The sequence below is a fragment of the Macaca fascicularis genome, chromosome 11 (genome assembly GCF_037993035.2).
Source record: "Macaca fascicularis isolate 582-1 chromosome 11, T2T-MFA8v1.1".
NCBI classification, from domain to species: domain Eukaryota; kingdom Metazoa; phylum Chordata; class Mammalia; order Primates; family Cercopithecidae; genus Macaca; species Macaca fascicularis.
Window position 1 is genome coordinate 83,803,349 of NC_088385.1, and position 144,179 is coordinate 83,947,527.

Sequence of the window (144,179 nt, forward strand, 5' to 3'; positions counted from 1 at the left end):
TCCCTGGCACTCCTCTTTATTATTCTTTATCTCTCTTATCTACTCTACTTTTCCATGGTAAATTGACATCACCATCTAATATTTATTTACTTGCTTAATTGATTATTGTCTGTCTCCCTAGTTAGAATTTAAGCTTCTTAGGAAAAGGAGATTTGTTATATTCATTGCTATATCCTTAGTGCTAAGAACCACTCCTGGTCAATATTAGGTATTCAATAAATATATGTCGAAATGATGTCAATAGATAATAATAGAGATTTAATGTAAACAGGAAAATAAAGAGTAAAAATGTAGCATAAACTAGCATACACAGGAAAAGAAAGGAATGGTTCTTATTAATTTTTCGTAGCAAAGCAAAATAACTTAAGGGCTTTGATGCATGCTCACAGAATCTTCCTTCCAAACCCGTCATTTTCCTATGAACCTTGAATGGTCATTTGTGCATATGTTCACTCTCGGCTTTCATTTCAAAAGGAATGGAGACATTGCAAACCTCTCAGCACTGATTGTGATCAGTTTCTGTGGAGAATACAGATCCCCAGACACACCAGATACCAGAGTTGGCTGACACTGAAAGATGGCCGGGGTGAGAAGTAATCATTGGTTTTATCCCTAAATCAGTTTTATAGGTGGAAGACAGATCTGTCTTTGTTATCTACAGGGAAATCCTTATTTGCCCCTTCCACAGATACAGTCTAATTCCAAATCCTCTGGGTCTAGGCTTTCTAACCCACGCAAATTTTTAAGTTTCAAGGTCTTTGTTTAAACATAACAAACCTCCTATCTCAATTAAACTTAGATGGGATGACAGTCACTTTCAATTTTGCCACAAAAAAATGTAATTACTTCTCTTTTTTGCTTTAATAAGATAGCTTTGTTCTAAATAATAATATGTAATGATTTGTATTTTTTCTAAAATTAATGTTACTATATTATATGTCTATTTTTTAGTTTCTATTAATAATAGGAAAATCAATATTCTCTGAGTGTATACATTTTAAATCTTTCCTATGTAACAAGAATTTTCTTTTTCTTTCTTTCTTTCTTTTTTTTTTTTTTTTCTTTTTTGAGACAGAAGTCTCATTCTGTTACCCAGGCTGGAGTGCAATGGCATGATCTTGGCTCACTGTTAACTTCCACCTCCCAGGTTCAAGTGATTTTCTTGCCTCAACTTCCCAAGTAACTGGGATTACAGGCATGTGCCACCACGCCCAGCTAATTTTGTATTTTTAGTAGAGATGAGGTTTGACCATGTTGGTCAGGCTGGTCTGGAACTCCTGACCTCAGGTTATCCACCCACCTAGGACTCCCAAAATGCTGGGATTATAGGTGTGAGCCACCATGCCCGGCCCACAAGAGTTTTAAATGCTAGCGGGGAAAGCAGTGATTTTTATTTTTCTTAAAACTTGAATACATCATCTTATAATTATTATATCATAGAATTTAAATTTGTTGAGAACAAATTTTGTGGGGATTATTTATTTAAGTTCTGGAAGACTTCTATTTTAATGAGAAATGTATCAGAGAAAATAAAGAAAAATGTTTCTAGATTCTTCAAGGAATGAAGTTGTTTTCTTAATAAGGCACACTTAGAGTGATACATTAAATGAGAGAAAGGTGGTTGTCAGTATGTTCTATTCTGGAACAGTTTAGCGACTTGTGAAATATCAGACTCGTTGGCCCAATATCCCCACTTCTACGCATTTTCCCTGTGGAGATAATCATACAAGAGTGAAAAGACGTAAGCACATGAATGTTTCTTATAAATCTGTTTTTAATTTAGAAAACTTGGAAACATCCCAAATATTCACCAGTAGGGGACTGATTAAGTAAATTACTGCACATACAAATAATAAAATTCTCAAGTCATTAAACTTGATGTAGCTCAATATTTATTGACATTAAGTGATATCTGTGACATACTGTTGAGTGAAAAAAACAAGTGAAAAATGTCTAAGTATGGTTCCATTTATGTAAAATTATATCCTTTAGAAAGACATTCATTGAAATGTTTTTTTATGATTATTTATGGGGAATGGAATTTTGATTTTTTTTCCTTAGGCTTTTTTGGTTTTTACAATTCTGTTATGTATATGTATAATTTAAATAAAAACAATGTGAATTTATAGGCAAATTTCTTAGAATGAAGTAAAATGTAATTGGAAGCATACTGCTTGGACCTATTTATGGAAACAAATCTAACCAAAGTCAATTTGGAATCAGTTTGTTTAATGTAAGAAGAATATTGGAAATAATATTATATAAGGAATTTCTTAATGAAAATGAAATTTTAAAAAGAATTTTAAAAGGTAATATAAACAGCATAACATAAAATGTCATTTTTCCTAGCTTCATTGAGGTATAATTAAAGATGAAAATTATATATCTTTGAGTTGTATGACATGATGTTTTGATATAGGATACATTGGAAAATATTTACCACAATCACCCGAACTAACATATCCATCACCTCACCTAGTTATCATTTCTTTTTTCTGCTGAAAACTCTTGAGATCTACTGTTTTGGCAAATTTCAAGTATACAATAAATTACTGTTAGCTGTAGTTATCATGCTGTACATTAAGCCAGCAGAAATTACTCATCCTTTAACTGAAAATTTCTCTCCATCAACATCTTCCTTTACCCTACTCTGCTGCCTCAAGCCTCTGGTAATCTCCATTCTACTCTCTGTTACTATGAAATTGACTTCATTTGCCATTCTGTGGCTTGTTTAATTTAGCATAATGTCCTTCAAGTTCAACTATGTCACAAATGACAAGATTTCTTTCATTTTAAGGCTGAATAATATTTCATTATATATATAATATTCATATATATATCCTTTTCTTTCCATTCATCTCTCAATGGATAATTAGGTTGTTTCCATACCTTGGCTACTGTGAATAATGCTGCAATGAACATGGGAATGCTAATATCTCTTTGTGATAGCAATTTTATTTATTTTGGATATATATACCCAGAAGTGGGACTTCTGGGTCATACACTAGTTCTATTTTTAATTTATTGAGAAACTACCATACACTTCCCATAATGGCTATTCCAATTTATATTCCCATCAATGTTTTATAAGGCTTTGCTTTTTTCTTCACATCCTAACCAACACTTTTCTTTTGCCTTTTTTGATAACAACCATCCTAACTAGTGTGAGGCAGTATCTCATTGTGGTTTTGATTTGCATTTCCCTGATAATTATTGATGCTCATATACTTGTTGGACATTTGTATGTCTTCTTTGGAAAAATGTTTTTTTAAGATTCTTTGCCTATTTTTAATCAGGTTATTTGGTTTCTTTTTTTTGTGATTAAACTGTAGGAATTCTTGTATATTTTGAAATATATGATGATATTATATTTTATATACTTTTTATGTATTTTGGACCTTAACCCCTTAACAGATATGTGCTTGCAAATATTTTATCCTATTCTGTGGGTTGTCTTTTCATTTTGTTGAGTTCTTTCTTTGCTGTGCAGAAACTTTTAAGTTTGATGTAGTCCAACTTTAAAATTTTTTTTTGTTTCCCGTACTTTGATGTCAGATCCAAAAAAATCATTGTGAAGACCAATGTCATAAAGCTTTTCCCTTATGTTTTCTTCTAGGAGTTTTACAGTCTCAGGTCTAACACTTAAGTCTTCAATCCATCTTGAATTAATTTTTGCACAAGGTGTAAGATAAGGGTCCAATTTCATTCTTTTGCTTGTGGATATTCACTTTTCCCAACACCATTAGCTGACGAGACGGTCTTTCCCCATTGTTTTTTCTTGGAGCCTTTGTCAAAAATTAGTTGACAGTATATATGTGGGTTTATTACTGGTCTCTCTATTTTGTTCCATTGGTCTATGTGTCTGTTTCTATGCCAGTATCATACTGTTTCGATTACTATAGCTTTGTAATACAACTTAGAATCAAGAAGTGTGATGCTTCCAGCTTTGCTCTTTTTGCTCAAGATTGCTTCAGCTATTTGGAGTCCTTAGGGGTGCCATATGAATTTTAGGATTGTTTTTCTATTCTGTGAAAAATGCCACTGAGATTTTAGTAAGAATTGCATTGAATTTGTAGATCAGTTTGGGGGCATTTTAAACAGCATTGTTGTATGAACATTTTAACAATATTCTTCCAATCCATGAACATGGATATCTTTCCATTTATTTGTGTTTTCTTTAGTTTTTTTTTAAATATTTTACAGTTTTTAGTGTATTGGTATTTCACCTCCTTGGTTAAAATTGCTACTAAGTATTTTATTCTGTTTGATGCTGTTGTAATTAAGAAAACAATTTCTTAATTAAAACAATCCTATTTTCAACAGCATCAAACAATTAATTACATTGTTATTGTTAGTGTACATAACATAACTAATTTTTGTATGTTGATTTTGTATCCTGCAAGTTTACTGAGTTCATTGATTAGTTCTAACAGTTTTTTGGTGGAGTATTTATGGCTTTCTATATATAAGATTATGTCATCAGCAAACAGAGGTAATTTTAATTTTACTTTTTTTCTCCAATTTAGATGCCTTCTATTTCTTTTTCTTACTCTGGCTTGGACTTCCAGTACTATGTTGAATAGAATTGGTGAGATGAGCACCTTTGACTTTTAGTTTTTCACTGGTGAGAATAACAAGAGCTGTGGGTTTGTTATATATCCTTTAATATGTTGAAGGACATTCCTTCTATACCTAATTTATTGAGGGTTTTTATCATAAAATGATGCTGAATTTTGTCAAATGCTTTTTTCTGCATTTATTGAGATGCTCATGTAATTATATTCTTCATTTTGCTAATATGTGGTTTTACATTTATTGATTTGCATATGTTAAACCATCCTTGCATCTGAGGAATAAATACCACATGATCATGGTGAATGATCATTTTAATTTGATGTTGAATTCAGTTTGCTTGTATTTGTTTGAAATTTTTGCATCTATGCTGTTCAGGGATATTAGCCTGTAATTACCTTTTCTTATGGTATCCTTCTCTGGCTTTGGTATCAGGATAAAGCTGACCTTGTGAAATGAGTTTGGCAGTATATTCTTGTCTTCAATTTTTTGGAAGAATTTAAAAAGAATTGGTATTAATTTTTCTTTAAATGTTTGATACAATTCATCTGTGAAGCCATTCAGTCCTTGACTTATCTTTTTTGTTTGTTTGTGTTTTGAGACGGAGTTTCACTCTTGTTGCCCAGGCTGGAGTGCAATGGCGCAGTCTCGGCTCACTGCAACCTTTGCCTCCCAGGTTTAAGTGATTCTCCTGCCTCAGCCTCCAGAGTAACTGGGATTACAGATGTGCACTACCATACCTGGCTAATTTCGTATTTTTAGTAGAGACAGGGTTTTGCCATATTGGTCTGGATGGTCTCGAACTCTTGACCTTAGGTGATCCGCTGGCCTCAGCCTCCCAAAGTGCTGGGATTACAGGCGTGAGCCACTGCACTCAGCCCTTTGACTTATCTTTTTAGGGAGAGTTTTAATTACTGATTTAATCTTGTTTTTGCTATTGGTCTGCTCAGATTTTCTATGTCTTCATGATTCAGTCTTGGTAGGTTGAATGTTTTCAGGATTTATCCATTTCTTCCAGGTTATTCATTTTTTTTTGGTGTGTAATTGTTCATAGCAGTCTCATGCATTTCTATGATATCAGTTGTAATGTCTCCTCTTTCATTTATAACTTTATTTATTTGAGTCTACTTTTCTTAATTAGTCTAGCTAGACATTTGTCAATATTTATCTTTTCAAAAAATAACTTAGTTTCAGTAATCTTTTGTATTGCTTTTCTCATCCTTATTTTGTTTATTTCTGCCTTTATCTTTTTTATTTTCTTCTATCTGTGGACTTGGGGCTTAGTATTTTCTCTAGTTTCTTGAGGTGTAAAGTTATATTTTTTAATATGAGATCATTCTTTTTTTCTTAATGTAGGCATTTATCACTATAAAATTTCCTTTTAGAACTGTTTTGCTGCATCCTACAAGTTTTAGTATGCTGTGTTTTCATTTTTGTTTGTCTTAAAATACTTTTTGTGTTCCCTCTTGATTTCTGTTCTTATCTATTGGTTTTCAGGAGTGTGTTGTTTAATTTCCACGTATTTTTGAATTTTTCTATTTTCTTATACTACTGAATTCTAGTTTTATATCATTTTGGTTAGAAGAGACACTTGACATAATTTCAAGCTTCTTAAATTTTTTAATCCTTGTTTTGTGACCTAACACCTGATTTCTCATAGAGAATTCTATGTGTGTTTGAAAACAATGTATATACTGCTGCTGTTAGGTCAGTTGTCCTGTATATGTTTGTTAGGTCTATTTTGTCTGTAGTGTTATTCAAGTCTGCTGTTACCTTATTGATTTTCTATCTGGATAGTCTTTGTATTGTTGAAAGTGGGGTAGTGAAGTCCTCTACTACTATCATATGGCCGTCTATATTTATCTTCATTTCTGTTAATATTTAATTTGTATCTTTAGATGTTCTGATGTTGGGTACATACATATTTACAATTGCTATGTATTCTTGATGAACTGACTCCTTAATCATTATGTAACACAATACTTGGTCTCTTCTGGCAGTTTTTAACTTAAAGTGTGTTTTATCTGCTATAAGTATAGCCTGCTCTGTTTTGCTTACCATTTGCTTGAAATATTTTTACCATTCCTTTATTTTTAACCTATGTGCACCCTGAAAGCTAGTCTCAGGTATGCAGCATGTAATTGGATGCTGTTTTTTAAAAATACATTTGGCCATTTTGTCTTTTGATTGGGGAATTTGATCCATTTACATTTAAAGTAATTATTGATAGCTAAGGACTTACTACTGCTATTTGTTAATTATATTGTGACTTTTTTATAGTTCTTTTATTCTATTCATTCTTTCTTGCTGTCTTTCTTTGTGACTTGATAATTTTCATAGTGGTATGCTTTGATTCCTTTTTCTTTCTCTTTTGCCTATCTACTACAGATTTTTCCTTTATGGTTACCATGAAGCTTACATAAAACATCTTAAAATTATAGCAGTCAATTTTAAGCTAATAATTACTTAACTTTGACCACATAAAAATCTCCACATTTTAACTTCTCCTTTCTGAACATTTTATGTTTTTGATGTAGCAATTTTTAAAATTTATTTATTTATTTATTTATTTTTGAGATAGAGTCTCTCTCTGTCACCCAGGCTGGAGCAGTGGTGTGATCTCGGCTCACTGCAACCTCCACCTCCTCAGTTCAACTGATTCTCCTGCCTCAGTCTCCTGAGTAGCTGGGATTACAGGCATGCACCACCATACCCAGCTAATTTTTATATTTTTAGTAGAGATGGGGTTTTGCTATGTTGGCCAGGGTGGTCTTGAACTCCTGACTTCAAGTGATCTGCCCACCTTGGCCTCCCAAAGTGCTGACATTCCTGGCATGAGTCACCATGCCCAGCCCTGCAGTTTACAATTTTGTGTGTCATGTATCCATTAACAAATTATTGTAGCTGTAGTTATTTTTAATACCTTTGTCTTTATTTTTGTACTATACTAAAAAGTGACTTTATGCATCATTACATTATTATTCTAAATTTGACTATATTACTTTTAGAGTGAGTTTTATACTTTTCTATATTTCCATGTTGTTAGTTAACATTGTTTTACTTTAATTTGAACTACACCCTTTAGCATTTTTTGTAAGGCAGGTTGAATGGTGATAAACTCCCACAGGCTTTGTCTGGAAAAGTCCTTATCTCTCCTTCATTGCTGAAGAACAGCTTTGCTGATTATGGTATTTTTGGTTGAAAGGTTTTTTTTCTTTCAGTACTTGAGCATATCATTCTACCCTCTTCTGGCCTGCAAGGCTTCTGCTTAGAAATCCCCTGATAGCCACATAGGGGTTCCTTTGTATGTAATGAGTTGCTTTTATCTTTTTGCTTTAAAAATTCTTTCTTTGTCTTTGACTTTTGACAATTTGTTTATAATGTGTCTCAGTGAAGATCTCTATAACTAAATACAAAATTAATTTACTTACGGTTCTTTGTGCTTCATGGATGTAGATATTCACTTCCCTCTCTAGATCTGGGGATATTTCTGTCATTATTTCTTTAAATGAGCCTTCTACCCCTTACTCTTTCTCTGTTCTTTTGTGACTTTCACAATACATATATTGGTTCACATGATCATGTCCCATAAGTCCTGGAGGCTTTCTTTATTCTTTTCATTTCTGTTTTCTTCTTGTTCTTCTGGGTTACTTCAAATGACCTATGTTCAAGCTCACTGATTCTTCTGCCTGATACAACCTGCTGTTGAAGATTTCTAGGGTATTTTTCAGTTTGGACACTGGTTCTTTAGCTTTAGAATTTATGTTTGGTTCTTTAAAAAAATCATTTCTGTGCTTGAACTCCTTATTGAGTTTTTCATTTTGTTTACATATTGTTTTTCTGATTTTTTTTTTTTTTTTTGAAATGGAGTGTCACTCTTTTTGCCCAGGCTGGAGTGCAACGACACGACCCTGGCTCTCTGCACCCTCCACCTCCCGGGTTCAAGCAATTCTCCTGCCTCAACCTCCTGGGTAGCTGAGATTACAGGTGCTCACAACCACACCCAGCTAATGTTTTGTACTTTTAGTAGAGATGGGGTTTCACCATGTTGGCCAGGCTGGTCTGAAACTCCTGACCTCAGGTGATCCACCCACCTCAGCTTCCCAAAGTACTGGGATTACAGGCGTGAGCCACCTCTCCCAGTCTCTGATTTTTTTTTTTTTTTTTTTTTTTTTTCTGGTACACTTATGTTCTATTGTAGTTTACTGACCACAGGTGACTGCCTGGCACTGGAACAGGCCTAGAGGCTGGGTTTGCATGGGCAGACCAGTGTTCTGGGGCCACAAGGGGCAGTCTAGAACCTGGGTCTACTGGGGTAGATATGAACCATATGTCTGCTGGAGTGTGGGGCTGTGGTGGCACCTGGTTACTGGGTAGGGATAGAGCCTGTATTTGTAGGAGCTGGCCTGGAACATGGATACATGTGTGCTGGTCTGGTGACTGGAGTCACAGTGGCTAACCTGAAGGTGGGGTTCATGGGTACCAACCTGGCACAGGAGTGGGCCTGGAGGCTAAATCTGCTGGGAATTGGGACCTTGGAGGCCAGCAGCCAGCCTGGAGCCTGTGTTTGTAGGGGCTGACTTGACTCTGGTCACGTCTAGAGCCTGTGTCTTAGGAGGGTGGCCAACTTAGGTCTGTGTGTGCTGGTCTGGTGCCTGCAGCCACAGCAGTGTGTCTGGAGCCAAATCCACAGCAAAATCAGGTGCTCACTTCACTTTTATTCTCCACTGGGAGAGTTTCTTTCCCCACACTATGCTGCCCAGGCATGGAAAAAGGCAGTGCATCTTTTCTTCTGTGCTACACCAAGGCGTTGCAATTTTTCACTTGAATCCTTTAGTTTGTTAAAGGTATTTTGGGGCATGGATAGTTGTTTGTGATGTTTCTCTGACAGAATAAATGCTGGAAAGTCTTATTCTGCCATCTTGCTGATGTCACTCCCCCATATTTCTTGACAGTAGACACTGCCATTGCTCAGTTTCCCTCCCTTCCCTTTTACTTCTTCTGTACACCCCTCCACTGTCTTTAATGTGATTTTACTTTTAACAGCTTCTAACCTGTCACTCTTCTTCAAAGGACTGTCCTTAGGCCACTGGAACAGCTTTACTCACAGACACAGAAAACTAGAAGAGCCTAGAAGTTTTTGATCCCCTACGATGATGCTTAGCCAATGAATAATCAATGAAGGAAGGTAGATGAAAGTCAACCTTCCTTGCCTTAGGGCACAACGACTTTGAGGCTCTAACGTATACTTCAGAATCTCCTACAGAATCAGACTGAAAGTACCCTCCTAGGAATTTGCTAAAACCATAGTATCCTTGGTTTCATTGTTTTTCTTTTTCTTTCTTTCTCTCTTTTCTTTTCTTTTTTCTTTTTTTTTTTTTTTCTTGAGATGGAGTTTTACTCTTGTTGCCCAGGCTGGAGTGCAATGGCGCATCTCAGCTCACTGCACCCTCTGCCTCCTGGGTTCAAGAGATTCTCCTATTTCAGCCTCCCAAGTAGCTGGGACTATAGGTACCTGCCACTACGCCCGGCTAATTTTTGTATTTTTAGTAGAGATGGTCTTTTGCCATGTTGGCCAGGCTGGTCTTGAACTCCTGACTTCAGGTGATTCACCCACCTGGGCCTCCCAAAGTGCTGGGATTGTAGGCATGAGCCACTGCACCTGGCCCGTTGTTTTTCTTTGTTATGTTTCCCCCTCTTCCTTATCAGCTTCTTATGGGAACACTTCCTTGTGCACAAATCCTCATCTCAAAGTCTGCTTCAGAGGAATATAACATGACAATAGGTCCAACATTGCTTTCCAAGTATTTCTAATGAGTTTCCCGAATTGAATTGAACAACACAATATCCATAGCTTCCACATTAGACTAAAAGCTCTTTGCTCTTTGAAGGCAGATAGAAATGTTTGATTCTGATACTTATTTGCCACTGAACCTGAAAATAGAAGTTTACACTGAGTGAGCCAAATTAGTGAATCGTTGGAAGATATTGGGTCAGTAGTCAGTAATTTTATTTAGGATTGTCCCTAGATGAATGAAGTGAGAAGTCTATGTCTCTGATAATCTTGTGACTAAATTAGTCTGATGTCTCCAGACAAAAGTTGCTTCATTTCTATCAACCACTATTAAGGATTGGATGACAAAGATACATTTTACCTTGAACATTTAATTCTAAAGAACCAGATGAATAAGGACAGTACTTCCTCTTCACTCAATTATGATAAATTACCTTATCTTTTATATTGTGTTGGAGAGCCAGGGGAGTGATTGTTCTTTTTGTTGCTTTTCAATTTGTCTTTGCTTGCATAGTTCTTGAAATTAGAGGACATATGTGGTTGGTAGAAGTCAAGCTGGTAAGTTTGTAATCAGTGTAATGTAATGAAAGTCATCTAATTGAGGTCTGTTTCGTTTTCTTTTTCTACATAATGGGGGCATAGTAAGTATTATGGGATATTAAGTTAACAGGTGATATTTTACTATTCATGCCTAGCATCCTAGCATGGAAATCCATTTCCCATTGATTTGATTTAGTTCTGTGCATCAGGAAGTAGATAACTAAAGAAAGGGATTAAATTATTAATTAAATTTGGTTTCTTTTCTTAGTCATTCATCCTTAGAAACCATTACAATATTTATCCCCCACTCTGTGGAAAAGTAAAATCCTCTCCTCAGATAAGTTTTATTTTCCCTAAGTGATTTTCATAACCCTAGTATATATTTGCTGTTCAAGAAATAAGTGGTCAGAACTATAATTTGTCTAATGACTGCATTATAAATAGAAATGTAGCTTAGATATTCATTCTCTTTTACTTCATTTTTCACAGGTATTTTTCACAACTTGATAGTATCAAGAAAAATAAGACCCAGCATAAGAATTCTTTTCTTTCTGCTCTAAGCATCAGTTAATGAATATATATGCATAACCCTCCTCACGAGGTTTTGAAACTTGTCCCCACCTGCAACAGGGACACTGAAACACATCCTTTCTGAAGGCAGACCCCTGAGATTTGGGTTCTGCCTGGTAATATGGGAAGAGAGATCAAAATTAGTCAACAGCTGGATGTACACTAAATGTTTGTTTCTTTTTATTATTTTTCAAGCTTTCTTGGATTGCATCTTTTAGAAACACCACAGTTATGCTTATTAAATTGAACGAGTTAACAAATATAGAGTACTTAGAATAGCTCCTGGAACATCGTAAGTTCTCAGTAAATATTAATTATATTGTAGGTCCCCAAACCCTTCTCTTACACCTTTGGAGTCAGATGTATTTTTGGGATTCAGAATTTTTTGGATTTTGAAACAGTATGCATAGTATCTCTAGCACCCCAAAATCAAACACATTGATTATTTCGGCATTGAAACACATGAATATTTACACAAAGTATAGTATATACTATATAACAAATAGTCTCATGTTAATTCAGGTCAGATTTTCCACTGAATAAATTATTTTAAAGCTTAGGGCTTTTGGCCAGGTGTGGTGGCTCATGCCTGTAATCCCAGCACTTTGGAAGGCCTAGGCAGGTGGATCACTTGAGGTCAGGCATTCAAGACCAGCCTGGCCAACATGGTGAAACCCCATCTCCACTAAAAATACAAAAATTAGCTGAGCTTGGTGGCGCACACCTGTAATCCAAGCTACTTGGGTGGCTGAGGCATGAGAATCGCTTGAACCCAAGAGGTGCAGGTTGCAGTGAGCTGAGATCATGCCACTGCACTCCAGTCTGGGTGACAGAGTGAGATTCTGTCTCTAAATAAATAAATAAATAAACAAAAAAACACTTTGGTTTTTTTAAAGCTCTTTGAATTTTGTCATTATAGATAGGAATTATAAACTTATATCATCATCATCATCAGTTTTTCCTTAAAACTTACTTCTAAAACATACCTCCTTTTTTGGCACTAGGTAGGGCCTAAATAAATAAGGAAGCAAGCAAAATTCTTGGAATCCTTTTGTTAAAAAAAATTATTTCCAAGAGATTTTAATTGCATGAAAAAGACATTACCAGAAGCACAGTAGATAATTATTTAATCATAATTATATATTCTGTCATTTTTCTGATCTTTAGCTGTCTTTAGCTCCAAACAAACCTAAATTTCAATTCTGGTCCTGTCCTTTAGGGAGTGGGCCAATCAACTTCTTTTTGGAATTTCAAGGAAAAGCAGTTCAAGCATCAGCAAATAGTCAGGACCAAATGAATATATTTACTTAACAGCCCTGAAAGAATATGAGACAAAGAAGGGCATCTTTATTTTAGATATCTACACAGACACATCAAACCTTTAAACTAAAGCAGTTGTTTGAATGTTGTTGTCATTACTTTGAGAATTTACCAAGAAAAAATTTCTGAAGGCTCTCAAAATGGCAGTCCATATTTATCCATATATTAACCATTCTAAATCGCTTTATTCCTTTGTGTAGAAACAAGTTTCCATATGATATCATCTTCCTTCTCCCAAAAAAGTGTTAACATTTCTTGCAGTGCATTTGTGTTAGTAACGGATTCTCTCAGATTTTGTGGTATGAATGTCTTTATTTACTTTTATTATTAAAAGATATTTTTACTGGCTATAATATTTAGGTTGAGTTTCTTTCAGAACTTTAAAAATGTCATTCTATTGTCTTTTCGTTGGCATAGTTTCTTATGAAAACCCATGGTTTTCTTCTGTAGTAACGTGTCCTTTTCTCTAGCTGCCCCCAAGATTTTCTCTTCATCACTTGTTTTCAATAATTTTGCTTTCTTTGTGTTTATCTTGCTTTCATTGACTAAAAGCTCTTTGATCTGGTATATGGTATTCATCAAATTTGGAAAATATTTGGCCATTAATTCTTCAAATATTTTTCGAACCCCTCCTCTCCTTCTGGAACTCCAATTACATGTGTTAGACTGCTTGATATTGTCAATCATGCCTCAGTCTTTCTCTCAGTGATTAATTTGCAATAGTACATCTTCAAGCTCTCTCTGTATTATCTAATCCGCTGTTAATTCTATCTTTTGAGTTTTTCATTTAAAATATATTTTTCAGCTCTAGAAGTTCCCTTCCTTCCTTTTTATGTCTTCCTTTTCTTCTCCTCATTGTGTTCATATTTTAAATTCTTTAGAATATTGAATGTATTTTTAATAGTTGTTTTAAAGTTATTATCTATTAATTCCATCATTTGTGTCATTTCTGGGTCTCTTTCTATTGACTAATTTTTCTCCTGCTATGGGTCACATTTTCCTGCATTTTCATATATCTATAAGTGTTTTATTGGATATTTCGTCTTGTGAATTTTGTATTGTTTCATGGTGAATATTAATGTATTCATTTAACAGATGTTGGACTTTGTTCTCGTAGGCAGTTAAGTTACTTTATGATTAACTTGAGCCTTTAAAATCTTTATTTATAAACTTTCTTAGGGCAGTTATAGAGTAGCATTATGACCAGGCTATTTTTAGCCCCACTACTAATGTGTAATCCTTCCCAGATGTCTACTGAAGACATTTGTATTTCACAAAGTCTCCACTTTTGCCATACGTGAACCATTTGTGAGCCCTGAGAATTGCTCGACTTAACCTCCCTGGCAATTGTCCTTTCCCTAACACTTATTCTTTGCTTGGCTTCATGGAGTTTCTCCCTACGTGTGGGTAGACTGAAATTCAGCCAAAATCTCAAGGGAATGCCCTAGCAGATTTCCAGAACTCTCTGTCTTTTTTTTTTTTTTTAATTTCCTCCTCTCTACTACTATGCCCCATTCATATTAGCCTCCAAAGTCAAAACTTCAATCTCTGTCTTCTCAACTCAGCAAGATTGCCAAGCTGTTTGGTGTCTGCCTCTCTATACTGCATCTAGGCAGAGAGCCAGGGCAGTCATAGACTCACCTAATTTGTTTTCCCTCTCTCAAGGATCACAGTCCTGTGCTGTCTAGTACTTAATGCTTAAAGATAATTGTTTTATATATTTGTCTAGTTTTCTAGTTGTGTATGAGAGAGGGTAATTCTGTAGCCTTGGCCACTTTTTAGCTCTGTGACCTGGGCAAATTACTTTGTCTGTCCAAACCTCACTTTTCTCATTAGTAAATGAGGATTATATTCTAATGACTTTTAGTGTGTTGAGTATTAAATGAAAGAATGTGTCGAGTACTCTGCCCATTCTAAGTTCTCAGTAAAAGGTCGCTGCTGTCAACAATTTAAAGTCAAAAGTCACACAAGAAAACTTTATGGAACCAATTAGGCCTTTTCAGATTGAAATGTTCCATATTATTGAGTGATTTATTTTCCCGTTTTGTTTTTTCCTCTATACTCATCCACTCACAATAATTGGCTAAGGTCATTTACTTCTAGCTTGAACAACAGAGAGGGAAGATAGGCCAAAAGATAATGAACTTGAAGGTTTATATGTGACTATAAACAACAGAATACCATGTACCTAGAGCAATAGCTGGAAAACTAGCTAAGCCTGGCTGAATACCAACAAGAGAGTTCATGTGTGACATGGGAAAGAGGTAGGGAATGAGTATAAGCAAACAAAAGCCATAGCAATTTATGGGACTGAGGAGTTTGTAATTAAGATGATTTCACCTTCAAGTAATGGCAAACCCTTATTCAAAGTGCTTAAAGCAATGGTAAATGTATTATCTCATATGGTACCTTTACAATACATACCTGTCCAGGGGCGGAGTAGATTCCCGGTACATTATATCAGTGCCTTGGCTCTTCCTCTGCTTCTCTGTGATTCTTTGATCTCTGCCTGACTTTGTTCGCTTCATCTTTGGGTTGTCATGACTTAACAACATCTGGAAAATGAAGAAGAATCTTCTCATCCAATTCTTGTTCTTAAGAGTAGATAACTTTTGACTAGAAGCTCTACCTGCCATCTCCCAGTACAGATATGTACTCACCTTTCCTTGGCTAAATAAGGTTAACTGCCTATTCCTAAACCAAGGAGGGAGTGGGTTAACTGATTGGCTTATGCTAATCATGTGAGGTAAATGGATGTTGGAGAGTCAACTACTATGATCACCACACAAAAAAGAGTAGATTTTTTTAGGGTTTAGTTAAGCAGGGGTTGCACATATCATTTTGCTTCATATGAAACAATTACAGATGTTCCTTGACTTCTGATGGGGTAATGTCCTAATAAGCCCACCATAAATTAAAAATATCATAAGTCAAAAATGTATTTAATGGCCCAATAAACCTATTGCTAAGTAGAAAATCTGTAAAGTCAAACCATTGTAAGTTGAGGAATGTCTGTATTAGTGTCATCTTGGTGATTGGTAAAAGAGTGTAGAATGACACGTTAAGGAGTAACAGATCTACAGTGTACTGCAGGGTTTGGCCCTGGAGGCCACCTCCTCACTGTGGAACCTTAGCTTGAACAATTCTGGGTTGCTGTGGAGTTAATGACCATTCTATCTTGTGGCGCCTGTAACTCTAACAGGGAAGATTGTGGTCTTGGTTGAACTGATATTTATTTACTGGGTTAGACTCAACCAACTTGGAAGCTTCCTTTTATGCTGTTTATTTTAAATCGGTTACAGCAAAATTTCACCCAAAAAATTAGTTAATGAGAAAGAGAAAATGATATTTTGGTCACAAAGTTGGGAAGTCCATCAGCCATTTCTTATTTGGTATAATCTTGAAAGCATTTTACTCTAGATAATGATGGGCAAACTGTAAAAGTAGTAGAAATAAGTGAATTCTGAGATAAGAATCTGGCCATACCATACCCAATGAGAACTCTTTTACTAAGTGGAAATATCAGGTAGCTTTAAGAGCTGGCAAAGATAATTTTTAGTATAAATTGAACTTTACAACTTTCTTTTTTCTTTTTAAGACAGGGTCTCACTCACAGGCTGGAGTGCAGTTGCATGATCACAGCTCTCTGCAGCATTGACCTTCTTGGGCTCAGGCAATCCTCCCACCTGAGCCTCCTGAGCAGCTGGGACTGCAGGTATGTGCCACCATGCCTGGCTAATTTTTGTATTTTCTTTAGAGATGGGGTTTTGCCATGTTGCCCACGCTGGTCTCAAACTCCTGGACTCAAGCCATCTGCCCACCTTGGCCTCCCTCCCAAAGTGTTAGAATTACAAATGTGAGCCACTGAGCCCAGCCAAAACTCTTTTTTTAAAGTTCAACTACTCCTGACTAAAAGCATTAATGCACTTACCTTTAATGTAAAGCGTATTTTCAGAAGCTCAAATTTTAACTAAACATGAAAAGTTGTTGAATTTTGTTAAATGCTTTGAACTTTTTCATGAATACTCTCAACAAACTAGGAATAGAAAGAAATTACCTCGACATAATAAAGGCAGTATATAAAATTCCCACAGCTAGCATAATACTCAATTGTGAAAAATTAAAGCTTCAGCTTTAAGGGTGGGAACAAGGCAAAATGCCCATTCTCCCCATCTCTATTTAACCTAGTATTTGAAGTCCTAACCAGAGCAATTAGGCAAGAAAAAGAAATAAAACATCCAATTGGAAAAGAAGCAGTAAAATGATCTTTGTGTGCAGACGACATAATCATATATACAGAAAAGTTTAAAGAAAACTGTTAGAACTAATAAACAAGTTTAGTAAAGTTGCAGGATACAAAATCAACATAAAAAATTAGTTGTGTTTGTACACACTGACAATAGACTATCTGAAAAGGAGATTAAGAAAACAATCCCATTTATAATAGCACCCAAAAGCATAAAATACCTAGGAATAAACTTAATTAAGCAAGTGAAAGACTTGTACACTGAGAACTGTAAAACTTTGGTGAAAGAAATTAAAGAAGGCACAAACAAGTGGAAATACTTCTCATGCTCATGGATTGGAAGAATTTATATAATTAAAATGTCCATACCATCTGAGGTTATCTGTATATTCAATGCAATCTCTAATAAAATCCTAACGACACTTTTTACAGAAGCAGAAAAAACAAACTTAAAATTGTGTGGAACCACAAAGGTCTTTTTTTTTTTTGAGACGGAGTCTTTGCTCTGTCACCCAGGCTGGGGTGCAGTGGCACGAACTCGGCTCACTACAAGCTCCGCCTCCTGGGTTTACGCCATTCTCCAACCTCAGCCTCCCGAGTAGCTGGGACTACAGGCGCCCACCACCTCGCCCGGCTAGTTTTTTTTTGTACTTTTAGTAGAGACGGGGTTTCACCGTGTTAGCCAGGATGGTCTCGATCTCCTGACCTTGTGATCCGCCCGTCTCGGCCTCCCAAAGTGCTGGGATTACAGGCGTGAGCCACCGCGCCCGGCCCCACAAAGGTCTTGAAATAGCCAAAATAATCTTGAGGAGAAAAACAAGACTGAAACATTACACTTCCTGATTTCAAAATATGTTACAAAGGCTCCTTCTTTAAAAATTTTTAAAAAACCAACTACAAAGCTATAGTCATTAAAACGGTATGATACTGGAATAAAGATAGACATATAGATCAATGGAACAAAATAGAAAGCGCTGAAATAAACCCATGCACATATAGTAAACTAATCTTTGACAAGGGTGCTAAGAATATACAATAGAGAAAGGATAGTCTCTTCAACAAATGGTGGTGGAAAAACTGCAAAAAAAATGAAGTTAGACCTTTGTCTCACACTTTACACTAAAAACAGCTCAAAATGAATTAGAGACTAAAATATAAGACCTGGAACTGTAAAACTCATAGGCAAAAACATAGGAAAAAATTTTCAGAACATTAGTCTTGACAATGATTACTTGGATATGACACTAAAGACACAGGCAACAAAAGCAAAAATGAACAAGTGGGAGTATATGAAACTAAAATCTTCTGTACAGCATAGAAAATAATGAGCAGAGTGAAACCACAACCTAGGGAATGGGAGAAATATTTGCAAACCACATATCTGATAATAGGTTAATATCTAAAATACATGAGGAGAGGTTGGGGAAAATTTAAAAAATTTTTAAAACCAAAACAGAACCAAAAGAAATAATCTCATTAAAAATGGACAAAGGACTTGAATAGATATTTCTCTAATGAAGACATACGAATGATGAATAGGTATATGAAAAGATGCTCAACATCACTAATTATCAGAGAAATGCAAACCAAAATCACAATATCACCTCATACTTGGTAGAATTGTCATAAAAAATCATAAGAATTGTTGATAAGGATATGGAGAAATTGGAACCCTTGTACACTGTTGGTAAGAATCTAAAATGGTACAGTTACTGTGAAAAACAGTATAGAGTTTCCTCAAAAAAAAAAAAAAAAAAAAAAAAAGAGTTATAACATGATCCAGCAATCTGTGTCTGGGTATTTATAGGAAAGAACTGAAATCAGGATCTTAAAGGGACATTCGCACTCCCATGTTCATTGCAGCATTATTCACAATAGCCAAGAGGTAGAAACAACCTAAATATCCACCAATGTATGCATGTATATAGAAAATGTGGTATATGTACAGACAGTGGAATATGATTCAGCCCTAAAAAGGAAGGAAACCTTGCAATATGTGACAATATGAATGAACCTGGAGAACATCATGCTAAGTGAAATAAGTTAGTCACAGAAGGAGAAATACTGTGTAATTCCACTTATGTAAGGCATCAAAAATAGTCAAACTCATAGGATCAGAAAATGAAAAGGTGGTTGCCAGGGGCTGGGAAAGAAGGAAATGGGAGTTACTGTTAAACAGGTCTAAAGTTTCAGTTATGCCAAGATAAAATAAGTTCCAGAGGTCAGTTGTACATCATGCTTATAGTAACAATACTGTATTGTACACTTAAACATTTGTTAGTAGATCTGATGTCAAATGTTTTTACTGCAATAAAAAAAACTTTACCTAACCAAATAGGCAGTGATCGCTTTAATCATGTTTTCATCAATTTATTCAGCCTAAGAGTTCAGTTGAAGAAAAATTAAAGTGAAGACAAGAAGAAGAATATTTATCATTCAAATATTTCATCAGGGGATTTCATTTATTTATATTTTTAGATATGCTTTGAGGGAACTGGTAGGAGATGATAAATGGGCTATCTTGTGTATTTTGATATTTTCAATGCTCTTCCAAGATGTCTAGCATATGCTAGCATAAAGGTCAACCTTTTAGGGGGAATTAATTATTTTTGAATGGTGACATTTATCCATCAATTTAAATATATAGCATGTTCCAAAATAACACTGAGCTGGCTGTTTTCCAAGTTTGTAAATAGCAAATATCCCCTTAGTCAGAAGCCTAAGGATAGAATTAATATAAGAGAAACACCTTCCAGTAATCAGCTAAATCAGAGCTACAGAATTAAAACAATAAATATACCATTAAAAAAAAGTCAAGTGTACCAAAAGGTATAAATGAAACATGCCTTGACTTAGAGGTGGTGTCTGACCAGGGTTTAGTTAGGTTAAGGTTGGCATTAAACTTAAACTGGGAATACATCTAACACACTGAGTACTTAAAATATACCAGGCAGTGTTCTAAGCAATTCTCATGTAGTAGTTCATTTAAGCCTAACAACAACCCTATGAAGTAGGTGCTATTATCTCCATTTTGTAGTTAGAAGAACTGAGATGCAGCAAAGTTAAGTGACGGGCACAGGGTCACCTAGCTGGTAAATGTTGAAGCCAAAAATTGAACCCCTGGCAGTTTCACACTGGTGCTCATATACACAACCACTAAACAATTTGACCCTGGAAGCAGGGAAATAATTTTCTGAGGATCTCAGCTCTTGCTACACTCAGTAACACAGTACTAAATACGGGCCTGCTTAGAGGTTAAGGGCAGAGGTTAAGAGCCAGCCCCTGTTGCTTAACTTGCCAGGAAATCATAGTTTACTTGAATGCCTCTGTTTCCTCATCTGCTAAACTGGTCTAATACAGATGCTCCTTGGCTTATATGATTGAGTTATATCTTGGTAAACTAATCATAAGTTGAAAATATCATAAATCAAAAAATGGATTTAGTACACCTACCAAACGTCCTATCTTAGCCTAGCCTACTTTAAACATGCTCAGGATACTATTATTAGCCTATGCCTGGGACAGAAATCACCTAACACAAGTATTGTATAAAAAGTTGAATATCTCATGTAATTTACTGGATACTGTACTGAAAGTGAAAAATCAGAATGGTTATATGGGTACTTGCTGTGATTCGAATGGTCCCTCCCAAGTTCATATTGAAATTTAATTTAAGGCCGGGCGCAGTGGCTCAAGCCTGTAATCCCAGCACTTTGGGAGGCCGAGACGGGTGGATCACGAGGTCAGGAGATCAAGACCATCCTGGCCAACACGGTGAAACCCCGTCTCTACTAAAAAATACAAAAAACTAGCCAGGCGAGGTGGCGGTCGCCTATAGTCCCAGCTACACAGGAGGCTGAGGCAGGAGAATGGCGTAAACCCGGGAGGCGGAGCTTGCAGTGAGCTGAGATCCGGCCACTGCACTCCAGCCCGGGCGACAGAGCGAGACTCCGTCTCAAAAAAAAAAAAAAAAAAAAAAAAAGAAATTTAATTTAAATTCTGCCCACATGAATGGATTAATCCCATCATTGCAGGAGTGCATTGGTTATCATGGGACTGGGCTCCTGATAAAAGGGTGAGTTAGGCCTCATTTCTCTGCCGTCTCACACATTCTCCTGCCCTTCTACCCTTCCGCCACGTTTTGACACAGCAAGAGGCCCTTCATCAAATGCAGAACAGATGCTGGCCTCATACTCTTAGACTTCCCAGTCTCCAGAGCTCTGAGCCAAATAAACTTCTGTTCTTTATAAATTACCCAGTCTGTGGCATTCTGTTATAGCAGTAGAAAATGGATTAAGACAGTACTTGAAGAAGTGTGGTTTCTACTGAATGCATATGCCTTTTGCATCACCTTAAAGTCAAAAAATCATAAGTAAGTCAAACCATTGTTAAGTCAGAGACTATCTGAAATTGCATGTAGCTCTTCCCAAAATTTACTATGCATTAGATCCCCAGAATGTTGTGATTCAATAAAACTGTGGCAGGGCCCAGGCATCTGCATTTTAAATAAGTGCCTCAAGTAATTCTGATATATTCTGTTCTTGAACACCTTTCGGGAAATACTGAGAGATGAGATCATGCCTGTGAAATAATGGGCATAATCCTGGCACATGATTGTTGGGCAGAAGTGCCAGTTCTCATCTATTTCAGTGTAACAGAGACAGACGTTGGAGGGGTCTCTCAAATCTCAGATGATATTGCAGATGAAGGAACATATTATGCTAGGATGATGGCAGTGGCATCAACAAAGATGATAATGAAAATAATGAATATTCTGGAATCCTCTATTTTGGAATAGATATCATAAGGAGGAGAAAAGAAGTTACCAGTTTGTTTTATTCCCATCCCCAAATCTCCTTAAAAGGACTTAATTGGAGGCCTAGGGGGGCAGATCACGAGGTCAGGAAATCGAGACCATCCTGGCTAACACGGTGAAACCCTGTCTCTACTAAAAATACAAAAAAAAAACTAGCTGGGCGAGGTGGCGGGTGCCTGCAGTCCCAGCTACTTGGGAGGCTGAGGCAGGAGAATGGCGTGAACCTGGGAGGCGGAGCTTGCAGTGAGCCGAGATGGAGCCTCTGCACTCCAGTTTGGGCGACAGAGCGAGACTCCGTCTCAAAAAAAAAAAAAAAAAAAAAAAAAAAAAAAAAAAAAAAGAACTTAATTAGGTTTGTCTTCAGGTTTAACAGAAGAGGTTTATTCTAATTTTAAGAGTCCTGGCCAGGTGTGCGTGGTGGCTTAAGCCTGTAATCTCAGCACTTTGGGAGGCTGAGGAGGGCGGATCTTGAGGTCAGGAGTTTGCGACCAGCCTGGCCAACGTGGTGAAACTGCATCTCTACTAAAAATACAAAAATTAGTCAGGCACGGTGTCAGGCGCCTGTAATCCCAGCTACTCCTGAGGGAGGCTGAGGCAGGAGAATCGCTTAAGCCTGGCAGGCAGAGAGAGGTTGCAGTGAGCCAAGATTGCGACACTGCACTCCAGCCTAGGCGACAGAATGAGACTGTCTCAAAAAACACAAAACGCAAAAAACAAGAGTCCCTTGGCTAATTCTCTTCCCATGTTTCCTTACTTACTGTGTATGCCAATTTTCTTTACTGGAAATAATCTTTCACTGTACAATTCAATGTAAAAAACAAAATGTAAATGTCTAGATGAAGTAATATTTAGTTTGAATATGTTTCAGCAAAATGTCACTAGCCATTCAACAAGTTCATATACCTCCTTAATAAATCCTTCCTTGTTTTGATAGAGCAAAGTAGTGAGGGAAACTGGGGGTCTTATGGTACCTAAAACAAGGGAAGGAAATCCATGAGGATGGGGAAGTGGAGTAAGGTGCAAAAAAGTAATGAATATGGAATACTAATCTGTGTCTAGCTGTAATTGACTTTGTTCTTTTAGTTGGGCTGTTGCCGTTAGAGCTCTGAAGGGTAATTTGTCATACAACTGCAAATACAGGCATCTCTTTTGCATAATTTATGAACTTTAATTAAATACAATGTTTATTCGATGTTCTTAAACTCAGTTTTTAATGGAAGCAGGATTATATTATAGTGTAATGTCTAGGCCACAGAAATCAAGTCTTAAAATATGTCCATAACCTATCATAACTAAATGTTGTGGATATGCTTCAATGTAACAACTTTTACACTACCAACAAAATACCTTAAAGCAGAAAATTTATAAAGCGTGCTCCATTCCCTTAATATATGTTAGAATCATGGTGCATAAGCAGAAGTTGGAAGCATTCAGGGACTGTAGCTTGGATTTTGGTGTAAAGCAAAAGGAAGGCTCCATGCCCCTGAAGGAGGGTACAGCATGAAGTTTGAAATTAGACTCACCAGGCATGGGGTTTGTGTGACCTTCTGAAAATCAGTTAACATCTCTGAACCTCAGATTCATAATGATGAGTCATGAGAATGAAATAAAATAATGCATGTAAAATGTCTATTTCAATGTTTGGTACGTAACACAGAAAGACATTCAAGATGCGGTAGCTCTTATTGCAATTCCTTAAATGTTTATTATATTTTCTCTGCCTTAGAATCTCAATTTGCATGTGCTCAGAAAATTATTATATATTTAGAAAACTAACTTAGTTTCTAAAATGTTGTGTGTAAGGTGATTTGTGGTATTTAAATACATATGACAAATGCCATAGTCCGCACTTACCTGATTTTCAGCCTTAGAATCACTTAGAAAATGACTTGATGCTTGAAAGTACAGCAGGCATTTTGTAACCGTGAGACCATACACATGAGAACAAAAGATATCTAATAAAGGTGGAACAAAAAGACTAAGAGAGCCTGGGATTCTGATGGAATTATTGAGCCATTATTTTAGTGCTGGACTGATTATCTCTGCACATCTTGTTATATTAGAAAAAGAAACCTCTATTTGTTTCAGTCACTCTATTTGTTTAAGTCTTGTTATATTAGAAAAGTAAACCTCTATTTGTTTAAGTAACTGTAGCTTAATTTATGATACTTGCAGATAAATGCGTTCCGGTCAATTAATAAAGACTAAATAATCCTGAATGAGATAAGGAGAGTACCCGAGACAGATGAATCAGCTGACAGGATGGAGTATGCTTGTCACTAAATAGAAACTAGGAGCATTAAAACTAGTGGGGGTGGAGTGGCCAGAGGATCTTGTAAGAACGATAACATCTAGCATTTAGTAGCCAGAGGCTGCTAAATTCAATGCATTTAATGCTTTAGTGGCCGGAGTCGCTGGTAAGAACTGTGTTGTGTTCTTAGACCTTGCAATGCAGGATTGTTTTTAGTAAAGTCTGTTAATCTTATTACTATTTTATGAGTGGAATCTTGTGGAAATTAGAGAAGGGTTAAATTTCTCATCTGGATCAGAAAGGACATAACAGAGGCAGCACATGTGGGAGTAGGAGTCTCAAGGTCAAGTTGAATTTAGGAACATAAGTTCATGTGGAATTCACAGATATTTTGGGGTGAGCTCTAGGTTTGCAGGTTGTAGTATCCAGGGTTGGAGTTTGAACCAATTTTGCTTGGGTATTTGGGGTTGGAAGGCTTCTGGTTGCATTTGATTTGTGTATCTTTAATCCAATGACTTTACAGTAAATTGGCCAAATCAAAGAATCCTAATAGTATACCTTTACCACTAATATAGCAGAATGCTTTAAAACACTTTTTCTTTTTCCTCTTGTAAATAGAGGAAAATCTGAAGATAAAATGGTGAATTCATTCTTGTGAGTCATACTACATAAAAATATAAACAACAAAGGATGCCATTTATGCTAGACACCATATATTAGTTCAGATAACCTGTATTCTACTGTTTCTTCCAAGAGGGGAGGTTGAAAAGTGAAAACTACATTTCCTAGATTCCCCTGCAGCTAGGGCTTTGGCTGTAAATTCAATTTTGCCAATTAATGTACCCAATAGAGATCTGAATCAATTCTTATGAATCTTAAGAATTTCAGTGAATCTGATGAAGACATTTTGGTTATACACCATATTTCTTGGAGTAGTTATTTTTAAAGGTTATTTAGATATATCTCAATTATGAAGCCATTATTGTCCCTGAACACTCTGGAAGCTGGAGAATGAATACTAGAATTACTCTACTTTCAAGGCTCCTATCTTCACATTCAGAATAATATTATATCAGAAGTTACAATGTGTTAGGCATATATTTTTAACCAGTCTTTTGATTTCTGCTTTATAGGTGAGGACAACTAGGCTCAGAGCTATGAGAAACTCACTGAAGGTCACCCAGCTAGATGTTTGTTCCAAAATTTAAACACAGGGCTTAACACTGATTCTTCATGTTCCTGTTTCATAAACACAAACACGAGATACGTAAGTGAACAAAGCAGAACAGAGTTCCTGACCATTCAATGCTTACATTCTACGGGGGAAGATGAAATAAATAAATATAGGCGCTGGGAAGGAAAATCATGGTAAAGAGGCTGCAAAGGGACGGGGCAAGGAGTGTGTTGTGTGTGCGTGTGTGTGTGTGTGATGTGAGGTGGCAGGGGAGGGCTTCCTTGATAAGGCGTCACTTCAGCAGAGAGCTGAAGGCAGTGAGGGAGTGAGCAACGTACGTATCAGGACAACAGCGCTCAAAGCAGAAGAGAATGCCCAGTGGGAAGAAAATGTTCAAGGTGTGGTTCTGAGAGGTAGACAATGTGAACAGTATGAACACATACACTTTCTTAGTTGTCTGATTTCTCCCCTTTAATTTTAGAATTATTTTCCCCTTACTCTACTATAACCCAACCCTCACTCACAAAGTTGAAAAATTATTTTATATCATCTTTATATATATTTAAAATTTCCTGGGCATCAGTGACGTACAATTGTGTTAATTACTTGGTCTTCCTTTCACAGTAAAACAGAAAAGCGGTCTAGAGACGTCCATCAGAACATCAATTAAACATGTATTAGATTCCTAGAGCTGCTGTAACAAATTGCCACCAACTCTGTGGTGTGAAACAAGAGAAATTTATTCTCTAATAGTTCTGGCGGCCAAAAAACTGAAATCAAGGTGTCAGCAGAACCACGCTGCCCCTGAAGTTTCTAGGAAAGCGTCTTTCCTCGTCTCGCTTCCCATGGCTGCTGGCATCCTTGGCATTCTTTGGCTATGGGAGCATCACTCCAGTCTCTGCCTGTGTCATCACATGTTCTTCCTTCAAGGGTGTCTCTTCTGTGTCTCCAAACCTCCTTCTTCTTATAAAAACACATGTTGTTGCATTTAGGGCCCACGCCAATTGAGTATGACCTCATGTTAACTTGGTTACATCTGCAAAGACCCTATTACTAAATAAGGTCACTCACATTTATAGGTTCCAGGGGACATGAAGGTGGGGGACTCTATTCAATAGAGGAGGGAAATCTCAAGTATAAACTGCTTTTCAGTTCCGTGGAAATTCAATTCTATTTACCCCAATACAGGAGGGAAATTCGATTTGACCCAATACAAGAGGGAAATCTCAAACTGCCTCTCAGTTAAACGGAAATCATCTCTTTCATCCCATCCCCAACCTCAAATACATAAATTGATTCACTTAAAGTCTTTCATCTATAGCAAGAGTCAGCAAACTTTTTTCTGTACAGGACCAGATAGTAAATATCTTAGGTCTTGGGGGCAGTTAACTCCGCTGTTGAAGTGTGAAAGCAGCCACAGACAATACATACACACATGAGCAAGGCTGTTTTCTAATAAAACTTTATTTGCAAAACAGGCTGCAGGCTAGATTTGGCTTTGGGCTTTAGTTTGCCAACTCCTGGTGTATAGCACTGAGAAATTTCTAAAAAAAAAAAAGAGAAATATATACAGCTACCTAAATTCCTTTGAACTTTAATAAAGAGTCCAGTGAAACTTTGGTTTAATTGTAGATCAGAAGAAAACGAAATTTATAACTTTTCCAAGAAATTAAGTTTACTGATTTGAATAACTCTTGCCTTTCCCCTTCTATCTCAGCTATTGAAGAGCACTAAAATGGGAGAAAAGAGAAAGGAGAAGTTTAGGTGTGCCAGGCATATCGGAGTTAAAGTGCTAGCTGAATATTACTGTGAACACAATGTGGTTTGTAGCATTTTACAGTGAAATAAATGTTGAAGTCATTCCAGGAAATACTGTAACAGTCATACGGGATAACCAAGTAGTGCCAATTTAGTCAAGTAAAAATAGTGCACTGGAGTACAATTTAATATGTTATGGAAGATATTCATGAACTTGGAAGTCTGGTTGTGACCATGATGATTAGACCCCAGAGAAACCTAAGGGACTTGACTCAATACTTGAAAAGATGGAAAAGAGCAGGATTGCCTTCGTGAATAATCAGCACTCCTATTGATTGTGCCATCTAGTCCATGACAAGAAATACTGACACAAAATAAAGTAGAGATCCTTAAACAGCATCCAACAGTGAGAATGGTACTTAGAGAAAGAGGGTTTTACCTTTGGAGAATGACATGCCACTGAATGGCCTGATGTGAGATGGCACTAGTAGGATATGTGTAGGGGAAGGCAGCGGAAAGGGGAGAAACCTAATGTGTAGACTGCTATACAACTGTGGTTCCCCAAGAGTCTAGCAAAAAGTGGAATTTAGGAGAAACGAAGTCTTCAAGATCCAGGGACATTCTCCTCATGGCAGCGGCAGCCTCGGTGAGGGAACACATGCCCCTTGGAGGTTGTCTCTTTGTCTGGCTGATCCTGAGACTCTCATCAGTACAAACGAAGACAGATGGCAGCTTGATATACTTCCTCATTTCAAAGTGATGCAGAGTATATAGATGATATCATTGCCAGGTCTGATTTAGAAAATTCAAATGGGGCTATTTTCTCTCTCTCTCTCTCTCTTTTTTTTTTTTTTTTTTTGAGTCAAGGTTTTACTCATTCGCCCAGGCTGGAAGGCAGTGGTGTGATCATGGCTCACTGCAGCCTCAACCTCCTGAGCTCAAGTGATCCTCCCACTTCAGCCTCCCCAGTAGCTGGAACTACATACAGATGCACACCACCACGCCTGGCTAATTTTTGTATTTTTGGTAGAGATGGGGTTTCGCCATGTTGTCCAGACCAGTCTCGAGCCCCTGGGCTCAAGCAATCTTCCCACCTCAGCCTCCCAACATGCTGGGATTACAGGCGTGAACCACTGTGCCTGACCAGATGAGGCTATTCTCCAGTGGTAGACATTACTTGTTGTCAGTGGAGCTGAGAGTTCTCACTCCATGGAATATGCTAGCTGGTTTGTGAAAATATTTTCCATCTGGGCTTCCTCCCACTGATAAGTGGGCAATGTGAGCCTTGAACTAAATATATGTGATTAGTGCTTGGGGCCGAGAATAAAGTAATTACTTGTATATTAGAACTGGAAGTATGCATCAGAACATGGACAAAGGCAAATAATCTTGCTCTTACTGTTTGATTAGTAAAATGACACAGATAACCCATGGTGAATGAATATGTTAAAGAGAAGTGCAAAAGTATCATAGAAAGAATGGCAAGGACTGGAAGTCTAATCAAATCCAGATGGAATGTGATAAAAAGTGGTTCCCTAATGATTGTTACTGTTACATCTGGAGGACTACTCTTGGAACATGAAGGATGGGAGAAGTAAGCCAGAGACAAGAAGGGAGTCTGAAGGATAAGGAATTGAGTGGGTGTCACCAGCTCAGCCCATTAGCAGGGGTGCTCTGAGCAGCTGGTAGGAGCATTCCCACCCATAGGCTGGCATACTGACATAGCATTACTGTTATGAAATCTATTAATTGTGCTAAGTACTTTATGTCATAACATCATTCAATCCTGGCAAAACCTCAGGTGATTATGATCATCCCCACATTACGCTTGGGTTGGCCATGCCTCAGCAAGGTTAAATGATTTAACTGCTACCTTACAGCTAGTTAGTGGCAGAGCCGGGGCTTCAGCCAAGTTGTCTGAAATGAAAGAGCGTGCCCTTGGCTCCTTGTTCTATTGCCTCTTCCATACGTTTCCCTCCTGCAGGTGGGATATTGGGCCATCACTGATCCATCCCACTAGCCTTTCACACCATTCAACTCACATCTTTGGCTTTTTACTCCGTACCTGTCAGCCGTATTGGTTGGAGCAGATCAAACTGCTGTACCAAATAGACCCGAAAGCATAATGCCTCGAACACAACAGAAGATTGTGCTCACGTTTAGTACAGTCCCCACCCCAATAAATATTAGCTATTTATTATTACATACCTGACACACTTTCCTAAAGATACCTCTGTGACATAAACATTATCCTCATTGTACAGACAAGAAAACTGAGGTCCCACAGCAAGTAAATGGCAGAGCAGGGACGGGAATCCCAAGCCCATGCTCCTAACCACTGAACAATCCCTTCTCATAAATTAAGTGGGGGAAATAATTGGCCTCTGGCATGAGAGAACTGAGCTCTTTACACTCTATTTAAATGTTTTCCATGTTAATTAGATCTAAAATGGAACTGTCAGAATTATTCTCCGTTTTCCATCCAACCTGGGGCTGAAGAAAGGCTGTCTGCCTTCAGTTAATTGTACAGCACCAACAGCCTGCTGGCAAACGGTATGTGCAAATACTTGCTGACACAGACCAAAAGTTTGAACTTGAATACGTTTATTTCCAGAGAAGACTTTTAAAAATACTTCCCTTTAGGGAGTAACCACAAGACAAGGTTATACTTTAAGAAAACAAGTTGAAGTAGAGAAGATAGTTTTTTAAAAATATTATTTTACTTATTATAAGTCAGAAACCATATGGAATTTTCACTCTTGCATAGCTCGTAAATGACTTCGCCTGGTGTTCTTGAAACTTGACCCTCCAAACTCCAAACTCAGCAAAGTCTAAAGATGAGTTGGTATCTGGAATTGATATTCTACAGGTCAGCCTCTTACACAAGGCAAGTTGTTCAGGAAGGAAGGGAGACTTAAAGATTGGGAGGAATGAGACATCCTTTTCAGCCATCACATTTTGACCTGATCTTATCTCTCTCAAAGCCCTAACATTTGTTTCTGGAATAGAGAAGCACTCCTCTTGTCATTTACTTTTGATATTTTTCGAGGAAGTGAGGACAATTAGTATATTCTTCTAGGAGCATTTTTATGCCACGATATATGTACAAAGCAGGCAATTGAACAGAAACGTAGGGGCACCTTGGCCGTCTGATTACTTGGTACCGTTCAGTTTAATATTTTTAGATATTTGGCAGGGTGCGGTGGCTCACACCTATAATCCCAGCATTTTGGGATGCCAAGGCAGGTGGGTCACTTGAGCTTAGGAGTTCGAGACCAGCCTGGGCAACATGGCGAAATCCTGTCTCTACAAAAAAATACAAAAAATTAACCGGGTGTGGTGGCAGCGCCTGTGGTCCCAGCTACTTGAGAGGCTGAGACAGGAGGATCGCTTGAGCTGGAAGGGGGCAGGGGATAGAGTTGCAGTGAGCCAAGATTGCACCACTGTACTCCAGCCTGGGCAACAGAGCGAGACTCTGTCTCCAACAACAATAACAACAATGTTTTTAGGTGTTTATTAAATGTTTATTTAACAGTGGTGTGGTTGTGACTAAAAGGAGTAATTTTTGCTTTTCATGTAGTAATAATTTCTACTTTCCCAGAAGCAGGAGCAATATCCATTTTGCCAGTTACAAAAGAAAGCTGTGGAAAGTAGAGGTAGTTGGCATATATTTCATCTCTCTCTCTCTCTCTCTCACACACACACACACGTATGTTTCTGTGATACTTGAGTGAATCTTTGTGGATTTGTTGGGCTAGCCTGCTCCTCAATCTGGCTCTGAACACCAGGTTTTCCTTGTATCAGTTAGCAATTGCTGAATAACAAACTACTCCAAAATGTAAGGGCTTAAAACAACAACTCTTTATTGTTATTCCCTAGTCTATTGGGAATAGACAGTTGTTAGAACTCTAAGATAAACAGACCTGCCCAGTAGACTAGGGAATAATAATAAAGAGTTTTGTTTGTTTGTTTGTTTTTGAGACAGATTTTCACTCTTGTCTCCCAGGCTGGAGTGCAATGGCGCAATCTCAGCTCACTGCAACCTCTGCCTCCCAGGTTCAAGCGATTCTCCTGCCTCAGCCTCCGAGTAGCTGGGATTACAGGTGGCTGCCACCATGCCAGGCTAATTTTTGTATTTTTAGTAGAGATGGGGTTTCGCCTTGTTGGCCAGGCTGGTCTGGAACTCCTGACCTCAGGTGATTCACCTGCTTCGGCCTCCCAAAATGCTAGGATTACAGGCGTGAGCCACCATGCCTGGCCAAGAGTTGTTGTTTTAAGGGCTGTGCTTTACTAATTTAGCTGGGTTTGTTCATGTGTTTTCTGTTATCTGGTTGAGGAGGGTTTCTCCTGGCATGAATTTATTCTACTCTAAGTAGTCTCTCTCATCTTCCAGTTGGCTAACCCAGATAGTTTCTCAGGGTTGAGGCAGGAATCCAAAGATGAGAAAACTGAAGCACATGAGTTCTCTTGTGGTCTGGCTTCAAACTGATGTCATCACTTCTGCTGTATTCTATTAGCCAGAGCAAGTCACAAAGCCAGCCGGGTTTAAGAGGTGAGGAAATAGACTCTACCAGCTGATAGGAAGAGCTGCAATGAGAATGGATAAATGGGATGAGTAGAGAATAGGAGCCATGTTTATGATCAATCTACCATAGTCTGTAACTGAAATCATGACGTGAATAGAGTTTGTCTTTGGTAAGTCACTTTTTCCTTTTTTATAGTATATGTTAGTGGAAAGATGGGTAGATTTGGGGTCAAGGACCCAGGGTTAAGTCTAAGCTCTGCTTTTGTCTTTGGCAAATCATTTTGCTCTCTAAGTGTGAATTTGTTTGTCTTTAAAATGGCATGATGACATTTGTCTACCTGTCTTCTAAATTTTTTTTGCTGTATAAACTCTTGTGTTTAATAAGTAACATGAAAAAGACTCTCCTTCTTAGCTATTCAGAACCTTTATGGTGGTTCTTGGCTGCTGAAGCCCCATCCACTACCACCACCACCATCTTGTCTCAACTCATGCAAATATCTTCTGTTCCCCTTAGGTTTGCTTCTCCAGTCTCTTCTCCCACCCTGATCTGGACCTTCTTCAATTCTCACTTTATTTCCCTGTCAAATGTGAACTCTCTTATTGTTTTTCTTGCTTTAAAATTGTATAGCTAATTTGATAAATGACTTCAACCAAAAATGATATTGTTTCTAGATGAAACTGGTATTTTTGCATCAGCCTACTGAAAAACTCAGCTATGTCCATGCTTCGGTTAAGCTGCCCTAGATTTGCAAAGCACTTTCCGTGTGCCTCTTCAATAGTTATCACCATTTCTGGAGCCCTGATAAGGGCTTCAGATACATTTTCCTCATAATCTTGACCAAAAGTCAAGAGCCTCAGCCCTGCCACTGACGAGCATTGTGATTTTAGGCATGTCACCTCCCTTTACACTTATTTTTTTCTTACCTCTAAACAGGGAAAATTTGATAAACTGATCTTGAGAGGCCTCTCAAACACTTGAACTTATGACATTCTAGAATATTTACAAAATAAAACATGGAGAATCCAGTATTGTTTTGAATATTTCGTTATTTTGTAGTTTAGCAAGTCGAGTATTCTGTAGCCAATGATGTCTTAGAAAAGAGGTAATTATAATCATAATTAAAATAACAAATATAAGTAAGCCTAAATCCCTTCTTGGCAAGAGGTTGTTTTTTATAAAAGTATCTCATCTCTATTTTGCTGTTCTGATATCATTTGAAGAGTTTTTATTCTGTAATCAATGGTAATATCTTAGATGAGAAATATGATTTATATAATAGAATGGACGATAGAAAGAGAAAGGTGAGAAAGGAACGAGAGAAGGCAAGAAACGAACACTAACTGAACTCTTATTGTGTGCATAGTAAAAAATGATTACAGAAACATGACCCTTGGCAGAGATCGCTAGGTATTCTCCAAATTCTAGGTTCCTTTCTTCCTGGGCACCCAGGCAGGTTATATCTCTCAGGTTCCTGTAGATGGCTGTGTCTCTGTGCCTGAGTACCAGCTGATGGGATGTGAGTGGAAGTGGTGTCCCATCTACTGTTCTGACTTCCAGAAGCCTCTCAAATATGCTCCTTCCCCTTTTGCCTGCTTCCAGCTTCCCTGGGTGAAAATGGTGCCTAGGCGACCTTAAAAGTCCTGTGTTGATGACCGCAGAACCGCCATCAACCTGTTCCCCTGAAGCAGAGGCGTGCTGCTGATGAGGCATGCCTGCCTTGCCCTGCAAGGTGAGCGAGAAGAAAACCTGCATAGTGTTTGAACCATTCCGCACTTTGCAGTCCATTTGTTACAGGAGTTTAACATCCTCCAATTAATACACAACATTAATCTTCAAATCATTCCTATGAGGTAGATACTCTTTATTTTTACAGAGGAAAACCTGAGGCCCCAAATGAGATGGGGACTTTCTCAGGTTATATAAGTGGCAAAACAAGAGTCAAACCGGGGTCACTTCAACTCCCCGCATACCACAAACATTTCTTTCATGCATCAAGAGACTACCAGAATTTTAATGTAGAAATTTTCATCACACTTCTACATGTTGGGCAAAGATGTTGAAAGATAGTAATTCCCACATCATTCTGTGTCCATTATGAGCAAGAGGCAATGTGCCACAATGGGGTTAGGTTCTGACAGAATCTAGGCAAGTCATTTAACTTCTAAGGGCCTGAGCTTTCCAATCCAGATAATTAAAGTAAAAATTAAAATAGAAAACTGGCCAGGCACGGTGGCTCACGCCTGTAATCCCAGCACTTTGGGAGGTTGACGCAGGCGTATTACGAGGTCAGGAGATCGAGACCATCCTGGCTAACACGGTGAAACCCTGTCTCTACTAAAAATACAAAAAATTAGCCGGGCGAGGTGGCCGGCGCCTATAGTCCCAGCTATTCGGGAGACTGAGGCGGGAGAATGGCGTGAACCCGGTGGGGGGGAGCTTGCAGTGAGCTGAGATCGCACCACTGCACTCCAGCCTGGGCGACAGAGGGCGACTCCGTCTCAAAAAAAAAAAAAAAAAGAGAGAGATAGAAAACCAGAGTTTCCTAAGACTGACTGGTAAGCCAGTTTCCATTCCCATTTCCCTTTCCTTAAAACAATTTACCTTTTGTCCAACTCAGTCTTAAAAAGTTGTCCCATTCTGAGGCATAAAAACCTTCAAAAAGTGGGATTGAGTATTAAAATAAAGCATGTTAAGCACTCACATAGTGCCTAGGATATAATAGGTGCTCAATAAAATCATAATCTTTTAAATAAGGCAAAATTGGCCCTTATGAATACAGTGTTTGTGTACTATGTTCAGAGTTGCTCAAGCATTCTGGATTTCCTTTTCTTGCATTTATCTACTGGGATGGGATTTGCCTTATGATTAGCATATGTTATAAGCATCTTGGTCTGTTTTTCAGGAAAAGAAGGTAATTTGGGCTGCAGGCATGTTCTCATTAGAGAAAATGAGGGCAGTTAATGGTTAGTGTTCAAGAACAGCAAAGCTCTTTCAGTTGCTTAGCAACTGAAGCTAAGGGGTGGGCAGACACTGTGTGAACAGTGGGGAAGAGAGAAGCAGGGAGGAGTGTAAAAATGAATTTAATGTCCGGCTCATTCCCAGGTGGGTGAAAAGTGATTTATATAGCTCTGGTATTTATAGCTATTTATTTGTTACATGACTGGAAATTTTAATGAAATATTTTGAAATTCAGCAGTGGTAAGTCACAGTGGACATTTATTGCTCTAATGCAGGGGAAATGTAAACTGTTTGTTTAACACGTTGATTGCAAATGAACTACGGAAATGGTTTAGAAGTCATCTAGCTTTGGAAATCCGTCAGGCTGCACAGACACTACTGCCACCGTGTGGACAATGCGGGGAGCCTAGCGGGAGCTGAGGGATGGGTATGAGAAGCTCCATCTCTGAGGCCTTCCGATGGTTTTGCTCATGTGCCCCTGAAAATAATTTTGAAAACTTTTAAGTTGATATGTAAACATTTTAATTATAAGTTTAAATGGTTGTAAAGAATATAATCTCCTATGGTTTATGAATATTGACATTTCAAAATAAAATTGCTCTATTTCTCCTTTAAATGTATAGAAGGGAATTTAAATACCAGAGGGATTTGATATTCACCAGCAGCTATTTTTAAATTACACAAAAAAGCTTTTTTAAATGGGTAACTTTCACATAATTCCTTTTCCTCCTTGGACTTATATTTGAATTCCATTTCCCCAACAGACTTAAATTCTGTTTTACACACGTTTATGTTTTAATATATAATGCTATATTTAATATTATATATATAAAACACTATATATGTTTCTCTGTAACAAAATAAATATATAAGTTAAAATTTAAAGTATGATTTTTTCTGTTGACCACAAGGCTTTAGTTATCTACATTTTTAAGTATATAATTGATTGAAACACAAATATGTTAAAATACTTATCAATAATTATTAAATATTAAAAAGTAATACTTTAGATATATGAGGCTTTAAAAAATTAGTTTATATATCCATGATGAATATTCATTATTGCTAGAATGAGACAAGGGTTAGCATTGATACTGTTCATATTTATCATTTTTCTCTAGTTGTAAGCCTCAAGAAACTTCACTCACAGAATTAAGAATGGAAGAAATTTTATTAGGTAGCATTAACTGAATTTTTAGAACAATTTCCAAGTTATTTGCCCCAAATGATGTATACTTTTTAAAAAAAATTTATTTTATTTTTGAGACAGAGTCTCGCTCCATTGCCCAGGCTGGAGTGCAGTGGTGTGATCCTGGCTCACTGCAACCTCCACCTCCTGGGTTCAAGAGATTCTCCTGCCTCAGCCTCCTGAATATCTGGGATCACAGGCGCCCACCACCTAGCCCGACTAATTTTTTTATTTTTAGTAGAGACGAGATTTTGCCATTTTGGCCAGGCTGGTCTCGAACTCCTGACCTCAGGTGATCCGCCCGACTCGGCCTCCCAAAGTGCTGGGATTGTAAGAATGAACCACTGTGCCCAGCCAACTTACACTTTAAACAATTTTCTTTTTTTAATGACCAGTGGACAACCCGATTAGGTTTTGCTTCAAGGTTGTTGACAGCCAAAGAATCAGAAACCACAGGACCTGCAGCAGGATTTGGTGCCCAGTCATCAGAATCATTTACTCCTTCAGCACAGACACTAATATTTCAAATCATCCCTGTGATGGATGTTCTAGAGGTTTCTATACCCCAGACAGGGAACCTTTGTAACCTTCAGTTGCATGGGAGGGGTAAGCTCTTCTTTTGCAATGAGAGGGAATATTTAGAGAAAGGGGCGATGGGAACGGAGAACTAGCTTAACAGTTGACCAGAGATTACCTAGGCAAATACATTTTAGAGATGCATACAGATGGAATTTGAACATATAAATAAATTAATCCCGCTAAAATTATCTGTATAGATCTATCCTTTGAAACGTCTTTCCACACCAATGCTGAAATCACTGGTTTATCCTAAAAGCTTGTCTATAAGGAAGCTTTTCATAAGGCTGATGCCAAATGAGCTGCCATGGTAGGGGTCGAGGGGGCATAGTTAAGGTTTCAGTGTTGGATTCACTGAGTTTAAGTAACTATTATTTTGCTATAATAACTTCTGCCTAAGAAAACCCCAAAAAACCAAACCAACAACAAAAGATGGTATTAGAAAATGTTAGCAATGATTTTGAAAGCTCTGATTTTCTAAAATCCCATGTTGGCCATGCTGTGTTGGTCCCCTCACTTATTATTATTAAATTGTGCCAGTCAGGATAGCCTAAATTAGGTCGAGAGAGCAAACAACCCCAAAATTCAACAACTTGAAGACAAGTCCTTGTTCATTATAATTTGGCTACAGCTCTGCTTCTTGCCCAAGACAGTAACAGAGCAGTAGCCCATTTAGAGCATCTTGTTTCTTGGCAGAGAAACAAGATCTTGTAAACCATGAGCAGTCTTTCAAAACTTCTGTTCCAAGGGAAGACACATCATTTCCGTCTAGTTTCTTTAGAAAAAGTAAGTTCATGGCCTCTCTTGAGTTCAACATGGTAAGGATGTACAAGCTTCCTCCGGGAAGGGATCACAGGTCTTCAAGCCAATGTAATAACTTATCACAAAAATCCAAAATCTAGGAACTGTTGGTAACCACAGTAAACAGATGGTTATCATTTTCTAAAATGGTTAAAAATACAGTTGACCCTAGAACAACATGGGTTTGAACTGTGTGGGTCCACTCATACGAGAATGTTTTTCAACAACAGTTACACCCAGCAAGCCTGCTTCTCCTGCCTCTGCTTCCACCTTCTCCACTTCTTCTGCCTTTGCCACCCCTGAGACAGCAAGACCAACCCCTCTCCTTCCTCTTCTTCAGCCTACTCAATGTGAAGATGATGAAGATGAAGATCTTTATGATGATCCACTTTCACTTAATGAATAGTAAATACATTTTTTCTTCCTTATAGTTTTCTTAATGACATTTTCTTTTCTCTAGCCTACTTTATTATAGGAATACAGTATGTAATGCGTACAACATGCAGAATATGTGCTAATCAACTGTTTATGTTATTGGTGAGGCCTCTGGTCAACAGTAGACTATTAGTAGTTAAGTTTTGGGGAAGTCAAAAGTTACATTTAGATTTTCAACTACATGCAGGTCACAGCCCCAACCCTTCATTGTTTAAGGGTCCACTGTATTCATTTATTCCATCGTACAGAAAAGTACAGAGATCAATACAAAAAAGACATGAGAATTTATATCCCCAAATTACCACCTGTTAACATTTGCTATATGTATAGCTTTTTCCAGTCAGCAGTATATATTTTAGACATATCCATGTTGTTACATATAGATCTAGTTATTTCAGTTAAACTAGTAGTAGTACATTATGGAAATAGATCTCAATTTATTTATCCATGTTGTTGGAACTTCAATTTGTTTATATCTTTTGATTGCTGCGAACAATGGCACAGTGAACACCGTTATACCTGTCTCTCTGTGTATGAGAGTTTCTCTCAGATTTATGCCCACGACATAATTGAAAGGCTTCAGAGAGTGGCCTTGTAGGGTTTAAAAAGCGAATTGCTTTTCAAGTTGCAGCTTTAGAAATGGTGGCTCCAAGGGGCCAGACTTCACAGGAAATAAAACTGTGGCTTTTCTTGGCAGAAGGAAGCCAAGACAGCCTCATTAGCCTCTCCTGGGCCCCTGGGAGGTGAGTAAGGCAGTAGAAAGCTTTCGTAGAGGCTGTGAGTGCCGTGGTGACATTGAACTGAGAACCAGCCGACCTAGAGTGGCCTTGCCTTCCAATGAGGAGGGCCGGGCAAGGCCCAGCCGGGTATTCCAGGGAGTGAATTGGCGCCCAAGGAAGTTGCCGTGACATCAAAAGGGATAACTGGGGCCAAAGAGCAAAAGGGATAACTGGGGCCAAAGAGCAGAAGGGAAAATGTACATCTCAGCTGATGACAATTTGAAGAGGTAAGGACCGAGAACTAGTCTGCCCTTGCTCATGGCTTGATGTGTGACTGTAGGAAGCGGGTTCAGGGCTGTAGTGAAATTGCTGTTGCATCTGTTTTATGCCTTTTCCATTCTAACAGAACCTGAGTTTTGGTCAGGTGTTAACCCTCCTCCCCAGGTCCCAGGAGCGCATGTGCTTCAGTTCCAGGGTAGGTCTAAATGGAATAAAGATAATCCCATCTGGACCTAACTGATGTAGACAACGGGTATGGAACCCAGTTTGGACCATTAAGAATTGAGGAGAGACGTACTGGGGAACTCTGAAAAAGTTCTTATCCCTCTGGAAGAACTTTCATAAGTTGTTTTCTTCTCTTCCTTTGAACTTGGCTTGTGTAGAACCATCATGGCTGCAGCCTGCGGATTAAACTGACATATGGAGCAAAGCAGAACCAAATGAATTGGAGCCGAAATGAGCTGGAGTCCTTGCCCTACCTCTGTGCTTTTAGTGAGGTAAGCCAACAGTGCCCCTTATTGCTTAAGCCTGTTTGAATTATGTTTTCAAATACTTGCCACTGAAAGTACTTCTAGAGTGCCTCTAGAGAGTTTCAGGGAGTTGTGTGTAGAGTGGGGGCTGAATTGACTGAGAATAATTTCTGCCAGAAGATAGAATGAGGGCTTAAAATAGAAATTAATTTCAATGCCAGAAATATATATATATACACACACACACACATATATGTATACATACACACATATACATATATGTATATACACATATATATGTGTGTGTGTGTGTGTGTGTGTATATATATATGCGGCCCTTTCTTTGCCTGGTTCTAATATGCATGTATGTCAGTTGTCATGGGTTAAATAATATCAGTCTTCTAACAACATGGTTCAGATTTTAGTTACTATGATATCCTCTCTACATAAATAACAGATGCCCATCATGACCAACAAGCAATCATGTCATTTATTTCAAAGACTGTTGTTGATGCACAAAGTCTCTCTTCATGTAGACAGCAAAGCTGGAGTAATGTTGCCTGTTTGTTTCCTGGTGATAGACACATGACATTTAATAAAATGAATAATCAGAAGACAGAGTTGGCCAGTAAAGATGAAAGTGAAGCACTATATGAGAAACTGTAGATATGCAGTTACGGAAACTTAATGAGGGTGAATGTATCAACCTGTGAGGCAAATGGCTGTGATGAAAACAATGAAGGTGTCCCAGAGAAAGAGATATCTGCAAAAACTATCCATTAAATGAACTCTTGGAGATATTTCTGCAATCAAAAGTGCAAAAGATAAAACGTTGGAAGCTGATCCAAACTTAGAAAGGAACATGACAATTCCCCAAGGCATAGAAAAGATGTTCAGTACTTATCATAAGTTATATGCTGATGAGAAGGTAAGTGCTCTTCAAGCTGCTCTTGATAAGTTTTTACAAAGAAATAAAACACTTTAATTTTCAATCTCTCTAATATTAAAAATTATATGCTAAATAAATATTAGTTTTAATATCTTTTCATTTCTCTATAGCCAACAGTAAGAGAATTTTTAATATCTTGATAAAAATTTAAGAGGTCACAGAACACTTGCAATTACGCATGCATGCTTTTGCAGCAGTCACTTGGCTTAAAATGCCTCCCACCTAGCAATCTAATAAGCATCTTTCAAGACCAGTTCATATGTGAAGATTGCTTTGCACACTTTCAGTTTGCATGATTGTTTTTATGGTCTTGCAGTATTGTGTAAAGAGACAGCTGTCTGCATAATAAAATTACAACTTCCTGCACATACAAATGTGTCGTCTATAAAGTTCATACAATCTGAGAATTGTATGGATGGGTTTGTATGGACTACACCTATCACATTTTGTTAAAACAATTTGTCTTAGTTTGGTAAGTGGCATAGCATGGGGGTGAGTGTGCAGGACTCCGATATTTGGAGTTTTGTGCTCTGGTCTCAGCTTTGTGGTTAAATTACTGTATAATGCAGGACAAGTTACTTAATTTCCTTGTTTCTATTTCCTCCCTGTAAAATAGGTGCACAAATAAGACAATTTTTAAAGTTCCATTGGGCATTAAGTTTGTAGAATTCTCTACCGTTATTAAAGAGAAAAAAAGAGGGTAGAATGCCCTCCCACCAAGGCTTCTTCTGTTTGCATAGGAACCATGAATGTTTATTGAGTAAATAAATAATTAGCATGACTATGGTGCAGTAGGGCTATGCATAAAATGTTTGATTTTGGTGAGAAGCTTCTGTTTATTGTACTCACTATTTTCACATTGCCATTGCATATTAAACCACAGCTACTCTAATAAGTCAGGGTGCACTATTATGTATCCTTTTCAGCATGGTTGACTATTCGTTCATATACTAAGCCCAATGCGGGCCCTACATGAGAAAAAGTGAATTCCTGCCTTGAAGGATCTCACAATGCGGTGAGGAAAACAACTTCTTTCTGAAGGATGGGCATTTGAAATGGGTTTGGGAAGATGCATATGAGGTAGCCTGACAGAAGAAGAGAAATGGGGGTGGCAGGGCATGTTAGAAAAAGGGAATGGCGGCACTAAGGCATGGATGAATAAAATAAGATGAAGAATGTGATCACCAAGAGTAGAGTGACAGGATGGGCAGAGGAGTGGGGAGGAGAAGAAGGGGGTAGAGGTGGGAGATAGCACTGCAGGGTTCTGTGTAGAAATTAGAAAACACTCTAGGTATTTCTAACAGGAAGGTTCTAATACAGGGAATTAGGTGCTTACACAATTGTAGGAGGGAAGGGAAAGTGGAAATTAAGGGGCTGTTGTGAAGTGTTTTTGGATTGTGCCGCCATGGCTGCTGCTCAGAGGATGGGGCGAATGCTGCTGCTGCACGATGGCTGGGAACAGTGTAAAACCACTGCCAGTGTCACAACTGATACACAGTCCTGGACTAGACAGTAGAATAAACCATGGCCGCTGCAAAAACTGAGCCTGCTACAATTTGTGCATGAATTGCTTCTACTGTAAGAGGGAGAACAGCCTCAGCTTCCTTTCTATCTACCAAATCTTGCATGAGTCTATTTTACTAACAAAATCATCTGTAGCAAGGGAATGTGGGAAATGTAGTTGCCTGCCTTGTTGCCCCTGTGATTAAAAAAACTTAGAAAAGGAGTGAAAATCAATGCTGAGGGTCAATAGGCAATATCTTGCATAGCTGGCAGGCAAGTTGAGAGCCAGGGTAGACTCTGTAGGAACTGGAAAGGCATGCCTAAGAGGAAAACGCTGCATGTCATGCCGCTAAAGTTTAAATGCAGAGGCCAGGCGCGGTGGCTCATGCCTGTAATCCTAGCACTTTGGGAGCCCGAGGTAGTCAAAAATTAGCCGGACGTGGTGGTGCGCGCCTGTAGTCCCAACTACTCGGGAGGCTGAGGCAGGAGAATTGCTGGAATCCGGGAGGTGGAGGCTGCAGTGAGCCGAGATCATGCCATTGCGCTCCTGCCTGGGCAATAAAGTGACACTCCATCTCAAAAAAAAAAAAAAGTTTAAATGCACAATTATCATGATTAATTTTGTTTTATGAACATTGGTGATGCTGTGGAGGCCATTCTAAACTAAAACAAACCAACAAAAACAAACAAAACAAACAAGCTATGTACGCGGAACCGTGCAATGAAAGAGCCCTCTAAGGTTTTTAAAAAACAATGCTTGTGCTAACTCATCCATCCCATATTCTTCCCCCCAACTTTGTATTAGGTACACATTTTGTGGTGGGTATGGTGAATATAGATAGAAGTCACCTAGGGGCTCTGCCCTTACGAAGCTAATATTGTTTTTCTTTTCAGTGAAGAGTAAGTAAATTTTAGGGGTTGCTTAGGGGATTCTTTGCTTCTTGGAGTATCTTCTGCTGCTTGTAAGATAGTCTAAGAAAAAATGGTCTCATAATCAAACCAGTTAAAAAACTTGAATGCATATTTCCTCTTATAAGTTTATGTCTCTAATCGTACAGTAAAAAAATAACTGTTTTACCAGTATTATCCACTTTTATTTGATTCTTACTATGAAGAATATTGAGTTAATATCTTAATATTAAGAATATTGAGTTCTTCAGAGCACAGTGGGGGCGAGACTGGATGTTTCTACATTAATAGAAGAGACAGTCAAATTGAAGACTACCAGTGGGTTAGTTACAAAAAGAGGATTTTGATGTAAGAGAATGAAAATCAGAAAATAATTTTAGCTTTGGGTATGATTTATTAATTTCAGAAGCATTTTCGGGTAGAAAAGGACATAGAATTAATCAAACTGATTTTCACACTAAAAACAAATCGATAGCTGTCAAAAGTTACTCTGATAAGTGTGAAATATGGAGTGCCTGCAAATCCTGGACAATGGCAGCTGGTAACTATTGTAACAGGAGATTGAATGGGAAGCTTGGCTACAGCACCTAGTCACAGGAAATACTGCATTCCAAAGGTGTTGGACTCTGCAGGATTGATGGAGGAAGTTTTACAAAACTAGTGAACCAAGTATTGAATGCGTTCACCTACAAGTCTGTGAAAGGGTTGAAGGGATGGAAAAAGAAATGGATATAGTGAGGATCTCTTTGAAGTTATGCTGTAATTCTTTGTTTCTGCCACTTACGAGCCAATAAGGGGAGGTGTCCAGGGTGATGCTTCTCTCTCAGCTCTTTCCTGCAGTGAGAGGTATGCTCTGGTGTCTGACTCACCTAGGGGACCTAAGGGAGTAGGCCAGCAGCTTTGGCAGTGGAGGGAGGGAGAAGCCTGTGTGTTTGGCTGGGTTTTCTCTCCTAGAATCAAGGTAAAGATCACTGGATGTGGCTGATAAGAGATAGGGCCTGTATTAGTCCATTCTCAGGCTGCTGATAAAGATGAACCCGAGACTGGATAATTTACAAAGGAAAAAGAGGTTGAATGGACTCACAGGTCCATGTGTCTGGGGAGGCCTCACAATCATGGCAGAAGGTGAAAGGCACGCCTTACACGGCAGCAGCCAAAGGGGATGAGAGCCAAGTGAAAGGGGTTTCCTCTTAAAAGACCATCAGATTTCATGAAACTTATTCTCTACCATGAGTACAGTATGGGGGAAACCACTGCCATGATTCACTTAACCCCATCGGGGCCAGACTAGGACCATTCAAAATCCTGCCCAAGGGTCTGTGTGGAATGGACGGCAGGAGAACCAGCAGCAGAGGCAGAGCTGCAGCTGGAAGAATATGTATTGCTTGCATCACAGTTCAGGCAAATGCTCCCAAGATGAGGCCTTTGAAGAATTCTCCATGTGAATCAGCTCAAACATCTCCAAGTGTCACCTCAGAATTTAGCAGGGGAGTCCGACAACAGTGCAACATAGATCACTCCGGGGACATAAAGAGCTAGGGGACATCAGATTAAGTCTGCTTGCAGGTCAATTTAAAAGTGAGGGCTAACAATAGAAATTGGCTTTCAGTGAAAGGTGGGCATTAGCTACACTGAGAAGCATTTGACTTAATGGATGCCATAAGAAGTTGAGGGGTGGTCTGCATTTACCTGTGATTCCTAGATTGGATAAACATCAGAATCATCTGGAAGCTCCAAACCTACAGAGATTGGGACTTTTAGTAGAAATCAGAAGCTCAATTACACAGTACCTCAACCCCTGCAAGTTCCCATGAAATTCTGATGCAGTAAGTTTCAGCATTTAGTAACCACGGGGTGGTGTCAGCAAAAATATCTGACTTACATTTATGAGGGCCTGGTTGGCTATGTTGTAGCTGTTAATGGTTTTACTCAAAACAGTATGCAAAAAAAGCCTATCAAAAATACAACCACCATCTCTTCTTAAATGAATTATTTTTATTGCTATTTTATAAAGCTTAATATTTTCCTAAAAATATTAGAAAAGAATCAGAACAAAAAAATCAGTTTACATGTAGTACAGTTACAAGTAAATAGCTATACATAATATAGCCATTAGGAAAAAGAGCAGAGCTAAATAATAAGAAAACAAAAGCAGTAAGCAGCAATAAAATTAATACCTACATACAACTAGCAGTGCAATAAGATAAGCAGAAAGCAGCTTTACGTTAAAAGAAAGTTATTTAAATACAGAAATAGCACCTTACAAAAAGGAATTGAGAAATGTAAACTTGGTAGGTAGATTCAAGTATAAAAGTTATACCCCCGACTCTTGTACCAGAATGAAAGGGTTTTACAAACCCTGGTCAGTGTAGGGCACACACAGCCTCTGTGACAACTCAAAAAAGCTGCATTCTCTTAGTAGGACCACCACCAATTATTTTTTTCTTTTACTAAGTTATACAATAATAGACTCAAGATTGCCATTGCTTCTTCACTACCCAAAATATCCAACTCTAGCACAGCAGCTTCAATTCCACCAGTTGTTCTGTAAGATTCATTTTCCTGACAACCACTGCATTATTATTTTTACATATAAAGCCACATTAAGTGGATACTGAATACAGAAGCAATTGTGCTTGGTTTTCTATTCCTAAGTATGGTCACCAAGTCATAATATCCTCACCAATGGGACTGCTTCTTAACACCCCTCAAGAAATATGAATTCTGAGGTTAAGATGGTTATATCATGATCAGAATAAAAAAAAATAGCAAAAATGTTAAAACAAGTATACAGCATTCAGGAACAGTGAGGGGAAAGTAATTTGTGTTTCCATCTAAATGCAGACCTCTCCATGAAATATTTTGTGGAAGTTCTTAAGCATGGGAGAGTTAAAATGCATACACCCTGCACAGATTGAAACCTGAAAAAGGTATATTTTTATTTGTTTTGATTGATAGAGAACCCATCAGTTTTAGTTCAGGATCATCAGTACCATGCAATTGTTGATGTGGTTAAAAACCACATTTTTAACCTAACTCTATAGAAGACTGTAAAAAAGGAAAAAAAAAATCTTGTAAACTTTAAAAGTTTAGTGTTGATAAAAATTTTTATATAAGTAGCAAATTTATTTAATGTAGCTACCTACCTCAAGTTTAAAAAAATCTTGTGGGGGTAATAAGGCTAATATTATCCTGTAGTTAATATAAAGCTACTTTATTCAGACTCCCAGAGTCTCTTAAATTAATATTTTTATTCTTTCATATAACATTTTATTGGGTCAAAAAATAAAAATAAAATAAAACCCTACACCAGGATTCTACATCTAAGATAGAAGTTTTAAGAGAGGAAGAAGGAAGGAAGAAAAGAAGTAGGAAGGAGGGAAGGAAGAGGGAATGAAGGAAAGTAGGAGGGAAAGAATGGCTCCCTTGTTCTCTGAAGAGACAAGAGAGAGGTAAATATCAGCAAGTCTAGGAATACAAAGAACTAGTATAGTTTGGCTACTTAATGCACCCCTAAAGTAATGTGGGTTAAAAAAGGGCAATTGCATAACAGTTTCCAAAATTGTATTCATGCTAGAACAACCAGCCCCTGTGCTCACCATACTTATTTTTCAGAGTTACCATCTAACTACGGTTTGAATACCCTTGGTTATGAAACATATGTCCATTTTCCCTCTTACTCTTCCGCACATGAAGTAGAAGAAAAACAAAAGAATCATCTCTTGCCCTATATCAATTTTCACATAATTACTCTTCAGAATTCAACGAAAAGGTCTCATCCAGGTTCCAATTTCCCATGTAATCACTTTCTACCATCCTGATTTTTACAAACAGCAATTGTTAGAAGACATCCATATCTGATAGCTCTACAGCTAAACATTTAAATAAAAAACGCAGGGCATGTAGTGAAGGAAACTGGGCACAGTAGGATTTTTAGAAACAAACAGTAATATCTCACTGTTCACACAGTTATTTGAGAAGCAGCAGTTAGGCTGCTAGAGTTCTAGAGTTCATCTTTGTTCTCATGCCCACAGTCAGGGTTAGCACAGTTCATTTACAGCAAGGTGTGTCATTCACAGTTATTTTGGTCTTGACATGTGTCATGTAGATACATTTATCCACATTATTACTAAGTTGTAGAATAAGTGCAGGGCAAATTATAGAATAAAAGTACAAACATTCAAGTCGTCATACCCTGAAAAAAAATGTGTTAAAGACTGTAGTTGTAAACTTTTTGCACTAAATCCCATTTCAGGAACAAAATAAATAATACCATAGGATTCACAACTGAAGGTGGCTTCCTGATAAAGCCTAAGGAAGCAGTAGCTTTTTTAAACTGCAGAAAGGAAGCTTCTCTCACCACAGATTTACTCAGCGTAAGTGGAAATACATGTTAAGAATGCTTACCCTAGTTAAGTGCTAGACAGCGCCCCTCTTTAGAAAAACCACAAGGCTCCGGTAGCCTATTCAGATCTACTTCCAGCAATAAGACGATTCTTGAATCAAAACCATTCAAGTCAGTCGGCGCTTTCACTGTGACACCATGCAGAGAGTGGGAACTCTAACTGGTATTAAATGCACAATTAATTACTTTCAGGAAATCAGATGATTGATGATGGTGGGAAGTTAACAGAAGTGTGGATGCAAGAGAGAGGAGGGACCCGTGCTCAGGACGGGACGGTTTGCGTTCCGTCTCGGACATCCGGGATTCTCAGGGCGTTTGATCCCTCCCCGACCTGGCAAAGCACAAAGCAGCAGGTCAGTCAGCCCCGCCGCTGGGGATTTCCAGTCTCCTCTGGGCCGAGCTGGTGTTTCGTGACTGGTTCCTTTCTCTTCTCTTCAGGACAGGGTCTCCAAGGCTGCCGGGTGTCTTGAAAAATGTCTCACGATGTGTGCGTTCGATGCTCTTGGGGGTCACTGGAACTGGTGACTGAAAAAAGAAAAAAGTAAAAGCAGAAGTGAAGTCACATTGTTTCTGATCCCTGAGTAGAAAGGCAGCCCTTTCTTGACCCGTGTGTTAGGATCCCAAGGCGGGTGTTCCTCCTTCTTTGCTTTCCTATCATACTCATGCCGTTTGTCTCCCCTGCTTACCACAACTGAAAATTAAATTCACATTTGTTGTTCTGGGTGCAGAAAGGCAGCCTACCAAAGAGGTTACAAGTGTGCCATCTAGAGCCGGGGACTGGGCTCTACGACCGTTGACAAGGCAATCTGTCCCTCAGTTTCTTCCTCCATCCAGCGGGGATGGTAAAAGTACTGACTTCACAAGGTTGTAGGAATTAAATAAGATAATAATTGTAAAGCACTTTAGAGCATGTGAGGCCAACATGGTTTGTGTATTGGCTCTTTCTCTTTACTTGCTAATATTTATCCCCTAATGTTAAATGTTAAATATTTATTCCCTTAATGTGCCCTAAAATGGCAGGGACCATTACCCTGTTCACGGCTCTGTCTTCATTGCCTAGATCGGTGCCTGGCACATGGTGATAGAAAATTCTATGTTATGCTATAATCATCTTGTTTTAAACCTAACATGTTCATTTCAATGTCTTGCAAACTTTTGAGGCTCTGAATAACTTGTCTAAAATATTTTTTGGCTAAACATAATTCTTTGGGAGAGTAATCACTGTGAACAACCTAATGTATAATAGGAATTCAACAAATATTTGACTGAACCACAAATGGAGGTTGGGGGACAAATATAGACTCATTGACTTATATCGATAATATATCTTTTTGTATATTTTTATGTCTTCTGAGTATGTATAGATGTATATACATACAGACATTATACACACACACACAGTCTCTAAACATCACATCTTAAGAAATGACTGACAGGCTAAGCATCTCTGAGTTACTATCAAGACTTCTGTTTCTTTTGATTGTTTTTATAGCTGTATAATTAAAATTTAGGGTGGCTTCTTTTATTGACCTAGTGAAATAAAAGCTTGAAGATCATCAAAATAATGAAACTATTTAGCATTCCTCAAAAATCCCCCCGAACTATGCCTAAAACAGGTCCCTCTAATTAAAAGAAACAGAATGACACCTAAAAACATACATTTTTGTCTTTAAAGCACAGGATTTCTCACCTCATGTCTCAGTGCTTTATAAAAGGAGCAGATAACTCTAGGTCTACAATGGAAACCAGGTGGAGCCTGACCTAGTGCCTCCGTCCGGCAGTCATGTGGCTAAAATGAAAGCTAGTTAAACACAGACATACCCCTTCCCAGAATGACAGTGTCTTCAGGAAGCTTCAGGCCTCACCTGATGTAATTTTACTACTGAGACTGGATGTCCCATGTAAACGGGGGACTCAGGTTGGACGACACTGTGTGACCTTGACATCACTGGACTCAGGTTTAGTGAGGGCTGACCCTGAAGCTGAGGGTCTGCAGAAGGGAGTGTGGACAACTTTGGATTAACCACAGCTGTGGGGCCGACGAGAAGCTGGGCTATTGATCCAAGGCCAGGCAGGCTGAAATTCACAGGTCCTGTGTTTGGGAGAGCACCAAGAGTAGAAGAAACTGGGCCCGGCATTGCAGAATAGAGAACAGGAAAATGGCCCAGAGATGGAGATGGTAAGACCATGCAAGGGACACTGAAAGACGGCAGCTGACCTGAGGACGGGCTCACAGTAGGGGGGGTGTGACTGCCAGATAAAAGTACATTGAAACCATTTAATCCTGAAAGAAAAGCAGAACAGGTGAAAATCAATATATGTCATCATGAGGATACCATTCAAGCTCACATTTGTCATGGCCCTTTCAAACGGGAGTCCACAATAAATCAAAGAATGATGAGGCCTTCCCCCAGCTGACCAGGCCAAACAGCCCACACCCTGCTCCTTCACAGCTGTGGCCAAGATTGTAATCCCACATTTATCTGATGCCTGTGAAGTTTTTAACATGAGTTCCACTGAACCCAAACCGAGAAGGCAAAAAGCTTGGATGGGAAAGATTACATCTTTATTTTTATTTATTTAATTATTTTTTGTTTTGTTTTGAGACACAGTTTTGCTCTGTTACCCAGGCTAGAGTGCAGTGGTGTAATCATGGCTTACTACAGCCTCAACCTCCTGGGCTCAAGCAGTCGTCCCATTTCAGCCTGCGGAGTAGCTGGGACCACAAGCACACCACCACACCCGCTAATTTTGTTTTATTTTTTGTAGAGACAGGGTCTTCCTATGTTGCCTGGCTGGTCTCAAACTCCTGGGCTCAAGTGATCTTCCCACCTCAGCCTCCCAAAGTGCTGAGATTACAAGCATGAGTCACCGTGCCTGGCCAAAATATCTCCATAAGTTCCTAACTGAAAATTTTTATTTCCCTCAATTATCACAGGCAACAAATCAACAATTTTAACAGTACCTTGACTTTGTCACTAGGAAATAGTACAGACATGTGAAAATTACATTAAAGCTATTACAGATTTCTTAATATACTGTCAAGCTCATCACAACTTGGAAATTTTGACAGTACTGGGCTTGCTGCCAGGTCTTTTTATTACTATCAGTAATTTTAAAAATGGTTTTTCTAGTTGCATTCAATATAATTGGCTTCCTTTGTAATCCCATGTATTTAATTCTATGTATCCATAAACATTCTGAGGAATCCATGGCCTTCACCAGAGTGCCAAAAGATCCATGGCACAGAAAAAGTTAAAAATCCCTGTGCTGGGCTGTAATTTTCATTCAGCAGGGGCTGAATCTATTTTTGTTCACCCGTGTATCCCCAATATTCAGTGCTTAGAGAAAGCACTAAAAGATACTTACTAAAGGAATAAAGAATTTTTTTCTAGATAAGTGAATAATCATAAATACTAACCTAACCTGTTCTAGCAGGTTAGGCTTAAGCCAACAAGGAATTGAGGAAAATCAATTTAGGTATCTTTGCATCAAGAGTAGCTTTATGTACAAAGTACCTATTTTTAAAATCTGGTGTCTACTGTATTTCGGCTTTAATTCAAAATAGTAACAGCATTTATTGAGTCTTACTAAGTGCCAGGTACTATTATTCTAAGTGCTTTAGATGTATTAACTTATTAAATTTAACTCAATTTTCACAGCATCTATATGAAGCAGGTGCCATTATTACTGCTGTTTAACCAATGAGGATGAAGAATACTTAAGTTCACGCAATAATAAGTGGTTTTAAATGTCAAGCCCTCTTACTCCAGACCTGGCACCTGGTCATGATGCTATATACTCAGTCCCTCTAGATGTGCAAGACGTCAAAACACTAGCTGCACACAATGGCCAACAGGTTCATACTGTTATACTAAACCAGTGCTAGATTCAGCTGAATTACCGTGCTTTTCCACCAAATAATGTTTAATGTATTTTTTTTTAATCATCTGCCTCAATTATTTTCCCATTACTCCTGAAGTTGGTGAAAGTAGAATCAGCTTCGCCATTTGTAGATGGAGAAAACAAAGGGGCTAAGAGTAAAATGACTCAGGCACATCAATAAGCCACTTTGGTCAGGTGACACAGACAAAAATTTAAAAATCCAATTCATGATCTGACTGCCACAAGGGACTCTAAGACATGATGATATCCCTTACCTGTGGGAGACTGCACACAAAGATACTGTAGCAAAGAAGGCTCTTTGGTGCTTTCATTTTCTTTTGAAGGCTTTTCAGCATCTGTATTTCTTGAAGGATTTCCCCACTCAGAAGAAACAGAACAATTTGCTGTTGCCTTTCCTGAAATCTCTTCTGCAGCAGGGAGATGGCCATTCACATGAATGTCTTTGAGGGGTATAGATGCCCTGTTACCCATAGTCTTGGGAGAGGCAAGGTCTGTGGAATCTGAGGGTTTCTAAACACAACCAAACCAGGAAGCAGGAAAGTAAGTCAAAATTCCAGTAGTGAATCCCTTTTTTTTTTTTTTTGAGACGGAGTCTCGCTCTGCTGCCCAAGCTGGAGTACAGTGGCATGATCCCAGCTCACTGCAACCTCTGCCTCCCGGGTTCAAGTGATTCTCCTGCCTCAGCCTCCCAAGTAGCTAGGATTACAGGGGTGTCCCCCATGCCTGGCTATTTTTTGTATTTTTAGTAGAGATGGGGTTTCACCATGTTGGCTAGGCTAGTCTCGAACTCCTGACCTCAGGTGATCCACCTGCCTCAGCCTCCCAAAGTACTAGGATTAGTAAATCTTTTTTTTGTTTTTGAGACGGAGTCTCACTCTGTCACCCAGGCTGGAGTGCAGAGGCGCCATCTCGGCTCACTGCAAGCTCCACCTCCCGGGTTCACGCCATTCTCCTGTCTCAACCTCCCGAGTAGCTGGGATCACAGGCACCCGCCACCACGCTCGGCTAATTTTTTTTTTGTGTGTGTATTTTTAGTAGAGACAGGGTTTCACTGTGTTAGCCAGGATGGTCTTGATCTCCTGACCTCGTGATCCACCCGCCTCGGCCTCCCAAAGTGTTGGGATTACAGGCTTGAGCCACCACGCCTGGCTGGGATTAGTAAATCTTAATAACAGCTCTCTTAATATTGCTAACACATAAAGGTAGCATACAGCTGCGTGCTACGCTGATTTGTGTATGTCAGCGGTTTCCATTGTATTTGTAGGAATCGTCTGAAAACGTCATGTCAGGTCATGTGCATTGATAGTATTCTCAAAGTAGAGAAATGATAGAGATTTTAGCAATGGAAAACTGGCCATGGTGGTTAGACTGTGAGATATATTTCTGAGCTAGTAACACACATAAAGAGTGTTGATACTAGTCTTTTGGGGTCTCATAAGAACTGTGGGCTGGCCCAAGATGTCTTGGTTACCTAAGACATATGCCAGTCTTTCACTTCTGATCTGCAACCCCAGGCTATCTACAAAATGAGAAAGATTCATTCTGGCAAGAGAAAAAAATAGAGAAAAGTTCTTAATTAGTGTAATGATTTCCAGGAAGTGTGCCCAGCCTACCCACTGCAAACCACTGTAATGACAGTGCTCCTGCTTTCTGAGAGTTTTACTGGTCATATCTCATTAACCTCTGAATGGCTACTAAGCAGGAGATGTGGACAGCTCATATTTTTGTTCTTTTCATTTTAAAGTCAGAGAAACAGGATCACTGAGCAGTGAAGAGAACTGACCAAGCATAAGATCTGATAGCCAGACAGCACCCACATTCCTCCCTCTGGAACTCAGCTGCATCCTGGATTAAGATGTTTATTTCAGTGATCCTAATTTGTTTTAAAAAAAGGATGTAAAAAGCTGGAAGGAAATATATAAACATGTTAACAGTGATGCCTCTATGTGGTGGGATTCTGGGTAACTTTTCTTCTTTATACTTTTTAGCATTTTATAGAAAGTGTGAGTTTTATAAAAATCACCTTTCTCGCGCACTATTTTAAGGCAAGATTTTTGGCAGAGCCACTCCAGTGCTTAATGAATTACGCAGGTGACATGAAATAGCCCCATATTCCAGACTCCATCGCTTATTAATATCAGTGTATCTTCATTAGGAAGAAGCTCGGGGCTAACAGGATGTCACCAGACACATCCACCTGCACTCCCTTACCTTGGGCATGACGAGCGACAGTGGGCCATCTTCATATTCCCTGCTTTGCCTTTTCGTGGCTGGCTCATCCTCCTCCTGAGGTTTCCTTTCCTCAGAGAGGCGCTTCTGAGCTGAGGGTGCGGATGACAGCTCTACTGTGGCTGGGGCTGCTGAGTTTCTGTCATCCCTCTCTGACCCTGACCCTGACGCTGGTCCCTCCTGTAGACTTCCATACAGCATGAACAGTGAGGCAGAGGGCACGTACACTAGAGGCTGGCCAGCAAGGAGTGCCGGCTTCAGGCTCTCCACAGCAGAGGCTGCAGAAGCAAGTGAGACGTCCACTTGTCCATTCAGACCGTTCTGCACAGAGAATGCCTGCAGGTCCGTCTGAGCAACAGAAAATACCGGGTGGGCTAAAGGATTAACACAATATTCTGGGTCAACAGAGAGGACAGGGAAAGGAGCAACAGGGTCCAAGCCGCTTGATGGAGGCACCACTCTCTTACTGGCAAAGGCTTTTCCCCTGTAATAAAAAGAAACGTAATGAAGTTAGCACATTCTATCAACTCCTGACCCTTTACTTTCCCAAAGAGAGCCATGCCAAATCAGGAATGAGATAATACTCCTCAGGCAGATAAGCACACTCGCTGAGCACGTGTTAGCTCATCCCAGAGGCAGACACCCAGGTGTGGCCTGGATAAATGGTTAGGATGGGGTGGGAGAGCCGATGTGGGAAGAGCCATTGGAATCTCAGGTGAGAGTGAACATTCCTTCCTCCTTCATCTCTTCCACATCTGATCGTTATCAATTACCAAGCACTTACACCCTTGCCAGGCGTGTACATACTATTATAATTAGCATAATAGTATAACAATTTTATGCAATTATTATAATAATAGCTACTCTTTGGGTGCGGTGGCTTACGCCTGTAATCTCAGCACTTTGGGAGGCAGAGGCGGACGGATCACGAGGTCAGGAGATTGAGACCACGGTGAAACCCCGTCTCTAATAAAAATACAAAAAGTAGCCGGGTGCAGTGATGGGTGCCTGTAGTCCCAGCTACTCGGGAGGCTGAGCAGGAGAATGGCGTGAACCCGGGAGGCGGAGCTTGCAGTAAGCCGAGATCACGCCACTGCACTCCAGCCTGGGCGACAGAGCGAGACTCCGTCTCAAAAAAAAAAAAAAAAAAAAGCTACTCTCATTTCCCCCAGTTTACTAGTGAGGAAGACTGAAGTGCAGCGGTTGATCACCCTGCCTTGGGTGAGCCAGTTCTGAAGTGGGAAGCTGGGCCCATGCCCACATCGTTTGATGGCAAAACCCATGTTCTCAGTGACTGTGAGAGACCCTGGGAGAGTAACAGAGACTGGACTTTGATTTAAAAAAAGATTAATCTCATTTGTCTCATTTCACAAATCCAGTATCAAAGAAATGAAGTGGGCAGTGAGGAAACAAACTTATCTTCTCAATTATTATTTTCTGCCATTCTTGTCCCATTCTGCTCTGTGTTGTTAACAACATTTTAGGCAGCACACAGTCAAAATTAAGTCCCATAAATGTACAAGTTTATAGGCCAGCACGGTGGCTCATGCCTCCTGTGGGGTGCCTAGGAGGATTGCTTGAGCCCAGGAGTTTGAGGCTGCAGTGAGCTACGATCATGCCACTGCATTCCAGCCTGGGTGACCCTGTCTCTAAAATAAGAAAATGAAATAAATAAGATATAAACAATGTTGGGGCCTTTCGTTTGGAAAAATTTCCAAATATTTAAAACCATGTTTATGTTCTTACTATTTTTAGGAATAGAGAAGAATGATCCTTTAAGAAATAGTAAACAGAGGGCCAGGCGTAATGGCTCATGCCTGTAATCCCAGCACTTTGGGAGGCTGAGGCAGGTGGATAACCTGAAGTCAGGAGTTCAAGACCAGCCTGGCTAACATGGCGAAACCCCGTCTCTACTAAAAATACAAAAATTAGCTGGGCGTGGTGGCGCATGCCTGTAATCCCAGCTACTCTGGAGGCTGAGGCACAAGAATCACTTGAACCCAGGAGGCGGAGCAGTGAGTTGAGATCATGCCACTGTACCCCAGCCTGGGCAACAGAGTGAGACTCTGTCTCCAAAAAGAAAATGCAAAAAGTAGGAAAAAAAAAAAAAAAAGAAACACACACACACACACCCACAACAACACAAAAAAAACAGTAAACAGAGGACGAGGATTTCTTTCCGTCTTTCTGATAGAATCACGAAGACCTATTTTGCCCATCATCTCACTGCCCACTGTGCTGCTGAGAATAAAATGGAGCACCCTGGGCCACAGAGATGCATCATCTCTCCAATCAGCTGCCTCTGGTTGAGTAATGGGTATTGCTCAGCTCTGTGAAACTGAACATGCCCACCCTGGGTATATCACCCACCATCCCTCCACCCAGCCATCCACCTTCAACTTCTCCATCTCCACCAATGATATCACCATCACCTGACATGCAGACATCCTTTCTAATGCCTGTCTGCTTTAGCGAGCCTTGCCAACTCACTGTCTCACACTGGTTTCCCTTTCTTTCCACCTCCGGTGAGCACAGCTCAGCTCTGCCCCACAGCAGACCAGAATGACTGCAAATGCTCTGTTCTGTGGCCTGCCTTTCTCCACTCCTAATCCCACCTGCGAAAAGTAGCCAGGATGATCTTCATCAGTGAACCTACAGTAGCTCTTTATGGTTTCCCTGATGAATCCAAACTCTTCTCTGGCTTTCAAACTTGATCTAGTTTTTGCCAACTTTTTGCCAACTTGATCTACTTGCCTCCAACACCTAACCTCTTCTGCTGAATGGTTTTTCCTTTTCCTGTCCTATTTGGACAAACCATGACAGCAAAACGAGTCAGGCTTTGGTGTCTTCTACTCCCTGGCCCTGCCTTGTAATCTGCGTCTTCCCATATCTGTCATTAAACACTTTTCTAATTACTCTGTTTAGCGTTTCTTCTGCTTTCTCTGGTGATACATGATTTCTTTCAAAATCGGGCCCCAAATTTAAGTCAGACAGCCTGGGTATATGAATCCCAGCTTTGTCACCTATTAGCAGTGTTACTTTGGGCAAGTTACATAACCTTTTTGCACTTCAGTTTCCACTCTGTAAAATGAGGGTAATAGCTCTCTGTAAAACCTCAAAGGATTGCTCTTATGATCAGATGAGTCAATATACACTAAGGTTCCTGGAACGGTACCTGGTAAGTAGTGGCAAAACCAACTATGATAATGATGAAGTGATTCATGGAACTCTGATACATCATTTCTCAGGGTCATGTTAATTATGAATTGTCTCTTTTCAGTGTTGGTCTTTTTATCTGTTTCCTAGAAGCCATCATAGCTTACAGTATCCATTTTTCATACGTTGGTGTCCCTGATGCTAGTTCCTGCACAGTGTAGGGCACAAAGGGAAAACTTACCAATTCCTAACAAATAAACGGCTGACCTAAATTTTTTCTTTTGATAGTTGGCATTGCAATTTAGTCAAAGTTAACACTAGGAGATAGAAAAGAATACACTCTGAGCTTTTATAGACTACTTACTGTGAATTGTCTTCTATTTTCTGTCTGTAGACAGCTGCCAGGCTTCCAATTTCTAAAGAGTAGCCACCTGATCCTGAAAAGGAAGATGAAGGCTTAACAAATATAGCAAGAGACTTATACATACCAACTATATACTGAGAATTATATAGCTGAGAATTCATTATTCTCAGCTCAGAGATTACTCAAAACTGTTATGGTTTTGCTTCAAAGAGAAATTTTCAGAAGCTAACTGTTCATGGTGAATTCAGGTCTCATCAAGAATTCAAAATAAGCGTGGGCAACCCAGGGAGACCCTATCTCTACAAAAAAATAAAAAATTAGCCAGGCATGGTGATGCATGCCTGTGGGCCCAGCTACTTGGGAGGCTGAGGTGGGAGGACTGTTTTGAGTCTGAGAGGTCAAGGCTGCAGTGAGCTGTGATCATGCCACTGTACTCCAGCCTGGGTGACAGGGTGACCTTTCTCTCAAAAAGAAAAAAAAAAAAGTATTCAAAACAAGCATTGCTTGGTAAGTCTAACGAGTTTCTGAGATACATCAAACAGGCCAACTATGCCAAACCAATTGGTCTACAAGGTGACTAGGATCAATTTTAGGCAAGGGGTCATGTTCATAGACTGTGATATCAGCATCTCCTTTGCCTCCAATAATTGCTTCACTTTAGCTAAGTAAAAAGTAGACCACTGGAAAAAACACTGAGAGAGTCAGTTTGTTTGGAAACGCCAGCACATGGGTGCTGCACTGGCATGGGCTACAGCTACATGGCAACTGATGGACTCCATAGATTATGCAAGGGCAGATACCTTGTTCTTCTCTGTACGGGCTGCTGGGTTCTGAGTTCACCTTCCTCTGGATCCTCTCAGAAGCCTGAACTGTGTTGAAAGAACCATGGCGAGCCAGCTTCTGTTTTGCACAGACTTGAATCTGGCCATATGTTTCTCTTTTCAATTCTGGTAAGACAGATGCAGAAACATCCACCAGTTCTTCATCTACATAAATGAGAGAATTGGTAGTGTTGTTATACAGCTGTAATTCAGGATAATTTTCGTCTATTTAAGAGATGGCTTTGAACCTATAATTGTAATGGAGCTACTACCCTATAAATAAAAAACTAAGACAATCAAAGGAATTTTATGAGCCTTGTCTCAAACCCCAATTTCTTTCAATGTACTTTTTTTTTTTTTAAGTTAGTGGATGACTATAAAATGAGATTGAATCCATGTATATTCTAAAATTATCTGAACTGCAACAGAAGTAGAGCAAGATGTTCTTCAACCCGAATTAGAATGAGCCTCACATTTTAGATGCTCTATTTGGGCAGAGAGTATCAAAGGAAAGCCCGACAATGCTCATCCCAAAATGAATATTTTGAGATTCACTTTCAAGATTAACTGAGATCAGCTTCCTATGCCATAGATCTACAGCAATGAATAAGAGAATCTCTATTTTCTGTTATGCTTTATTATTTCTTTCTTATGCAGTAGGAGGCTCAGTTACTATGTGACCAAAGGAATAAGGTCAGCAGAAACCTCATGGTTGAAATGCTGCAGAACACTGAGATTACAGAAGGTTAGGCCCTGGAGACACTGTTTGTGTTTAACGGAGTGTATGTGGGGTTAAGATAGAACTTTCTGTACAGACTCAGGCAGCTATCCATGTTGTACAGATGGTCATCTCTACCTTATTCATTTGTGCTAATTTTTTTCTAAGCTCAAAGCTTGCATATTTTAGTTAGAGAATTGATTTAATAAACTGAAAGGCTCAGCTAGACTTACATTTTCTAAAACATGCATTTCACATTAATTAAACTTTGAAATGAAAATAACAATAAAAAGTAATCTTTACAGTTTTCTTTTTCTTAGAACAAAAGCCCAATTAGAAAAATAAGAAATTACAAAATCAAAAAGAAAACAGGTCAAGTCAGTAATAGGGGCCACATTTGCCTCCTTCCTGTAACAAAACATTGGACATAATGCATAAAACTGCGGCTCTCAACACATTTGGGCATCAGGACATGTAGGCCAGTGATCTCTATGAGACAGGAATCAAATAGGGTGAGTTCTATGATGATTTTAGCTTACTGCCTGGAGAATGTTTCTAGGTTGGGATGTAGGGAGAGGGACCTAGACAGAGACTGGAGGTCCCCCTAAGTTGAGGATAGAGCTGGGAGTCCTGGAAAGTCAAGGCAGCTAGGGTTTGCAGGGCAGAATGCTGGAGAGGAGAGCTATACAGAAAGAGAATGCTGGGGATTTGCAAAGGTCCAAACTGAACATTCAGCGGAGTACTGATGCATGTGAGAAAGATACCCAAGGCCGGGGAAAGAACCATTAGAAAGTACTAGAGGGGGCCGGGCGCGGTGGCTCAAGCCTGTAATCCCAGCACTTTGGGAGGCCGAGACGGGCAGATCACAAGGTCAGGAGATCGAGACCAGCCTGGCTAATACGGTGAAACCCCGTCTCTACTAAAAAATACAAAAAACTAGCCGGGTGAGGTGGCGGGCGCCTGTAGTCCCAGCTACTCGGGAAGCTGAGGCAGGAGAATGGCGTAGACCCGGGAGGCGGAGCTTGCAGTGAGCTGAGATGCGGCCACTGCACTCCAGCCTGGGCGACAGAGCGAGACTCCGTCTCAAAAAAAAAAAAAAAAAAAGAAAGTACTAGAGGGAACAATGTCTGCAGCTCATAGAGGACTGGGAAAAGTGCCTGTTGCCAATAGCTACAGTAGAAAAACCTCCTAATTCAGGAGGCATTGGTTAGAGTACTAAAAAAGGTGTTGCCCTAATAAGGCGGAAAACGTACTAAAGACTAGAAGCTCATAGAGTTTTACTGAGCCAGACTTAAAAGCAACACCCAAAAGGATCACTGTTTCCATGCAACTTCACCACATCCCAGAACAAAGCTAAGAACATTTTTAGGAATACAGAAATGTCTAGCACCTAATAATGTATAATTATCAGTGTCTGGTACACAACTGAAAATATGACCCACAATGAGGAGAAAAATCAATTGAAATGGACCCAGAAGTGAAGCAGATGATAGGAAGTAGACCAGCACACTAAAACATGTATTAGTATTGCATACCATAAATTCAAGCCACTAGAGGAAAGACTGGATATGTTGTCTTAGAGACATCAAAAATGTAAAAGCTCAAATCAAACTTCTAGAGATAAAAAAATACAATGGTGGGGATGAAAAATACAGTGTATACAATTAATGGCAGATTAGAAAGCGTAGAAATAAATAGAGAACTTAAAGACATAGCAATAGAAAATGTACAAAAATGAAACACTAGAAAAAAGAAATGAACAAAGAATCAGCAAACCATGGGACAACTTTAGGTAACCAAAAGCAAGCATAAGTGGAATCTGTAAAAACAGCAGATGAGGGGACAGGAAAAATATTTGATTAAGTAATGGCTGAAAAGTAGCCAAATTTGATGAAAACTTTAAACCCAAAGATCCAAGAAACTCAACAAATCTAAGTACAAGAAACATGAAGAAAAGGACACCAAGTCATACATCATCAAATCACTTAAAACCAGTCATAGACAGAAACTTAAAAGCAACCAGGGAAAAATGACACATTAACATATAAAGAACAGGATGATGGTTGATTTATTGCCAGAAACTATGCAGGCTAGAAAATAGTGGAGCAACTTCTTTAAAGAACTAAAGGGCTGAGTGTGTGGGCTCACACCTGTAATCCTAGCACTTTGGGTGGCTGAGGTGGGATGATTGCTTGAGCCCAGGAGTTTGAGATTGCAGTGAGCCATGATCGTGCCATCACACCACTGCACTCCAGTTTGGGTGACAGAGTGAGACCTTGTCTCTAAAAAAAATAAAATTTAAAAAAAAAAAGGAACTAAAGGAAAAAAAAACTTCAACCTCAAATTCTTTTATTTATTTGATACAGGGGCCTTACTGTATTGTCTAGGCTGGACTTGAACTCCTGGGCTCAAACAATCCTCCCACCTCCTTCCTCCTGAGTAGTGGGGACTACAGGCATGAGCAATGGTGCCTGGCGTCAACCTAGAATTTTTTACCCAGCAAAAATGTTTTTCAAAAGCAAGGGCACAATAAAGACATTCTCAGACATACAACAGCTAGAAGAATTCATCATTGGCAGACTTGCACTAAAAGAAATGTTAAAGTTCATCAAGCAGAAAAAAAATGATATTAGATGGAAACCTACATTTACAAAAAAATGACAAGCACTGGAAATGGTAACAACATGGGTTAGGGTTAGGAAATTTTCTTACTAAAATTTCTTTAAAAGGTAATTAACTGTGGATCAGGCGTGGTAGTTCACACCCCTAATCCCAACACTTTGGGAGGCTGAGGCGGGTGGATCACTTGAGCTCAGGAGTTCGAGACCAGCCTGGGCAACATAGTGAAACCCTGTCTCTACCAAAAAAACAAACAAAAAATCCCCAGTAACACACTATGGGGTTTGTAACATATATAGCAGTAAAATGTTTGACAGCAATAGCACAAAGGCCAGGCAGAGAGGAATGAAAGCAAGTTATTGTAAGATTCTTGTACAATACATGTAGTATACTATCACTTGAAAGTAGACTGTGACAAATTAAAAATGTACACTATAAACCTTAAAGCAACCATTAACACAACAAAGAATTATAGCCAAGAAATCAACAAAGGAGATAAAATGGAAGCATAAAAAATACTTAATAAATCCAAAAGAAAGAAAAAGAGGAAAAATAAGCAAATAGGACAAATAGCAAGATGACAGATTAAAATTCAAGATCAAGAATCACATTAAGTGTAAATGGCCTAAATAACCCAATTGCAAAGCATAAACTGTCAGATTAGATGAAAAAGAATTCAACTATGTATACTGCCCACCAGATACTCACATTAAATAGAGACAGAAAATATTTAAATAAAAGGATAATATGTATTATGCTAACTAATAAAAAGAAAGCTGAAGTGACTATATCACTATGAGACAAAGTAGATTCCAGAGCAAAGAATTATCTCCGGGAATAGAGGGTAATTTTATAATGATAACAGGGTCAGTTCATCAAGAAGACATAGTGATCCTAAATATTTATGCAGACAGAGTTCATGAAAGAGCCTCAAAATCCATTCCACAAAACTTTACAAATCTGCAACTATAATCAAAGATTTCAATTTCCATCTATCAATAATGGCTAGAACAAGTAAACATAAAATCAGTAAGAATATAAAAGAACTGGACATTTATAGAACATTCTACGAAACAACAACAGAATATATACTCTGTATATTTGTGTATATTTACCAAGATGGACTGTGTCTGTACCACAAAACAAGTCTCAATAAATTTAAAAGATTCAAGTTATACAAAGTATATTCTCTGGTTACATGAAATGAAATTAGAAATCCGTAAGAAAAAGACGTTTGGAAAATCCCAGAATATTTAGAAACTATATGACACGTGTCTGAATAATTTGTGGGCCAAAGAAGACATCAAAAGGGAAAACAGAAAGTATTTTGAATTGGAAGACAATGAAAACACACATATCGACATTTGTTAGATACAGCTAAAGCAGTACTGAGAGGAAAATTTATAGTACTAAATGCTTATTGGAAGAGAAGAAAGGTCTCTAATTAATTATTTCAGCTTCTACCTTAATAAACTACAATAAGAACAAATTGAACTCAAAGGAGCTATATAATCTGAATAGCTCTATAGCTATTCAAAAAATGTAATCTGTAGTTAAAAACCTTCTCACATAGAAAGTTTTTAACTACAGATAAAAACCAGACCCAAATGGCTTCACTGAAAAATTCTTTATTTATCAATTCTTCACTGATAAATTCTTCCTAAGGAAAAAATAATAACAATTCTACACAAACTCTTCCAGAAAACTTAAGAGGACTGACTATTTCCCAACTCCTTTTAAGAGGTATTAGCATGACAGCAAATAGACAAACAGATCAGTGCAGCAGTATGGAGAGTCCAGAAACATTACCATACATATATGTGGTCAATTTATTTTTAATAAAGGCACAAAAGACATTTAGTAGAGAAAGGATAATATTTTCAACAAATGGTCTGGGTACAACTGGATATCAATATGTAACCTCCCATCCTCTCAGAAAAGCACCCCATTGATCCATAACTCACACCACATGTGTGATCTCGTGTTAGGCAAAGATTTCTTACCTAAAAACTGAAAACATGACCCACTAAAGAAAAACATTAATAAAAATTAATATATTAGTGGAATTCCTGAAGATTAAGATCTTCTGACTTTCAAAAGACACTGGTAAGAAAATGAAAAGACAAAGCCACAGATGGAGGGGAAGTATTTGGAAATCATATACCTGATAAAAGACTTGTATGCAGAATATATATACAACTCTCACAATTCAATAATAAGAAAGCAGACAACCCAATAGCAACAAATGGGCAAAAGATCTGAGCACACCCTTCACTAAGGAAGATAAACAGATGGCAAAACAGATGTTTAACATCATTAATCACTAGAGAAATGCAAATTAAAACCAAAATGAGATACCACTACACACCTATCAGGATGGCTAAAATTAAAAAGACTGACCATATCAAGTTTTGGCAAGATATGGTTGAACTAGAACTCTCATATACTGTTGGTAGTAAAATGTTATAACTGCTTTGGAAAACAGTTTGGAAGTTTCTCAAAAATTTCAAACATCCACCTACCATACGTTGCAGCCTTTCCATTCCTAGGTATTTACGCAAGAGAAATGAAAACATATGCCCATACAAAGACATGTACATAAATAATCACAGGAGCTTTATATATAATAGCCTCTTCAGCAATAAAAATAAATTACTGATACATGCTACAATATGTATAAATCTCAAAATAATTCTGCTGAGTGAAAGGAGCCTGATCAAAAGAGTATAGTTATAGTTGATTCTCATTATTCACAGTAGTTATGTTCTATAAAGTCACTGCAAACACCGAATTAGCAAATACTGACCCATTGCTTCTAGGGGACATAAAGGATTAGGTTCCTGTGAGCCTCTGTTTACAACATTTTCATTAGCTGATCAATATATGACCTTGTTTATGTGTGTTTCTTTTTAAAGAAATCTGTTTAATATTTGTTGATTTATTAACATTGAACTTGGCCAACAGTACTATAACTCATAGCTGATCAAAGCTTATCTAACACATGTATATTCTCCGTAAGGCACAATGCAGCTTTCTTGTGTTAAGAAACGCTAGACAGCAATACTTGGGAGCCAAAAAGCACAAAAATGTGAACAAGTGGCACTAAAAAGACTGCAAACAGAATGCTGGCTTATGGTATGAGAGCTGGAACAAGAAGGCAGAGTACTGCCTGATTCATCTGGGAACATGTGCATTGGGAGAACCAAATTCTTTACCAAGCTGTACATGACCACAACTGACTGTGGAAACACCCTGAGTACTGACTTTGGAGTTACAAGTTAATTTTAGTAAGTAGACAGATTCGCGAATATGAAATCTGTGAACAATGAAGATTGGCTATACATGATTCACTTACAACAAAATTATAGAAAATACAAACAAATCCAAGTGACAGAAAGCAGGTCAGTGGTTGCCTGGGGATGGGAGTGGGGACCAGGAGGGAGGAATTACAAAGGGGGCAGGAGGAGGCTTTTGAAGGTAATGGATATGTTCATTATCTTGATGATTTCACAGGTACATACATATGAAAAACTTATCAAATTGTAACTTTAACTTCCTGCCATTTATTACATATCAATGATATCTCGATAAAGCTGTTAAAAAGAAAACACCATTCATAATACACTGTGCCATGCTGGTAGGAAAGAGGAGGAGGAAGACATTTATAAAATTTGTGAGAAATGGCTAGCCAAGGGATGAAGGAGAATGGCTCAAGGAATCAAAGGAAACTTGATGTTATCAGTAATGAAACTAGGGAATACAGAAAGAGCAGGTTTCTGGAGGGCAGAGGAAATACGTTCAATTTGATTTTCCTGACCTGCCTCCAAAGTCTTTCTCTCATGCCAAATCAGAGAGTTCTCCCCGTTCTGTCCCGTGGTGCAAATACATGAACTTCTCGACTTCTCAACAGCTGCTCATCTTCCAGCTATCTTACTTTCTTTTTCTTTCTTTCTTTCTTTTTTTTTTTTTGAGATGGGGTTTCGCTCTTGTTGCCCAGGCTGGAGTGCGATGGCGCGATCTCGGCTCACTGCAACCTCCGCCTCCCGGGTTCAAGCAATTCTCCTGTCTCAGCCTCCTAAGTAGCTGGGATTACAGGTGCGTGCCACCATGGCTGGCTAATTTTTGTATTTTTACTAGAGACGGGGTTTCATCATATTGGTCAGGCTCATCTTGAACTCCTGACCTCAGGTGATCCACCCGCCTTGGCCTCCTGAAGTGCTGGGATTACAGGTGTGAGCCACTGTGCCCAGCCCAGCTATCTAATTTTCTTCAATGGTACGACCACCTTTGAGTCCTTCCTCTCTTTTAATCATTGTCCGAAGACTCTTGGTTAATTCTGTCTATCACATCTAGTCCAAATTTCTTGCCTTAATTTTTGAGGCCTTCCAAAAATGCAGTCCCCAGTGATCACACTGTAACACTGTATCTCATTATTTTTTATCCCATGTTCTCTTCATCCTTCCAAAACCTAACAGCCCATCAGAACTTAATTTGTATCCTCTCTGAATGCCTATAGAGCCAGTACCACCCCATCTAGAGTGTAATTGCTCTCCTAACTTTCAAATGTGTGCTAACTATATGCCTAATTATAGAAGCTCATTAACCAAGTAAAGTGAGTAAGGCACTGTTCTGGATACTATGGGGTAATCAAGGATGAATAAAGATGATGTCTGGTCTCAAATGTGTAGGGCAGGGACGACACCATCGTATCAACCTCATCCAGCACAAACCGCACAATACTCAATTGCAGTCATTCAGATGAGACACTCTGCTCTGGGCTATCAGGGAAAACTTCATAGAGGAGTTGACATTTGAGCCAGATCTTGAAGGTTGAGAATATTTTCATGTTAAAAAGGAGAGGGCTTCACAGGTGAAAAGAACGGGAGAAACCAGAGGCAGAAAGGAGAAAATGGCAAAGTTGTATGCTTCATGCAGGTAGGGACTGTGTCACCCACATCTTCAATCTCTCAGGGCCCTTAGTATAGTCACTGGCACACAGTCCACACTCAGTGTGTATGCACTGGGTTGAATTTGTTATACTTGATTTTAAGTGGTTTCATCTAGATCCTAAGTGAATAATGTGCTACAAGTGAGGTGGAGAGCTATATAGTTATAAGCCTGGGTTAAGTGGCTCACATTTATACCACTAACACCAAAATCGGAAGGGTAATTTAAAAATGACTTTAATGGCTTCTTCCCAGGCAGTACAGCTGTATGTAAAATAGCTGGTACAGTTGGATCTAGTCCCTGATTGCTCATATATTACCCATGAAATAAGTAGAAGATAATATCCTCTTTGACTCCTGTTTTGTAAAATTATATTTATAACCTTTTAAATAAAAAAAGTCCATTACATTCATACTATATTTAGATGCAATCTTACCACCTATTAGTTTTGTGATAGTAATTGATGTGATTTTTACTCATAATTTTTACATTATGTAGAATTTCAAAGAGAAACCACGTTTTATGCTGCTAATGTAGCAACAACTGAAGTTCAAAAGAGGTGTCATTTTTAATTCTCAGTCCCAAACTTTCAGGAAAAAGCTTCAGAACAAAATTTAAACAGTTAAAGAGCTGTAAATTAGTAGAGATACTCCCACGTTATAAACGCTCAGTATTTCTTTTCCTACTGTGTGTGGGCAAACCAGCATGCACAATTTGTAGGCTAATGTTAACCGTTCCAAGAGTGGAGTCACATGTCTATTTTGTATGTGACATGGGAAAAGATCAGTCTCACTGTGTAGTAGATGTGAGACCTGAAAAAGGAACTGAGAATTGGAAATAAAACAGCCTGCTAGCAAAACCACGCCACCTTACCATTTGAGCTGAAGTCTACAGGCCCGATCCACTTGAAGGCTGGTTTACGGCCTCGCTCTTCTGTTACATGCACTTTCTTTATCAGAGCCAAGCTGGTCAGAACATTGGCTATGTCATAGAGGCGTCGTACCTTTGCTTGAAGATATAAAACACGATTATGATCATGCTGCCTGTGACACCATAACAGTTTAGTTTATGTGACAGGTAACTTTTCTCAGCTGCCATATAAACCTCGGGTGGAAAGCAGCAAGCTGGGATGAGGAGACCAGTGGCTCTGTTATAAAATCACCCAGGATTTATGTACCTGCAGTATCTGAAGGCTAAGGGAAGGTCAGTGTGTCCTTACATTTCCACAACTTCACACCTCTTACAAGAGGCACCTGGCGACACACAGGGAGCACTGTGATTGCAAAAACAGCAAGGGAGGGAATGGGCTGTAATTAAAGGCTTAGTGAATGTAATTCTGACATGGCAAGTCAAAAGCATGCCCTGAGTTTCTCCCAGCAGGAGACTGTGGTGCCAGCTCCACCAGGCAGCTGATCTGTGAAAATGACAAAGATTCCCCAGAGCTTCCTGTCAGGTTGCACTCCTGGGCACACAGGATGCTCAAGGTCAACAGTACAACTGTGCTAAAGACAGGCAGCTCCTCACCTGAAATCGTAGCATTCCAGCCACCCAGTGAGAAGCGGTTGGATGGGCCTCACCTGAATCTTAAGTGGCTTTGGGAGAAACACTTAAATATGTACAAAGTAGAGGAAATACTTAGGAGGGGTGGTAGCCCATGAAACAGGCAGGATAATGACCACAGAGTATTTTCTATTCAAGAAATGGATTTACAGGTAGGAAACCCACTTGACCTCGGTGTTAAGATCAAGCAAAGAAGTTTGAATTATCATCTAGAAATAGTAAGCATTCACCCCAGATGCAGCTTTCTTCTTCCCAATCCTGATTTTATCTAGCCACTTCACCCACAGGGTGACTGTAATTTCAGCTGGAAACAAAAAATAGCTAGAGAGTGTTGCAGCTCATGGTTTCCTGGGGCTTACAGGCTACCAGCAGCCCAGGGCATTTGGCTCAGTATCCAAGCCGGACAGAAAAGGAGGATGCACTGGGTGTGATGCTTGGAAACTCTCTCCCTGTCCATGTCCCACCACCCTTACCCTGGGCATTCTTCTGGTTCTTACCTGTAGACAATTTTCATCTCCACCCTTCAGAAGAGTATGCAGGGGGTGGGGAAAAAATGGGAAAGAAAACTCAGACATTCTGTCTTGGATGCAGCATTACTAAAGAGAAATGCAAAATAATTCACACCCTCCCTAACCGGAGTTCTCAGGATAGTGTTCTGTTTTTTCACTCTACTGAAACCATCAAGAAAAAGGCACTGACAGGACTTTAAGCTGAATTCTAGTAGGTGACTAACTTACCTCTCACAGCACCAAAAACCTTGATGAATGCAGGAAAGGAGTACGTATGTCAAAAACAATATATATTTTTTTAATCTTGGAAGGAGAAAATATCAACACATGAAATCCCACCCTTTTTGTACTAGTAAGTTGATGTAGGTGAAGATTCTTACTTTTAAATTTACTATGGTCCGGGGCATCTTGGCTTTCTTCTATCAGTATTTTGGCAGCCACATCCAGAGTGACAATCTTGGTTTTGGAGACGAGGAACAGCATGACAAACTTCTGGCTCATAATTCTCAGAGACTTGTCTTTTCTACTGTTTGCAGATGCTACACAAGGAATGAAACAAAAGCATCAAAGCACATGATTTTCTACAAGAAAGACTATACTTGCAGCTTCCCAAAATGATCTAGCCCTATCAGCAGATGGAACGATCACCCTTGTCACAGGCAGAAGCTTACTGGACACACATTGCAGAAGTCAGCTCAGAAAGAAATGAGGCCGATTTTCTTGTGGCTCGTAAAATTACTCTACAGTAGGCATAAACTCTGAGATGCATATTTTAAACCACTCAATGCTTTATACTTATACTTCCTACAATAGAATCCATACGGTAGTTTTACCGAGGCAACTTCTTGGAAAGATTAACGTAGAATGATAAAAAGATAGGGTAGGAATGTAGAATTGTTTTTAGAACATCAAGTCTCCTCTCAAAGGCAAATTGCTATTCCATTTTTATTTCTCTGTGCCTGCAATATCTAGACTATACCCTAAACATAGTAGATGCCTGCCTCTTCCACTTCTTTTCAGAAATATGTGAATAAATGAACTATATAGAAACAGAAGACAGATTAGATATGTGCTCCTGTGGATGGCAGGCAAACCATCCCCGACAGATGGCTGTCTTCTCTGGTTATTAAGATAAGTACTAGTTCATGGGGTGGAACTAAAAGGCATGAGGCAGTGAATCTAATGAAAACCAGGCCCACCTTTCTTTCCATTTCTTATATTTGCAAGTGAGACGTGATACTTGTACTTTGTCATCTTAACAACAGGGATGAAGATCAATGGCTAAAACAAGAATAGGCTAAATATGAATTGGGAAGGAAGAATGCCGCCGATGTAAATAAAAATTCTGCACCAAATGAAAGCAGACGTTGTCTGTCTTTCTTATCAACATTTTCTGCGAATGGAGTTCTTTTCTAAGTAGTCTAAGTCTACTTCAGTATATAATTAGATAAAACTCTTTGAAAATATAACTTTTTCAATGTAAATCTTACAGTTGCACAAAAAGAAGCAGCATGGGGCTGCCAGTCTAAAAATGGGAGTACTGCTAGCGATCTATTCTCCCAACAGGCCAAACTCGAGTGAACTGCCATCGGCCAGGTTTGTTTAAATGAGGTCGAGCGGACAGTCCAGTTGGGGAGTCATCTGCTTTCCTTTCTCCAGTGAAGAGAATAAGAGGACATCTCCCCCCAGGTTTGTCAACCTGGCACCTCCCATCTGAGCAGTGAATCTCTGCAGAAAAGACCATCACTCGCTCTTTCTCTGCCATTACTCATGAAGTTACAATGGACTCACAAGAGGGATAGTCGGGTTCAGAGAAATCCAATAACTGTTGTTCCTGGGAATCTGGATCGCCATCTTTTCTACGTTCTCCAAATTTATAATCCATCAGGTCCAGCTCTTTCTGTTGGAGGTAGGCCATCTGCTCTTCATATTTCTGCTCCTCTCCTAGTCTCTGGAGGTTCCTCAGGGTTTTTGGCAGGCTGTGCCGTCCATGCCAGCCATACTGATTCTTAGCCACCCGGCTGACCAGATGCAGCGATTCTAGCACATTTACAATGTCATAGATGCGTCTCCTTTCCACACCTGTTTAAAAACAGAGGCCGATGGACATCATGCAGACAAACATTTTTGAAGAGAAGTTTCTTGAGGGCCTGGACTATGTCTGTGAACTACTTTGTCTGATCCCCAATATAATGCCCACTGCGTGGATGCTCAAGAAATTCAACCTGTAAGGATGCAACCAATAGAAATTATTCTTCTTTTTCCTTCTTGAGATCCAACCCTTACACAGATCTAAGATAAAACATCTACCTAGAGATGGTGACATTTCCATCTGTCTGACATAAACAGTACAGCAACTGCTCTTTAGACCCATCAGGCAAACCACACAAACATTTCAGCATGCTGAAATTGGTGGTCTGAGCAATACACGTAACAGTGTGCCTAATGGACACTTGATGAATGGATGGTTGACTGTGACTTGTACTCCTAATTTTGCAGACTATAAAATCAACTGTATAAAATCGACTATAAAATAACTGACACTTCCCCATTAGACAATACTATCTATCCTTTCATGAAGTTCCAATGATATAAAAATATTACCTTGATAACGCTCTCAATGGACCAGTAAGGAAAATGGATGCAAATATTATGTTTTCTATTTTGAACTGGAAATGCAGGTGTCAAGGGCTTGAATACCCTTCTCATATTGCTGAAGGAAGCCAGAGCTGGGGTTGGAACAACATGGGAGTCTCCTTTTGTTCATCATGGCTATTGACAATTCTCTGTGTTCTCATTCACCATAACCTGGCAAACAGCCCAAAAGTGAAGCACAGAGACTCCAGTACAAGCTGACCACGAGGCTCGGCAGCTCACTACTCACTTTCCCAACACTCCCAAGGCAGCTAGGATTATAAGCTGCCCATTACACCTAGCAAAAATACTTATAGTGGTTAAGGTCGGGGGCTCTGGGGTCAGACTGCCTACATTTGAATCCCTGATAAATCCCTTAGTAGCTGAGTGATCCTGGGAAGTTACTTAACCTTTTTGTGTTTTTGTATTTATCTTATATAATAATGAGGATGAAATCTAACTGTAACTGTAGAGTCCCCAGTAGGTGTTAATTTTAAATAAATACTTTTGTCATTACTTTTGGCATGACATTGGTTATACCTAAAATCCCTGCTAGCATGAGAGGTCATAGTAGAAACAGATGTTTTAAATCTCATGTCTGTGATTCATTCTGTTATCTAACAGGCCCTTGGGCCTATAGCAAAAGCCTCCAGGCATCTTGCAGAAAACCAGCCCAGCTACAAAGATGCCTTCTTTCATTTGCCAGGAGCTGTTATATAATCAGGGCAGACTCTGAATGTAGCTGTTGGCCCTTCAAAAATTTAACATGAGAAATATACCAAATTACAATGAGAACTCCAGAGCTGAGAGGAAGTTCTATCACATGCATGAAGAAGCATTTCACAGTCAATCAGAACATTTCAGCTCATGACCCTGAAAGGCTTGTTACCCTCACAAGCTCAGGCTTCGGTGCCAGATGCCTGCTGGAAGGTGCTGGAAGGTGCTGGCAGGAGCAGGCAGCAGCCCCTTGTCCAGAACTGCCTGCTTCTTTATTCCAGTCTGTTTTCATGTATTAACACATCTTGTTTACAGCATAACATTATATAAACCTTCCCATTATAAATGTCATGTGACCGCAACTGACACCCCAGGGCCAGCCATATGCCTGGCTGTTTTGTTAGTTGATATCTGACGACAAGCTGTTAAGTCTCCATCTAGTGGCTAGACATCCCAAGAAGGGAAAATAAAAGAAGTTTCTGACCATCCAGATGATTCTCAGGATGCATAGTGGTTGCTTAGTAGGTGCTTTTGGTGAAAACCAACATGACAGCTGCCTGTCTGCACAATCCCTTACCTCTTTCATCTGAACTGAGCTTAACCATCCACTGGCTGGTGCACTAAAAAGTTCCATTTCACAGGTCTCAAGACCTGTAGATTACTCTGGGGGCTTGCTCTGTCAGAACGGTTTTCCCTGCATTCAGTCTTCTTTTTCTTTTGTATTGAAGTCATTCTATTAACCCCAATCATGGCATTAGTTATATGGTCAAGGATTTACTAATTTTTGCTATGCTTCCCTTAGTTGCTGGTGGGACTTACTAAGAATTCTCAGTCCAGAAAAATAGTTTCCTAGGCTGTGCTATTAAGTCACTCCCAGTTCTCTAAACTGTTACCCATGATATCCAGTGTCAAATCTACATAGCACTGGAATCTGGAAAACAATGCAATTTGAATGCTCTGCACATCCTCAGTAAAATACAGTCTTGCAGTCTGTAACCTGGGATGTAGCACAGAGTTCAGACTTAACCCCAAAAGATAGTCGGCAGTGAAATAGCTTCCAGCAAGGGACCCCATTTTATGATGTCACATGAAAAGATGGCATGCTTGTTTAGCAGGTCTGGGTCATCAGGAGGCACTGGGAAGCTGTTGTAAAAATCTCTAGAGTTCTGCTCCAGGCAGCCATAACATGGGGTGTGCACAACCATCTGCAGTCATACGAAAGTAGGAGTCCACGTTTCTGTCCTCTCTGGGATGCAACACAGCCCTCAAACATTTAATCCTTTGTCTTCTGCAGGGACACCAGTGCAAGACTCCTTAATGGAAGTTGGGTACATGGAGGAAGTAGGCTTCATGAACCCCAATGAGAAGGGTATCAGACAATCTGTCATTTTACCTTTATTACTGTAAGACTAGTTTCTAGGACCCTGGACCCAAAAGCCCTCAACTGGCTCTTCACCATGCCTACTGGAAGATGCTGGCAGGAGCAGTCAATAGTGCCTTGCCCAAAACTGCCTGCTTCTTTATTCCAGTCTGTTTTCATATGTTAACACATCTTGTTGAGAGAGTATAACATTCCATACACCCTCCCTTTAGAAATGCCATGTGAATGCAACTGATACACCCCAGGGCCAGCAAGGGACCCCATTTTTTGATGCTCAGTTGGCTCACTTTCCCTTTTTTGATTAATTGCCCCCAATCCTAGAATACTATATTACACTTCTGAGCTCCAAATCGGCCCCCAAACCATAGCACTCTACTTCCTCTTCCTATAGAGATGGACAAGGCAGCTAAGGTATCGACATTCTAGGAAGAGCTGAGTAGAAACTGTTCCACATAATAAGAGCTCTCCATGCCAGCCATTGACTTTGGCATGTTACTGACATCATCCCTAACTTTGCTATGTCTCTGCAAGGTAGGTGCTGCGGTCTCTAAGTTATAGACCAAAAACAAAAAAACAAAAAAACAAAAACAAAAACAAAAAACGTTAATTCACTTTTTAAAGCTCTTACAGCCTGTAAATTAGAAAGCTGGGCTTCACATCTAGCATTATGTGACCCAAAGCCCAGCCCATGGTCTTCTTATCATAACCCACTATCTCTTCTTCTCAGTTTCCAACAACCAAAATCTATTTAGCTTTCAGCTTGAATAATTCAAGTTGACGTTCCTCTACTTGGGCACATTTCTCTAGAATATGGAGGAAATAGAACTAAGAAACAAACTAAAAATTATAATCTATCATTTATTTAGCTGATTTCTTCAGAACTTTTTCTTTTTTTGTGTGTATGTAAAACCTTCCTATTTTTAAGGGGACACCCTGACACCTTCAAGTCATTGTGATTTCTGCTTACTTAACGATTGTCAACAATACGTTCATTCTGGAATTAACTGCAATGTCCACTAGGGGTCTCTATTTTGAAGCAGGTGTATATATATTTCCAGCACATACACCCATCTCACATCATACACTCACGCACGTGAACACACGGATTCTTCTTTGTTATAAGATTTAGTTGTTTGAGTTATGTCCAAACGACCTTTTCCTAGTTTGACCCACTTGCTGTGCCAATCATCGTATAGGGCTTTAAACATAATGCTCTTGCTCTCAAATCTTGCTTTACAAAGTTGAAATCACACCAGTTCTGAACTCCTGGAAGCATTATTAAAAATAAAAAGCAGGCTATTTCTAAATAGTTTTGCATCTGTCTGAAGTAGGATGAATTTAAAATATGAGATACTAATTTGTAATGAAACTCTATTATAAAAATATATTTTAAGGTTAAAAGAGACTGCATTCTCATTTGGTCCTGGAGGCTCCCTGAAATTCTGTGTATAATGAAAACAAATTTGACAATGACAAAGGAAGCTCTGCCTATTCCTCTGTCTTCACCCAATTGAGGGGCCCACACTACCTCAACCTTCAGCCTGCCCAAGGAAACCAGTTTCCCACTGTAACTGGAGACAGGCCTCCAGGTAATCTGATGATACATACCAAGACTGACAGCAACTTCATCTAGGGAGATGGTAGTTTTCTCAGTTGACAAGGGATAACTTGGATAGCGAGCTAGAAACTTCTGGCACAGGAGTCCTAAACTTTTCTGTTTTCTGCTTGGCCTTTGCTTTTCAAATTCGTCCACAGCACTGTCCCCAACAACATCAAGCTACAGAGGGCAGATAGAAGGGAGGGGGAAGATGTCACAGTTAACATCCTAATGGAGAAACGGCAATGGCCAGTACTGGCAAACTGGGGGGACATCTCAATCCACACCATCCTAGATTCTGGTTAAAATACATTTCCTAATCTAATTCCCTGAATGTTTTATCTATTGTCTTCTTTGGACTGATTTTTTTTTTCTCCTTGCTGAGTCTATTAGTGAAAAGTTTGACAAATGAAAAATGCGAGTCATTTACAGGTTGCTACGGTCTAGCTACTAGTGCGCTCGCTGGGCCTGTGGAATCAGCATCACCAAGAGCTTATGAGATGTAGAAGCTCAGGCATCAGCTATATCAGAATCTGCCTTTTCATAAGATTCTAGGTGATTTTTATTTGACGTGGAAGTTTCAGATGCACTGGTCTGCATTCTGTCACCAAACTGCTTTAGATTTTACAATTGACCAAAGGTTGATGAAAGTGAACGAAGGCAGTCCAATCATATTCTTCCTTATCCTTTTATTTGTAAATACATTAAACTATCATCCTGTCTCCTTAACCCACATTTGAAAGGGGCTCCATTCAAGCCCCAAGAAAGTAAAAGGCTTTTCGACAAACAGATTCAAGAGAAAAGTCATATAATCATTTCTATAGATTCAGAAAAAACATTTGATAAATTTAACAGTCATTCATGATTTTCAAAAACACCTTTAAAAAACTAGGAATAACACACCGGGGCCTGTTGTGGGGTGGGGGGAGGGGGGAGGGATAGCATTAGGAGATACACCTAATGTAAATGACAAGTTAATGGGTGCAGCACACTAACATGGCACATGTATACATATGTAACAAACCTGCATGCTGTGCACATGTACCCTAGAACTTAAAGTATAATAATAACAATAATAAAAAAAAACTAGGAATAACAGAGAACTTCTTCAATGAAGGGTATTCATGAAAACATCTATTTGTAAAACCTTGGACGTGTTCCCTTAAAGTCAGGAAACAATACGATGCCCATTATCACTTTCTCTTCTATATCATATTGAAGACCCTAGTCAATGCATGAGGACAACAAAAAGAAACTGAGGCACAGGGACTGGAAAGGAATCAGCTACTTTCCTTCCGCAGAATATGCCACTATTCACACAAAAACTCAAGAGAATTTCAGACAAATCATTAAAAATAGTAAGAGAATTTAGCAGGGTAGTTGAATACAAGATACTATGTTTTTAAAAATCAGCTGCATTCCTATACAACAGTAACAGCAAATACATTGAAAATACATCATTTACGATAGCAACAAAAATGATAAGGATTTTAGAAATAAATCTAACAAAAATCTATTTGTATAAAATCCTAAAACTTAGATTTTAAAGAATACTTAAAATTTAGTGAAATACATTGTCTTCATAGATAAGAAAACTCAGTATCTTAAGGAGGTTAATTCTTAATCTCTAGATTAAATGCAATCTCAATAAAATCCAATCTGAAATACACATGGAAGAACAGCCCAGAGTAGCCCACAGACTCTGAAGAAAAATAAGCTGAGGGTCCTGTTTTACCTGATTATCAGTGCTTATTACAATAGGGTATTAGGGCAGGGATGGACAATGGAACAGGAAGAGTCCAGAAACAGACACACATGTAAATGGAATTTTGATATGAAAGCAGTTGCACTGCAAGCTGAGGGGAAGAGAAAGATCTCCTGAATAAATGGTGCAGGGACAACTGATGATACGTATAGAAAAACAAAGTTGTATTCTTGACTCACACCATACACAAAAAGCAATTCCAAATGGATCAAGGATTTCAACATGTAAAGCAAATTTTAAATGAAGAAAATGAAGGAGAATATTTTTCTAACCTTGGAATAGGGAAGAGCTTCTTCAGACACAAAAAACATTACCCTTAAAAGGAAAAAATGAACTATATTAAACTTAAGAACTTTTGTCCATCAAGAAATAACATAAAGGGAAAAGACAATTACCGAACTGAAAGAATAGATACATAACACATATAATATAGGTTTAGTATCATTATATAATCAACTCCTACAAATCCATACAACAACAACCAAAAAAAAAAAAAAAAAAACAATTAAAATTGGCCAAGAACACAAACAGGCATTTCACAGAGGAGCAAAAAACATGATGGCCAGTAAACATGTGGAAAGAAGCTTAATCTCATGAGTAATCAAAGAAAAGCCAATGAATATCACAAAAAGATATACATTATATAATCATGAGATTAGCAGAAATTACTAAATTAGACAATTTCAAGTGTCAGAGAGGATATGGATGACTAAAACTTTATTTATTTCCGGGGGGGGGGAGGCAAATAGTACTTTGGGAAGCAATTTGGCATTATCTTGTGAACATCTGCATATCTAATGACCTAGCACCTCCACCAGTAGGTATGTACCCAAAACAGTAGTTCTCAAACATTTTGCTCACAGGACCCCTTTATGTTCTTAAAAATTACTGAGGACTCCACAGGGCTTTTTGTTTATGTAGGTTATCTATTGATAGTTACCATGTTAGAAATTAAAATTGAGGCAGTTAAAATGTTTTGTGAGAAAGGGGTATTTTAAATGTTATTTTTCAAATCTCTTTAGTTTCTGGATTAATAGAAGAGAACTGATTCTTGTGTTTGCCTTTTGTAGTCAGTCTGTTGCAATATCCACATCATGTACTTCCTGGAAGACTCCAGTGTATACTTCGGAGAGAATGAGAGTTCAAATGGCAAAGGTCTTTGTATAATTACGAAAAGAGTTTTGACCTCCTCACTCTCTGAAAACTGTCTGTGGACACTGAGGTCCCCAGATGACCCTTTGAGAACCACTATCCAAGGGAAACTGTTGTGTGTGTACACCAGGAGACATAAACAAGAACGAATATCATAGCATAGTCTGTATTAGCCCTAAACTGCAAATAGCTACAAACAGGAGAATGAATAAATTGTGGTGTAGTCATGCAGTGGATTATCATACAGCAATGAAAGAACTACAGCTACATGCAAAAACTTAAGGATGTATGTTGATTGACAAAAGCAAGTCCCCTAAGACTATACATACAAATTCAGAAGAGTGGTTACTCTGTTGGGGAGAGAGATGTAAATTAATTACATTGTACCCATTTTTGGGCTGAGAGGTAGATTCATGGTGTTAAAGGTACTACAAAGGACAAGTGTATTTTAGATGATCAAATAGCCTATCAAAAGGTAATAAAGACTAGTTTAAAAAAGATATTAAAAGTCTGTTTTAACATTGAGTACCCCGAGACAGAAAGAAGGGAACACAATAGACACCAGGGCCTATTTGAGGGTAGAAGGTGAGAGGAGGGTGAGGATTGAAAAACTACCTATTGGATATTATGATGATTACCTGGGTGACCAAATTATCTGTACACCAAACACTCGCAAAGTGCAATTTACCCATGTAACAAACCTGCACATGTACCCAATGAACTTAAAATAAAAGTTAGAAAAAGGAAAAAAAAAAAAAAAAACTACTTAAAACACTTGACTTTGATCTAATAAATCAGACATTAAAAGCATCAGTATAATAAGTTTTCTGGATACAAGATCAATACACATACACACACAAATCAATTATATTTGTATATACTAGAAACAAACTGTTGGTAATTGAAACTAAAAAAAAAAAATACAATTTGCAATGGCATCAAAAAATTTGGAAACCTAGAGAGAAACCTGACAAAAGATGTATAACACCTCTATACCAAAAATTGTGAAACACTGCTGAAAGATATTAAAGCCCTAAATTTTAAAAGAAAGTCAGTTTTAAATCCGCCAAAATTTTAGGCATTTACTTCCTACAGGTGGTGAACATTTCTAGTGACTGATCAGCTAAAATCTCTCTATAAAGCCTGGGTAGAAACCAAAATTTTAATTGTTTTAGGGGCGTGTTTGGTAGAACAACTAGTTCTACCAAAGTAAGAGATCAACAATGTTACCTTGTGAAAGAGGTCACTAACAATTCCCACTGGCTGATTTTCACTTTGCTATATTTTTGTCAAAAAAAATTACAAAAAATCTAATACTTATATGCCTTTGACAACAAAAGGCATATTTAATCTTATTTAGTTTTTAGAACCCCAATAAAACCAGGACAGGTACCACGACCCTCATTTTACAGGTGAGTAAACTGAGATGCAGAGATCCTGAGTGACATCCCCCACTCACCCAGCTAGTGATTTGAACCCAAGGCCTTAGAAACCAGCTCCTTGTGTGTTGCACATCAAATATTAAACAGGAAGCCAAAGAACAGCCCAGACTTAAAAAAAGGAATTGTGAAATTCCTCTGGCTTCAAGCACGTAGGAACTACTGTGTGATTTGTATTTAGTTACGTGAAAGAATCTCTTACTACTAGCACTAATCTACCACTGCAATATATAGAACAGATTAAATTCATTTTGTTCTATGAATTTCAAGTTGTAATTCAAGACATCTTTTTTCTCTCTTTCCAATTACTTCATTTTGGCAATTTTTATAGCTTGAAAAATCCGCCAAAAAGAGAAAAATGGCTAAGAATACTGAAATCTGCAGAACTTTTCTTAGAAAGTCTAGGAAAAAGCTTGATGGGAAGTGAAAATAATTGACTTTTTTTTTTAAACAAAGTATAGACATGCTGCTTATTCCACAGCACTGGTTCCCCACAGAACAGGTGATTTAACGATGGCTTAAAGTCAATAGAGCCCCAAACTAACTGAACATATATAATAATGGAATTTCCTAAATAAAAACTATTTACATTAATATTATCCCTAAAATCTGGGCAAAATTAAAATTCACAGTAGCATTTAAATAATCTAAATTCCTTCATTAAATAAAAATGATTAAATATCATTTATCATTTTAAAATGAGCCCTCGTCCAGGGACTATCATACAGAAAAGAAAGCATTCATTATGAAAAATAAGATAGAATGAGAATTCTGCTATAAATCAAAAGATATTCAGTTTGCCACTGCTTTTGGCTTAATAGGAGCTGAAAAGTTGAGAGTTCTATGACTTTTTAATAATCAAGTAAAATTGTTTAAGTTCTATAAAATTCCTGAGAAGCACAGTCTGTTTACCTGTAGAGAATCTGTAAATGCATCGTCCTTGTTTTCAATGGGTCGGAATAGTCCCTTTTTCTTCTCCCGGTCCCTTATATCTGGGCTGGCAGCACTAATGAGCATCTTCAGGTTAGCTGTGGGTGTCCATGGTTCCACTTGCTGTCTGTCAACAAGCTTCACTGGAGTAATGGGATTTCTTTCTGGAGTAAACTTTTTTTGCTTTGATAAATCAATTGGTTCATTTTTTATTGGAGTCTTCGGGGCCATCCTTGAGCGATCAACAAATATATTTTCCTATTTTAAAAAAAAGACTTTTAGCAAGAATGAGAAAGGGCAGGTATCAGCTAAGAGTACACTTTGTTCCCACCATTCACTAAGACTTGAAAATACAAATAGGACCATATGTTTAGGGCTGAAAAGTATTAGGATAGGACTAACAAAAAGTAGAAGGCATCATGGGAATCGAAGAGTGGCTGCAGTGAGAAGTAGATTATAATCTGCTACTCCTTTTACAGCTATCTTTCATGGTATCTCTGTAAGAGAAATCACAACGTATCTGTTACTGTTGCATGTTTGTAACAGATGAGAACTATGAGGGTGAATGCCGGTTGAGTCCATATTGTTTCTAAGTGTCATCTTTTTTCAAACACTACTTACAAGTTTGCATTGACTAGTGAAGAGCAACAATGCTTTTGTAGTTCAATGTGCACCAGTGCTAATACAAGCACTTAGTAGCAGGACCAGTTAATGGAAGAGCATCCAACAAAATCCCACATTTTAAGTCAACCTAGAGAGCTCTCTAATGTCATTCTCCTACAGCAGTGCATCTCAAACTACCCATGGTAAAGGACTCGTTTTTTTAGATTTCCAAACTCCTGCTAACTGATATGTGACCTTACTTCATAGGACTAATATGCAACACAACTCCCACCAGATGGGATTTGCCATTTGAGTTTGTCACTCAAACTGACCCATAGCTTCTTCAACAAGAGACCACTAATCATAAGCTCGGATATGGTGGCAATACTGAATTGCTACTGAGGTTTATTTTTCTTCCTTTTTTTTTTTTTTTTTTTTTAAAGATAGGGTCTCACTCTGTTGCCCAGCCTGAGTACAGTGGTGTGATCGTGATTCACTATAGCCTCAAACTCCTGGGCATGTGCGATCCTCTTGCCTTAGCCTTCCGAGTAGCTGGGACCACAGACAACAGACATGCACCACTACACCCAATACTTTATTTTATTTTTTGGAGATAGGGTCTCGCTCTATCACCCAGGCTGGAGTGCAGTGGCATGATCACAGCTCACTGCAGCCTCAAACTCCTGGGCTCAAGTGATCTTCCCACCTCAGCCTCCCACAGTGTTGGGATTTCCAGTGGTGTGCATAGTACAGTGGTGTGCACACCATTTCCAGTGCACACCACTGCACCCAGCTAATTTTTAAAATTTTGTGTGGAGACGGGGTCTCGCCATTTTGCCCAGGCTGGTCTTGAACTTCTGGCTTCAAGTGATTCTCCTGCCTCCGCCTCCCAAAGTGCTAGAATTACAGGCGTGAGACACCATACCTGGCCCTTTAAAATTTTTTGTAGAGATTGGGGTCTCACTGTGTTACCAAGGCTCATCTCAAACTCCTGGCTTCAACTAATCGTCCCATCTTGGCCTCTCAAAGTGCTAGGATTACAGGCATGAGCCACCACACCTAGACTACTGAGGTTTTTAAGTGCTTAACTCCCAAGTTTCATTCTTTTTTGCACCCTGGTGATAGTTTGTGGAATAGCATCTGCCTCCAGACCACACTTTGAGGTAGAATGTCTTAAATAATTCTAAGAAAAGATTAACAATGGGCCCATTGTAAAAAAAGACGAAGTATATAGAATCCACCTTTGGAACTACCAAGTAATTAAAATGTATCTTTCCCCTAAAAAAGTTTCAAAAATTCAATATGAGAATTTGGTAATTCAATATTCAAAAACAGAAAGATACTGCTTTCTGTAGTATTCCCTTGCAGTCAACAGTGTCTTACATAATTACAAAGGGAGATGAATTATCTGTCACTCTGTCCCTGTACACTCTATATAGCTACTGAATGGTTGTGTTTTGGTTGAGCAGGGGTTTACAATAGTGTGTTCCTATAAATGAGCAATGTGTGAAGAGGTAAAATATTGGGAGAAACTGGAGTTTGTGTAGGCAAGGCAACTCTTGCTCCTTGGATCAGCAGAAGCTGCAAGCTAGCCATGGCAACATTCGGTGCTAGTGTAAGCAGAAGGAGAGGAGTCAGTGGAAGTGGCGATTTCTCATACTACAGTAAGTACCCGGCCCAGAGTGCTGCATCTACCCACCTCTTTTAACAAGTCCCTGTTAGCGTGCTATTCTGATAAAGGCTTCTACAGGTGAACTCTCAAGGGAAATTACTGTTTACTATGTGCCACACCCTGTTTCATGTATTTTGCATGTATTGACTCCTCATCCAATCCTGTGACATAGGCACTAATATTTTTCCATTGTATAGATGAAGAAACTGAGGCACAGAGAAGTCAAATAACTTGCCTGAGGTCACCTATGACCTCATTCAGTGTAAAATCATTGGTATGCAAGAAATAGCTGAAGGCAGAACTTTCTGAAATTCTGCATCTAAAAATGAGCTTGTGTCCTGGGTACAGACCGGGAGGAAGTTATCTTTTTCCCAGCTCCAACCAAAGGTAGCCAGCAAGCCACCGATCCCCACTAGCACCTAGGGAGAGGCAGCATGGGGAAATAGTTATATGCGCAGGATGTAGATCCAGCTAACCTGCCCCTGCTTACATATCAGCAGGGGTGAGTGTGGCAAGTTCCTGTACCTCACTATACTTTATTTCTCTCAACTGAAAATGAAGTTCATAAAAATACCAATCTCAAGGGTTATGAGATTAGTTCCTGGAATATAGGGAGTGCTCAATAAAACTTAGCTATTATCTTTTCCCTCTTTCCTATTCTTTATTACCATTCACTCGCATTTTGAGCTAAATATACTACAGCACATCATATTGCTATTTAACTTCCTGGATGTGTGTCTTGTCTCAATAACAAGACTGTGCTCTTGAGAAGGTCAGGAAGCAAGTTCTACACGTCCTGTTAGTCACAATTTTTGGCACAATGCCTTGCCCACTGCAGGTACTCAAAGAACACTGTGCTTTGATGAGTTATTCCAAAAGCTATCCTCATGGTGGAGGGTGTGGTCCAGGCATGCTGGGTGGACAGAGATTTACACGCCTTCTCCACTGCTTCCAACAGAGTTACTTTTTCCCTAGCAAGGGAGCAATTGAGAATGGATTATTTCTTCATACACTTTGATATATTTTCACTGTAGTTTACCGAATACTTAAAGTAGGATGGGAGTTAGGTCATGTGGTAGGTTATGATTGTATTACACCTCTACATCAAGAGAAAACAATGCTAAGCCAATTGTATTCTAGGGTCTCAGGTGGACAGAAAGTCAATTGCAATCTAGTCACACCTTGCTCCATCTATCTGTCCTCCTATGCTGACAGCACATACGGCTGTGGAAAGGGCACTGCAATGGAAACCTGATTTGTGTCCCAGCTGTTTGTATCTTTTTGATCCTGGACAACTGTTTATTCTTTCTGGGCCCAGGTTTCCGTATGTATAAAATGAGGAATTTAGATGAAAGTGTCTATCTCCAAGGTTTTCTAGCAAGGCTGCCTCGCTGTGGAGTGGATGCTGGGATGCACCCTATCACTTCAGACATGACTCATTCCCCAGCTGCTGGAAGTAATGCCAACAGTCATCCCATAACCGGAAGGCTTTGGCTGAAGACGGCTGACTCATCCAAGGTCACACCACTTCCTGGGAAGCCTCTCCTGTACTCACTGGCTGGCAGAAGTAGCACAGACATATAAAAGCCAGGCCTCTGGGAGGCCAAGGTGGGTGGATCACGAGGTCAGGAGATGGAGACCATCCTGGCTAACATGGTGAAACTCCGTCTCTACTAAAAATACAAAAACAAAAATTAGCCGGGCATGGTGGCAGGCACCTGTAGTCCCATCTACTCTGGAGGCTGAGGCAGGAGAATGGCGTGAACCCGGGAGGCGGAGCTTGCAGTGAGCCAAGGTCATGCCATTGCACTCCAGCCTGGGCGACAGAGCGAGATTCCGTCTCAAAAAAAAAAAAAAAAAAAAAGCCAGGCCTCCTTGCCCCAATTCTGGACTCCTCTGATGGCTGCCCTGGAACTCCCCAGAGGGTAACTTCCACTGTGACAGTATTGCAGCTCCACTTATCCTTCTGTCCAATTCCATGCCTTCCTGTCCCTTCCATAGGCATTGATCCCAAGAGTACTTCCTAATAAACCTCCTGCACACTTAACCTCTGGGTAAGATCTGCTTCAGGAAATCTAACCTGCAACAGCCTGGAAATCACTCCCTCCATTAGAGTGTCTGGAGAAATGTATCCTGTCAAATGGCCCTCTAGTTCTCTATATAAATAGAGGTAATACACCTTGGCTTACCTACCATAGAGTTGCTGTGATGATGAGCTCAGAAGGTCAAAGCACTCTGTCATCTGTGAAGTGCTATACAAATGTTCATTATTATTACTAATAACACCAGCACACTGACTATAGGTAAACTGGTTTGTGCTGCCACAGAAAGGTCTTCGTTGTCTTGGTTCTAGTCCTGCTCCTGTGTCCGATACGGCTTTGATCATGTTATCTCAAACAATATACACAGTCAAGTGTATATATTAGCTCTGGGCCATATTTAGCCAACCTCTTTTTCAGTTCCCTCTCATGCACATCCCACATTCTGCCCAAACAGTCCCCTTGCTACTCAGACCTGCCCTGCACTTTATCACAGCAAAGCTGGTACTCACACCACCACTTCCTCTTTAATGCCACTGGCTTTGCCTGTTGAAATTCTGTCTGCTATTTAAGTCTCATTGCAACGACTACATGTTAGAAAGTGTCTCCTTCTAGCTATGGTCCAACAACTCTCCTTCTTTCCAGAGCACACTTTCTAGAAGCAATCCCCACTGAGGGTTTTCTCTGCCTACCTCCTAGGGGTTCCTCAAACTACCAGTCTGTTCTGATCCACTGGTCTTACTTAGGTCACCTCTCACTTGCCAGATCAAGTCAATGGCAAAATATCTTACTTGACCTCACTGCAGCAGTTAAGACTGTTGACTATTCTTTGCTCTATAGAACTCTCAGCCGTTAACTTATGAGATTCCACTGTTTCTTTCTCTCCTGGTTCTTCTCATACTTCTGGCTGTGCCTTCTCAGCCTCCTTCTATTTTCACTCTTACAAACCAAACCGCAAGAGTCCACACACAACCCTTTGCTGCTCTCTCACTATTTGCCACTCCCATGTATAGAGCTTTAAAATCAGCCTGTATGCTGACAATTCCTGTTCGGACTTGATTATGACCTTTCCTGAATTCCAAAATCAGGCTACCTGCTGCTTTCTGCACATATTTATTTACCTATAAATCACACAGCTACAAACATATTCTAAACTGAACACACCTTCCTTCTCACCCGCTCCCAAAAGAGATGAATGACCTTCAAAGAACACCCATGTCCATTAAGTTTGGGCATTGTCCCCAAATATGCCATGCTCATTTCCACTTCTTCACTAGCTCCCCTCCTTTCTACTTGCCTGAGACTCAGTATTCCTTCCTTCCAGCCACAGCTCAAGTGCTAGCTCCTTCACAAAGCTCTCCTAGCCTCTTTGCCCCAGGCTACCTGTTTTCTACTTTTGTTGTCTCAGGTGCATTGTAAACAGGTAAGAGGCATAGTAACTTTGGATAATGAAGCCGGAAACTCCTTTATGTTTTAAAGAAAAATTTCTCCATGACTACTAAGAAGGTGCATGCATAATACAGTACTTACAGACCCTGACCAAAGGGCAAATGGCCAAGAAAGAAATCCTCTAAATGACTGCTGATCCAGCAAGACACCACTCCAGGTATTCCCCAGAGAGATTCCAAGAAGGAACAACTCAGCACCATTAGCTTCCAGTCACTCTTGATTTCTTGAACAGTTTTTGAATGCTCATACCTCATGCTGTTTCTTCTGCCTAAAATGTCCATCTCGTTCACTCTTGCTTTCTTGGAGGTTGAGCTTCCTCATCCACTAATGCTTAGCCCAAATGTCCCTTCCTCTGTGAAGCTTTTTAACTCTCTCTGAACTTCCCATGAATTTACTTCCTCCTCTTCTTTCTGCCCAGGTAATTTGTTCCTACTCCTAGTATAGCACTTACCAAATCACAGTATAGTTTTACATTTGGGCCCCTGAAAGTCTCCCTGGTAACTGAGGGCAGGGTGGACATCATGCTCATCTTTAGGCTATCAGTCTAATTCCAAACAGTGTGAAGGCTATGTGCCTATGGGTGCTTTACAAAAACTCAATGTGGGGAGTATTATATATTAATTCCAATTCATGGAAGAAAAAAATGGACTTAGGGAGATTAGGAAACTCATTAAATCACCATATCCCCAGCATCTGGAACAAAAATATTTGTTGAAAGACCTTGTAAGTATATTTGTTTTAGGTCACATAGCTAACAAATGGCAAAGCAGGAAATCAAACCCAGGACCCCTTGGCTCTTAAACCCCATGTTTTCATTATCCCTAGAAAGCATCCTTCCTTTACTTCATAGCAGCATGAAAACGAGAGACAGAAGCCCCTCCTAGTAACTCTATGAAAGCACACTGTTCTCATCTCTTGCCTTCTACTTGAGGTGACATAATCCCTGCTTATAAATGTTATTTCAAACATTTTCACTGCTTTCTCAATCTCTTTAAGTCACTTGAGTTTTTTTTCCCACACACATTAGAATGTGAAAGTTCAACTGGACACAGTAGCACTTTCTGATGCTAGAGGAGAAGGGTCCCTGTTGAAGGTACTTGATAAGTCATTGACCCAGAGGAAGAGAAGCAAAGCACTAACTTAGACTTTATATAAATGTACAGATATATATTTTTTCAAGGCTGAACCATCCAAATTGGAAAGGAACACAAAGTTTTGCTCTAAAACTCTCAAAGTCAAAACTCTGAATATACACTTTAAGTCTGGGCATTTCTACCCTCATGACTTAGATAATTAAAAAAAAAAAAAAAAAAGCCACTTTAAATAATCTTCGCTTTATCTGTGATTTCACTTCCAGTGGCCAACTGTGGTCCAAAAATATCACATGGAAAATTCCAGAAATAAACAATTCATGAGTTTTAGACTGTGTGCAGTTCTGTGTAATGAACTCTCACGTCATCCTGCTCCGTCCTGCTTGGGATGTGACTCACCCCTTTGTCCACCGTATTTGCACTGTAGACACTACCTGCTCGTTCATTAGTCACTTAGCAGCCACTGTGTTATCAGGCTGGCCGTCATGGTATTGCAGTGCTCATGTTCGAGTAACTCTTATTTGACTTCATAATGGCTCCAAAGCACAAGAGTAGTGATGCTGGCCATTTGGATATGCCAAAGGGAAGCGATAAAGTGCTTCTTTTAAGTGAAAAGGTGAACGTTCTTGACTTAAGGAAAGAAAAAAATCGTACACCGAGGTTGCTAAGATCTACTGTAAGAATTTCCTATCTGTGAACTTGTAAAGAATGAAAAAGAAATTCATGCTAGTTTTGCTGTCATACCCCAAACTGCAAAAGTTATAGCCATGGTACATAAGTGCTTAGTTAAGATGGAAAAGGCACTAAATTTGGGGGTGGAAAACATAAACAGAATAAGCAGAAATGTGTTCCAACTAATGGCAATCCGGTTCACTATTATCCACAGTTTCAGGTACTCACCGCAGGTCTTGGAACACATTCCCTGTGGATAAGGGGGACTACTGTATTTCTTTACCTAATAAAAATAAATCAAAATGCTGGACAAAAAAATCCCTACATGGGGGAGCATACAATTTCGCATCTATCCTAAATTAACAATTATCAAGTATTCTTTAAAGGCTCATATGAGCATGGGTTGCTTTGCAACCAAGGAGTTTCACTGTTGATGCTAAGCCTAAAAATAAGACCAGGAGCTCAGAGAAGTTCAATGCCCAAGTTGCTACTCACAGATTTATATTCAAAGTTTCTAAAACTTGTTTTGTTATTTCTATTTGCCTCTGCCGAAAAGTGCTCAGATAGTTGAGACATTGTTATGGCCAGTTTCTTTGTAATGTTTCTTGAAAACAACACCTTGGTCTTACAAATCACAAGGAGTGCAAAATGTGAGGGAATGGCTCAGTGCAAAACTAGCAATAGTATGGTAAAACATTCATAATATACTGATGAGTTCAGCCACTTTATCTCCCTATATGGGAGGCACTGGTCTACTCTTGGGTGAATGGAACAGTCTCTGGGAGCTAGTTCATCGGTATGAAGACATTTCACAGCACTTTAATAATCCAGCATTTATGCCTACAAAGGTCTATTTTCCTGGGAACTGAGGCTTAGCATTCCTACAGAGCATTAGCTACACCACCCTTGACAACTATATTATAAACTTTGATTGCTGTAGCCAGCATATTTTTGACGGATATAAATTGGTTACAACATTACATGTAACCTCACCTATTTTTCCCACTATATCTGAGAGTAGAATTGCAACAATAATGGTTTGGATCGCTCTATTTTTTAAAAAAGAATGTTTCTATAATGTTTATCAATATTACTTACTATGCTTAAATACAAATACAAATGGCATGTTGGAACACTTAATTGAATTCAACATCACCATCCTTAATATGTTAGAAACTAAGGTGTTTATGTTAGCTCACCTTTTGTGCATTTTCCCCATCTTCAATTGCAAAATCCAGTCTGGGCTGCCTGGGGCTGATCAGGTCTTTTAGTGTTAAACAATTTACCTCCATCTGTAATGCACAATTACACTAGAAAATGATTTTGCAATCAGGTACCTTTTCCTCAAACAAAAATATCTACATATGTGTTACTTGTTTGTCAGTATGAAACTCCCCCTTGCCTAAGCACATCCTGGGCATTTCCAGGAGTTGTAGCCACCCTTAACTTTCTAAAACACACGAACAAACTCAAACACCTAAAGTGTGCTTAGTAATACTGAAAATCTGGGAAGAAAAAAAATCTACAAAAACAGTACTTCTTTATGAAAAGCTAGACGGCAAAATAAAGTTACCAAGTCGGAAGGGTGTTGGGCAAATCTGTCAGAAAGTACAGGGTCTCCCAGGTCAGTTAATTTTGGCGCAAAGAACTGAGAGGAATTCGGCTTTGAGGGGTTTTGAATCAGGGGGAAGGAAACCCGATCGCCAGACCAAACCCACTCAGCGCTGAGCGTAGCTCCTTCCCAGGCCTCCGAGCAGATCCCCCAAATAAACTCCTCCAATGAAAGCCCCAAGTTGTGGGGAAGGGCAAATTCCCTCTACTGCCGGGCTGGAGGGAGAGCTGCACCCGGCACACCCTCTGCGCACCGGGTCCCCCGGCAGAAACATCTCGAGCCCTCGCCAGCCGGGGGACGTGAGGGGTGGCAGGTTGGCAGCCGGGGCGGGAGGGGTCCCCGTATCCCAATTCCCGCCTCCCCACCAGCGCTGGGGCCACACGCTTACCGCTTACCCCTGCTTTCCGAAGGAGGCTTCCTGCCTCTGCAGGGACCTCCACCGACCCAAGCCGATGAGGGAAGGTGGTGCGGCTATCAGCAGCCGGGCGGCGGCATCGGGAAGGGAGAGCTAGGTGCGCAGATCCCCGCGCCGAGTGCCCTGGACTGGCGGGGACCCCGCGGCGTCCCGACAGCGCCAGCGCTCAGACCCGCCGAGCGCGACTCCAGCCTGGATCGTAGTCCCCGCTAAAACACCTCCTCTGGCGCCTTGAGACCGAATTTGAGAATCCACCAATCAGCGGCGGCCGGCGGGGTGGCCCCGGCCAATCGTGTGGCGGCACGGCCCGGGCTCACCACCCCTCGGAGTCTTGGCGCTCCCAGTCGCGCGTTTTGCCCTCACCCGCCCAATTGTTGCCGCCTCGGCCCCCTCCCCCTTCCGGGTACCTGGAAACCTCGGGCCTGGGAGCCAATTCCTGCTGGGGACGCGGGCCCGGGCGGCCGCGGGAAGCCAAGGTGGGGGCGGCGCGGGGCGGCGCGGGGCGGCGGGAGAAGGAAGAGGAGGAGGAGGAGGAGGAGGGCTCTTTTGTTATGTATAGAAGACCCGCGCACGTCCCCAAGGCTTGCCGCGCCCGGGGACCCCGGGCACAGCCAGAGGAGAGGAAAGCAGATGGGGTTTGGAAGAACGATCTACACCCTCTGGATGCTGCTGCTGCCGCCATCCCCACCCGCCCTCAGCAACCTGTGCGGAAGCGGAGTTGTCCAGACTTGCCGGGGCAAACTTCCTAACACCGCACGCTGGTGTGACACATGAACCATGGTTACCGCTCTGCTGTGAGCAGATGGCACGCCAGTTAGCCCTGGAGACTAGACTGGAAGCCAAACCAGAAGTTTGTGTGTGTGTGTGTGTGTGTGTGTGTGTGTGTGTGTGTGTGTGGCAAATCCGGAAATGTTTTTTGGTGTTCCCTTTTCGGCACATTGCAAATAATTAGGAGGGAAAAAGCTTTATGTAAAAAAGTAATTCTTTGCAATAGGGACTAGCATTCTGGGCGACAGTCTAGAAAATTTCCTCAACACCACTGATTTGTATTAACTGTTTCACTTCTTTCATCCTACAGTTTCTTGTTTAAAATATGAATGTTGGTAGTGACAGATTTTTTTTACAAAATAGACTTTATTGTTTAGAAGTTTTCAATTTACAGAAAAATTGAGATAGTACCAAGAATACCCGTATATTCAGCACCCAATTTCACCCACTATTAACATTTTGTGTTAGTATAGAATATTTTTTGAAATTAATGAACTAATATTGGTAGATTCTTCTGAGCTAAAGTCATTACTTTATTCAGATTTCCTTAATTTTTTCCTAATGCCTTTTTTTTTTTCTGTTCAGGATACCACATTACCTTTAGTTCCCATGTCTCTGTAGGCTCCTTTTGGCTATGACAGTTTCTCATACTTTCCTCATTTTTGACACCTGGACATTTTTGAGTTGTATTGGTCAAGTATTTTGTAGGATATCCCTCAACTGAAATGTGAGACAGCCTTAAAGCATCAGACATTCTTAAATGTACAGACATTTCCCTACACCCCATATACTTTACAGCAAAGGTATCATTTTCCTTTCTGTACCAAGGCTCCACTCTTCACCACTTATCCTCCAAATATTTTTATTTTATTTTTGGAGATGGAGTCTCGTGCTGTCACCCAGGCTGGAGTGTAGTGGCAAGATCTCGGCTCACTGAAACCTCCACCTCCTGGGTTCAAGCGATTCTCTGTCTCAGCCTCCCGAGTAGCTGGGATTACAGCCGTGCTCCACCACGCCCGGCTATTTTTTGTATTTTCAGTAGAGACGGGGTTCCACTGTGTTGGCCAGGCTGGTCTTGAACTCCTGACCTCAGGTGATCCGCCTGCCTCCACCTCCCAAGGTGCTGGGATTACAGGTGTGAGACACTGCGCACGGCCTCAAATACATATATTTTAAATGAACTCTCAGCAGAATTCAGACTGCTCAATCACGTCCTTCACTTCGTACTCTAGATTGCTGGTAAATAGAGCCTTAAAAAAAAAAAATCACTGCTAGGTCATACACTGAAAAGAGAAAAGTGTGCAAAACATTAAACAAAAGAAACAATAGTAATAAAAATCTGACATTTTTATAGGAATAACATTTTGAACTGAAAACTCTTTTGTAGGTAGAAGCCTAATGAGACGTTTAAAGAATAAAAAATTGCAACTTATTAAATTTTGCACATATATGGAAACAGGAAGTAGATAAGGAAATACTTTTCCCAACGGTATTCATTTTCTAATGCTGTTGTAACAAATTACCACAACTGGCTTATGAGGACAGGGATTTATTCTCTCACATTTCTGGAAAGTTAAGGTGTTCCCAGGGCTACACTCCAGGGGCTCTTACCCTTTTCTTCTTCCTGTTTCTGGTGGCTGTTAACAATCCTTGACTTGTGGCAGCCTCACTCCAATCTCTACCTCCATGGTTACGTTGCTTTCTCTTTTGTCTGTTAAGTCTCTCCCATGTGTCTCCTATGAGGATACCTGTCACTGAAATTAGGTCCTACCTGGATAGTCCAGGATGATCTCATCTTGAGATCTTCAATTTAATTGCATCTGGGAAGATCCTCTTTCCAGAGTCATGTTCCTTCATGGGTTCTGGGGATTAGGACATGAACACACCTTTTTGGAGCCCACCAGTCAGCCTTCTAGACCAACATTCAAATTATTAAAGTCCATTCATTTCTCTGATATTTCAAAATATTAGTGATGGTTTCTTTGAGGTTAGACAGTTTAATGGTGCAGAACTTTTCCTAGCATTTTCAGAGTAAAAGTACTTTTTCTATTTTGATACAAATGTAGCCGCTATTCAAGTTACAAAAAAAAAAACTCAGTTGGATACATCACTTCAGGCACTTATAATTTCATTGATTATAGGAGTTATCTTAGATTTGGAGGAAAACTGGAAAATAAATATTTGATGGACAAATTCAGAGACATTATTCCGACACACTTATATTGATGTTTTATATTGATGTTTTTAAGTCCCAGAATGCATACATAACCTGTCAATCTCTCGCTGATTCAGTTAACACTGATGTTGGCTGAGAATTAGGCTGGAGTATCAAGAAGAGTCTCGACATGTGACCTCTCCATATGGCCTGGTCCTCCTTACAGCATGGCAGCTCAAGATAGTTGGACTTCTTCCAGGGTGGCTCCTGGGATCCAAAATGAACATGCCATGTAGCAAAGTGGAAATAGTATCACCTTTTGTGATGTAGCCTGAGAAATGATAGCATCAATTCCACTACAGTTTTTGGGAGGAAGCAGTCAAAAATCCACCCATATTCAAGGGGAGAAGACATATACCTCACTCTCAATGGGAGAAGTGTCAAAGAATTTGGGGCTATATTTTTTTCTCTCTCTCTATATATGTGTGTGTATATATATACATATATATTTATATACGTGTATATGTGTATATATTTAAATTATACTTAAGTTCTGGGATGCATGTACAGAACATGCAGGTTTGTTACATAGGTATACACATGCCCTGGTGGTTTGCTGCACCCATCAACCCGTCATCTACATTAGCTATTTCTCCTAATGCTACCCCTCCCCTTGCCTCCCACCCCTGACTGACCCAGGGGGTGATGTTCCCCTCCCTGTGTCCATGTGCTCTCATTGTTCAACTCCCACTTATGAGTGAGAACATGCAGTGTTTGGTTTTCTGTTCCTGTATTAGTTTGCTGAGAATGATGGTTTTCAGCTTCATCCATCTCCCAGCAAAGTACGTGAACTCATCCTTTTTTATGGCTCCATAGTATTTCATGGTGTATATGTGCCACATTTTCTATTATTGATGGGCATTTGGATTGGTTCCAAGTCTTTGCTATTGTAAACAATGCTGCAATAAACAAAGGTGTGCATGTGTCTTTATAGTAGAATGATTTATAATCCTTTGGGTATATACCCAGTAATGGGATTGCTGGGTCAAATGGTATTTCTGGTTCTAGATCCTTGATGAATCACCACACTGTCTTCCACAATGGTTGAACTAATTTACACTCCCACCAACAGTGTAAAAGTTTCCCTATTTCTCCATATCCTCTCCAGCATTTGTTGTTTCCTGACTTTTTAATGATTGCCATTCTAACTGGAATGAGATGGTATCTCACTGTAGTTTTGATTTGCATTTCTCTAATGACCAGAGATGATGAGCTTTTTTTCATATGTTAGTTGGCCACATAAATGTCTTCTTTTGAGAAGTGTCTGTTCATATCCTTCACCCACTTTTTGATGGGGTTGTTTGTTTTTTTTTCTTGTAAATTTGTTTAATTTCCTTGTAGATTTTGGATATTAGTCCATTGTCAGATGGATAGATTGCAAAAATTTTCTCCCATTCTGTAGGTTGCCTGTTCACTCTGATGATAGTTTCTTTTGCTGTGCAGAAGCTCTTTAGTTTAATTAGATCCTATTTGTCAGTGTTGGCTTTTGTTGCCATTGCTTTTGGTATTTTAGTCTTTGTCCATGCATATGTCCTAAATGGTATTGCCTAGGTTTTCTTCTAGGGTTTTTATGATTTTAGGTCTTATGTTTAAGTCTTTAATCCATCTTGAGTTAATTTTTGTATAAGGTATAAGAAAGGGGTCCAGTTTCAGTTTTCTGCATATGGCTAGCCAGTTTTCCTAACACCATTTATTAAATAGGGAAACCTTTCGCCATTGCTTGCTTTTGTCAGGTTTGTCAAAGATCAGATGGTTGTAGATGTGTAGCATTATTTCTTAGGCCTCTGTTCTGTTCCATTGGTCTATATATCTGTTTTGGTACCAGTACCATGCTGTTTTGGTCACTGTAACATTGTAGTATAGTTTGAAGTCAAGTAGCGTGATACCTCCAGCTTTGTTCTTTTACTTAGGATTGTCTTGGGTTCTTTTTGGTTCCACATGAAATTTAAAGTAGTTTTTTCTAATTCTGTGAAGGAAATCAATGGTAGCTTGATGGGGATAGCATTGAATCTATAAATTACTTTGGGCAGTATGGCCATTTTCATGATATTGATTCTTCCTGTCCAAGAGCAGGGAATGTTATTTCATTTGTTTGTATCCCCTCTTATTTCTTTGAGGAGTGGTTTGTAGTTCTCCTTGAGGAGGTCCTTCACATGCCTTGTAAGTTGGATTCCTAGGTATTGTATTCTCTTTGTAGCAATTGTGAATGGGAGTTCACTCATGATTTGGCCGTCTATTTGTCTGTTATTGGTGTACAGGAATGCTTGTGATTTTTGCATATTGATTTTGTATCCTGAGATTTGGCTGAAGTTGCTTATCGGCTTAAGGAGATTTTGGGCCAAGACGACGGGGTTTTCTAAATATACAATCACGTCATCTGCAAACAGAGACAATTTCACTTCTCTTTCTATTTGAATACCCTTTATTTCTTTCTCTTGCCTGATTGCCCTGGCCAGAACTTCCAATACTATGTTGAATAGGAGTGGTGAGAGAGGGCGTCCTTGTCTTGTGCCGGTTTTCAGAGGGAATGCTTCCAGTTTTTGCCCATTCAGTACGATATTGGCTGTGGGTTTGTCATAAATAGCTCATTTTGAGATATGTTCCATCAATACCTAGTTTATTGAGAGTTTTTAGCATGAAGGGCTGTTGAATTTTATCGAAGACCTTTTCTGCATCTATGGAGATAATCATGTGTTTTTTTTCATTGGTTCTGTTTATGTGATGAATTACGTTTATTGATTTGCGTATGTTGAACCAGGCTTGCATCCCACGGATGAAGCTGACTTGATTGTGGCGGATAAGCTTTTTGATGTGCTGCTGGATTCGGTTTGCTAGTATTTTATTGAGGATTTTTGCATCGATGTTCATCAGGGATATTTGCCTGAAAATTTTTTTTTGTTGTGTCTCTGCCAGGTTTTGGTATCAGGATGATGTTGGCCTCATAAAATGAGTTAGGGAGGAGTCCCTCTTTTTCTGTTTTTTTTTTGGAATAGTTTCATAAGGAATGGTACCAGCTCCTCCTTGTACCTCTGGTAGAATTCGGTTGTGAATCCTTCTGGTCCTGGGTGTTTTTTGGTTGGTAGGCTATTAATTTCTGCCTCAATTTCAGAACTTGTTATTGGTCTATTCAGAGATTTGACTTCTTCTTGGTGTAGTCTTGGGAGAGTGTATGTGTCCAGAAATTTATAGACTTCTAGATTTTCTAGTTTATTTGCATAGAAGTGTTTATAGTAGTCTCTGATGGTAGTTTGTATTTCTGTGGGGTCAGTGGCGATATTCCGTTTATTGTTTTTTATTGTGTCTATTTGATTCTTCCCTCTTTTCTTCTTTATTAGTCTTGCTAGTGGTCTATCAATTTTGTTGATCTTTTCAAAAAACCAGCTCCTGGATTCATTGATTTTTTGAAGGGTTTTTCGTGTCTCTATCTCCTTCAGTTCTGTTCTGATCTTAATTATTTCTTGTCTTTTGCTAGCTTTTGAATGTGTTTGCTCTTGCTTCTCTAGTTCTTTTAATTGTGATGTTAGGGTGTCGATTTTAGATCTTTTCTGCTTTCTCCTGTGGACATTTACTACTATACATTTCCCTCTAATCACTGCTTTAGCTGTGTCTTTGGGGCCATATTTCAAAACTACTGCACCAGGTTTTATGCCAATTGAAGTATCTTACGACTCTACCTCAATAATTTTTGCCTGAGAAGTCACTGACTTTGAAACAGTATAGTGTTACCTACATGGCAGCTCTCCCTACATTTCTGTATTGTGCTAATCTTGTGGTTCTCAACCTCATCTATTCTTTGTAGTCATCTGGGGGAGATTTTAAAAAATACCAGTAGCTGAACCCCATACCTAGAGATTTCTAATTTACTTGATCTGGAATTGGCCTTGGATATCAAGTATTTTTTAAGTGCTTAGTGTGTTGCTCCTTAGCATCTTGCTAGGTGTATCCTTCTTTCACTGATTCTTTTGGATGCTTCTGACTCAGTTGTTTCAGAAATGGATCCTCATGTCCCATCAATGAGGACAGGAAGAGCTGGACAGGTGTACTGCCCCCCAGAGTAGGCACAGAGGTTTCAAGGGGCAAAATCTCACTGGTTTGTGGCAATGTCACTGGTTTTTGAAAGGAGTTGAGGCTGTAAATGAGAAATCTGACAAACAGGGTGGAGATAGAACAGAAGAGTGAGTAACAAAGGCTGTGCTCAGAAGGATGTACACAGATGATGTCTGACATTCCTCTCTGCAAAAATCTCCACCACTTCGCAAACCTGTGAATAGTCTTTTACCCTTTTGGGGTTTCAGATCCCAAAATTACTCACACTTTACAGAAAAAAGGAGATTTATTACATTTTACAGAAAGAATATATTGTAGTAAAGTATAATTCATGCCAGTCAGCTCTAGGGCAAGATAGTGTGAGTTGTTCAGTTAAAGTATCAGCCTCCTCACATACTTTCCTTTTCTCCCACTACTACAAGCGCAATCATCCTGGTGTGACATTTGTTCTCAAAAGTGTAGTCACAGAAAGGAATTGGTAACTGACTTTTTGCCAGAAAGATAACAGGGATCTTGGCTTCACATCCTGGCAGTTCTCAAGTTTCTTTGAGTGGACCTGTTCAACAGTTCTTAAACTGAGGCTTGCCATTTAAAATGCACTTCAGTTTTCAGCCATTTGTGGGTCTGAGAATATGATGCATTTGCTTCTCTACCTGATAACAACTTCAGAGAAGGCAAAAAAAATCTATTCTTGAAGCAACTATAAGCAATGTGAGGAGAATGTGAGAAACCAAAGTGATTGGTTGCTGCTCATGACCTTAGCCACAATAAAAGAAAATAAGGCCAAAGGGCATTTATGGCTGCCATCTCAAATGACATCCAGATGTCCAGCTATTTAAAGGGAGGTGCCTCAGCTGTGATCAAATGTCCCATAGGAAATGGAGGGAATTCATTCTTTAAGTTTTAGACTCCTTGTAATCCTTAGCCCTATGGAGCAAGGACAGTATTCTTAAAATAGTCACGTGATTTGCATCCTCACTGAATGAATAGAGTGTATTTGGTATGCATATGTGTGTATGTGCGTATTTGTGTGTCAAAGGCAGGGGCTGGGGAGAAAGTTGTGTTAAAGCAAGCATTCCAGATCACAGAGGACTGGGTGAATTTTAAGTTGGGTGTTTCTGGGAAAAGTATGGGAATGGTGAGTGTATAATGGACCACTCTTTTATATAATGTGCATTTATGCTGTAGGTTTGGGCAAGGTTATTTGGAGGCAACGCAGTGCACCCACTGGTGCAATAAAAATGGGATGGACGACTGCCCTGGACGTGAGATTCTGGAGAAAATGGGGAACACAAGCTTCCCTCTAATCACCAGAGTCTTATCCAGAAGGGAAGGGACTCACTTTGAGGAGTAAAGAAACACAGATTCTAGGTCAACTTTGGGAAGGAACTACCTGGGTGACCTGGAACAAAAGCTATTCCCTACATAGGCCTTAGTTTTCTCTGTGAAGTGATGGGCTGACTTGGAAGACCTCTGTAGAACCTGTGGATTCTTAATATTAAATGCTTAATGCTTAATTATTCTTATTTAAATATTAAGTATTATTATAATACTTAATTGGATACTTAGTGTATCCCTTAAAACAATTTGCTATTGACTCCTAATCACTCAGTATGGAAATGTAAGAATATTGCTAAAACCACTTTCTTATTTTCATGTTTGGTGAAACTGAACACATTCTAACTGAATTACATTATGTATCTTTATATATTAATAATGAGAATGTTAAATATTGGGCCAAAGTGACCTTTGTGACCTTCATTTTTTAAAGCTTAGAATTAAATTGCTGAATGTAACTTTTAATACCTACCAAATAGCATTATTTTAATAGCTTTTTATTTATTTATTTATTTATTTTGAGATAGAGTCTCGCTTTGTCACCCAGGCTGGAGTGCAGTGGTGTGATCTCAGCTCACTGCAACCTCCACCTCCCAGGTTCAAGCAATTCTCTGCCTCAGCCTCCCGAGTAGCTGGGATTACAGGCACCCACCACCACGCCCAGCTACTTTTTGTTGTTGTTGTTGTATTTTTAGTAGAGATGGGGTTTCACCATCTTGGCCAGGCTGGCCTTGAACTCCTGACCTCGTGATCTCGCCCACCTTGGCCTCCCAAAGAGCTGGTATTACAGGAGTGAGCCACTGCACCCAGCTAGCATTTGTTTATTATAATACGTTGTATGACTAAATGAGAATTTTTTCAGTGTGCAGTGGAAAGAGGAGTTTGGAGTAAGGGGTGATGGAGAGAGGAGTTTGGGGTTAGCAGCTCAGGGACTGAAAACTTAAGTTCAAATACAACGAATACATTTTTCTAATCCAGAGTCACCTCATCAGATGTAGAGCTTTCTACCTTGAAAAAACTAGAGATGTAGGATATTGAAGCCACCATCTCTTCACTAGACAATCAGAGGGAAATATTAATGGACAAAGGTTAAAGTATTGTCTACACAAAATCAATGTTAAAATGCAAACTTCCTGGAAAGAGTAATAATTTACCAACATCATTTATGTAGCACATAAGACATCTTTCCTCAAACCATACCTGGGGGTTAACCTTAAAGTAGGAAACAATGTTTTCTCTGTAACATCTTACATATAATACTGGAATTTCTAACCTTGTTCAAAGACTCACCCCACCCTCCCAGTAAATTCTGGGAGTCCTCAATCATCCAGACTCTTATAGAAGTTATTTCAGCCTTTGTGACACCCCAGGACTCCACTGGCATGTGTTGGCTTCTTTCTGCCCCACTGCTGATGCATGACATCAGGCATCTCCAGGTAGCACGACTCTTTCCTGCTAACTAAGCTGTCATCAATCAGAAGGGCAGGAAGCTCTGTATCCTCCATCAAGGGAGCCAGGCTGCTACTGCCATCGGTCTGGATCTTTGCTGCGTTTAAGACTGAGGCTCCTGCTGCTACTGGTTCTGCAGAGTGTGGGAGATGGCACTGACCCCCCTCTCAAACCCTCCCACTCTCTGCAAAGTCATATCAGGCCAGCACATCTCTAATATCCAATATTTTATTGCATTTATTTCTTCCCTCTTAGGCCTACATCTGTTTATTAAGGTGGTCTAATATTCTTTGTTTCTCTATGTCTAATTTCTATTTATTTAGCTGATGAAGTTAAATTCTTCCTCTTGTTTTGACTCAAGGAGGATCTCTTCCTGTTATCACATTCAGTTTCACTGGATTTCTTATTGTTTAATAATATTCCCATGTGGCCACTTCTGCTGTTTTCTTAAGCTTGCTGAAATTTGCACTAGGAATTTCTTTTTTCATTTTACTGGTTTCTTTACTTTTCTGATGATTGTTAAATATTTTATTGATGTTTGCAATTACAATGACATAATGCTAGAGTATTCTTTTTGGGTAGTTTGTTTTTGCTCTTTTCTCTAATTTTTGTAATCTTGTGATTTTATTTATATGTTATAATTTTATTTTTATTTTTTATTTTATTATTATTATTATTTGAGATGGGGTCTCACTCTGTCACCAGGCTGGAGTGCAGTGGTGCGATCTTGGCTTACTGCAACTTCTACATCCTGGGGTCAAGCGATTCTCCTGCCATAGCCTCTTGAGTAGTTGGGACTACAGGTGTGTGCCACCACACCCAGCTAGTTTTTGTATTTTTAGTAGAGATGGGGTTTCACCATGTTGGCCAGGATGGTCTCCATCTCTTGACCTCATGATCCACCCACCTCCACCTCCCAAAGTGCTGGGATTACAGGCATGAGCCACCACACCCGGCCATATTATTATTATTTTTTTAGAGACAGAGTCTGATGTGGTTTGGCTATGTCCCCACCCAAATCTCAGCTTGAATTGTAACTCTTACAATTCCCATGTGTCATGGGAGGAACCTGTTGGGAAGTGATTGAATTATGGGAGCGGGTGTTTCCTGTGTTGTTCTCATGATAGTGAATGAGTCTCATGAGATCTGATGGTTTTCAAAATGGGAGTTTCCTGCACAAGCTCTCTTTTTGCCTGCTGCCATCCATGTAAGATGTGACTTGCTCCCTTTGCCTTCCACCATGATTGTGATGCCTCCCTAGACACATGGAACTGTAAGTCCATTAAACCTCCTTCTTTTGTAAATTGCCTAGTCTTGGGTATGTCTTTATCAGCAGCATGAAAACAGACTAATACAAGGTTTCGTTCTGTTGCCCACCCTCTATGATGGTGGCAGTGGCCATATCATAGCTCACCGTAATCTTGAACTCTTTGCTCGAGCAATCCTACCATCTTAGTGTCCCATGTAGCTGAGACTACAGGTGCATGTGACCATGCCCAGCTAATTTTTTAATTTTTGAAGAGATGAAGTCTCACTATGTTGCCCAGACTGGTCTTAAACTTCTGGTGCAAACAATCATCCTACCTCCCAAAATGCTGGGATTATAGGCATGAGCTACATTGCCTGGCCTATTTTTTGTTGTTGTTGTTAATATTTAAAAATATCAAGAAGATTCTACCTTAGTCTGTGTCAACATAAACCAAACAAAATTGTTAGTTGAAAAATAATACAGTTATGTAGACAATTTTCTTTTCTTCCCCAGTGACTCTTTTAAAGGAGTAAAAGATTATAAGCTCACATGAAGCATTTGACAACATATTTTAAAGAGAGGAAAGCAGACAATTTTGCCAATATGAGATACCATGTGTTATAACTATGTGGCTAAATTTTTTTAAAAAAACAAGAGATGAATTAACACTTTTACAATAGTAAGAAAATAATTGGGCTTTCACCGTTATCTAATGATTCTTTCATTAAATATGCAATTACACAGTGAAGAAAGGAAACCACCATAGTGTCTGTGAGGCTGATAAGAGGCAAGATTCACTGAATTTAAGGGCTTTTAAAAGGACATCTTGAAGTTTTCTAATTAAAGTGGTAGTCTGATGGTTAATTTCATATGTCAACTTGTCTGGGCCATGGTGTCAAGATATCAAGATATTTGGCCAAACATTGTTCTAGATGCTTCTATAAAGGTACTGCTATGGTTTGGATGTCTCCTCCCAAACTCATATTGAAATTTAATTGCCTTAGAACAGTAGGAGTGTTAATACAAAAATTTTTCCAAAAATTTAATCACCATTGTAAGAGTACTAAAAGATGGGGCTTTAAGATGAAGCGATTAGGCCATGAAGATTAATGGCCATGAGAAATAGATTAATGCCATTATCTTGGGAATGGGTCAGTTATCTCTGGAGTGTGTTCCTGATGGAAAGGATGAGTTCAGCCCAGTTTTCTCTCTCTCCCTTACTCCCTCTCTGTGTGATGCCTTCTGCCTATTATGATGCAGCAATAAGGCCCTCACTAGATGTAGTCCCTTGATCCTCTACTTCCCATCCTCCAAAACTGAGCCAAAAAAGAGAGAAAAAAAATTTGTCTTTATAAATTATTCCTTCTTAGGTATTCTGTTATAGCAGCAGAAAATGGACCAAGATGGGAGCTTTGGATGAGATTTACATTTAAATTAGTGGACTTTGAGTAAAGCAGATTGCCCTTCATAATGTGAGTGGTCCTCATCCCATCATTGAAGGCCTAACAAGAACAAAATAATGACCTTCCTGGAGCAAGAGTCAATTCTGCCTTCTGACATCATCTGCAACCTCTGCTTTTCTTGGTTCATACAATAGACTGCCTTTGGACTCAAATTGTAACTCTTCCCTAAATGTTCAGCCTGCCAGCCTCCTTCGTCAGATTTTGGACTTGCCAAATTGCCACAAATCACATGAGCAAATTCCTCAGAATAAATCTCTTTCCATATTTACATACTATTGGTTCTGTTTCTTTGGAAAACCCTGGCTAATACAAGTAGCCTAATATTTTTGTTTGTTTGTTTGTTTTGAAACAATCACAGTTGGCCATTTGAAAGAACCCCAAACAATCTTGTCCCTCAGGCCAGTGGCAATCTCATGGTTAACCTGAAAGATGGCATCAAAAGTGAATATATATTAATAGCATTAAATCTCAGTGAAAAGTATTTATGAACTAGGTAACTCAGAAAGCATTCATAAATCCTTCAGCTAGTTTTATTTACATTTTGCACATTAATTATTAATACTTGTAATGAAACAATAACACTATTATGCATTGGCAGAACCCTTTACAGTACAGAGGACACCAGGCACTTTATGAGGTGCTGGGAGCCAGTTTCTGCTCTCAATGCATATACAGTTCTCTGACTTGAGCCAGCCAGAGCGTAAGTAGCATTTATGCCTGAATTACAGACAAGGAGCCTTTGGAATTACCTTAAAGCTATATTCAGAATTCAAATACTGCTTATCTCCTCCCACGCAACCACCCAATTTTAAACCCCCTTCATCTCTCTCATGGATCATTTTAATAGTCTTAAAACCGATCTCCCTGCATGTTGTCCCTCCGTAAATTGTTCGTCAACAGTAGCTACAGGAATCCAATTAAAATATCAGATCGTGTCCCCTCTCTGCTGCAAACACTCTAATGTTTCCCCAACTCATTCGAAATAAGGGCTGAAGTCCTCACAGTGGCTTGAGAGGCCTTAAAGATTCGTCTTCTTTTTACTGCTCTCATGTTATCACCTTCAGTTATTCCCCTTGTTTGCTTTGCTTCAGTCACACGTGGCTCTTAGGGGGTCCTTGGAAACACTTGTTATTCTTTTGCTCCAGGAATTTGCATTTATATGCATGTTCTCCCTGCCTGGAACACTTTCCATCCAGTATTTCGTCAAGAGCTGCATAGCTCTCTCCTTTTCTTTCAGAAGCATATTCATTAAGGTAATGCTAGATTCTATACCAAGAAAACCTCAAAATTTCAGTGGCTTAACAAAAGAGAAGTTTATCTTTCACCCATGCAATGGTCTAATGATGATGTCCCTGGATAGCAGGTGGTTTTCCTGTATGTGGTGACGCTAGGACCCAGGCTTCTTCCATCATAGTGCTCTGCAGTGTCTTTACACAGGCCCCTGAGTCCTCTGTTTCCAGCTTGAACAAGAGGAAAAAGACAGTATATAAAGCATACCTCACTTTACTCACATTCTCTTGAAAGAGCAACCAGTCACATGGCCACTCTGGGTTCAAATGGAGCTGTGATTGTAGTCACTGGCTCTGCAGCACATTCCAGCAAGAAACTAACACTATGCATAGAGAGAAAGAACTCATGGGGCAGCTAGCCACTGCTACTAAAAACTACCCTCTGGCCACCAAATATCTGTGTGGCCCCTTCCCTAAAGGAGACAAAGTTCCAGCCACGATAAAGTGCAGTAACTCTGGCTAATGTGACTCCTTTGGTTCTGAGATCTGTGAATTTAAAGACACATTGTTTTGCCACTTCCTGCATCCACCAATCCGATACAGCAAATATGGACCAGGAACAAGGTAACTACAATAAAAACTCTTATTTGGACAGGGGAAGACTGGAAGACCTATGGCAGCAACTGGTCCATAGCAATGAAGAATCTAACTGGGTAGACATTATGAAGTCTCTCTGCTCTTGGATAGAACAGATTTCTTCATTAGACCATGGTCCTGCTCTGTAGGAGGAAGTTCCTTTACCCTGTTCTCTACGTTCCTGGGCTCTGCTCCCTGTGATGTTCTTTGTCCATTTTACTTCCTGGCAGTATCTGAGATTGGCATCAAGGAACATGACCTCCTTGGAGCTTGCACAGCTTTCATACCTGCTTCCTACTGGTAGATATTTGAAATCCTGGGGAAATTTTTACAGCCACAGGTTTTTAAGACAGTTTACTCTTTCTGTGAATTTTTGGGAAACACGATTCCCTTGATTTCCATTCAGTTCAGTGTGACAGTAACCATATCCAAAGTTATTTCCTAGAAATGATGCTTAAAAACTGCTCTGTTGGCCGGGCGCGGTGGCTCAAGCCTGTAATCCCAGCACTTTGGGAGGCCGAGGCGGGCGGATCACAAGGTCAGGAGATCGAGACCACAGTGAAACCCCGTCTCTACTAAAAATACAAAAAATTAGCCGGGCGCGGTGGCGGGCGCCTGTAGTCCTAGCTACTCAGGAGGCTGAGGCAGGAGAATGGCGGGAACCCAGGAGGCGGAGCTTGCAGTGAGCCGAGATCGCGCCACTGCACTCCAGCCTGGGCAACAGCGTGAGACTCCGTCTCAAAACAAAACAAAACAAAACAAAACAAAAAAACTGCTCTGTTTCTTTCCTTGTATATGCTTGTCCCTGTACTTTTCTCTCTTAATTTAATGCGGTAAACTTGAAGCTCTCAGGGTTGGTAGAAAAAGAATTCAGTTACTATGATCTCTGCTTCAACCTTACGAACCTCTGCTGAACCAAGACAACTCAAGAGCGTTTTGGCTGAATGCATTTTAGGTCCTATCGCCTACTGCTTGGTGTCTAGAAGCAGTCAGTTTTCCAAACCTGCAAGACTGTAAACTCATCTTGATTTCTGGATTCTTTTTATCTTTTATTTCTGCTTGCAAACCAACCAATTGTTTCCTGAACACATTTCTTTCTTGTAACCCTTGTTCACTGCAGAAAGGAGCATTCAGCATGGCCTTAGTTATGCCCTCCAAAATTCAGATGTTGAAGCCCTAACCCCCAATGTACTGTATGTAGAGATAGGGCCTTTAAGGAAGTAACTAAAGTTACAGGAGGTCACAGAGGTGGGGCCCTAATCAAATAGGACTGGCGTCCTTATCAGAAGAGGAAGAGGCCCAGGAGTGTGCATGTGCAGGGGAAAGGACATGTGAGACCACAGTGAGCAGGTGGCCATCTGCAAGCCAAGGAGAAAGGCCTCACCAGAGCCAATCCTGCTGGCATGTTGCTCTTAGACTTTTGGCCTTCACAACTCAGAAAATAAATTTCTGTTGTTAAAACCACCCAATCTGTGGTACTTTGTTATGGCAGCCATAGCAGACTAATACAGAATCTAATGACATTCAGCTCCTTTTTTTTTTTTTTTCCTGAAACTGAGTCTCACTCTATCACCCAGGGTGAAGTGCAGTGGTGCAATCTTGGCTCACTGCAACCTCTGCCTCCCAGGTTCGAGTGATTCTTGTGCCTCGGCCTCCTGAGTAGCAGGGACTACAGGTGCCTGCCACCACACCTGGCTAATTTTTGTATTTGTAGTGGAGATGGGGTTTTACCCTGTTGGTCAGGCTGGTCTTGAACTCCTGACCTCAAGAGATCCGCTCACCTCAGCTTCCCAAAGTGCTGGGATTACAGGTGTGAGCCACCATGCCTGGCCGACATTCTGTCTTTCAAAGCACTTACTCTAATGCTACAGCATGGCTAGGTACTTGCTCTGTCTTTCAAGTGTCCATAGTGAAATAATGTAATATAGTTCTCTGCTTTCCAGATTCTAATGTCTATTTTGAACAACCTGTTACCTGACTGCTAAAACAATGCCTTATGTTTTAGTTTTGAGTTTTAAATATACCACTTCAAGAAATCAGTTTCTGCAACCAGCAGACCTCAACATTTTGGAAGCTTAATGTAAAAAAGTTTACTTCTCTCTCATGTAATAATGCAATGTGGGTGTTCCTGGTTGATGCTGGCTGTCCTCCATCAGGGACCACCCCCGGCTTTAATCTCATTGCTGTACTGTGTTCTAGACCTGCACTGATACAGTGCCACATGTGGCTACTGAGTTCTTGGAAAGTGGCTGGTAGCTCTTGAAAAGTACTCTAAGTGTAAAGTACATAGTGGATTTTGAAAAAAAGAATAGAAATTATCTCCAATATTTTTCATGTTGAATACATACTGAAACAATATTTAGAAATATTGTGCTTGGAAAATGTATTGTTAAAATGAATTTCATGTGTTTCTTTCTACTCATACAGAAAATACAGAAGAATATATATGGCTCACTTTATATTTCTGCCAGACAGAAATGTTCTGAAGCCTCCGAGTCTTCTGTTTCAGCTGGCCGAAGGAGAATGAGACAGGAGAGAAGGTACACCTAATTCATTAAAGCTCCAGTCTGGAGGTAAGATAAGGCACTTCTGTTCAAATTCCATTGGTGATAATTAGTTACATAGCTGTGTCTACATGCAAGAAGGGCTGGGAAATGCAGTCCTAGCTCAGAGGCCAGCTCTTAACAATAATTCTGCACTAAGCAGGGGAGCATACATTTTTGTGGACAGCTAGTTCTATCTACCACAAGGTCTTTGCTCAAACATCATGTCCTCTGTAAAGTCTTCCTTGACCACTACAACTACCCTGAGCACTCACTGTCAGCATTCCCTATCTACTTTGTCTGTTTTGTCTTTCTCTAGAATGCCTTCACTACTTGGTACATTGCATACTTTGTTTATTTTTTCATTTTCTGTCTACGTATTTCTACGTATAATGTCCATCAAGTCATCCTTTTTTGTCTGTATATTCAGTGCTGTGTGTCCAGTGCTTGGAACTGTGCTGCCATGTATGAGGCACTCAAGGACTGTATACCGACCCAAATACAATGACCCTGATCGACCTACTAAACCACAAATAAAGCTTTGAGGAAGACCTTTTGGGTCCTTGTGATAACATAGTTCAGAAACTCATTCGTATGGTTCAGATAAATAATTTATTATGTTCTACCAGGACATGCAGTTATGAGAAAACCAGAGTTAGACATAATGGCAATATCAGCTTACCTCGCAGATGTTAAACTGGCTGTCCCTGAGCTGAAATGACACTTTGATGTTTTATGTTGTTGTTTTTGTTCTTCATGCTATTAAATACTTTTTTTGAGAATTTTCATTTTGTATCTATTTTTACTAGTGGCTAACTGGATACTTTTACATTACAAATCAAGATTCTATTTTTAATTTGGCTGTGAGTTATTATTTTAAAAATTGTATCATATCAGCATACTATTACTGCTGCTACTACTCCTCCTGCTAAATAGTTTGTGGGGTTAAAAAGAAGGCAGCACATAACTTTTCACAACAAATCTATGTAAGCTGAGAGGAAGAGTATCCGAGTTAGGTTTCTAAATTCCTTGTATTGTTTGGAGAGAATTAAAATATTAACGTGTAGACTTTGTTATCATTTAAAAGATAACCAATAGACTAGACATAGAGTCTGTAATCTTTAACCAATAGAACGTGGAAAAATCAAGTAAGAAAGCAAACTGCGATTCCAATCCTAGGTTTATACCCAAAAGAATCTAAAGCAGGGACTCAGATATTGTAAACCCATGTTCCTTGGAGCATTATTTATAATAGCTAAAAGGCAGAAATAACCCAAGTGTCCATCAGCAGATGAACAGATAAATAAAATGTGGCATATACTTACAATGGAATATTATTCAGTCATAAAAGGAACAAAGTTCTGATACATGCTGCCACACTGATGAACCTTGAAGACTTTATGCTAACGGAAATAAGACACAAAAGGATAAAGATTGTATGATTTCACTTACATGAAATATCTAAAATAGGCAAATTCCTAGGCACAGAAAGTACATTAGAGCTTATCAGAGGCTGGGGAAGGGAGGAATGGAGAGTTATTGCTTAATGGTTACACAGTTTCTGCACCAGGTGGTAAAAAATTTTGGCAACGGTGGTGATGGTTGCACAACATTGTGGATGTAGTAACACCACTGAAGGAACATTTGGAATATTGGTTGTTTCTCTCTTTTTCTTTAAAAAAAAAAGAGGTTAAAATGGCAAGTTTATGTAATGCATATTTTACCACAAAATTTTTAAACAGATGGTAAATTAACAATTTACCTGAAGAAAGAATAAGAAAATAGAAGAAAGCGCAATACAGTACCAGCAAGATGATAGAAACCATATCACGTAACAGTATCTGTAAATCAGCTGAACTTACCAGCTGAAAAATAGAGATCATTAGATGTAAAAATGCAAAATCCACTTGCATGTTTGTAAGAGACACACCTGAAACATAAGGACGAAGGAAGGTTAAAAGTAAAAGAATGAAAAAAAGACGTACCAGGAAAATGCCAAAAAAAAGTTGAGATTTCTGTAGTAATATTCGTTAAACTTTAAGACAAAAAGTACTGTTAAAGACACAGATCTTGGTGAGAATGTAAAGAAAAAGGAATGCTAGTTCACTGTTGGTGGGAATGTAAATTAGTACAACCTCTATGGAAAACAGTATAGAGATTTCTCGAAGAACTGAAAACAGAATTTACCATTTGATCCAGCAATCTCACTACTGGGTATCTATGCAAAGGAAAAGAAATTATTACATCAAAAAGGTGCCTGCTCTCCTATGTTTATTGCAGCACTATTCACAATAGCAAAGATATGGAATGAAACTTAGTGTCCATCAATGGATGATTGTATAAAGAAAATTTTATATATATGTGTGTGTGTGTGCATGTGTGTGTGTGTACAATGGAAAACTACTCAGTCATAAAAATGAATAAAACTATGTCATTTGCAGCAACATGGGTGGAACTGGAGGCCATTATCTTAAGTGAAACTACTCAGAAACAGAAAGTCAAATACTGCATGTTCTCTGGGAGGCAGAGGTTGCAGTGAGCCAAGATTATACTACTGCACTCAAGCCTGGGAGATAAAGCAAGACCTTGTCTAAAAATAAATGAATAAATAAAATAACAAAGCAAAAACAAGACAAATACTGCAAATACACACTTATAAGCTAAATAATGTTATAATGTTACACATGAACATAATAATGTTATAATGTTACACATGAACATAAAATGTTACACATCATAAATGATGGAGACTCAGAAGGGTGAGGGCGGGGAAGGGGAGAGAAATGAGAAATTACCTAATGGGCATGATGTACATTGTTTGGAGAATGGTTACACTAAAAGTCTAGACTTTACCACCACTACCCAATATATCCATGTAAAAACACAGCACTTGTAGCCCTTAAATTTATTTTTTTAAACTACTATTGAAGATAAAAAGAGTCACAATGCAATGATAAACAGTTTATCTAAACAGAAAATTCTAATAATTCTAAATTTGCAGGACTCAATAAAATATATAAAACACAATAGAAAATTTATAAAGTCTTAAAATACAGAGAGTGAATTTGATATAACTAGAGAAGAAGTAGATAAATCCGATATTCAAATGAAAAATTTCAACACATATCTTTCAATTAAAGTTGTAGAAACCAAAAATGAATATATGAAAGACTCAAATCATACATTTAATAACCTTGAGTTAATGGATATATATAAAACTACGTACTCAACAATTACAAAATATGTATTCTTCTCAAGAACATATGGAACACTGAAACAAAAAACCAAATCTGATCATGTGTTAGGCCATAAAGTAAGCTGTAAGAAATGACTAGGTATCACATAACTTATATTTTCTGTCAACAATGCAATCTAGTATAAAATCAATAGCAAAAATATTTCTGAAATGCAAAATCTCATACATCTGAAAATTTAAAAATATACATATCTAAGTAACTCTTAGTCAAAAGGGAATAATAATGAATATTAAAATACACTTAGACATCAATGATAATAAAAATACTAAAAAAAATTACTGGAACAATGAGCAAGAACGTCATTTAGATGGAAATTTTTAATAATAAATCCTCCTTTTTTAGGAAAAAAAAAAAGTTGGCCAGACATAGTGGCTCATGTCTGTAATCGCAGCACTTTGGGAGGCCAAGGCAGGAGGATCAGTTGAGGCCAGGAGTTCAAGACTAGCCTGAGCAAGATAGAGAGATCCTGGCTTACAAAAAATAAAATAAAACAATTAGCCAGGTGTGGTGGTGCATGCCTGCAGTCCTACACACTCAGGAGGGTGGGGAGGGATGATAACTTGAGCCCAGAGAGTTGAGGCTTCAATGAACTGTGATCGCACTATTGCACTCCAGCCTGAATGACAGAGCGAGACCTTGTCTCTATTGAAAAAAAAAAAAAAAGAAAAGAAAGAAAAGAAAAAAGAAAAAGAAAAGTGCACAGTATAGTTAGAAAATATATTGATTAAATCAAATGAAAGTAAAATATAAAAATAAGATCAGAAATTAATGTAAAAGAACACAGAGATGCAATGGAGAAGATAGACAAAGCCTCAAATTCTACACCTAGGTATATATCCCAGAGACAGTCTTACACATGTGCATCAGATAAAATTAACATAAATGACTGTAATACACTAATAAAACTGAGATAAAAATGGCATAAGCAAAAGTTACAGATAATAAAAATTGACTCAAAGAGAAACAGAAAATCTGAATAGCCTTATATATTTTACATAATTTGAATTAATAGTTAAAAGCCTTTCCATAAAGAAAACAGATGGACTTACTAGTTAATTCTACTTACTAGTTAAGTCTCTTACTAGTTAACTTCTACTTACTAGTTAAGTCTCAGATGGACTTACTAGTTAATTCTACTAAAAATTTCAGAAGTAATATTTCCAGTAATATATGACAGTTTTCAGAAAATAGAGATTAAAAAAATCACTTCCCAAGTCATTTTTAATATTTTCAAGTCAGCATTTCCCTGATAATAAACATATTAAAAGGTAAGATAATAACCTTGACAAGAACACAGACTAAAAAAATTTAAACAAAATATTAGCAAACAAAATCTAGCAACATAAATAACACCTCATGACCATATTTGATTTATTCCAGATATGCACGGTTGTTTTAGCCCTCAATGATCAATTAATGTAATTCACCATATCAAAAGAACAAAGATGAAAAACCAGATTATCATCTTCATAGATGCAGTAACAATGTTTTTTAAAAATTCAACACTCAATGACAAAAACAAAAAACAAACAAACAAACAAAAACCCTGGAAAGCTAGAAATAGAAGAAAATTTCAACCTGGTAAGTGGAGCCTGTGAAGAACCTACAACTAGCATCATACTTGATAGTAAAGATGGGGCCCGGTGCGGTGGCTCACGCCTGTAATCCCAGCACTTCGGGAGGCTGAGGCAAGCGGACCACAAGGTCAGGAGTTTGAGACAAGCCTGGCCAACATTGTGAAACCTCGTCTCTACTAAAAATACAAAAATTAGCCAGGGATGGTGGTGGGTGCCTGTAGTCCCAGCTACTCAGGAGGCTAAGGCAGGAGAATCACTTGAACCCAGGAGGTGGAGGTTGCAGTGAGCCGAGATCATGCCATTGCACTCCAGCTTTGACAAGAGAATGAGACTTCATCTCAAAAACAAAACAAAACAAAACAAAACAAAACAAAAATAGTAAAGACTGAATGCTTCCCCTCTAAGACTGGGAACAGGCAAAGGTGTTCATCACTGTGATACAATATATTTTTTCTTTCTTGTTTTTTGTTATACCTTAAATTCTGGATCGGTCATCTACATTAGGTATTTCTCCTAATGCTACCCCTCCCCTAACCCCCTGAACCACAGGCCCTGGTGTGTGATGTTCCCCTCCCTGTGTCCATGTGATCTCATTGTTCAACTCCCCCTTATTAGTGAGAACATGTGGTGTTTGGTTTTCTGTTCTTGTGTTAGTTTGCTGAGAACGATAGTTTCCAGCTTCATCCATGTCCCTACAAAGGACATGAACTCATCCTTTTTTATGGCTGCATAGTATTCCATGGCATATATGTGCCACATTTTCTTTATCCCATCTATCATTGGTGGACATTTGGGTTGGTTCCAAGTCTTTGCTATTGTGAACAGTGCCACAATAAACATATGTGTGCATGTGTCTTTATAGTAGAATTATTTACAATCCTTTGGGTATATACCTAGTAATGGGATTGCTGGGTCAAATGGTATTTCTGATTCTATATCCTTGAGGAACCACCAGACTGTCTTCCACAGTGGCTGAACTAATTTACCCTCCCACCAACAGTTTAAAAGTGTTCCTATTTCTCCACATCCTCTCCAGCATCTGTTGTTCCCTGATATTTTTGTAGAGATCCTGGTTGTTGTAATAGGCAAGAAAGAAGAAATAACAGGCATATAGATTGGCAATGGAGAAGTAAATTGTTCCATTTGCAGAAGATATGATAGTTTAGGTAAAGAAGATCCTAATGAATCTTTACAAAAACTACTAGAATTAGTGAATTTAGTCAGATGGCATGCTACAAGTTCAATATACAATACTCTTGATTTTTTTTTATCCTACCAATGAAACACTTGGAAAATCAAATATAAAAAAATCGAATACTATTTACATAGCATAAAAATAAGCCATCTAGGCCGGACGCGGTGGCTCAAGCCTGTAATCCCAGCACTTTGGGAGGCCGAGATGGGCAGATCACGAGGTCAGGAGATCGAGACCATCCTGGCTAACATGGTGAAACCCCGTCTCTACTAAAAAATGCAAAAAACTAGCCGGGCGAGGTGGCGGGTGCCTGTAGTCCCAGCTACTCGGGAAGCTGAGGCAGGAGAATGGTGGGAACCCGGGAGGCAGAGCTTGCAGTGAGCTGAGATCCGGCCACTGCACTCCAGCCCGGGCGACAGAGCAAGACTCCGTCTCAAAAAAAAAAAAAAAAAAAAAAAAAAAGGCCATCTAAAAATACATTTAACAAGATATACACAATACTTGAATACAGAACAGTTCAAACATTTCTGAGGGAAAGAAAAGAAAATCTAAAAAGAAAAAACAGAGATATATATCATGTTCATAGATTGGAGAACCCAATGTTATTAATATTTAAAAATTTTCCAAATTGATATATCAATTTAACATAACCCCAATCAAAATTCCTATAGGCTCTCTTTTGTAGATCTTAGCAAATTTATTATCAAATATATATAGAAATGCAGGTGACCTAAAATATCCAATGTAATTTTAAAAATTAAGAATGAAGAGAATTTATACTATCTAATTTCTAAGTGCCATAAAGTTAAGAACTCAAGATCATGAATATTAGCATAAGAACAGACATATAGATTGATGGGCTAGAATAGAGAGTCCAGAAATAGGTCCGTATATACAATTACCTGATTTTTGACAAAGATTTCAAGATAATTCAATGGATAAAATGGTAATTATTTTCAACAAATGGTATTAAATAACTGGGTATCTACATGGAATAAAATAAAATCTCAGCATATACATCACATTATACACAAAATTATCTTGAAATGGAGGATCATAAACCTAAATGTAAAAGCCAAAATGATAAAAGTTCTAGAAATTATAGGAGACAATCTTTATGAACTTGGAGTAGGCAATAGTTTCTTAGGTAGGACACAAGAAGTACAAATCATAAAATTTTGAAAGAGGATAAATTAGACTTCCTCAAGATTAAGAACATTTGTTCTTTGAAAGAAATTATTACGGAAATGAAAGCCATGACACAGATTGGAAGAAATGATTCTCAATACACATATGTAAAAAATGTACTTGTATCCAGAATATGTAGAGAACTCTCACAACTCAAAAACAAGACGAACAACTTAATAATAAATGAGCAAAATATTCGAAAAGATACTGAGCCAAAACAGATATACAAATGGCCAATAAGCACGTAAAAAGATGTTCAGAATTATTGGCCATCAGAAAAATGCAAACTAAAGCTAAAGTGATATACCACTATTTATCCATCAGAATGCCTTGAAAAATGAAACATATTAGCAGTATAAAATGTTGGCAAAGATATGGTGCATCCACAACTCTCATGCATTGCTGGAGGGAAAGTACAATGGTACACACACTTTGAAAAACAATGTTACAATTTCTTATAAAGTCAAGCGTATAGTTATCATTTATCTGGCAATTCCACACCTAGGAATTTACCTAAGAAAAATGAAAGTATATATCCACATAAAGCTTTGTTTATGAAATTTGTAGCAACTTTACTTATAATAGTGCCAAACTGAAAACAACCTGAATGTCCATCAAGAAGTGACTGAATAAATAAACTATGGTATAGCCATACAGTGGAATATTTCTCAGCAATAAAGAAAAATAAAAAGGAATACATAACACACAAGAATCTCAAATATATTATTTGTGCAGCAAAAGAGTCATTCAAAAAAGAAAAAAAAAAGGATATATAGTGAGATTCCATTTACTTGGAATTCTAGAAAATGCAAAATAAACTTTGGAGACAGAAAGCAGACAAGTGATTTCCTAGGGCCAGGAGTGAGGTAGGATTGATTGCAAAGGGACACAATGAATATTAGCATAAGAGTAGCACAAGACGAAGCAGGCAGTTCCAGACCTGAGCATATGCCCGAGAGCAAGCCATGCCCAAACTTGCTGGATTGAAACCACAACAGCTTGTTATTCTCAATGTTGGCTTGAACTGTGGCAGGGTGAAGCTGAGTGTTTCCTCTGCTTCATATGATTGTATCTGGGGTGATTCATGTGGCTGGACTCAATGGGTAGCTCAGCTGGGAGGTGCAACATGCAAGGCCTTTGTCTCTCAGGGCCACTTTCCACATCATTCAGTGTTTAGCCCGAACTTTCCTACATCATGGTGGCTGGACAACAGTTTAGTTAATCTTTTCATGTAACCCTTGCTTTATCCCTTCAGCCCATTCCCTAAACTCCAAAGAAACATAAGACACAAGACATGCTCATGAAGTTCTCTCTTGCTCCTCTGCTTACCTTCTACCCATCAGCATTTTTCTCATCTTATAATGCCTTCTCAACTAGCACTTTCTTGATGACGTCTAGGTCATTTTCCCATACTCTTTAATAGCAGCACATCAGTTACTTCTTGGCTTTCCACAGAATGCTATTTGTCCCTCTGTCTTGGTTTATCATGTGTGTTTTTCATTCTGTCTTCTGCTTTGTGTTTTGTTCAGCTGTTTAGTTGCTCTGGGAAAGGCCTGGTTTTACTCCATGAGTACTATTCTGGGAACTACTTTTGTGTGGTCTTGAGAACATCTTCTCTTCAGACACATGTGCTATTTAGGTGTCTCAACTTTCATAAGAGAATGTCAACTCTTTCAATTTGGATTGACCAATGAAACATATGAAATTGAGCACTATAAAATAATTTGTACTTCAAATTCTTGTCAGAGGTTATAACCTAGAAATCTCTGCTACCCAGAACCTATCAAAAGCTCACTTATGAAAAGTAATATAGATGGAGAATCGCCTGAAGGATATGCAGTCCATCCTTTCTCTAGACACATTCAATTTTATTCCTGGATTAAGCCAAACCAAGAGAGAACTGCAGCCTGAAATACTTTTGCTTTAGTTCCCTAGATAATTGCTTTAACGGAGTTGCTCTCAGCATTATGCCACAGACTTTCATTTTGAAGGACATTATGAGGAAAAGCCTGTTTACCTTTTTGCCAATAAATTTGAAAATCTAGATGAAATAGGTGATTTTCTAAAAAATTGTGAATTATTAAAATGGACACAAGTGGAGTTAGAGAAACCTGAATAGACTGATGACCATGACCAAAGAGGGAATTGTGAAGATGGCTGAAGATTTATTCTCCACCAGAGCTAAGCCCATTTGTTTTTTTGTTTTTGTTTTTTTTTTTTTATTTAGCTAGCAATTGTGTGTCTCTCCCTATCTTCTTCTCTTTGTTTTTCTTTCTTTTTTCTTTTTTTTTTTTTTGGTATAAATACAATGCCTTCCTTTGGGGATGGATCCACTCTCACCCCGATTATATGATACTATGATAGCAGAAAACAATTGTACACTGACTCAGGTATGTTTGAGTGTAGTAGCATATATCCTTGTATATATTGATCCAAGGTGGGGCAGGTGACCCAACAAAGTTAATTGAGCCCTGTCTTGTAATATGTAATATTGTATTTATGGGAAAAGGTCTCTTCTGGGTTGCTAAATGGCAATGGTGTAAACCTAGAACTGGGTATGGTCACAGCTACCCTCTCCCACATAGATTAAGCTGATCCGCAATGAGAGAGAGAACTCAGAGAGGGATAGTGGGGTGGGGTTGGTATACAGTGACAAAGACAGACACACACACGGTTAGAAACCTCTGACTGACCAAGAAATGGAGACTGAGACAGACAGAGATGCACAAGACATAGAACTTAGACACAGACATAGAAATAAAGAAAAAGAGAACAGAGAAAGATTCCAAGATTGTCTATCAGTGCTACTCCTGTCCTTCCTACATGTGAGATACTAATTTTTTAAATTTCTTTTTTTTTTTTTTTTTTGCTAAAGCTAATTTTATTTAGTCATCGTCCACTTGCAGGTGAAATACTTCTGACCCAAATGGTTCTATCGCTGAATTAAAATAATAATTAAGGAACAGATAATTCCTTTGTTCTTTTTGCTATTCCAAAGCAGAGGGGAAAACACCCATAACATTTTCTACCTGTTTTGTAAGGCTAGTGTAACTGTGATATAAAAACTGAAAAGTCACAGCACGTGAAAACAACGAGTAGAAGACTATAGATGCATATATCCTAAATGTAACCAGAAGACATCTAGATCTTTGTTCTCACAGGCTGGTTCCATTTGGCCCTGCATTATTCACTGCAGAACTTACCCTCTTCTCTGATTTACACAGAAAACCCTGTCACGTTGTCCCTGTCCAGATAGACAAGGTTTTGCTGTGGTAATAAATAAGCTCGAGTTCTCAGTGGTTTTAAACAATGAAAGCCTATTTCTTGCTTGCTCTTTCCAGGGTCAGCTGGGGATTTCCTCACTGAGGAGTATACAGGCTTTCAGAGTATCAACCATTTGCCACATTACTTAGTGATTGCTACAAGAGGAAGGAAACATGGAGGATATTTGAGCCCTTGAAGCATATCATAGAGATGATATATTTAATATTTATTTCCATGTCATTGGCCATGGGAAGTCACATGTCTGCATCTATCTTTTGAAGGTCGATTAAGAGCAATCCTACTTTCACCCCAGAAGTAGGAAGAACTGGAATATTTGCAAACAGTCTTAATGATTACCAGTGAACTCTTTCCTTCCTTCCTTCCTTCCTCCCTCCCTTCCTTCCTCCCTCCCTCACTCCCTCACTCCCTCCCTCTCTCTCTCTCTTTCTTTCTTTCTTTCTTTCTTTCTTTCTTTCTTTCTTTCTTTCTTTCTTTCTTTCTTTCTTTCTTTCTTTTCTTTCTTTCTCTCTCTTTCTCTTTCTTTCTTCTTTCTTTCTCTTTCTTTTTTTCTTTCTTCTTTCTCTTTCTTTCTTTCCCTTCCTTCCTTCCTTCCTTTCTCTCTCTCTCTTTTGTTCTTTTTTTTTTTTTCATACTTTAAGTTCTAGGGTACATGTGCCAAACGTGCAGGTTTGATACATAGGCATACATGTGCCATGTTGGTTTGCTGCATCCATCAACTTGTCGTTTACATTAGGTATTTCTCTAATGCTATCCCTCCCCCAGCCTCCCACCTCCTGACAGGCCCCAGTATGTGATGTTCCCTGCCCCGTGTCTAAGTGTTCTCATTGTTCAGTTCCCACCTATGAGTGAGAACATGTGGTGTTTGGTTTTCTGTCCTTGTGATAGTTTGCTGAAAATGATGTTTTCCAGCTTCATCCATGTCCCTGCAAAGGACATGAACTCATCCTTTTTATGGCTGCATAGCATTCCATGGTATATATGTGCCACATTTTCTTTATCCAGTCTATCACTAATGAACATTTGGGTTGGTTCCAAGTCTTTTCTATTTTGAATAGTGCTGTAATAAACATACTTGTGCATGTGTCTTTATGGTAGCATAATTTATAATTTTTTGGGTATATACCCAGTAATGGGATCGTTGGGTCAAATGGTATTTCTGGTTCTAGATCCTTGAGGAATCACCACACTGTCTTGCACAATGGTTGAACTAATTTACACTACCATCAATAGTGTAAAAGTGTTCCTACTTCTCCACATCCTCTCCAGTATCTGTTGTTTCCTGCCTTTTTAATGATCGCCATTCTAACTGGTATGAATCTCACTGTGGTTTTGATTTGCATTTCTCTGATGACCAGTGATGATGAGCATTTTGTCATGTGTCTGTCGGCTGAATAAATGTCTTCTTTTGAGAAGTGTCTGTTCATATCCTTTGCCCACTTTTTGATGGGGTTAGTTTTTTTCTGGTAAATTTGTTTGAGTCTTTTGTAGATTCTGGATATTAGCCCTTTGTCAGATGGGTAGATTGCAAAAATTTTCTCCCATTCTGTAGGTTGCCTCTTCACTCTAATGGTAGTTTCTTCTGCTGTGCAGAAGTTCTTCAGTTTAATTAGATCCCATCTGTCTATTTTGGCTTTTGTTGCCATTGCATTTGGTGTTTCAGTCATGAAGTCCTTGCCTGCCTATGTCCTGAATGGTATTGCCTAGGTTTTCTTCTAGAGTTTTTCTGGTTTTAGGTCTAACATTTAAGTCTTTAATCCATCTTGAATTAATTTTTGTGTAAGGTGTAAGGAAGTGATCCAGTTTCAGCTTTCTACATATGGCTAGCCAGTTTTCCCAGCACCATTTATTAAATAGGAAATCCTTTCCCCATTTCTTGTTTTTGTCAGGTTTGTCGAAGATCAGATGGTTGTAGATGTGTGGTGTTATTTCTGAGGCCTCTGTTCTGTCCCATTGGTCTATATATCTGTTTTGGTACCAGTACCATCCTGTTTTGGTTACTGTAGCCTTGTAGCATAGTTTGAAGTCAGGTAGCGTGATGCCTCCAGCTTTGTTCTTTTGGCTTAGGATTGTCTTGGCTATGCAGGCTTTTTTTGGTTCCATATGAACTTTAAAGTAGTTTTTTCCAATTCTGTGAAGAAAGTAATTGCTAGCTTGATAGGGATGGCATTGAATCTATAAATTGACTTGGGCAGTATGGCCATTTTCACAATATTGTTTCTTCCTATCCATGAGCATGGAATGTTCTTCCATTTGTTTGTGTCCTCTTTTATTTTGTTGAGCAGTGGTTTGTAGTTCTCCTTGAAGAGGTCCTTCACATCCCTTGTAAGTTGCATTCCCAGGTATTTTGTTCTCTTTGAAGCAATTGTGAATGGGAGTTCACTCATGATTTTGCTCTCTGTTTGTCTGTTATTGGTGTACAGGAATGCTTGTGATTTTTGCACATTGATTTTGTATCCTGAGACTTGGCTGAAGTTGCTTATCAGCTTAAGGAGATTTTGGGCTGAGACAATGGGGCTTTCTAAATATACAATCATGTCATCTGCAAACAGAGACAATTTCACTTCCTCTCTTTCTATTTGAATATGCTTTATTTCTTTCTCTTGCCTGATTGCCCTGGCCAGAACTTCCAAAACTACGGTGAATAGGAGTGGTGAGAGTGGGATCTTTGTCTTGTGCCGGTTTTCAAAGGGAATGCTTCCAGTTTTTGCCCATTCAATATGATATTGGCTGTGGGTTTGTCATAAATAGCTCTTATTATCTTGAGATATGTTCCATCAATACCTAGTTTATTGAGAGTTTTTAGCAGGAAGCGCTGTTGAATTCTGTCAAAGACCTTTTCTGCATCTGTTGAGATAATCATGTGGTTTTGTCATATGTTAATATGATGGGTTATGTGTATTGGTTTGCATATATTGAACCAGCCTTGCATCCCAGGATTGAAGCCGGCTTGATTGTGGTGGATAAGCTTTTTGATGTGCTGCTGGATTTGGTTTACCAGTATTTTATTGAGGATGTTTGCATCAATGTTCATCAGGGATATTGGTCTAAAATTCTGTCTTTTATTGTGTCTTTGCCAGGCTTTGGTATCAGGATGATGCTGGCCTCATAAAATGAATTAGGGAGGATTCTCTCTTTTTCTATTGATTGGAATAGTTTCAGAAGGAATGGTACCAGCTCCTCTTTGTAACTCTGGTAGAATTCATCTGTGAATCCATCTGTTCCTGGACTGTTTTTGGTTGCTAAGCGATTAATCACTGCCTCAATTTCAGAGCCTGTTATTGGTCTATTTAGAGATTCAGCTGTTTCCTGACTTAGTCTTGGGAGGGTGTATGTGTCCAGGAATTTATCCATTTCTTCTAGATTTTCTAGTTTATTTGCATAGAGGTGTTTCTAGTGTTCTCTGATGGTAGTTTGTATTTCTGTGGGATTGATGGTGATATCCCCTTTATCATTTTTTATTGTGTCTATTTGATTCTTCTCTCTTTTCTTCTTTATTATTCTTGCTAGCTGTCTATCAATTTTGTTGATCTTTTCAAAAAACCAGCTCCTGGATTCATTGATTTTATGAAGGGTTTTTTTTTGTGTCTCTATCTCCTTTAGTTCTGCTCTGATCTTAGTTATTTCTTGTCTGCTGCTAGCTTTTGAATTTGTTTGCTCTTGTTTCTCTAGTTCTTTTAATTGTGATGTTAGGGCGTCTATTTTAGATCTTTCCTGCTTTCTCTTGTGGGCATTTGGTGCTATAAATTTTCCTCTATGCGCTGTTTTAAGTGTATCCCAGAGATTCTGGTATGTTGTGTCTGTTCTCATTGGTTTCAAGGAACATCTTTATTTCTGCCTTCATTTTGCTATGTACCCAGTAGTCATTCAGGAGAAGGCTGTTCAGTTTCCATGTAGTTGTATAGTTTTGAGTGAGTTTCTTAATCCTTAGTTATAATTTGATTGCACTGTGATCTGAGAGATAGTTTGTGGTGATATCTGTTCTTTTACGTTTGCTGAGGAGTGCTTTACTTCCCATTATGCGGTCAATTTTGGAATAAGTGTGATGTGGTGCTAAGAAGAATGTATATTCTGTTGATTTGGGGTGAAGAGTTCTGTAGATATTTATTAGGTCCACTTGGTGCAGAGCTGAGTTCAAGTCCTGGATATCCTTGTTATCCTTTTGTCTCATTGATCTTTCTAATATCGACAGTGGGGTGTTAAAGTCTACCACTATTATTGTATGGGAGTCTAAGTCTCTTTGTATATCACTAAGGACTTGCTTTATGAATCTGGGTGCTCCTGTATTGGGTGCACATATATTTAGGATAGTTAGCTCTTCTTGTTGAATTGATCCCTTTACCATTATGTAATGGCTTTCTTTGTCTCTTTTGATCTTTGTTGGTTTAAAGTCTGTTTTATCAGAGACTAGGACTGCAACCCCTGCTTTTTTTTTTTTGCTTTCCATTTGCTTGGGATCTTCCTCCATTTCTTTATTTTGAGCCTATGTGTGTGTCTGCATGTGAGATGAGTCTCCTGAATACAGCAAACTGATGGGTCTTGACTCTATGCAATTTGCCTGTCTGTATCTTTTAATTGGGGCATTTAGCCCATTTGCACTTAAGGTTAATATTGTTACGTGTGAATTTATTCCTGTCATTATGATGTTAGCTGGTTATTTTGCCCGTTAGTTGATGCAGTTTCTTCATACCATCGATGGTTTTTACAATTTGGCATGTTTTTGCAGTGGCTGGTACCAGTTGTTCCTTTTCATGTTTAGTTCTTCCTTCAGGAGCTCTTGTAAGGCAGTCCTGGTGGTGACAAAATCTCTAAGCATTTGCTTGTCTGTAAAGGATTTTATTTCTCCTTCACTTATGAAGCTCAGTTTGGATGGATACAAAATTCTGGGTTGAAAATTCTTTTCTTTAAGAATGTTGCATATTGGCCCCCACTCTCTTTTGGCTTGTCGGGTTCTGCCAAGAGATATGCTGTTAGTCTGATGGGCTTCCCTTTGTGGGTAATTCGACCTTTCTCTCTGGCTGCCCTTAACATTTTTTCTTCATTTCAACCTTTGTGAATCTGACAATTATGTGTCTTGGGGTCGCTCTTCTCAAGGAGTATCTTTGTGGTATTCTCTGTATTTCCTGAATTTGAATGTTGGCCTGCCTTGCAAGGTGGGGAAGTTCTCCTGGATAATATGCTGAAGAGTGTTTTTCAACTTGGTTCCATTCTCCCCATCACTTTCAGGTATACCAATCAAACGTAGAGTTGGTCTTTTCACATAGTCACATATTTCTTGGAGGCTTCGTTCGTTTCTTTTTAATCTTTTTTCTCTAACATTGTCTTCTCACTTTATTTCATTAATTTGATCTTTAATCACTGATACCCTTTCTTCTACTTGATCAAATCAGCTATTGAAGCTTGTGCATGTGTCATGAAGTTCTTGTACCACGGTTTGCAGCTCTACCAGGTCATTTAAGGTTTTCTCTACACTGTTTATTATAGTTAGCCATTCCTCTAACCTCTTTTCAAGGTTTTTAGCTTCCTTGCAATGGGTTAGAACATGCTCCTTTAGCTCAGAGAAGTTTGTTATTACTAACCTTCTGTAGCTTACTTCTGTCAACTCATCAAAGTCATTCTGCATTCAGCTTTGTTCCACTGCTGGCGAGGAACTGCGATCCTTTGGGGGAGAAGAGAAGCTCTGGTTTTTAGAATTTTCAGCTCTTCTGCTCTGGTTTCTCCTCATCTTGGTGGTCTTATCTACCTTTAGTCTTTGATGTTGGTGACCTACAGATGGGGTTTTGGTGTAGATGTCCTTTTTGTTGATGTTGATGCTATTCCTTTCTGTTTGTTAGTTTTCCTTGTAATAGTCATGTTCCTCAGCTGCAGGACTGTTGGAATTTGCTGGAGGTCCACTCCAGACCCCGTTTGCCTAGGTATCACCAATGGAGTTTGTAGAACAGCCAGTATTGCAGAACAGCAAATATTGCTGCCTGATCCTTCCTCTGGAAGCTATGTCCCAGAGAGGCAGCCACCTATATGAGGTATCTGTCAGGCCCTCCTGGGAAGTGTCTCCCAGTTAGGCTACACAGGGGTCAGGGACCCACTTGAGGAGGCAGTCTGTCCGTTCTCAGAGCTCAAACGCTGTGCTGAGAGAAGCACTGCTCTCCTCAGAGCTGTCAGACAGGGATGTTTAAGCCCGCAGATGTTTGTTCTGCTGTCTTTTGTTCAGCTATATCCTGCCCATGGAGGTGGAGTCTATAGAGGCAGTAGACCTTGTGGGATCCACCCAGTTTGAGCTTCCTGACCACTTTTTTTTTACCTACTCAAGCCTCAGCAATGTCTGATGCCCCTCCCCCCACCAGGCTGCTGCCTCGCAGGTCGATCTCAGACTAATGCGCTGGCAGTGAGCAAGGCTCTGTGGGTGTGGGACCCGCTGAGCCAGGCATGAGAGAGAATCTCCTTGTCTGTCGGTTGCTAAGACCTTGGGAAAAGCACAGTATTTGGGCAGGAGTGTACTGTTTTTCCAGGTATGGTCTGTCACGGCTTCCCTTGGCTAGGAAAGGGAAACCCCTCGACACCTTGTGCTTCCCAGGTGAGGCGATGCCCCTCTCTGCTTTGGCTCGCCCTCTGTTGGCTGCACCCACTTTCCAACCAGCCCCAATGAGATGAACCAGGTACCTCAATTGGTAATGCAGAAATCACCTGTCTTCTGCGTCAATCACGCTGGGAGCTGCAGACCAGAGCTATCCCTATTTGGCCATCTTGGAATGGCCAAAGAACTCTTTTCTGTTCACCGATTATTTGGTTAGCTTTGCTTTCTACATTCAAAATATAACTGTCCCCATTGTAAGGGAGACTCCTCAAAATTCACATAGTGTAACAAGACCAGACTCAACATCCAGGATCTCTGGGTGATGTGTTGGTCTTTTCATGAAGACAAAGTAATGTTTAATAGTCTCTATCAGGCATGGATGTGGTTTCTTTTCATCTGGAAACTTATGAATTAAAATGTTATCTGCCCTTCACATACTCAATATACACAGGTATTGGACAACTCAATAAAGACTTTCAGAGGAATAGGAAAAGAGCCTGTTTTCTGGATGTGGGGGTTATTCCTTGATTGAGTCTTGATTTGCCTCTCTTGACCATTATTCTTCATTGTTCCTTGCTTCTACCTCTAAGAAATGCTTCCTTTTTTCCATTATTGTCTTCAGTGACATCTGCAATGAATATTGGGGACTATGTCTTTTATTGGGGCAATTGGCTTTATCAGTCCATTTTCTGTCAGTAGAAGATTGGGGTCCATGGTTGTCTTAAATATAGAATAGTCATAATCATTTTCAGTCCAAATTGTTGTGTACTTTTGCCATACAAATCACTCAAAAACATGGATTCCTTCTTTCCTATTAGATTTCAGTAAGCTCCACGTGCCAATAGGTGTAACCACAATTCTTTTCAGGGCATAATTCTGACAATTGCTATATGCCTTGTTTACTTGATCTCGTGCCAAATGATTTCTTACTGTACAGCAGGGTTTTCATCTTTTCATGATCTAGCACTGTTTTCTTCACCAACTATTTTCCATTTCTTGATACAATGCCAAATATTTTATTTTTTTTTAAATGTAGCAACAGTCAATGCTATCACTTTTTGTATCCATTAGAATAGATTGGGTTATGCTGTGATAACAAACAATCTACAAATTTTGGTGATCTAAGACAGCAAAGATTTTTTTCCCACCCCCACTATGCTTATCACAGGTTGACTATGGGCTGTGTTCTATATTGTCCTCCCTCAGGGACATAGGTTGTTAGAGATGCTATTATCTTGAACATGCCTGTGTTAGTCTGTTCTCATGCTGCTAATAAAGACATACCCCAAACTGGGTAATTTATAAAGGAAAGAGGCTTAATTGACTCACAGGTCCACATGGCTGGGGAGGCCTCACAATCATGGCAAAAGTAAAAGGGGAAGGAAGACACAGCTTACATGGAGGCAGGCAAGAGAGAGAGCATGTACAGGGGAACTGCCCTTTATAAAACCATCAGATCTCATGAGACTTATTCACTTATCATGAGAACAGTGTGGGAAAAACCTGCCCCTGTAATTCAATTACCTTCCACAAGGTCCCTCTCACAACACATGGGGATTATTACTATTCGAGGTGATATTTGGGTGGGGACACAGAGCCAAACCATGTCAATGTCAGTAGCCATGTTTGGGGGAAGAGAATGTGGAAAACCACACAGGTGCTTCAAGCTTCTGTCTAGAAATGACCTATGTCACTTCCACTCACATTTATTCATCAATGCAAGTCATAACTAATTTTAAGAGGTTGAGAAAATTAAATTCTACCATGTGTCTGAAAGGACAGAGAAACAGAGTATCAGTGAATACATCCAATGGATAACACACACACACACACACACACACACACACACACACACACACGCCAACATTAATAACCTTTGTGGAATTTATTGAAAATTTGTGGGGACCAAAAGAGGAATTATATCGTATTGTATATAGAATTTTGCCAGAAAAATCCTCATCTGAAATTTCTCTTTTTCCTACATCCTTTTCTGTGGTGGTAATGCTTTGTTTTTCTCTTCTTCTTCCCTCGTGCAGCCTGCAGGCTCACCGGCTGTACTCACTTTGTCCCTCAGTTTTTATGTTTGGGACTTAAAATTCCACACTCCTTCATCACAGGAAACAAATTCCATTATCCTTGTTATTTGCACATGCCCTCAAGGTCTTATATACCATCCCAAGAGGCTTTTGAAGCATTTCTTCTGAATAAATATAGTGCTTTCTCTAATAAGAATTCTGGTGGATGCAATTTTCTCCATCTTATTACATTAATAATATATTAGCAAGTCAAATATAGCATTACCATGTAGGTTTTGTTGCAGAAATGAAAGATGGTTTAGCATGGTTTCATTTCATATTTATGAAGATATACATCTTTATACTAATAGATTTAAAGAGACTACCTATGTGATCATCTAGATCTGCTCTGAACATACCCAGAACTGAGTAATTTATAAAGGAAAGAGGCTTAATTGACTCACAGTTCCTCTGACTTCACAGCTCTGTCCAAAATTGTAGACACTAGTCATATGTGGCTATTTCCATGAAATTTGAATGGTTGAAATTAAGTTATTCAAAAAATTTCATTTCTTATTCCTATTAGCCACTTTTAAGTGCTCAGTAGTCACATGTGACTAGAGGTTATGGTACTGACACAGATAATGGATGCTTCCATCATTGGGGAAAGTTCCATTGGATAGTTTTGCTATAAATCAATGCTGCAGAGTCATTTGATAAAAGTAATAGTCATTCCTGATTAAAAATGTATAAGCTGGGTGTGGTGGCTCATGCCTGTAATTCCCGCACTTTGGGAGGCTGAGGCAGGAGGATCACAAGGTCAGGAGATTGAGACCAGCTTGGCTAACATGGTGAAACCCCATCTCTACTAAAAATACAAAAAATTAGCTGTGCGTGGTGGCATGCACCTGTAGTCCCAGCTGCTTGGGTGGCTGAGGCAGGAGAATCGCTTGAACCCAGGAGGTGGAGGTTGCAGTGAGCCAAGATCACACTGCACTCTAGCCTGGGTGACAGAGCAAGGCTCCATCTCAAAAAACAAAAACAAAAACAAAAACAAACAAAAACAAAAAACAAAAACAAAACAAAAAAACTTATAGTAAATTAGGGTTAGAAGGAAACTTTCATGATATGAGAAACAGTATACATAAAAACCAATGGTAAATATAATAAGTAGTAAAATACAAGTGGCATTCCATTATATTCAGGACAGAGGATGACCATTACTATCACAACTATGTCCATTAGAATCAGGTTTGGTTTTGATTAAAAACAATTTTATTTCTCTCGCTTTTCAAGAACACTGAAGAAAGACAGTAAAAGGTGGCAAAGTGGGTCTAATCCATTGCCTCTCCGCGGACCCAGATTCATTCTATCACTGCTAGGGTGTGATCTTCATTCTCATATTTCAAGATAACAATTCAAGTTCAGCATATCCTTATTTAAGTCAGAAGGGTGGGGAAAAATAAGAGGACAAAGAACAAAGGAGGCCTAAGTCATTTCTGCTGTTTTGTAAAGAATGCTTGTGGAAGTTATGGCATGATAGTGTTGCTTGCATTAGCCAGTAATTGGTCACATGGCCACACTTTATTGCAAGGAATGCTGGAACATGTAGCCTTTAATCTGGTTAACCATGTGCTTATCTAAAAACTAGGGTTTTCAGTGAGTAAAGAATGGATACTGAGGAATGGCTAATACTTTCTGCCTTACCACCTTATTTAATATTATTCTGGAAGTCTTAATCAAAACAATAAAATAGAAAAACAAAGAAGTACAAATATTGGAAAGAAACCGATGCAATTATGTTTCTTTTCAGAAGATATAATTAAATGTTCCAAAATCCAATTGAATTAACTGAAAATCTATTAGAAATGAATAAGATAACTCAGTAAGATGTGGGAAATAAGATACAAAATTCAAGAGGTTTTCAATGATGTTTTAACCCACAAGAGACTAGAAATATAATGAAAACATATGGAAATAAACATATAATTCCTATGGATAAATTTAGCAAGAAATGACTGTAACTCATGTGATGAAAATGATAACATTTTATTGAAAGGCATAGAAAGAAAACCAAGGTAAATGAAGAATCATGGCAAGTTCCTGGATGGGATGATTTAGTGTTGTAAAGATATCAGTTCTCCCCAAATCTGTAAATTTCATGTAATTCCATTCTAAATGTATTTTTAAGTTGATAAGTTAATGGTGAAATTTATGTTAATGATTGACTGTGTTAGAATAGAAAGAAAACTGAAAATGAACAATGAAGGGTATGTTCCCTAGCAGATGTCAAAATGTACTATAAAACTATGTTAATTAAAAGTGTAACACCAAGGTGGGAGGATCACTTGAGCCCAGGAGTTCGAGACCACCCTAGGCAACATATTGAGACCTTGTCTCAACTTTTTATTTAAAAAAAGTGTAATAGCAGCTGAGAGATTGATAAGGGGACAAACTAGAGTCCAAGACAAGGTATATATGGCAGATGAGAGCAAGGTAGTGTGTGGTGGAGTGCACAGATTCTGGAACCACACTGTCAAGGTACAAAGCACTGCTTTGCCACTTAACGGCTTGTGACCCTGGACAAATTATTAAGCCCTCGGTATTTCAAATTTCTCATCTAAAAATTAGGGATAAAGTGGTCCAAACCGTTTACAGTTGCTGTAGGGACAATAAATGTAAAGCATTTAGAACAATGTTGTAAACACCAAAAAAGTTTTAGCTAATGTTAATGCCAGAATTTGATATATAATAAACATGCCATTAAAATCAGTGGAGCATGAAGCTACTATATAATGCATAGTGCTGGGGCAGTTGACTTGCCATTTGGAGAGAAAGGAATAAAAGAAGAAAATAAAGGAAGAAAGAAGAAAGGAAAGAAAAACAGAAAAAAAAGAAAGGAAGAAATTAGAACTCTGGCTCACATTCATTATAAATTAAATAGTATAGATTAAATACTTAATTATAAAAATCATTATAAAAGTACTGGGAAGGTGAAGAAGAATATAAAAAGTATTCTTTGTGTGTGTAAAGTCTTTTCATATAATATTCCTATTTTTAGCATGATACCAATGCAACAAGCCAGAAAAGAAAACATTGGCAGTTGTTACTTTCAATCAATAAGGACAATGAGATAGCATGAAGGGTAGGGTGGTAGGGATATGAGGCAGTGGTTAGGCAGATGAGAGATGGTGCATCAGAACAAGTTTGTTTAAAAGCAGTAAACATCTTTTGCGTCTTAATTTCTTTTATACACTGTACTGCATATATGGTTTAGATTTTCATTTTGAAAGGTGGCCCTTTGGTAGCAGAAAATGTCAGTGAACATAATAGCTTTTACTTTTTGATTTTCAGGAATATTTACTTATGCAAATAAGTGTTAAATGATTGCTTTTTCTTTGAACCGTGTATTCAGGAGATGCTTATAGGTTTAAAAATTAGATGATAATGATGGGGAAAACATAGCCATTTAAATCAAATGGATAAGATAGCAATATTAGAGCACCTTGGCTGTTCCAGGTTCTAAATTGGAAGTGGGTTGTTTCGTGAAAGAGGACAATATTGTTTTTTACATCATAATTGTTTTTATAACACACGTTTGTGATGGAAATAACCATTGCAGCTCTCCTTTTTTAGCTTTATAGAAAATGATATACTTAGAAAATTACCTAAATATAAAAAATTATAGCAAAAAGGACACAGCTTGATATTGCATTGACTACATGCTATTCATTACAATGAGAGCTATAAAAATGTAGACTCTACAAGGTATATTTTTATGCAAAAATTGATATAGCAGATTGAAGATTTATTTGGCAAATAACTACTGACTTTTAAATATAGAAACATTGAGATTTATTGTGTCAATCTGGCTGCCACCCACATTGTGCAATATTTAAAGCTCTGAATTAAAACTCTATAAGATGAGCAGGTGATGACATACAACATAAAATAATCATTATAGAAAAATCAGACCACTTGGGTTTTTTTCCCTCTCAAATGCCCTAGAGTTTAAATCCCACGTGCATTAATGGACTTCTGTTTTCACTTAAAAATGCTCTCTGAGAATTATCAGAACATCAAAGTGACTGTAGTTACTAATAGGTATTTTCCTTAGCTGTGAAATATGAAAAAAGCTGATTTCTTTTTTTGAAGTAAAAGTTGTAAGCAAGACCATTTTGTATATTTGATATCCTCTGGTTTATGAAATGATCCAAACAAGTTCAGTCCCCCCGCCTCAAATGAGCTCTTCATATAATTCATTCCCTGTGAGTTCCAAAGGGAAAGAATTAGGTGTCCTGTGTTGCTAATCGGAACTGCTAATTTATTAATGCATTTCTGAGAGCATTGCTTTCCTAAACCCTCACCCAGACAAATTAGACATTGGTGATGCGGTCATCTTATTCATCCCTCTCTTGTCTTCTTCCTCTTCCAAATAAATATGAAGTTTTACAGAATGAGTCACATCATGATACACATTGTGGAAGTTGTTACTGTTTTTGTGTTGGGAGAAGCTTCCATTTCTGCAGCATATCAAATCTGCTTCTCAGGCTCAGCACCCTTGAAGTGGCATCCAGGTATTTATTCAGAGGTTGTGTGCATTGTGGTAATCTCCACTTCTCAAAAAACAACAACAAAATGGTGGGGGCAGGGCAATAAATGAGCATGAACTCTTCTAAGTCACATCTCTAAACTTTCTCCAAACAATAACCATCAGAAAGGGCAATTAACCTCTCATCTTTTTGCTCTAATGAATTTCAGCTTTCTTCAGTGTGGGTGCACTCTGAGGCAGCGTCAGACTCTTCAATATTGCCATTAACCCTGGCCAATCATCTCTCTTTCACCTTCAAGCAATGTCCCTTTCCCTTTTGGATTCTGCCTCCTGTCTATACTACCATCTAAACACCTTCTGACTGTCATTCAATCCAGGTCATTCCTTCTCATTTGTTGAGGATGTCAGCATATGGATCACCATCTTCCAAGTCACGCCATAATCCTAATTGACTTTACTATCACCATGGATGATAAATTGTACACTTTACTCTCAAAGGATCTTGACCTTCCTGTATTTCAGCTACCTGCTGGGTCCAATCAATACCACCTCTGAAATGTTTAACTCAGTCTTTGTCCCTAATTCAGTCACCCTAATCCCACGGCATTGCTTCTTATCTGCCTTTTCTGTTCTTTTATTCTATCCCCTTAATTCAATTCTGTCCTGCGGTCTTAACAATTCTAGTCTCTTTTATGTAAAAGTAACTTCTTCCCTGATCACAAGTGAGTCTCTAGCTGTCTCCTTGTGTTTTCCATCTGCTTCTCTATCAAATGCCTCACAAGAATTATCTTTATTTTCTGCCTTGACTCATTCTGTGGGAGTCAGGCAACTGATTCCATCAAGTCAATGAGATTGCCCTAGCCATCATCTCCTAACCATTCTCCAATGGACTGTTTTCAGACTTCATTATAGTTCATCTCTCTGCAGCACTTGGCCTATAGTCAACTTTTCTTCTCTGGTTTCTGTGGCACAATTCTGTCAGAATCCTCTCATGATTTCTTTTCAGTCTCTATTGCCAGTTCTTCTTCTTGTTCCCACCCTAAAATGTAGATAACCTATTCTTCTCTTCTTTTTGTAAGTGCTCAGCCTGGACATCTCATCCTCTCCTGTGACTTCTATCTATGGGCTGAAAATCCATGAACTCAAAAGAGGTGAATAAATGAATAATTACTTTTAAAATAACACATCTTGTCTTAAGACTGATTTAAAATGGCTAAGAAGGGTACAAACATGTAGCGAGTAGTACAAAATTAGTATGAGGTAAAAGAAAAAAAAAATAAGGGTGAAGACATAATATAACCCACGTAGAGTGAAGCTAAATGTGAGTCCTAAATTTGAACATTCTAAGCTTTTGAGAAGCCAGTGAGAAGAGGATGACATCTCATCATGGTTACACAATCCAATGGTCTAGAAATGCAACCATTCTCGCTACTGAGATGAACAAAGGTTTCTCTCAGGGTGGGGTGAGGAGGCCTCCACATGATATGGATCACATCCTCCTTGCCATCCTTCCAGATGATGCCCTCATGAGTTCTCAGGGTCTGTATCTTATAAACATCTTCCATTTAGGAAATAGATATGAATAAGATTAAATTTAGTTAAAGCAATTCAGCTATAGGCCAATATAACATGGTCTCTGTGCCTACGCAAATGTTTTATAATATGTTTTTTATTTTACTTAACTTAAGATGTCTTGAAGTGATGACAGCTTTATTGTCTTGCAAGCAATTCTCCCTAAATATTCTTTAAAACAGTTTTTGATACCTCTTGAGGACATTGAGCACGAGACTCTACTCTGTTACAAGTATTTAATCTCATGTACTTATATTTCTAGCTTTATTCTAAATACTTAGTGCTTATCTGTACCTTGATATCCCACAGATATTTCACTTTCCAAAACTGGATTCATTCTTTCCCTCCAAACTGATTTCTCCTAGTCCTCTGACAGGAAATGACATCATCATGCACTCAGTTTTACCAAGAAATCTTGGCGTCATCCTCTGCTTTAGTCATATGTTTTCTTCATTCCTCACACCTAATCAATACCCAAATCCTGATATAGACTCCTTATATCTTGAGTCTGTCCTTGCTTTCTAGCTCCACTGTCCCTGTTTTAGTTCATTCCGGACCTTATCATTTCTTGCCTGAAACTACTGTTTCATTGTCTTAACTGGTTTCTTTGGTCAAAGCCTGTCTCTTCCTCCTCTGATCCAGTTGCTATGTGGTTCACCTTTGTATCTCATGTTTACCACAGTGGCCAGCGCTTAGGCAAGAAAAGTATTTTTATCAGATGGATTCATGGATGAATGAACGACTGTACATGCATGTGCATCTTATGAGGGGCTTATGAGCTTATAATGCTGCTTTGTAATATTAGAATTATTCCTATCTGCATTCACATGCTGTCAGGATTACAGCAAATAGTTGTACAGAGTGGTAAGTAACAAAGTGTTACAGAGTGGTAAGTAACAAACTTGTTGTGTTGTTGTGAAAAGTGTTGTTTCCCAGATTTAGAGCCTTCTTTTTATCTTTCATGTGGGCAAACAAGTGAGGAGAAGAACAGAAAACTCCCCTCTGACATTATTGTTAGAAGAGACTTCAAGAGGCTGGGCGCGGTAGCTCAGGCCTGTAATCCCAGCACTTTGGAAGGCCAAGGTGGGAGGATCACCTGAGGTTGGGAGTTCAAGACCAGCTTGGCCAACATAGAGAAACCCTGTCTGTACTAAAAATACAAAAATCAGCCGTGCATGGTGGCGGGCGCCTATAGTCCCAGCTACTCAGGAGGCTGAGGCACGAGAATCACTTGAGCCTGAAAGGTAGAGGTTTCAGTGAGCTAAGATTGTGCCACCGCACTCCAGCCTGGGTGACAGAGTGAGATCCTGTCTCAAAAAATGAAAACAAAACAAAAACTTCAAGAGAGGCCTATAAAGAAGGGGAAGGAGAAGGAGATGAATGAGCAGCCTTACAGCAGCTGCGTGGCAGCCAACAGCCCTGGCGGTGGGAGACAGGAATAGACTCAGAAAAGCAGTCAAGATTGAACTAAAGACCCACTTGTGGAGATGCTCAGTTAGAGAGAAATTCACCTCTAATGGGGTGGCATTTGTTGGGAGAGGAGGAAGGGAAGGAATTTATATGAATCTTAGGAACATCGTGTGGGAATATGTGAAGGAAGCTGTAGGGAAAATGGCAAGGTAAGTACAGTATGTGAAACGGTAATTGGTGGAGGGTATAAAGCAGCATTATGAGAGGCTCTTGAAGGGAGTAATTGTGTTAAAGCACTTGACAGCTACAACCCATCATCTGCTAGAAGTAGGGTCGCTGTCATGTTTACAACCAAGCAGAACAGTGCCATGAGTAGGCTAATAGAAGGGTGTCAGAAATGCATGCAAACTGCATTGAGAGGGTAGCCCTGTTTCTCAGTTCCCATGTAAGAGGAGGGAATGAGCTAGAGTAAATTGTTTCAATAAACATCATTTATTTATGATGCTGGTCCTCGCATCTCAGAGGTAGCAGTGCACACCCTTCTGTACTGCATCTTACCAAGGGACTGAGCTAGTCAGGAAAATAGATTTCATATTAGGTATTAAGTCCTGTTACATACTCAGGCTTTGACTTACACAAGAAGCTCTGTTTTAGGGGAAGTGTACGCTGATTAGCAGAGAAGATCTCTTGGAGCAAAAGCTTTTGCTGAAATCTCTTGAATCATGGAACCATTTCTTTCCACTTAAAGACATATTGATCTCTCTCTTTCTTTCCACCACTGGAGAAGAGAAAATAAAAAGAAGTCAATGTTTCTAGCTTATTGAATATCTACTGACAGTAACAATCACATCAAGAGCTAACATGTACCGAACACTCATATGTTAAGGGCACTGGTCTCAGTGCTTTAATTGTATTATTTTCTTTTATTTATTTAATCCTTGAAATAACTCCATAAGGTGGATATAATTCACCATTACCAGGGCATGTCTCCTTCCAAGGCAGTGGAAAATCTTATATATCAACTCAGGGAAGATGGGAGTTGAGCAGGCCACACTGCTTTTGTAGCTCTTTGGAGATCTAGGGAAGAGTGCATTACTTAGAGCCTTGGTGTGCTCATCTGTAAATTGCAGATATAACAGCTGTCTTGAGGAGTTATCTTGAGAATTAGAGATCATATTATATAAAGGGTCTAACACAGGGGCCAACACAGAGAAAGTACCCAATGAAAGGGAACTAATGTCATATGCTTTCTGACTAAACTCTTTACTATGCTCATATCTTAAAGTCAGAATAAAATTAATCATCACTTTTCCTTTTCAACACCCTACTTTAAAAAAAATCTGTAGAAAAGGGAGTTCTGAAGCAGATCATCAGAGCAGCTCATAATGAAAATGAGCTGATGGAGTTCTTTCCTCTGGCTAATATATTTAAGCCAGTTCTGTTAAATAATATCCAAATTTCTAGCCCAAAGAGTTACTATTATAAACAGCTTCTCAGTTTTCCACAAGTCCGTATGTGAATGTCCAGTGGAGACTGAATTAGAAAGAAAAGTTCCAGGAATCTGGACTAAACCAGGTTATTTTAAGTTAACATTTGACGTTCAAAGGGGCAGGGCAAACCACAAGTAAAAGAGATCAAGCCGCAGGTGGTCCTGATGACATATTTCCCTAAGTAGACTTGAGTAATCTTAGTAGAATGAAGATGTAGGCTAGTTTTTTTTTTTTTTTTTTATCACTTCAGATGGTCAAAGGTTATTTGAGTGCTTTTAGCAAAACAAACGTCAGAAGTGAGAAACACTGACATATGGTGGAAATGGTTCATGAAAAAGCTAATAACACTACTAATTTCTGTCATTAGCATCCTGGGGAAGCTACAGAATTATTCAAGGCTTGGTCTTAATTATCTTCTAATGAAGATTTGATTTAATTTGCTATTTGTAATCTCTCATTCTTATTTTTCTTTCCATACCTTTGCCTTGTTTTTAAATTTTGGAGTGTTAAAATATTCCATGCTTAATGTTCTCAGTTCAGCAGCTGAGCTCTTCAGAGGAAGTCCTATATCAATCTTACAAGTACTGTAAATACTTCTGAGAGGATCCGCGTTACTGTGGCTAGTTATATTTTTATGTGCTACCTCTACTCATGGAAAGGAATGAGGAAGGGGTTCAGAGAGAAGCAATGTGGAATCCACTTCTTTAACTCTGTCCAAATACTGCTCTCTCAGTTTGCTTTAGCTTTGTTAAAAAATAACTTTTATCCTTTTTTTTTTGTTTATTAAATTAAAATTTTCTTTCTTTTTTCTTTTTTTATTTCAAGACAGAGTGGTGCTCTGCTGCCCAGGCTGGAGTGCAGTGGTGTGATCTCGGCTCACTGCAACCTCCACCTCTTGGGTTCCAGTGATTCTCCTACCTCAGCCTCCTGAGTAGCTGGGATTACAGGCATGCACCACCACGCCTGGCTAATTTTTTTGTATATTCATTACAGATGGGGTTTCACCATGTTGGCCAGGCTGGTCTTGAACTCCTGGCCTCAAGTAATCCACCCAACTTGACCTCCCAAAGTGTTGGGATTACAGGTGTGAGCCACTGCACCTGGCCTAACATTTTCTTTATATAAAAGGACTACATTCACATTGTTCAGAGAGTCAAACAGTTCTATGAGAGTCATTAAGATAAACACCAACCACTAATGCCTCTCACATTGCTCATTACCCAGAGGTAAGCACTTTTGTCTATTTTTAGATATTTTCATTGATGCTTGATATCTGGACATCTTTAAATAATTTTAATGTATTGCTATTTCTTGCTTTTTCAGTTTTAGCCCTTCTTTACTGCTTTCCCACAATGAAAGGTAAAGGTTTAGCTCTTTCACTCTCCTCCCTGTCCACCCCAAATGCATGCACGTACTTTCCATCCATCCATTCTCTCATCCTCTCAATATAGTTTTATGATATTTAAACGTTTGTTTGGATCTATATTTAGCATTTAAATAAGTATCCCTCTACAAATGCTGGTTACACTTGAGTAATGTGTTATACTCTATGATTATTTTTCTTTACTTGGTGATATGGTTTGACTGTGTCCCCACCCAAATCTCATCCTGAATTGTAGCTCCCATAATCCCTACATGTCATGGGAGGGACCCGGTGGGAGGTAATTGAATAATAGGGGTGCGTTTTCCCATGCTGTTCTCATGAAAGTGAATAAATCTCGCGATATCTGATGGTTTTTTTAAAGGGCCGTTCCCATGCACACACTCTCTTGCCTGCTGTCGTTAAGACATGCCTTTGCTCCTCCTTCACCTTCTGCCATGATTGTGAGGCCTCCTCAGCCATGTGGAACTGTGAGTCCATTAAACATCTTTTTCTTTACAAGTTACCCCATCTCAGGTATTTCTTCATAGCAGTATGAAAATGGACTAAGACACTTGGCAATACTTTGTTTTTGGGGGATTAACAATGATCTTCCTTGATGATAATTCTTTTTATGTATTTACTACAAATTCAACCCCAACCATCCCCCCACACCCATTGTCTAAACCTTTTATTAACACAAGAAATATTCTGTCAGTTTCATCTTTTGGAGATAACTTTCCTGAAAACTTCTAATTAACTCAAATTTACATGGCAACTTTCAAGACCTGCTGCAGAACTATCCCCTAGGTTCTCATCCTGGGAGTTTCTTCTCCTTCTTTCTTGTGTTAGAATCTTTGTTTCTTCAGTTCTTAGTCTTTCTCTTCATTTACTTCCCCATTTTAGTGGTTCACATTCTTCAGGAGCCTCTGGAGAATGAAAGATGGGAGGTAAATTTTTTGATACTTGTATACCTTTAAATGTATTTATTCCATCTTCACATTTAATTGATAGTTTTGCTGGACATGAAATTCTAAGTGGCAAATCATTTTCCCTCACAAATTGAAAGTCATTGCTTTGTTGCTATTTCATAGCTTCAACTGTTGTTGATGAGAAACCAAAATGTCACCATTATTTTGGATTGTGTGTAAAACCTATTCTTTCTGGATTTTTTTTTTTGTATCTGTTCTTCTTTCTAATGTCCTGAAGTCTTACAGTAATGTGCTGTAATGTGCGACTATTTTCATCCATTGTGCTCGGCATTCACTCTGGAAACCTGTCTTCAGTTATGTTCACATTTTTCAAACTTGGTTTTAATTTTATCCCTCAACATGATCTTTTAAAATATGCCTATTACATTGCAATTGGATTTCCTAAGTTAATCATCTGATTTTCCTATTTTTGTTCTACTACTTACTACTTCTGTCCTTTTCCTACTTTCTGAGGGGCTTCTTTATTATTTCTTCTCTCTCTCTCTCTCTCTCTCTCTGTGTGTGTGTGTGTGTGTGTGTGTGTGTGTGTGTGTGTGTGTGTGTGTTTTGAGACAGCATCTTGCTGTTTGCTGTGTCACCCAGGCTGGAGTGCAGTGATGCCAACATGGCTCCCTACAGCCTTGACTTCTTGGACTCAAGTGATCCTCCTGCCTTAGCTTCGTGAGTAGCTGGGACCACAGTAGGGTACAACCTTGCCTGGCTAATTTTTTATGTTTTATTTTTTTAAGAGAGAGGGTCTTGACATATTGCTCAGGCTGGTCTCAAACTTCTGGGCTCAAGCAATCCTCCTTCCTGGGCCTCCCAAAGTGTTGGGATTACAAGCTTGAGCCGCTGTGCCTGGCAATTATTTCTTTTAGTCTTTCTGTTATTTTAAATTTCTACAATCATCTTTTAAATTTTTAAACATCAATTTTATAGAGGTATAATTTATACAAACAAAACACACTTATTTAAGGATACAGCTTAATAAGGTTTGACCATATATACTCAATCAATACATGGACATTTCAATTATACCAGAATGTTTCCTCATGTTCCTTTGCAGAGTTTTATTGTACATCTTTTTATCCTTGTACTTTTAACCTATCTATTTTTATACTTAAAGTGGCTCCTTGTACATAGCATATAGTTGTGTTTTTATTCTTTATACAGACTGACAACCTCTGCCTTTTAATTGGCATGTTTAGATCATTTCATTTAATGTAATTATTTATCTGGTTGGGTTTAAATAGACCATCCATTATGCCATTGGTTTTCTATTTGTCCATCTAATAATTGTTCGTTTTTCCTATTTTTCTACCTTATTTTGGATTAATTGAATTTTTTTAGTGTTCGATTTTGTTTTTACTCTTGGCTTATTCACTATAATTCTACTACCATCTTTTAATGTCTTTCAAGAGATTGTTTTGATTTCAGAGTATTCTTTTGTGTGCCATCCTATTCTTGTCTCATAGGTACATTTTTCTATTAAAAATATTAATACATTTTTGAGGTTTTCTTTCCATTGCACAGTCTTTGCAAGTTTCTTTCCTCTGTCTATCTTGTCTTTCTTAAAAAATTTTTGTAAACATTCGTGGTATACAACATGATGTTTTGAAATATGTGTACATTGTGGAATGGCTAAATCAAGCTAATCAATATATGCATTACCTCACAAAAGTATCAACTATTTGTGGCAAAAATATTTAAAATCTACTTTTTAAGCAATTTCCAAGCATACATTATTATTAACTATAGTCACCATCATACCATAGATCTCTAGAACTTATTCCTCCTGTCTAACTGAAATTTTGTATCCTTTAACCTACATCTCCCCATTTCCCCTCTGTTACTCCCTACCTCTTCCATGAGTTTGACTTTTATAGATTTCATGTATAAGTAAGATCATGCAGTATTTGTCTTTCTGCGCCTGGCTTATTTAACTGAACCTAAAGTCCTCCAGGTTCATTCATGTTGTTACAAATAAGAAGATTTTCTTTTTCTAGGGCTGAATAGTATTCCACTGTGTATATACAGTTGGTTCTCTATATCCACAAGTTCTGCATCTGCAAATTCAACCAACTTTGGAATAAAAAGATTTTTAAAAACTTCAACAATAGAAAACAAAAATAAAAAAGATACTATATAACAGCTATTTACATAGCATTTACATTGTATTAGGTATTATAGGTAATCTAGAGAGTTTTTTTTTTTTTTTTTTTTTTTGAGATGGAGTCTGGCTCTGTCGCCCAGGCTGGAGTACAGTGGCGTGATCTCGACTCACTGTAAGCTCTGCCTCCCGGGTTCACACCATTCTCCTGCCTCAGCCTCCTGAGTAGCTGAGATGATAGGCATGAGCCATCATGCCCTGCCTAGAGATGATGTTCAAGTATATAGAAGGTTATGTGTAGGTTATATGCAAATGCCATGCTATTTTATATAAGGAACTTGATAATCTGAGGATTTGGTATCCTTGAAGTATTTGAAAGACAATTATATATTATATTTTCTTTGTTAATTTATCTACTGATAGACACTGAGTTTGATTCTGTTTCTTGGGTATCATGAATAACACTGCAATGAACACAGGAGTACAGATATCTCTTCAATATCCTGATTTCATTTCATTTTGATATATACCCAAGAGTAGAATTGCTGCATCATATGATAGTTCTATTTTTAAATCTTGGTCTTTCATGTAAGAGACTTTCCTCAATGTTTCATGGCATACCATGAGGGATTCCAGTTTGGATATTGACCTATCAACCAAATTGAATCCTTTCTCTTTTGGAGTTTATAAGATAAGGCACACAGCAGGAGAAAAATTAGGCGGCAGTAGGACAACCACATTGAAGAGAGGCTGGGACAAAGGGAAGCTGAGTCACAAGAATGAGTCAACAGTTCATGACTATTTCAGGGGATGACAAACAGATGCTATGGGGTCTCTGGGACTGTGGATGTCTATTGTTTTCTGAATGGGGATGAATAACTTACCAGGTCCATGAAGGTGAACTGAGTGACTACTGACATAAGTTTCTAGGTTTTCCATTTCCTTGTACATCCTTACAACCATTTCCTACTACACGATTAAACTGATAGTGCTTGTGTCTTGTAGCCTAAGGGATTGTATTAGGACTGTGTGTATCCTGAAGGAACCCCTTTATGGTTCTCTAGAGAGACAGAACTAGTAGGATAGATATATATGTATAAAGGGGAATTTATTACATATTAACTCGCATCATCACAAGGTTCCACAATAGGCTGTTTGCAAGCTGACGAGCAAGGAGAGCCAGTTCCACTCCCAAAACTGAAGAACTTGGAGTCTGATGTTCAAGGGCAGGAAACATCCAGTATGGGAGAAAGATGTAGGCTGGAAGGCTAGGCCAATCTAGTCTTTTCACATTTTTCTGCCTGCTTTATATTCTAGCTGTGCTGGCAGCTGATTAGATGGTGCCCACCCAGATTAAGAGTGGGTCTGTCTTTCCCAGCCCACTGACTCAAATGTTAATCTCCTTTGGCAACACCCTCACAGACACACCCAGGATCAATACTTTGTATCCTTCAATCCAGTCAAGTTGACACTCAGTATTAACCATCACAAAGGCCTTAGCACACAGAAATGATACAAAGTTGAATTAGAAGAAATAATTAGTATAAAGGTTAAAATCTGCAGGCTATAGATTTTTGGCTAACAGTTTCACAAAATTCCCATTTTCTCTGGGTGCCTGTAAGGCATACAGACACTAAGAGTGCATACTCTGTGATGAGTACTCTGTGGATTTGAATCCTGGTTGTGTGGTCTGAGCTTCTCTGAGCTGTATTTCCTCATCTACAGGGATAATAATCAAAGATAGTCCCAGAATTTCTTTTTAGAAGAGGCTCGTGCTGGCAATCTGGCTGAAAGGAGAACTTTACACTGAGCTTGCATAGCACTTTTCAAAAATGTCAATTGTCCATATCAAAGGGTCAGAAATGGGTAATGGTGATTGTTGGTGTGTGTTACGTGTATGTTAAAGACACCCATTGGTACCATCATTCATAATAACAACACTGGTTTCTTATGAAGGCTAAATTAAATCATATATTTAAAAAGTTTAATATAACAACTAGCAATAAAATTATCCTATACATTATTAATGATAATATTAAATTGTTATAATAGTTTTATTATCAAGCAAATGAATGAAGGAGTTATGACTAGGAAGAACAAGAATGTCTTGAAATAAGAGGCAGAAGCAGGTTCTGGTGTTTCTACATTGGTTATTACCAACAGACTTAAACATCTAGTACAAATCTAGAACTGAATGAGTATTGGTCTGTTTGCTGTATAAATCCTCTCTCTTCAACTCTCCGGAGAACTCCTCCTCTGTGGTCACTGCCTGTGTTGAAACTATCTGCTCACTGGATCTTTGCTCTGTTACTGTGTCATGCCCTCTTACAACTGCATTTCTAAGGGACTATCTTTATAGCATATGCAGTGATTTGCTCCCCAAAGATGCTGCTTCTGATTTTCATATTTTTGTCCTGACAGCCAATTCAGTTTCAGCTCCTGGTGGCCAGGTACCCTATTATTTTTCCTGGACTGTTTCTTGCATCAAATCTTTATTTACTTTGCAAATCTCATATACCTACAGGATAGGGCTGAGACAAGGCACACAGAAACAACCCCCAATGTAGATACAAGGGGTATAGTAAAATTATACTGTTAATCAAATCTTATAAAATGTATTTATCTTATTTTTGCTCATTCAAAACTTCCCATGAATTTTCGTCTAAGTTGAGACATAGTTTTAGGAAGCCATTGTTGTTGAGGCTTGAAGAATTAATGCTCTTTGAGGCAGAACTGGGGCATCTATTTGCCTGCTCCAACTGTTTAAGATAACTCAGCATTCCCATGCACATACATATCGAACTAAATTTGCTTTGATGATATCTCCTTTTTCATCACTGTCATGCTTACTTCTACTTACATTACCTACTGTTTTTTCTTGCTAGATTTGGTATTGCTTTGGTTTGGCTTTTCTGAATAGGTTTCAGCTTGATTTGTCCCTTTATCTCCATGTGGCCCTTAAATTCGACTCTGTTGTCCACAGCTTTGACTTGTGGTCCTTAGGAGGGACCTCTGCCTTTGACCCTTCAGTGATCCATCCATCCTTCCTTGGTCCTGGGTTGGAAGTTGGGGAGTTGGATATTCTCCAGCTTTTAAGGACTTTGGCTATCATCAGGATGGCCAGCTCTCAACATTTATTTCTATTAACATTTAGGAAGGATGACTTTCACGTAAACAACACATTCCAACTGGTGTAGCTGGGTTTTGTAAAACTCCTACCACACTAGAAATATCTTTAGTCTTTTTCTCCAACTCAAGAATGCAACTAGAAATGTTAGCAAGAATGGCATTATTAGCAGAATATCTTTAAATTGATTGTGATTGATAAACATCATTACTTTATAATGCAAAATAATACTTCAGATGTATTTCAAAATTGGATAAGATACCTTCGTTATTTTTTAACCTTTTTATTTTTAAAGCAATGGAATTCTTTTTATCAGGGGCCTTTACCTAAGAAGCCCAACATATTAAAAAAAATTGAGAGAATTTCACTGATTGGATTAGAATGGGGCCCAGAACTTGATCCCTTCAGTGTTCTGTGGACCCTAAAGCCCCTCAATAAAATCCTTAGGACTTTGCACAGCACAATTTGAAAACTCGGTGGCCTTGCTTACATCGTAAATAACAAGCAATGATTCCGTGGAGATGGAACCACTGAACTGTGACAGCATAGTACCATTTGGAATATTGGAACTGAACTTTAGTGCACTGCCCTATTCCATCATTACCATGTTTCTCCTGGTCATTTGGTAATTTTCAGACTCTTCTTGTGACTCATGAAAATGACCTAGGAGACAAGGATGTCTGGCCTCCTGCTCTCTCCTAGGCTGTCAATGTCATCTCATCTTCATCCAACTCACCCTCTTCTGCCTGGCTCTTGTCTTCCTGAGTGCCATCTATCCACTTTGCCGTGCCCTCTGGAACCCTCTTTCATTGTCAATATACTCCATTATCTACTCCACACCAAGTTTTTCTCTTTTCTGTACGTTTCCTTATCTTGGTTAAGGACAACACCATCCTCCCCCTGCTCTCTGTCATCATCCCTGATTACTCCCTCTCAAGTACCCTCCACTTCAACTTAGTCACCAATTCCTATGAATTCTAGTTCAGAAGTGTCTTGCAAATCTGACATCATCATCTCTCCTCTAGGCTGTTAAAATAACTCCTTGAACACACACCTTTGAATATAGTCTGTACTTTAAAAGTTTTCTGAATGCAGTGCCTATTAGTTTTAATCTTTCTCAAATGTCTGTGCCATCATTCTTGGCTTCATCCCTGCTTGTTTATATTCTTCCTGGCTTTAATCTCATATTTGGATAAAGATATTTAAGATGTTTTTCTATGCAATGTTTATAGTGGGCTGTCTTTTGAAAGACTAATAGTTATAGCCTTAAGGTAAGATTTTCATATATATAAGTATATAGCAAATTTCAGCAATTTTACTTACATTTATTTTCTAGGGAAGAAGTTCTCAACCTTGGTTTTGTTTTGATCAGGTATTTTGGAGATCACAGAGAGAAGAAGTAAAATAATAGCATGCTTGGAAGCATACATGACTCAGAGTCATTTTTACATTTCAGTTGGTCAAAAATCTAGTTTTCTCAAGGGAGGGTGCCATGTTTGATAACATCATCTAATGTGTATAACTTAAATCTCCCAGTGTCTCAGTTTCCTCATCTGTAAATTGGATAGCTGAATGTAATCCAGGTCAATGATACCCAGATTATAGGAAGGCAAAGTTAATTGTATGATTAATGCAGAATTCCTAGCACAGGGTGTTACTCAAAATGAACTTTCAATGACTAGGAGGCATTACAATCAATCCAGAGAAGAGACATCAGGAAATTTTACAGCTTATAGGCCTTACCTGACCCACAGATGTATTAAGTTTTGATTGTGCTGTGTTTTTGATTCTTTTAAGGTGAATTGGTTACCAACATTAACAAAGTGGGGGAATATTATATAAAATACATAGTTTAGTTTTCTTTTGAAACACTTGAAGATGTGGTAATACTAATCGATAGTGGTCAAGAACTCTATAAAGTTAGTCCTAGTCGCTGCTGTATCTATTGCTTTATGTCAAGGGTGCATTATTCTTTCCCTACCAGTCAGTTTCCACCTCCTGGTCTGAATAATTTTGGTGGACCTGTCCTGTTATTTTAGGGATTAGTAAATTGGATTTAAATTACATCAACTTTTGCGAATGATAGTACTATCTCTTCAAAGAGCAAGCGTGAGTCATGCTTTTCTGATGGCCTTTCTGATGTCGTTTAGAGAGTTACAAAGCTGTTCATGCTTGGTAAGCACCTCCCTTTTGAAAAACTGTGGTAGGCATGAGTGTCTCCTTGAGAAACACCCTGTTGTTTCTCTCAGGGATTTTGTTATCTAGTAAGAAGGAAAAGACAAGGACATGTGTAATCATACATCAGGGAATAATGTGGTTATATCCAATAATAGAAGTACAGGGAGCTCTTGTGCCATAGAGAGAAAAAAGGTGTATTTGGATGAAATCTGTGAAAGAACAGTGCAGTCTTCATGAAGGGGTTCATTCATTCAGCAAATGCATTTAGGGACATTACATAGAGGAATAAGTGGTATGTGTTGGGCATACAGAACTTGCTCTTGAAGGACAGGGAGTCTAATGGGGGAGAGAGGAGCAAGTGAGACCAGCAAAGTATTATAGAGAAAGACTACAAGCAGAATGGGTAACAAATAGTTTAGTGCAGTGATTGATTCTACCTGAAGTTAGAGACATGGGGAAATTTATCTTGGGGGACTCCAAAGAGGATATAACTCTCATATTTGGAATTTAAATGGTGAGCAAGCACTCAGGTAATGAAGAGCAGATAAGAGTGAGTTTTAGGTAGATTAAGCCAAAGAAAGCAAGATATGTTAATTGGATTTTAAAGAGAAGATAGGGTTATAATAG

The 144,179-nt window shown here is 38.9% G+C and overlaps 1 protein-coding gene and 1 long non-coding RNA gene across 8 annotated transcripts; one reads left to right on the plus strand and one right to left on the minus strand.

The window, feature by feature from the left end:
- Positions 1 to 34,592: 34,592 nt before the first annotated feature.
- LOC123567550 (uncharacterized) lies at positions 34,593 to 70,739 on the plus strand. The gene is made up of 4 exons (XR_010579510.2): positions 34,593 to 34,669; positions 37,322 to 37,496; positions 38,908 to 39,021; positions 68,126 to 70,739. It is a non-coding gene; the product is annotated as an uncharacterized lncRNA (long non-coding RNA).
- On the minus strand, positions 44,336 to 88,963 carry E2F7 (E2F transcription factor 7). 7 transcript variants are annotated; one of them, XM_074007461.1, is made up of 14 exons: positions 88,738 to 88,963; positions 87,930 to 88,022; positions 79,187 to 79,462; positions 75,956 to 75,998; positions 73,930 to 74,098; positions 69,381 to 69,671; positions 67,970 to 68,128; positions 66,394 to 66,528; positions 57,216 to 57,401; positions 56,416 to 56,488; positions 52,878 to 53,379; positions 50,921 to 51,176; positions 48,626 to 49,044; positions 46,923 to 47,285 (listed from the first exon to the last, which is right to left on the minus strand). In XM_074007461.1, the coding sequence occupies exons 3-14, from the start codon at positions 79,207 to 79,209 to the stop codon at positions 47,115 to 47,117; spliced, it is 2,427 nt and encodes an 808-aa protein (XP_073863562.1). In that variant the 5' UTR covers positions 79,210 to 79,462; positions 87,930 to 88,022; positions 88,738 to 88,963; the 3' UTR covers positions 46,923 to 47,114. The 7 variants fall into 7 exon arrangements, with proteins under 7 accessions (XP_005571662.3, XP_073863563.1, XP_073863562.1 ...); XM_074007460.1 differs by having other exon boundaries at positions 88,731 to 88,963; XM_005571605.4 differs by lacking the exon at positions 75,956 to 75,998 and having other exon boundaries at positions 44,336 to 47,285.
- Positions 88,964 to 144,179: the final 55,216 nt, after the last annotated feature.

What these genes read in the sequence shown, in the direction of transcription:
- E2F7 (XM_005571605.4), bottom strand. Translation starts at nt 88,022, where the DNA reads ATGGAGGTAAATTGTTTAACACTAAAAGACCTGATCAGCCCCAGGCAG. An exon ending in TGAAGTTGCTGTCAGTCTTG is followed by an intron (nt 69,672 to 73,929) that starts GTATGTATCATC and finishes GTTTTTAAACAG; the next exon opens with GTGTGGAAAGGAGACGCATC. An exon ending in TTGTGTGCAGTCTCCCACAG is followed by an intron (nt 49,045 to 50,920) that starts GTAAGGGATATC and finishes CTTTTCTTTCAG; the next exon opens with GATTAAATGGTTTCAATGTA.